Genomic DNA, 140,641 nt, shown 5'->3' with positions numbered 1-140,641 from the left:
AAGTACTTGTTGGACAAAGAAAATATTGAGCATTCTTCCACCTACTCAGACAAAAAGACGTGCTAGTGGAAACATTTAATTCAGTGGTTCCCAATTTTTTTTGGTGTGATTACTGGGGGTGGGGCGCTAATGCTGAATAATGCTTTTTACGGGGTAAGATTGGGGTCGCTGAGGATAACCAAGGGGGCGGTGGCCCGACATTTTTTGGAAACCAGTGATTGAATAGAACTCTAAAGACTAGATTTCGGAAGTATTTTACTGAAAACAAAACTGGAAATGTAGATCTAATACAGAAACTAACACATGGATAAAATAAATCGTGTTATCGATCTATAGACATGTCTCCAGTCGCATCAAGTAAGGAGGAACATAAATCTAAAGTATGGAATAACTTATTTCGTTATCTTACAATAGAATCCTAAGGAAGGCCCACACATAAAATAGGTATGAAAGTCTGGATAACAAATGTGTCTATTTTTTGGTAATTTAACGTAGATTTCCACAACCCGAGAAGTAATTTGTATGTTTTACTCTCTCATAAAACGTGTCCAACTGCAAATTGCATAGACCTAGATCTGCCGTCGCATAACGCGCCGGCGTATATGGGTCTCTGCAGTTTGTTAGGAGTGATCAGTAAAACAAACGACATAGATCCTTATCTGCAGGCGAGTTGTGCTACGGCAGATCGGAATCTTTGTTGTTTGCAGTTTGGTTCTACTTATAAGCAAGTATAGATGGTAATTGAGCAGATGGCGTTTGGTATACGATTAGAGGGCTTATAGGGTGAGAATATGCAGGGAATATTTTGCAAGGAGGAGTTATTATGCAAGATTTATTTTAAAAAGTAAATAAGAAAGAAGGGGGAAGAAAAAAAAACGACCATCAATAAATGGCCCAAAAATGTACTAATAAAATGGATATGAGATGACGAATACTTCTGAGCCGGAATAAAACGTTGTCTACGCGAATCAGTCCTGATATCCATCCAGTTGACCTAATTAATAGTTTTAAAAATCATCGTAGTATTCATACGTGAATAATTTATATAAGATAAATGGGGCTAATTGCATCTTATATGTGTTAACAAATAAAGATTTTTGATGAAATAGAACGTCCTAGTACATAGTACACACGCTATAGAGGTTGTGAAGATCAGAGAATACAACCAAAAGAAAGTCGTGAATGAGGAAAATGTGTTAGAAGAAGCTCCATCTTAAGTAGTAAAAGTTTATATTATTTTAGGACGAAAAAATAGACCTTACAAGAAAAATTTCCACTGAAATAAATGTAACAGAATGTGCTTGAAACAAAAATACCAAAATTTGATAAAAGAAATTTACAGCCATTTCTAACTTGTGTTTCAACTAAGAGATAAAAAATAAGAATTGTGAATGAAACCCTAAAATATTGCAAGAAAGGTACAATACTCGTTTGCAGAAGACATGAAATTATTATAGATTTGAAGCTGTAAAAGAAACTTACCAGATTTTTTTTTCTTCTCAAAGAAGTTGAACTATACTTAAAGTAAGTAATAGGGAAAATGAAAGATCTATGTTTTGTTACATTCCGGTTAAATGTATCGATTCAACTCGAAAAAAGTAAATAGTAAAAGAGATATTAAGTACAACGTCGTCGTTCTATTTATTGGTATCATAGAACACCACCTATAAACATAACGAACACGTGCAAATAGAAAGCAAAGTTGAATAACTGATTGATATTCTACATATTTTTAAAAAAAAAAATGCAACATTATTCAGGAAATAAGTATGGATACACATGGGATTTTAATAGGATACATTATTTACTTTTAGATGTTGATTTACCAGACTGGAGAAAGTTTTTAAAAATCTAGTCTTAATACATAAATGCCGTTTTGTTGCTGGATGCCATAAACTCCATTTGAAATCCATCTAAGGATAATATGCAGAGAATACAAACACACAAACTTGACAAATATGAAAATTGTTTTAATTTCTGTCCAATAAATATACAAAATATAAAGACTTTCGAAAATGAATTTCATGTATGTATCAATGTGCACGGAACATTAGAGAATAGTATAAGACCAGTTAGAATAACAGAAGTAGAAACAGATACACAATTTGTACAATATTGATAGTTTTCTCTGTCTTTATTAATAAACGATTATAAGAATTAGTATCATCTCAAGGAACAGAAAAAAGCACTCTTTAAGAAGTACTTTAATTTTGTAAATACTGAATTAAAATTAGACTGACGCAAAAGATAACTAAACCAGACATCTAATAGAAAGGACATAAAGCCAAAACATAAATTTCTCCTAAAATTTAAAAACTTCAAAACCCGGTGAAATGGACGCTTTGCTTTTTATTAGTATTTTGACAGTATCATTGAGCAAAGAAGGAATGGGGACATCAGGGATATAAACGATGCTCCAAAGAGTGATACAAGTATAACTCAGGATGATATATGCCACAGACATTTACAACACATTTCGACAAGATTTTATTTTTCTGTATATTAAATCAATCACAAGGGGTAGGAACTAATAGTTTTCAGAAGAGAAAACTGCATCGTTACATGTTACGAGTTTGTCACACTATCAAGAACTATGAATGAATAACGTTGCTGAAAAGATATTCAGTAATAAAGACACACGGCATTACCACTCCATCCATATATGCCTACAGGACCAGACCTTTACAGCAACAAAGTCGGAGATAATGATCACTTAGCTGGAAAATGTACCGGTCCAGCACATTGACATTGTAAAATAATAAAAAAAATATGCTTCCCAATTTATCCTTAATTTATCTGCATATGATTATCGTATCATTATCGAACATTTGGTATACAACTATCCGATAAAGAAGAACCAATAATGTAGCCGTTAGATTCAAGAGAGAAGAGTAAAGCTCCCAAGAAGTTCTTTAAAAAAGGAGTAAGGGTTCTAGATGATACATATTGGTTTATGAATCAATCACAAGATCAACCAACTATGTATCTAAACGATGATAAATCCACAGAAACAATGAAACTTTTCGGAGAAATTAAAGCTAGATTTGTTAAACAACTTTCAAATCTCTACCTACACGACTTACAAGCTAAAATCTTTAGACTTTTCGTTAAAAAAAATACCTATTACGTTCAAATTAGTCCCGTCCCAAGAGTCATAAGTAAAATTCTCCTTCTTTTATATATAGTTATGTTCGCTTGAATAGGCCTGCTAAACAGTGGTTTTCAATGTCTTTTTATTGTGATTTGATGCATGAAAACAAATGAAAAAGGATAAACAAAAACAAATTCATATAGTGTGATGTACCGCTCAATGCATTTGCAGTGCATGGAATGCAAAACGAAGAACTGTTGAGTAGAGCAATTAAACTGGATATATATATAATCTTTCACTCTCCACGTCAATTTCTTGAACCATATTTGTATCCATTATAATTTATATCGAATGCATATCCATTACTCCATGAATAATTTACGCAAAACGACCACTGAAATTTTAAATTTTGCTGTAAGCATCGATCGATTCTATATGCTATAAACTAGGTCGTTAATAATTTAGCGTTTGTAATTATCTGTGATGAGAAACGTTCTTGTTTTTCGTATCACCTTAGTTCAAGTCATTTTCCATTGGATGGAAACGTCGAGCTCCCTTGTGCCTGTTGGACTTGATGCTATTTCTTCTTTCTCCGTCTCCTTGACGAAACTAATACCATATATACAGAGAGTTTTTCAACAAAGCAAACATCTTCTGTAATGTGGGTATTCGCACTCTAATGTTTATATGGAATCATCAGTGTCTGCGGTAAAAGCCGCAGTTGTGTGTGTGTGTGTGTGTGTGTGTGTGTGTGTGTGTATATATATAACTTTTTTACATACCTTTTTATTAACATCATCAGTTACATTAGTCATTAGTTTTTATTCCCTTAGCTCACATTTTAACCTTGTTATCAGCCAACTTCAAGCAATACATTTTGCTATCCAATAAATTCCGTTATAATTTTCATAGAAACTTCATCTTTAAACTTTCCTATTACTTTTTATTGTCATCGCAGTGATATCCGCTATTTGTTGGATAATCAGAAAGGTCAAACAGATATCGGTGTTTGTAAAAAAATCTTTGTAAATATCATCAGATTATATATTGTACATCAACGAGTCAGTATCTGTAAATAGCAACTCTGCATCAGGCCACTCAACCTTAACTAAACTGTAATGAAACTGGTACATCTACCAGTTCGATATCTCAAGTACTGCCATACCAACATAAACTGGTTTATTCAACTTTAAGTTTGTCTTTCTCTTGTGTATAGCGACAAGATTTTTATTAAAATTTTCATACTAACAAAATTATCAGATGCTACAAGTTCGTTACGACGTTCAGCGTCATTAACAATTTCTATATTGACTCTTTCTAATGTTTTCCATGGTCTTTCCAAAGACACTGTTGTTCATGACCTTTAAGAAGTTTTTCCCAAACTCTGTTGCTGCAGCTGCTCTTCGTCTATTATTAGAGTCGATATAATCTTTCATCCAACACAACTGATTAAACTTGAACACACGATGAATTTTTCTTAGTACCAGACCATAATCAAGTGCCTGTTTAAGATTTTTATAGTGCAAAATATATCTCCGTTTGTCAAGAAAATTTGGAATTAGTTTTTTGAACAACTGATTCACCACTAGTGCTAGAACAAGATGATTAACTGCATTATTGATCTGATAACATAACTGTAATCGATCAGCAGTGATTCGGGACAAAATGGATAATCGTTACGTGCGTCATGTAGTTTCAAAGGATAGTCGAGATCAACTTCAACTAAGTAACCAATATTATCAGGTACAATTTTATCCGTTTCTTTGAAAAACTGCTCTGGACTTATCCAATGAATTAACGCAAAGTAAATTTGCTTTGTCACCGAAATGATCAATCAAATTATCAGACTTTACACATCCTTTCAGGAGTTCATCTAACGATGCCGTCATTTACTGGAGACTATCTCTAAATCTCAACTTGCCCAGTGTCACATATACTTTTCCGTAGTGTTTCGAATGCATTTTATTTCATCGTTGTTACTGATTTTTAGGCGGTTAATTATATCTTTGTTGCCGAATGTTTCTACGATAATAAAAGAGTAATAACCATGGAAATTATGTGCGACAACAGGAACGAAATCTGGTGTGGTATATTTAAGACTGCATTTATCATGAGCTGGACCGCGATGCTTATGGCAGTGATCTTTTACTCAATCTTGAGTTGTAAACGCCTTCTCGCAAATGACATATTTTTGCTGAAGCAAATTCTGTTTCTTGTTTTATTGTAAAAGGTTTAATTTTCGTTATCCTGTCGAGTAACACAACGATGGCATCAACATCGATAATGAGATTTTTCAACAATCAGTGGCGTCACTCGGGTTGGTGTCACCCAGTGCGGTAGCTCATGGTGTCACCCCCATGGTCCTCCTTCCGTAACAGACCATACAGAATCCTTAGTAATGTCATTTTGGTGTCACCCCCTCTGATGGTGTCACCCAGTGCAGTCCGCACCCCCCGCATCCCCCTAGCGACGCCACTGCTGTGCCTGCTAGTCATGTATTTAACTATGATCGGTTATCCGCTTATGAAATCCGACTAGACCCAGCAGTGTGTGCTCTGTAAAATCTGCAATTTTTCATTTTGGTGTCACCCCTCTAAGATGGTGTCACCCTATGCGGTCCGCACCCCCCGCAGCCCCCTAGCGACACCACTGTCAACAATCACAGAGCAGGATTTTCTCCATGATAAAGTTCAACATGTTTTGATAAACGTTTATCAACAGCACATACAATTTTGCATGCGATCCAACAAGGAACATGTTCTTGTACTTTTCTTGTAGAAGATTTATCAGGATTATTTCTACTCCTTGCACAGGAAGTAGAATCAACTCGAAATCGTACTTTCATCTTATGGCTGTAATTCGTGAACTGTAATATATTTTCATCTTTACCTGGCATAGATATTTTGTTGTACGTTGGAACAATATTCTGTGTGATGATCTAATACCAGCTGGGACTTAAATCTGTGAAGACACTTGAAACAAAAATGTTTCTTTTCGTTGTGCTTGTTATACTGCCCACCGACTGACCCGTTCAAGTTTTTGATCCACATGGAGTGGTTTTTATAGAAAAGCAAGTTTATTGTTGTTTGTTTGGATCCTTCAGTATCTGATGTGGATCTATCGCTGATATATCTTGGATAGATCTTTTGTGTATCATCATCGACTCCTAATATTTTAATACCACCTGACAAAAGAAAAATGTTTTGTTACTCAAAATTTTGAATTTTATACTCAGAAATGGGAAATACAATTCCAGAAAAGTTTAGATTGTTAGAATGATAAATTTAATTTGATACTCTGTCAGCGTGCTTATCTACCGAGAAAAAAGCTAATAATGCCTATTGAAAACATTTGTTATCATTGTTTTTGGCATTGATACAACATTTTGATTTTTTTTTAATTTTAGTTGGCAGATCGACATATGAGCTATCTTGCAATGGATTATATTTCATAGTATGAAACAAAATTTCTGTTATTTTAGCGAAATTTTCAACCCGATCCGGATGTTGTGTATTCATACATTTTTTCTGTATCTCCTGAAAAATATCATCTGACAATGACATCAAACTTTGTTCCAATCAAAATTCAGCGGGATAGCGAAGTAATGTAAGGATGAGAAAGTTCTTCAAATTGCTGTTGAGATGAATGCATCTGATGAGAATGCCAGTCCGATGATATACCCATCTTTGAAAAACGAACATGAAATTGTACAATGATTTTTAGACCATAATGCCTTGCAAGCTCAGATTTTAGTTTTTTGAAGTAGATGAAACAGATCTGTAGATGAGAAACTGTAAATCTGTAGATGAGAAACTTGTTAGTAAAAGTTGATTATAAAATCTTCATCTATTGTCAAATCCAGCAAATGCTGTTGCAATTTTTTGGGGCAGGTATTTCGTCACGAATAAACTTCGTTTTGAGACATCTGTAAGTTTCAACATCATATAATATTGTGTTTATATTTCTCTAATAGTATGATACGAAATTGGCAATAGAGACTTGAAAAACACAACAGTATATGATGGCAAATTTATACCAACAACCCCTTATTGTTAATGGTCTTGCAAGGTGCCAGGAAATAGTCTGGTGTCATCCAGAATATAACCTGTTTGCTGGCAATGCACTTGGTGTCGTTATAAATCTCAAGATGAAAAATGCTGTCGGAGTATTATCAGAAGGTTATAAGATAACAATAAAACCAGAAGATGATGCAAAGTACACTGACATGCTTTTACATGATTTTATCTGGACACTTTCAGTGACAATATTCCGGCTGGAATTAGTGTGTGTGATTTGGATTTTTAACGTAGATTTAACAATTTTTCAGTCATATCACTACGATGTCTACAGTGTGTCGGTTTATAGTGATGTCTAGCACTGGGGCATCATGCCACAGACATGTAGCATGATGTCCCACCCAGTCACATTATCCTGAAACCAGGCTGACTAGTCCTAACACTAACCTCTTAATGCTGAGTGCCAAGCGAGGCAACTGTTAGTACCATTTTTGTAAGTCTTTGGTACGAGTCAGCTGGGGATTGAACCCACGACCTCCTACATCCAAGGCGGACGCTCTAACCATTAGGCCACCAGAGTGGTGTGCAAACTGATGTTGTAACCATCTAATAAAGAGCACAATCTAAGTTTCTTGTGATTTAGTTCCCCATACAAGTGTCATTTTCTCTTTTTCCCGTTTTGTGCACATTTTTCATCATAAGTAAAACATCATCATCATATTATTATATGCTACATGAAAGTTGAATTTGTACTTAGCATTAATTAGTCAACTTTCTTGCTTGTGGAATTGATGATAAATCATTTTACTTACCTCACACAATTATGGTCCTGCCAAACCACAATGCAAGTATGGTCCAGCCAAAGCAAAGTGCTATTATGGTCCTGTTCAATCACAATGCTATTATAGTTCTGCCAAACCACAATACTGTTAAGGTCCAGCCGAAGCACACTGCTATTATGGTCCTGTTAAATCACAATGCTATTACAGTTCTGCCAAACCACAATACTATTATGGTCCAGCCAATGCACACTGCTATTATGGTCCAGCTAAATTACAATGCTATTAAGATTCTGAAAAAACCACAAGACTGTTTTGGTACTGGAAACCACAATGCTATTAGGATCCTTGCAAACCACAATGCTATTAGGATCCTGGCAAACACAATGATATTAGGATCCTGGCAAACAGCAATGCTATTAGGATCCTGTCAAACCACTATGCTATTAAAATCCTGTCAATGCTATTAGGATCCTGGCAAACCACAATGCTATTAGGATCCTGGCAAACAGCAATGCTATTAGGATCCTGGCAAACAGCAATGCTATTAGGATCCTGGCAAACCACAATGCTATTAGGATCCTGGTAAACAACAATGCTATTAGGTTCCTGGCAAACCACAATGCTATTAGGATCCTGGCAAACACAATGATATTAGGATCCTGGCAAACCACAATGCTATTAGGATCCTGGAAAACAACAATGCTATTAGAATCCTAAAAAAACATAATACTGTTATGGTCCTGACAAAAGTGTAGTTGACGACAAAACTGGTATAAAGCATATATAGGATTACGTGAAAATGTTAACACCAAACTGCATCAGAATATGTTGAATGGTTCTTGAGCTATGCTGGTTACAAGAAACATCCCATGTGAAGATAAAAAATCAACTGTCAAGGGTTATAACTCAAACAATGAAGTCACAAAATCCATTAAAAAAACATTTGTATATGAGAAAATGCTCACAACAAATTGCATCAGTCATATGTTGAATGTTTCTTGAATTATGCTGGTTATATATCAGCTGTAGTGGAGATTGAAAATTGATAGAAAAGAGGTAAAATAACTCTATCCATATTGCACCTGAAACCTTTAAACATGCATTTATGTACAATAAACAATTTACCAACCAAATGACATCCAATTATATGGAAGGGTCGAAGAGCTTTGATAGTTACAATAATTGTGAACAGCTTGACAGATGGATTCATGTACAAGGGGACTACTACAGTGAACTTGCATCTTGATGTAAGTGTGGACTTTTACTACTAAACAAAATCAGGAAAACGTTTGCCACATACATAGTTTTATACTTCAAGGAATACAAAACTGATATGAATTAAATAAATTATTGTAAAAAAAATGTAAATTAAAAAGAGACTAACAGCACAATTTTTTCTTCATTATTGCGTAATAATTTTTAAATAAAAAATTGTCATAATTATTTTGATATGAACTCAACTAAGAAACTTTATGATGATATGCCTCCTGAGAAATCTTGTTTTCTTTGGAGGGAATTTGGTTTAATTAACACATTTTGACTGTATATTTCAAGGACTTTTTATCTTTTTACCTTTTATTTCATATACCTTTTACAGAATTTAACATCTTTAAATTATATCTGTTTATTTTGAAGGATTAATCTTCCTGAAGCTCTTTTCCAATTCTGTATATCTACATTTATACTTCTGCAGCACATGTAACCAGCATTGTTTGTGTTGATGTGCCTTTAAACCATATATATGTATGTTGCCATATACAGTGATAGTGTAAGAAATGGACATAGAGTCAGAAAAAAATTTCTACGCTGAATATGACACAGCAGAGTATAGGAAAAAGTCATCTGTCATTAATTCCCCATAAAATAATAGTTGAGCAAGCATTTAAATATTCATCATAGTCACCCATGTTGGACATCATAACCTCCTTGTATTAAATTCATTAAGTAAAGACTATGTTAGAGTGAATTTTACTGAGCATTACTGAAATCACGCAACCCAATGCTCATTTATAGTAGGCCGTAAACTGCTAAAGATTCCAAAAGTCTGTTATACTTTTAAATACTTTCAATCCAATCTATCCCAGAGTTCATATCACTACAATACAATTATTTAAAAAATGATTATAACAATGACATCATAAATGCATGATCATATCATTTTATATCTAATCTATCACAGAGTTCAAAGCACTAAAATGCTATCGCATCAATGACATCATAAAGGCATGATGACATCATTTAAAATCCAATCTAACCTTGAGTTCATAGTGCCATATTACAATTAGGTAAAAAGTGTATGTGTGTTGTGTTTTCAGATTTTTAATAAAGCTTTAACAATCTTAGTCATATAACTATGATGTCTGCAGTGGCAGTTTATAGTGATGTCTATAACATGGGGGTGTCATGCTGCAGACAAGTAGCATTATGTTCCACCAAATGACATTATCCTAACACCAAGCCAACCAGTCTTAACAGGGGCCCCGAGTGGCCGAGTGGTCTAAAGCGCCCTCTGTTATGGATCACTGCCATCTCACCTCTGTCTGCGCCGGTTCAAGTCTCGGATTCAGCCAATGTGGGTATGTGAGAAAGTTTGCCAGTAGCTTCTCGTGGGTCGGTGGTTCTTTCTGGGGTTTTCCTGGGTTCTTCCTCCACCATTAATACTGGCTGCCATGTATAGCCTATCATGTGCTGAAAAATGGCGTTAAACCCCACAACAACAACAACAACCAGTTCTAACACAAATCTCCTAATGCTGAGCACCAAGTGAGGTAGCTGCTAGTACCATTTTTATAAAACTTTGGTGTAACTCAGATGGGGTTAAGTAAAAAGTGATCATATCAATGACATAAAGACATGAACTCATCATTTTAATCCCAGAGTTCACTGTGCTACAATACAGCAGGTCATAAAGCCATGATCAGAAAGTATTCAACTTTGCAGCAAAGCACAGATTTTACAATAACTGACCACCTTATAGATTTAAGTTGTATTAGAACATTATATTCTACTTCAAAAAGTACTTTCTTGGAAATCAATGTATACATTTAATTTAAAACTACAGTGATTTGCTTCTTTAAAATGTACCTACACTTGGGACACAGTGAAAATATGGGCTTTACTGAATGAATCCACATGGCACCAATGACAAAGCAATTTCATGGAAAAAGCTGAAAAAATGTTTCTTGTTTGTTCTGACTGAGGATCAGCTGAGAAAAACGAAAACATCAAGGTTTGAATTTCACTCCTTTGGTGCCCAACCAAAAAGCAACTTCACTCACCCACTGCTGTGAGAATAGCAATGCAAAATACATAAGTTTGTGATATTTAAGCACAATTATTATATTACTTACAACAACAACAACAATAATAATAATAATAATAATAATAATAATAATAAAAACAATAAGAACAATAATAATAAAAACATGACCATATTTCTCAAACATGAATCTCCTCACTAACTGTAGTTTTCTTTGTAAATTCAAACCAGGCTACCATACGTATCAGTAGGAGGAATAATTGTGGGTCATGTGATGCGACTGGTCACTGGGTAATGACAAGTCTTAGTCATAAACAGTGATCTAAGCTTTGATTCATAATGTGGTTTTGCAGATGTACCCAGATGGCCTAGTGGTTAGAGCATCCGCCACGGATGTGGGAGGTTGTGGGTTCGATCCCTGGCTGAATAATACCAAAGACTTACAAAAATGGTACTAACAGCTGCCTCACTTGGCGCTCAGCATTAAGAGGTTAGTGTTAGGACTTGTTGGCCTGGTGTCAGGATAATGTGACTGGGTGAGACATCATGCTACATGTCTGCGGCATGATGCCCCAGTGCTAGACATCAATATCAACTGCCATACTGTAGACATCGTAGCGATATGACTGAAAAATTGTTAAAGCTATGTTAAAAATCCAAATCACACACACCCAGGTATGAAAGTTTGACGTTTACCTGGAGACACTAGGTTAAATATTTTGCTTCAAAAATCATCTTTGGAGACAAAATCAGGAAAGCTATAAAAGAAGGTCACAGTGACCGACCCTCTGCACCAGTGTCTAGTGCCCATAAAGACAAGTCATGGTATACAGTTTGATACATGTAGGACCCTTTGGTATAGCCAATTTACTCATAATTAGATGCCAATTAACTCTTAATTAGAGGCCTCAAAACATCAATCTTGATGACTGTAGGTGAAACAGAGATTGTGATTTTGGATAGTGTTTTAAACAAACTTCTGAAAATACAAAAATCATTCATGTATGAAAAATAGATTAAAGTGACCCAATTAGGCTAGGGTCGAGTTATATGGAATGAGTAACAAAATAAGATCTAAATATACCAAAGTCACTCAAGCATGAGGAATACATCACAAAGTAACCCAATTTATACACTATATACAAATCTGTATGAGTACAGGTGAAATATTATCAAGATATTAAAGGTGCAATGAACAAATCTATAAGAACAAAAGTCATCAAAGAGTAAAAATAGGTCACAGTTATCTTTTATATTGTATGGTTATTATACCAAAAAGCCATCAACATACCAACTGACTTATCAACAACTCAGTCAACAAGCTGCAAACCAACCAATGACACTAATTCCTTTACATACATTTTCCCTTTCTCTGGCTAGGTAATGTTGTTAGAATAAGGAATATTAGTTTCATCTTGTCAGAAATAAACTAACAGCTAAATTTTGATTCAATTAGAGCAAAACAATAAAATCATTGTCAAAACCATGTATTGTTCAATTTCCTCTAAACATTGGTATTCATGCTGAAAGATTGTCTGCAATGTTTATGTAACACATACAGTCCGCAGAACAAGTGCAAAATCAAGTTTTCTACACTACTTTTTAAAAAAGAATGATTATAAAAAATGTATCAAGTTGATCATATTTTGTGGTTATTTCCAACAATATATAAATTATGGTAAATACAACACAATATTATTAAAACTAAAGTAAATCAACATTTCTTCAAAAGCAAGCCAAGGCATAATTATCATTCCTATTCTTTCTTTAAACAATAATAACTGAAACTGACAAAGGCACAATAAGGAATGTAAATGTTTTTATTTTTTTATCTATGAATATAAAATTATGATATAGCAGTGCACCCATAAAGTTTTAGAAAAGGAAAACAATTTCCTTTTTATAATGCATAAAGTTTTATTTTCCAGTTGTTCAACTGTGTAATCAATGGCATCTACTTGCTTAGCATGTAATACTTGTTTCTTTTCCTCCGGTACAGTATATGGACTTAAATACAATCAGATTTTTAAAAAATCAGTGCTTGATTTGATGACTAGTTTTCATGAATGCTTGAAAAATATTGTGAAGTACAGAAATATGACATAATATAATGGCTATTTTGTTAACTTATATTTGTCCAAGGATGAATACAAACACATTGTCAAGAGATAATAATGGTAACATTTCAAATCAATAAAATAAGCTCATGACTTGCCATTATCACAAAGACATAGGGCTCAAAATGAAATGAAGAACACATAATTTATGCTAGGGTTGGTAACAAAACAAAGAAATAACATTCAAGCAGTATGAACAGAAAACAAACTAACAAGGAGCTTCCTTGTCTTGGTGCCAACCACTTACTTTATTTTTCACAGCCATTTGTTCCAAAATGAGAAAAGAAAAAAAAATATTTGATCATTAATCTGTTACATCAATCTTGTGCAGGTAACATTAAAGTCAATTTAAACATTATAATGTCACGAAAGTGCATCCTACCATAGTTCATACAACGATATGACAACCAATATATAACAACCAATACAACATATCAAGCTCAAGAGATAATAGCAATCTGAAAATGGAAAACACCGATGGCTTGGAGGATTGAAGTGACTGAGATGGAAGAACATGGTTCCATTGATATGGTCCTCATTACCATAATAAATAGACTACCCTAACAAGAATTTATAATATTATTCCAATTATTATTTCCTTAACATGTTACTGGAGAATTTTTATTTATTAACATTTAACACAGTTTTGAGTAATTACTGTATTGGTTTCCATTTAAAAGCATTTTCTACTTTTGTTTCATTATTACCATCAGAGCAACAATATAAATGGGAGATAACTACTATAAATAAATGGGAGATAACTACTATAAATAAATGGGAGATAACTACTATAAAGTTATATCATTTACCTCAATTTGAGCTATCACCATTGACAAATAAAACTGAGCCTGGAAGACCAGTGGATTTATTAACTTTGTTACTAAGTTTAGAAAGACTAATTTTTTTGCTGTTATTAGTAGTACATATATTTTTGTCCAGGAGAATGGACACTGTTGTAGATATGGAGAGACACCTCCAAGCCAAACAATCATGAGATTTATGTGTCATAGATGATAAATAAAGATTTCTACACTGTGAATGTCAGTATCAAATTCCAGAAATAAAATAATCACAGAATGTAAAGACCATCTTTCACTTGTGCTGGTGTAGTTGTTCGGCAATTACATCCCACTTTTGAGTATAACATCCAGATTTTACAGGTAAAGACAGGCCTGCTCTTCACTATGGTGTGGGTATTAACCAGTGATAGATTGACAGCTATCACCTGCTGTGAATCCTTTGGAGTCAAATATACAATATAATCTACTAACAAACGAGGTAGACCCTAATTTGGGACTGTAAAGTTGACTGGAAATAGCATCATATGAGTTAAGTGCTACCAGAATTAACAGTATTCATCAGACTACACTCAAAATCACTCTTCACTAGGACAAGTTTACAATGGTCAATCCACTATGTGTGTACTGTATGTCATTGAAAAACAATAAAATTGATAAAAAAAATTAACACAACCTATTTATAGGAATAAATCTTACATTAAAATATTTAGTTAAATGTCCATTATCAGAATCCCATAAAATAAATTATAAATAAATGAACTGGAGAGTTGGAGAGGAATAGTCAGTTATATTATCAATTTTGAGCAAAACCAACCAAACTCTGATCAACCTGGCTCAAACAAATGAATAACAGTGATCAATTTTTTAACCAAAATGACTTTTAAAAATAATGAAATCAGTTCACATGCACTGGATCCCATTCTTATTACATATGATGACTCAGAAAGATGGGACTTATTAAAATATATAAACTTCTGTACGTCAGATTCATATGCAGATGTGATGCAAGCATTATCATTGGTAAAAATACTCAAAATGTAGTGAAAAAGTCACTTGAATGGACAATGTTATTTAATTTTTTTTTCTTTACACACAAGGATCTGCAGTATATACAAAGCCAGAAAAATAAATTCACAGATCAAAAGCACTTACCAAGGTTTACTGTTATTTTACTGTTAAGGAAAATATATTGCTTCTCATGAAATAGAAAAAACTTTTAATAATACCCTAAAATTTTACACTGAACAATTTTTCTTTCTTCTTCATTCCACTTCTCTACAACAAAATAAATAAAAATAATAAATAAAAATCACATCCTGATAACAGCTAAAACTTCTGGTTTGTTTGGTTCTGGTTTTGCAGAGTTGAATGCTATTTTCTAGCATATGATAGGCAATACATGATGGCCAGTATATTTAGTGGAGGAATTACTAAATTACTAAAGAAAGAGCCATTTCAAGCAAATGGAAAAATGACAATATAATTAGCAAAAAAATTAAAACAAAGAACATTCAAAAGGACTGATTCATGTGAAACAAAGCATGCCTAAATACTATCATGCAAGAATATCCATTACAAACTAGCAGAGTTCATTGCACAGCTTGAACACAATTTATAATAGCAAGAGCTTTGATACTTCAGATGTAATACTTTAGACAACAAATTCACTTTTTAAATATTTAAGATTAAATAATGACAAAGACATACTTGAATGCCTAGCCCACAAATAAGTATCCTCATTTGTAGGGTGTTCAATTATTCAGGAAATGCTGTGCACAAATATTCAGAGTATTCCTGTCCTAACTATTCAAATATAAGTTCTCAGTATTTATAAGCATTTCTATTCATAAAATTTCTGAGATTCTCTTTGTTGAAGGTCTTGCCTTCATTGAAGTCATGAGATTCAAATCCCCCCCCAAAAAATATGGAGTCCACTATATGATTGAGCATTTGGAATGTCCAAAATACAGTTTCAACATAGGTATTTCCAATATAATGTCTGATCAGTCCATCCATCAGACCAACGTAACAAACCTACACTTGTTACATACAGAAATTCCAACATGGAAATCAATGTCAAAACATAATATAACACTAGAGTTAAAAATATAACTGTACAAGTAAAAATCGTTTTAAACTAACTGTAAAACCCAATAAAAGAATGCACCTACTGCTAAATATTAATGTCAAATAACTGTAACACCCAGTACAAGAATGCACCTACTGCTAAATATTAATGTCAAATAACTGTAACACCCAGTACAAGAATGAACCTACTGCTAAATATTAATGTCAAATAACTGTAACACCCAGTCAAGAATGCACCTACTGCTAAATATTAATGTCAAATAACTGTAACACCCGGTACAAGAATGCACCTACTGCTAAATATTAATGTCAGATAACTGTAACACCCAGTACAAGAATGCACCTACTGCTAAATATTAATGTCAGATAAATTTAACACCCGGTACAAGAATGCACCTACTGCTAAATATTAATGTCAAATAACTGTAACACCCAGTACAAGAATGCACCTACTGCTAAATATTAATGTCAAATAGCTGTAACACCCAGTACAAGAATGCACCTACTGCTAAATATTAATTTCAAATAACCGTAACACCCAGTCAAGAATGCACCTACTGCTAAATATTAATGTCAAATAGCTCTAACACCAGGTACAAGAATGCACCTACTGCTAAATATTAATGTCAAATAACTAATACCCAGTACAAAAATGTACCTACTGCTAAATATTGATGTCAAATAGCTGTAATACCCAGTACAAAAATGCACCTACTGCTAAATATGAATGTCAAATAACTGTAACACCCAGTACAAGAATGCACCTACTGCTAAATATTAATGTCAAATAAATGTAATACCCAGTACAAAAATGCACCTACTGCTAAATATTAATGTCAAATAACTGTAACACCCAGTACAAGAATGCACCTACTGCTAAATATTAATGTCAAATAACTGTAACACCCAGTACAAGAATGCACCTACTGCTAAATATTAATGTCAAATAACTGTAACACCCAGTACAAGAATGCACCTACTGCTAAATATTAATGTCAAATAAATGTAATACCCAGTACAAAAATGCACCTACTGCTAAATATTAATGTCAAATAACTGTAACACCCAGTCAAGAATGCACCTACTGCTAAATATTAATGTCAAATAACTGTAACACCCAGTCAAGAATGCACCTACTGCTAAATATTAATGTCAAATAACTGTAACACCCAGTACAAGAATGCACCTACTGCTAAATATTAATGTCAAATAACTGTAACACCCAGTACAAGAATGCACCTACTGCTAAATATTAATGTCAAATAACTGTAACACCCAGTCAAGAATGCACCTACTGCTAAATATTAATGTCAAATAACTGTAACACCCAGTCAAGAATGCACCTACTGCTAAATATTAATGTCAAATAACTGTAACACCCAGTACAAGAATGCACCTACTGCTAAATATTAATGTCAAATAACTGTAACACCCAGTACAAGAATGCACCTACTGCTAAATATTAATGTCAAATAACTGTAACACCCAGTACAAGAATGCACCTACTGCTAAATATTAATGTCAAATAGCTGTAACACCCAGTACAATAATGTACCTACTGCTAAATATTAATGTCAAATAACTGTAACACCCAGGACAATTATGCATCTACTATTCAATCTCAGTATAACAAGTTACTTGATTCAAAATGGATATAATGATGGATCTCATTGTCCTGGGTAAGGTATACTTCCTTTTATCAGTATAAACTGATGTCAGCTCTAATCAAAGTACATAGTCATGGCTCCTCTGAACAGCATTACAGTGAGGGACAACTGTATAGACTCAGATCTGCCACTACATTATGACATTGTGGTTATACTGAGGATCAACCATATAGACTCAGACCTGCCACTACATTATGACATTGTGGTTATATTGAGGATCAACCATATAGACTCAGATCTGCCACTACATTATGACATTGTGGTTACAGTGAGGGACAACTGTATAGACTCAGATCTGCCACTACATTATGACATTGTGGTTATATTGAGGATCAACCATATAGACTCAGACCTGCCACTACATTATGACATTGTGGTTATATTGAGGATCAACCATATAGACTCAGATCTGCCACTACATTATGACATTGTGGTTACAGTGAGGGACAACTGTATAGACTCAGATCTGCCACTACATTATGACATTGTGGTTATATTGAGGATCAACCATATAGACTCAGATCTGCCACTACATTATGACATTGTGGTTACATTGAGGATCAACCATACAGACTCAGACCTGCCACTACATTATGACATTGTGGTTATATTGAGGATCAACCATACAGACTCAGACCTGCCACTACATTATGACATTGTGGTTACATTGAGGATCAACCATATAGACTCAGACCTGCCACTACATTATGACATTGTGGTTACACTGAGGATCAACCATATAGACTCAGACCTGCCACTATATTATGACATTGTGGTTACATTGAGGATCAACCATATATTCTCAGACCTGCCACTACATTATGACATTGTGGTTACATTGAGGATCAACCATATATTCTCAGAACTGCCACTACATTATGACATTGTGGTTACAATGAGGGTCAACCATATAGACTCAGACCTGCCACTACATTATGACATTGTGGTTACAATGAGGGTCAACCATATAGACTCAGACCTGCCACTACATTACGACATTGTGGTTACAATAAGGGTCAACCATATAGACTCAGACCTGCCACTACATTATGACACTGTGGTTACAATGAGGGTCAACCATATAGACTCAGACCTGCCACTACATTATGACATTGTGGTTACAATGAGGGTCAACCATATAGACTCAGACCTGCCACTACATTATGACACTGTGGTTACACTGAGGGTCAACCGTGTAGACTTAGATCTGAGTGTGTTCTTAAATGTTTTTGAGTAGGGTCCATATTCTCAAAAATGTACAAGCCTGAAAGTCGTATTAAAGCTAAACAAGAACAAATTAAGAAATATTACTTGGTATGAACCAGGCATTCATAAAGTTTAGCATGCAAGTGAAGGAAAAGAAGGTAAGACAACATTAAAAATTCTATGGTCTAATGTTTATGGCAGCAAAAGCTAAAGAAAAGCAAAATTTTAAGATTTTTTTTATCTCTGCTTGAAAATTTATGAGAATTAAGTGCCAGGAAGCTCAAGCTCAGTGTCTAAAATTTGTAATATTTTGTCGCTTCAATTACAATAAAGCTCTAATCTTAGAAGCTTAACAACTATCTTACTTAGCTCTAGTACTTGTGTCAGGTGTTAAACTGCAACAACATACGTATTAGTTTTTAAAAATTTTAATAGCACTGATTTACTACAAGTATCATGCCTAATTTGTTGTTTTTTTAATAAAAATTTTAATAACATCAATGTACTGCAAGTTATCATACCTGATTTTTTTGTTAAACTTAAATAGCATCAATGTACAAGTATCATGCCTAATTTAAAAAAAAATTCCATAACATCAATGTACATGTACTATTTTTTAAATTTCAGTATCACTGATGTACCACTCGCCAAATTTGTTTTTTTAAAAAAGATTTTAACAACACAGATATACTACAAGAATCATACCTTATTTGGAGCTTTTTTGCTTGAGCTAGAGTTTTTGCAAAATTGCAAAAGTTACGAAATTAAAATACTCTGGTTTTACTATTTTCATGGGTACCAACTTTCATGGTGTACCAATTTTCGAGGGTACCAATGTTCACAAGTGTACAAATTATAATGGTGTACTGATTTTCCAGGGTACCAATTGTCATGGATTTCATGGTTGCTCCACAAACATAAAGATTCAATGAACAATGAACCATATGTGATGCTGAAAGCCCACTCCCCCATCCCCATCTTCTTGCTGAAACATAACTAGTGATCAACAGTACTCAGTTCATTTAATAATTCAAACTTCATTTACTATAATAATTCAAACTTCATTAATGTAATAATTCAAACTTCATTACTGTAATAAAATATTATCTTTTACAAGTATCTGTTCTCCTTTAATCCATTTTGTAAAAGCTAAAACTTATAAAGAAATCGATATTGTTTCAATCAATAATAAAAATAATATTAATAAAATAATAATAATAATAATGCTTTATTTATAACAATGCACGTTATATGAAAATAGCAATAATTACTGTTTAACATGCTTAGTATTTATTTATTAGAAACACGCACATGCTCATGATATCTCTTCTTGAATTCTCTAATATTTTCAGTAGATTTTATATGTAGTGGAAGCTTGTTCCACAGAACTGTACCAGAGTATTGGAAGCTCTTTTTAAATTGCTCTGTTCTTGGTTCTGGTACTAGAAGGTTTCCATGTGATACTGATCTCAACTGGTATTGTGCTGAAAAATGGCTGAGTATGTCCTGGAGATACTCTGGTGCAGTTCCATGAAGACATTTATATAAAAAAACTGCCTTGTGAAAATCTATCCTGTCGTATATTGTGAACTGTTTGAGTTCTGTAAATAATGCTTTTGAGGAATGATCAATAGATGCATAAAAAATTACGTGTGCTGCTTGTTTCTAAAGTTTATAGATCCTGTCAAGCTCAGATTTAGCACAGTTTCCCCATACATTTGAACAATAATCCATTGTTGGAAGAATATATGATTTGTAGTATAGATTTCGAGTTTCCATAGGTAAATATTTCTTGACTCTGCTAAGTAAGGCAACTTTGGATGACAGTGTTTTACTAAGCTTATCAATATGGTCATTCCATAATAAATTATTATCTACGGACACACCTACAAGCTTTTAATGTTTGACATTTTCTAACTGATTATTATTTATTGCAAGAGATAGTTCTGGGTTCCCTGATTTGTGTAGCTTTTGTGATGTCTCCAAAAGCATACATTTTGTTTTACCTTCAATAATTACCATCCTATTTTGTTCTGCCCAGATTTGGACTCTAATAAGGTCTGCGTTTAATCTCATTTGGATAACTTCAGTATCAGAACTAGATGTATACAAGGTTGCATTGTCTGGAAACAAATCTGTATTTATGGATTCATTATTTAATGGTAGACCATTGATATAGCTAAGAAAGAGGACAGGGCCTAAAACTGAGCCTTGTGGGACTCCTAAATGAATAGTGCGAGTTTGAGAGCTAATATTGTCAATGCTTACTTGTTGAGACCTTTGGTTTAGGTATGATCTAAACCAGTTTAAAGATGGATTGTCGAACCTATAACAGCTCAACGTTTGCAGCAGAATTTCATGATCAACAAGATCAAATGCTTTCTTGAAGTCAAGGAAAACAATCCCAGTCATATGTCCATTATCCATTTCCTTCAGCCAAAGATCACTTAATTTGGTAAGTTCTGTTTGGCACGAATGGTACTTTCTAAATCCCGATTGCAATTTATGAAATAGAGAGTATGTTTCAAAAAATTTATAGACCTGAATGGCTACATGCTTTTCAAATAATGTTGACAATACAGGTAGAAATGATATTGGTTCTGTAATTCCCTGGATCCACCTTTTCTCCTTTCTGAAAGATAGTGTGTAACATTTGCACATTTCAGTGTTTCTCGAAAATGAAACTCATTATACACCTGTACTTAAGTTTATAATATATGTTAATGACTTTATTATTACTGGTGCAGCAATTTTAAGAATTCGTGGACCAATACCATCCAACCCAGAGTATTTATTAATATTCACCATAATTAGCTTATCAAAAACTTCAGCTTCACTAACATTAGCTATTGAAAAATAATTATCATCAGGAATTTTAGCTCTTATAAATGATAGAACAGCATCAAGTACAATTAGGTTGTTTGTCTGGTTCTGAATACTGTTACTGGAGATACAAGAAATTGTTGAACATTTCCAGTGTCTTGTACAGACATTGTATATCCTCGTTTTGCTTAAGTCTAGAGGGAAAATAACTATTCTTGGGTGGGTTCAGCTCTTTTAGATGCTTTCACAACGTCTCAGTACTCTTACTTTCATCAATAGCCCGTTTATAGTAGTTCTTTTTTTACTTATTTATCAGGTGCTTAGTTTTATTCCTCCACTTTCTATAGCTTTTCATGTCTTTTTTCTCATGGAAATTATCTCTTAGGTGCCTAGCCTCTTTGATCTCAAGGGTAATCCACTTGGGTGTAATTTGGTGTTTAACCCTTTTTGTTTTAATTGGGGCATGCTTGTCTAAGGCTGTATGGAACATCTGATACCATTTGTCTAAGGCAGTGTTGACATCAGCTATATTGCAGACTGATTAGAAGGGTTTGCAAACTAAAACAGTCAAGAACATTTCCTCATCAAACTGTTTAAAGCCCTGTATTGTATTTGTGTTGACCATTTTTAGATGATTTCGGAACATGTCTAGTTATACAGACTGGGTAGTGGTCACTCAATGCATACAATGGCACATTAAATTCACTTATGTTTTCAAGTTTATTAGTATAGACATGATCAATGATAGTAGCACTTTTATCTGTTACTCTAGTTGAGGTGTTAATTAATTGAGTAAAGATGTAAGTTTCATAGTTACTTATCCATGTTAATGGTGGAGTTTTCATGTAGTCAATGTTAAAATCACCTAATATGATAGTTTCTAAAACTTCCTTTAGTAATGCTTTTTGAATTTGCACCTCAAATTTATCAATCCAGTCAGCTGTGGAACTAGGTGGCCTGTAAACTGAACATAAGAGTATTGGCTTTGATCGGGCAAGGGTATACGTATGTATACAGTATTGGCTTTGATTGGGCAAGGGTATACATATGAATACAGTATTGGGTTGTTGTATTTTTGCTGCCTTCAAATGATATGTATTTTGAGTTCAGTAAAAACAGATGTACTACCATATATACTCGCTTATAAGACAAGTCCAACTGCAAACTGCACAGACCCTGATATGCCATCACATAATGCACCAGCAGATCTGGGTCTGTGCAGTTAGAACTGATCAGTAAAACAAACAAAATGGACCATGATCTGTGTGTGCATTATGCTATGGCAGACATGGAACTTTGCTGATGCAGTTTGACTCATTTTATAAGAGAGTGCATACGGGAAAATTACCAAAACTAAATGAAAGAATGATCAAATGATTGCATGAAAATTAGATTTAATACTTATTACAGCACTCTTTTACTAAAGTGACACTGCCATTGAAATTAACTGTCTTACAAAAATGCACTTGATTGACTGTCCGCAATTTCTGATTTAACATTTAACCATATTTGTGATACATCTGAATGAATAATCTGCATAAAATATAGACAAATACTGACAGGTATATTTTTCTAATTATAGGGAGCAAACTTGGCTGTTTAAATTTAAGTCCTCCTGAAATACATCTCATTTTATCCATGCATTTTTGTATATACACTAATTACAGCACAGTACTAAAGCTAACACTTCACCTACAAAACCACTGAATAACAGCTTGTCAATCAGGCTTCCTGATACACACTAACTGCTTGTCAATCAGGCCTCCTGATACACACTAACAGCTTGTCAATCAGGCCTCCTGATACACACTAACAGCTTGTCAATCAGGCCTCCTGATACAAACTAACACTTTTCATGTCAATAATTCTGAAAATGCAAAATTTACAGCTTTCTCAAAGTAAACAATAATCAAGACTGATCTCTCCAACATTTTATCATTAACTGCTTTACTCCACTAACATGTCAAAAATTCCCCCAGACTGCTTACTGTACTCAGCAAGGAGCACTTGGTCATGTGTTTGGTTTACATATGGAATGATAACATTATGCACAAAACATGATTATCAGAACATAGTGATGGTGCAAATTTATGGTCAGTGGATGAAGTAAAAGATCACATGGATATATTTTTATTATTGCTTGGCTTGGTGGTCTTGGCAGGCACCACATCTACTTGATGTTGAGAACCTGGATGAGAACACTGTGAAAAAAAATGATCTTGATAGGTATTTGGTTTGTGCTCACCCTGACATTAGTACTGTTTTAACCATTCAAACAGCCACCATTTACTGTCGGCATATTTTTGTTCTTTTGTATTCTTTATTTTGGGTATCTGTACAGGATAATCCATAAAATAAAATAAAATAAAATACCTATATATATATATATATATATATATATATATATATATATATATATATATATATATATATATATAAATATATGCAAATTCTATCCCACCAATTTAAGTGCCCATGCAAATGTCTTTTATTCTTAACAAAAAATTTATATCCACAAAAATAAATGAAACCATGGTAGATTATTTCCACTTGTGACATGAGCCACAAGCGTGACGTGAGCCACAAGCATTTGGAATTCTACTCAACAACACTACTATCAAAACCATGCCAATATGAATAGATCAATAAGTGACCAAACTTGCATACAATGTTTGTCTTGTCTATATTCTAAACAAGGATTCAATAGGATACCTTGTTTTTTACCTGTTAACTATGTCATGAATAATCATTTCTATATTAAACTTAAAACAAGTATAAACAAAAATTAACAACACAGAATTTTAACACTGACCCTGGTGCTGCTGTTTTTGTGGGCAGTAAGGTGACCCCATTGTCTTACAATATCCAAAATATAAATGAGACCAATTGAAAACATACAATATAACATAATACAATTCTCCTAATTGGAGGCATATAAAAATGTTATAAAACGCTAAAGATATTGCATAAAAGGTATAGGCTAGTGTAAAGTTGATTGTTCTAACTCTAAACTGAAAGATAATTAAAATACAAACCAAACTAGTCCCATGTTTATATTTATCCACTGGTCAATTTTCAATGTTTATAATAACAAAACCCATGATTGCATAAATAAAACACTTCAAAATAAGGAAATAAGGTGCATTCTTGTAAATTGAGGAAGTTCTTGATGGGGAAAAAATGCGGAAAGATTGTTTGGGTGATTGAATGGTTTTGTTCCTTATTTTGTTCTTTCTGCATGGAGAGAATATGACGTGTCAATACATAAGTTGGAGAAACCGCCATATTTCTATTATCAGTATCTACTTTTTATACATTTTTAACATTTTTGGAAAATAAAAAAAGGACTTAAGGTTTTGTGGTATATTGACCAACATGTATTTAAGAAGCCTCCTTTATTAACTGTCACATTACAGCCAAATTAAATTACGAAAAGAATAATAATGAAAGACAACAGTCACATTAAATACAAAGCAAACAAATGAAAGAATAATAATGGAAGGACAGTTTGTACTGGCAGCATAGGACGCAAATCTGTAAGTTTAACAGTGCAATTTATGTTTCATAAAAGTAGGTAATTCAGTCTAGCCTTGCTAATGCAACCCTGTTTAACCAACTCAAGTTAATACAATGACCTGATATGAAGCAATTAAAAATGAAGGTCTTTCAAAATAAACTCCTTTTATCTATCAATGAGGTTGTCTGGGCTTTTTAGATACGCGAATACTAGATTGAAATTCACAAGGAATGTAAAACCAAAATGATATGATTTAGTCACTGCATAGTAGCATTCTGTGCTTGGTTAATTAAAACTTTTGCAGCTCTGGTATGTTACGGTAGAGATCTAGTGACTCGGGATTTTTCAGTGCCCCCTTCTGGACAACATCCAAACCCATTATGGCTTGCCTCACAGCAACTTCCACCTTCTTACCGCTGATTGTATACTGCAATGTAGAAAATATTACATCATGTTGAAAATTTTATATTAAGTAGAAAATATTATACTATGTAGAAAAATATTACATTCTGTATAAATATTACACTATATAGAAAATATTACATTTATATATTTGGGAATATACTGGACTACATGTGCTTAAAATTTATATTTAAAGAATTCCAAATGGACAATGGTGGTGAATTATATAAGTCTTTGGGGTAAAGGAAATTGTACGACCTGCAGAAAATTGATACCAACTGATGGGACATATTTACTATGGCATGTGATAATGCAAGATACTTAACTGATGTTTGCACAGAGGAATCATGGGTAGTTTCTCAGAACCACTCCACTAAGATCAATGTCTTCAAATTTCAAAGGCTCTTCATAGCTAATTCCAGTAGTTAATTTAAATGTAAATGCACGTGTAAATTATTTCTTGAATTCTTCTCCAAAACTTTTAAGGGCTGTTCCAGTGAAGCAAACATGGGTACCCAAGGACGGGACTTTTAATATGGAATAGCCTCATGTATATACAATTAAAATTTTATATCATTTTCATTTTGAACTATTTGAGTAACCAGAGTACCCTGACATACATTTTTAATACACTGCCTTGTATGTTTAAATAGAACAGCTCTTATGCAATCTATCTGCATTCAAACAAACACTAAATAACTGATCCTCAAGCATTCAATTGGTCAAAATTCTAGTCACAATTGGGGCCTGGAAACAAACACTATACCACTAATTCTCAAGCAGCAAATCAGTCTGAAACCTAGCCACATGTGGGGCCTGGAAACAAGCACTAAATAACTGATCCTCAAGCTGTAAATCAGTCTGAAACCTAGCCACATTTGAGGCCTGGAAACAAACACTAGATAACTGATCCTCAAGCTGTAAATCAGTCTGAAACCTAGCCACACTCGAGGCCTGGAAACAAACACTAGATAACTGATCCTCGAGCTGTAAATCAGTCTGAAACCTAGCCACATTTGGGGCCTGGAGACAAACACTAAATAACTGATCCTCAAGCTGTAAATCAGTCTGAAACTTTGCCACATTCGAGGCCTGGAAACAAACACTAGATAATTGATCCTCAAGCTGCAAATCAGTCTGAAACCTAGCCACATTCGAGGCCTGTGAAAAAAACACCAAATGAATGATTCTAAAGCAGTAAATCAGTCTGAAATCTAGCCATATTCAAGGCCTGGAAACAAACACTAAATCATTGAGCTCACGCAGCAAATCAGTCTTAAACCTAGCCATATTCAAGGTCTGGAAAGAAACACTAAATCACTACTTCTGAAGCACTAAATCATGCTGAAATCTAGCCAGATTCAAGGCCTGGAAACAAACACCAAATGACTAATTCTCAAGCAGTAAATCAGTCTAAAATCTAGCCATATTCAAGGCCTTGAAACAAACACCAAATGACTAATTCTCAAGCAGTAAATCAGTCTAAAATCTAGCCATATTCAAGGCCTTGAAACAAACACTAAAATCACTGATTCTCAAGCAGCAAATCAGTCTCAAACCTAGCCACATTCAGGGCCTGGAAACAAACACTAAATGAATGATTCTCAAACAGTAAACTGGTCTGAAAGGATCAGTAAATTCTGCCAGGTCATGATCAGTACAATTTACCCATTGTGTCATCATATAAACCTAACTATCAATTATGGATAAATTGAAAGTCATCCTTCATAGATAGATTCCAATTAAGGTAACAGTCCCACCAATGGGTAGAATATTCATGTTTTTCAGTTGTCTCTGTTTTCACAACATGAATTATAAAGATTAGTTCATATGTGTATCCAGTCAAAACCATTTAATTCATGTATTTGCTAAAAGGTATTAATGATAATAGTTTACTGATTCCTATGTTGTGATACTAATCTGTATATGCAAGAAAGCAACTGAAAAAGATCAGCTGATGTTTGAAGAATGATCAATCAGTAAAACCTTACAAAAACCAGTAAGGATGATAATGGGAGGTTATACCATCTAGATCAGGGGTCTGAGACACATGGCCCGTGGGCTGCAGCCCACCAAGCCGTATCCTTTTGCCCACAAAATGATTGGCATCACAAGGTATCATGAGAGATGTAGGTGTGGTGCGGCCCTTGAGCCATCAGAAATGCCCTCGTGCAGCCCTCAGGGCGGTTTGAGTTTGAGACCCCTGATCTAGATAAACCAGCCATAGTGTCAAAAGTAAACTATGGTAAGAATCAAGGTATGCCAAAAAAAATTATAATTTCAACTCCTGCCATTCAGTCCTCATCCAAAGAATAACTTACAGATCAAGTATGTAAATAATCCCCCTCAATACTTTATTTTGAACTGCTATCACAAGATTTAAAAACAGCTATCTGCAAAGACAGCCTAATAACTTCAGTGTTCGATTTCGAAACTTGCTACAACACTAACAGTGTTATGAATTCATGATAAAGAATTCATGTCACATGCAAAATGAAAACGTGCAGAAGGCTCATGTATGTTCAAATACATAAGTGAACTGAGAGTATGGTGTAAGGCAGGTTAATCTTGTGACAAAAGTCATTAATAAAGAAAGAAAATAGCATTTCTTTATGTCTTACTACAGTTCATTCCGCACAGCATTATGAATGACATCTGCATCTGTAGCTCAGTGAATTTTTAGCATTGTTAAATGTAGCTAAAACTACTGTGTTTCACACATGAAGTATTACAACACCATTCAGATCTACATAAAGCATAACACATTTCATATAAATGCTGAAACAGTGTAGTCATTTTACATAAAATAATTTGTACATGCCATGACCTGTGGAAGATTTGTATTGTTTATTAAGGAGTGATCAACCTTTTCATTTGGCTATATTCAACCAAAATGAAGTTGCCTCCCTTTCTTCGAAGTATCAAATATGGACTCTTCCTGAACTCAGGATGAACATGGCAGATTACATGTACACAGACCAGTCTTTTTCAGTTTCGAATGAATGGTTTTGCTCTGTACATCAATATTAATTATCTTTAAATCATTTTGTGCAAGAAACAAATTTAATAATTTTGAGATAATGATGTGAAAATTCTATCAGAAACAGATACTGATATCATTTGGGACAAATTATAATTCTGGAAAAGTAAAATATGGCATTATACAATATAAAGATGGCAAAGGCAAGAATACAAAATATATCAAGTAAACACTGATAAACTGGAAAAAAAACTTGACAAAGGCCACATCTCAAATAACAATACCAACTAGTTAGCATAGTTGTGGTTTTTTAAATTACTAAATTAAAGTTTTTCTTCTGAAGATATTAAAGCATCATTACACGGAGATTATATTCAAAGTTCAATGAGAACTGAATGAAATTACGAATTTGTAAATTATTTACAGTGAAAACTAAATATCTTACCCTGGCATCATAGGGCTGCCTAAAAGTTAGGCAAACCTAACAATCAAGGTATAATTACATTACTACTGAGGGGCCCCGAGTGGCCGAGTGGTTTAAAGTGCTCACCATTATGGATCACTGCTGTCTCACCTCTGTCTGTGTGGGTTCATGTCTTGGGCTCGGCAAATGTGGATACGTGAGAAAGCTTGCCAGTAGCTTCTCATGGGTCAGTGGTTCTTTCTGGGTTTTCCTGGCTTCTTCCTCCACCATTTATACTGGCTACCATGTATAACCTATCTTGTACTGAAAAATGGTATTAAACCTTACAATAACAACAACATTACTACCGACATATATACCATGATAATACTGCTAAGATGTGTACTGGAATTTCTGAAATTTTGAGAACTGATTCATTTCAGTGGTTTCGTGAAGAATGCCATTTTTCTTGATATCTAAATTAGTCAATTAGGGAAGGAGCCCTATTACTTCCACAAACAAATCACTGTTCATTCTGTATTCAAATTCACGGTGTACAGTAACTATGAAATCAACAAAATCTGATACCCTAGGAAAAAAACAGTGAATTCCATGTTCAGAATGTTTGCTGAGGACTAATAAAAGAGACTTTTTACTTTTTGTGTCAAGAAGCCATTACAGACAAGGTAAAGGTGCTAAATGGTGTATCTGTGATAGGTAGGATTTTACTGGGGACAGGTCTGATTGAGACAAAAATTACTCAGAGGTATGTCTGCAATGGGCAGGATTTTACTGGGGACATGTGCGACTGAGACAAAAATTACTCACAGGTATATCAGCAATGGGCAGGATTTTACTGTGGACAGGTCTGACTGAGACTAAAATTACTCAGAGGTATGTCTGCAATGGGCAGGATTTTACTGTGGACAGGTCTGACTGAGACTAAAATTACTCACAGGTATATCAGCAATGGGCAAGATTTTACTGGGGACAGGTCTGACTGAGACAAAAATTACTTACAGGTATATCAGCAATGGACAGGATTTTACTGTGGACAGGTCTGACTGAGACTAAAATTACTCACAGGTATATCAGCAATGGACAGGATTTTACTGTGGACATGTGTGACACTAAAATTACTCACAGGTATATCAGCAATGGACAGGATTTTACTGGGGACATGTGCAACTGAGACTAAAATTACTCACAGGTATATCAGCAATGGACAGGATTTTACTGTGGACATGTGTGACAGACTAAAATTAATCACAGGTATATCAGCAATGGGCAGGATTTTACTGGGGACATGTGCAATGGAGACTAAAATTACTCACAGGTATATCAGCAATGGGCAGGATTTTACTGGGGACATGTGTGACAGACTAAAATTACTCACAGGTATATCAGCAATGGGCAGGATTTTACTGGGGACATGTGCAACTGAGACTAAAATTACTCACAGGTATATCAGCAATGGGCAGGATTTTACTGGGGACATGTCTGGCTGACAGTGAATTCCTTATGGCAGCCTGGACCATCTTTACAAGGTCGTGTGTAAATTCAATGTCATCTGCCAACTTCAGAAACAACACAACTCTCTCCTCCTCTCCATATGTACTTCGCTGTGCAACACAGATACTGTCCTGGATCTCTTTGAAGGCTTCCACTAGGATTTGAAAAACAAAAAAGAACATCAACAAATTCAAAAACCAGCTACAACAACAGTAAATATAGAAAGAACCATAAGAAAAAAGAAACCATTTGTTTCTTTTATACCTCAAAGTCCTTTGTAAGCTGGAGGTTACCTGACACAAAATCCTGGACTTCCTTTACTATGCATCTAAGGATACCCTATGGTTCAGAACACACACTTAATATTTTCTCTGATTATTTTTTAAATGTATCTGAAGTTTATGTAACTTCAAGGCCAGTAATTTCATTCTTAACTGTAATTTTCAGACACACTAAATCCAATCAACTGCAGTTTGCATTAAGAAAGGAAACTGGAGAGTTAATTGTGTTTCTAAGAGAAAACTTATAAACTCACATATGTTAGGAAATAAACTCCTCTATAATCAAATCCAGACATCCCAGAAAGATATACATCATATATACAAAAAGAGATATCATATATACAATGCAAATGTGGCCACAGATATTATGAACTTTTGAGCGAGTTGCAGATGAAAGGTGAAGTTGCTAACATCTGCAACATTCACAATGGAGAGAATGTTGGTATACCTCTATATTTCTTTCATGTAACTGCGTAGTTGAAATTTCTTTGGAAATTATACGTGTGGAAAATGTACATGATCTAAGCACACAGTTAAAATGACTGCTACCTTGTGCTAAAAAAATCAGCCTGTATTAGATTGAAGTAAACTTTAGCTGTTACTAAAACAGTGAAAACAATTTTCCAGACCAGACAATATCAGATTCTGAAAGTGCAATGAATGAATGACCAAATATATAAAATGTGAAATAAGAAATAAGTTATCAGCTCTTCTTTTTTTTACAATTTACCTCTAAAGTCCTGGAAGTAAAACTGACCAAGCAGAGCTAGCAGTTTTTTGAAGGTGCAGTCTTAAGTAGTTGTTGTTGCTGTGGGGTTTAATGCCATTTTTCAGCACACAATAGGCTATGCATGGTGGCCAGTATTAATGGTGGAGGAAGAACCCGTGAAAACCCCGGGAAGAACCATCGACCCACGAGAAGCTACTGGCAAGCTTTCTCACATACCCACATTAGCCAAATCCTAGACTCGTACCCACGCAGATAGAGGTGAGATGGCAGTGATCTGTAACGGAGAACACTTTAGACCACTCGAGGCCCCTGCAGTCTGAAGTAAGGACAAGCTGTATACTCAATAACCCAAATTATACCCATCAATCATACACCAAAATAAGGGAATTAAACTTTTTTTGCAAAATACCTAAGATATACAAGGCCTTTTTTGAACAGCCATTATAACCAGTAAGAAAACCTGGACAAATTCTTCTTCTTTAATATTCTAATCCTATGCAAAATGTGAAACTGTAGAAAGCCATCGATAGCATCTATGAGAAAAAAACTCATCCTGATACCATTAAAATTACCTCCCCTTATCATTGCTAGGTGTCCAACCATATACTGTATATTATTAGTTTAAGCTACAGCAAAACATGAGGATGCACACATCTGTAGGTAAGTCTTGTAAGGTTTCACACTGACTGGATAAATATTCTAGAAGAAACATAACTGACTATAAAATTTCCTTTCTCCATCAAATATATTACCGGATCACTCTAATGTTAGGAAAGTAGGTAAAAGGAAAAGAGAATACATGAGTAAACCAAACAGTTGTTGTTGTTGTTGTTGTAGGGTTTAACGCCATTTTTCAGCACACAATAGGCTATACATGGCGGCCAGTAATAATGGTGGAGGAAGAACCTGGGAAAACCCCAGAAAGAACAACCAACCCACGAGAAGCTACTGGCAAGCTTTCTCACATACCCACATTGGCCGAATCCGAGACTCGAACCCACGCTGACAGAGGTAAGATGGCAGTGATCCATAACAGAGCATGCTTTAGACCACTCGGCCACTCGGGGCCCCATAAACCAAACAGTGAAAAGGATACGCTTCAAGTGAACTAATGATGTGAATGATAAAACTGCTCCCCTACCTTAAAGGCAGCACAAGTAAAGGTCATGTGACAAAGGACATCACCACAAAGTAATAAGCAGCAGAGGAACTTTTCTTACCAAGAAAACTTGCTGGAAAATCTAGTGAAAGTTATAACTCCACACCCATGTGGAAAATGTGGTGTGATTAATGGATCTGCCTATTGACTAGGTATCCAATGGACCCACTAAATTCATTTCTCTTCTCCACGATGCTAAAGCTTGAAGATAGATGCTTGTGAAGGTTGACTATATATGCTAGCTGACCAGCTCATGAAAATGCTCCACTTCCTCGTGTATGCCTTCAAATTGGTGGGTCTTCAAGTTTGTGTGATACTTTTTATTGAAAAGCTTATATCCTATGATAGACTCTCCTGATAACAGCCTTGCATGTACAAATGGCCGGTATGGGCAGGGAGGGCAAAAATGCCACAAGGGCCACTTAAACTGGTTAAGCGTTGTAAGGACTATGATGTGAATGTCTGCTGCTGTCAGTATCAGAGAAGTTGGAGGGAAGGTGTAGAAGTGAAATGCATCTCAACTAACAGAACATACACATCCAAGGCCTTTTGATCAGGCAACTTGAGATAAAGGTGGGCAATCTGTGATTCCATTTCAGCACAAAGATATCTATCTTAAGACACCCTCAAAATGTGCAAATCTGATGAATAACAGATGGGTGAAGGGACCACTTGCTAGGAAGAGTCGGATCTCTTCACAGCAATGGGCCAGCCATGAAACTGAGAATCCAGTTAATGTGTTTGATTTGGACCTTAATTTTATGCTAGAAGAACCATCACAGAAAGTCCCACATCCGAGTGCAGAGTACTGGAATTGATATATCCCCAAATCTCATTTGAGGTGACTGGACACTGAATTGTTGGACATTATAAAGGTTACTCTCCCTCAAAGCAGGTCCTTCCAGGCATGAATGGCATTGATTATGGCCTTCATTTCTAAAGGCTGATGCGAAGGACCTCCTAACTGTTGCTCACCATGGTGAAGCAAGACAAAAGATGGGATATGAACTGACATCCATGATAACAGTAGTCTCTGATCAAAAGCATCAACAGCCAAATAGCTGTCCAGCAGGATGGACTTGTCAGGAGCAAGAACAGCTGTAGTCAACATATGATGGACTTGTCAGGAGCCAGAACAGCTGTAGACAACATATGAAGGACTTGTCAGGAGCCAGAACAGCTGTAGTCAACATAGACTGGTAGAAGTCTAAAAAAAAAAACCTATGAAATGAGATTTACAGGTACTCTGGCTCCTTGTAGTATGTTGGGAAACTTGTGCATACTGAGCTCAAAATGGAGGGAATAAACACAAAATATAGGTTGGGTGACAACCACTTGCTCCACTGTCTAATTATTCCTAATAACAGTGGACCTTTCTAACCAACTTGAGTGAGTGTCCTTTGAAACCTTAAACATTTTGTTTTCACTGGTTGCATCGAAGTCCCCACTGTGTACCTCTAATGAGAACAAAAACTAAGTCATGTAATGAACCATAAAATGGTGCAAACTGAATTCCAATTAATACACTGAAAGTATGGAAGTAGTTGCATAACCCCTGGGGGTATTGCAGTATCTAACCACATGATATGCTGACTGAACTGGAAAACAGGTAATCAACATACATGGTCTGTGCCAGCTGGACAGACAATCAATATGGTCTGTGCCGGCTGGATAGGAAATCAACATGGTTAATGCCACCTGGACAGGAAATCAACATGGTCCATGCCACCTGGACAGGCAATCAACATGGGCCATACCACCTGGACAAGCAATCAACATGGGCCATGCCACCTGGATAGGAAATCATCATGGGTCATGACACCTGGACAGTCAATCAACATAGGCCATACCACCTGTACAGCCACATGAAATGGTCAGCAAGCTCGTGGTACAGCTGATATGACTGATATCTGGCAACCAGGACAACAGTATGCAGCCAAGATGGCTGGTAATACAAGCTTCTGAGGTCAGAATAAGACTCCATAAACCCTGATTTCTGGCCATGCCTGGACATGTTGTTGGATTTATCAGTGGGCTACAAAAATGTGGAAGGACAATCTCATGTCACCTCCAAGTCAAAATTTGACTGATGCAGTGAAAAGTGGGATTATCTCTTGGACAAGTCTCGTTAATTCTTTTGCAATAAGTTCAAAAGATTCTTGCTGTAGAAACCGTTTTAGGGTGAAGGCTAAAAACATTACAGCTTGCAGGTTTGCACTTAATCCATCTCTCCCTGCCTAAATCAATGTATCCATAAGATTAACATGACACAGACAGTACAAGCTCATAGACAAAATCTGCAAATTTAACAACTTATGTACAATTATCAATGAAAAATAACAAATAAACTTACTGATGTCTTGAAGAAACCTAAGTTACCAATACTATACTGACCATACAGGCAGATTGGTAGAAATAATTATAAACTCCAACAGTATCATATATAAAACTTAAAGTAAAGAACACTGTCTTTATTCACTTACAAGTCAAGTCAAACTGCAAACAAGATCCTGATCTACTATAGCATAATGCATCTGCAGATCAGGGTATATCTTGTTTGTTTTTCTGATTACTCCTAACAAACTGCACAGATCCAGATCTTCTGGTGCATAATATGACAACAGATCTGCATCTGTGCAGTTTGTGGTTGAACTTGTCTTATAAGTGATTAAATATGGTACTAAATTACTAATCGGACAATGCTTTCTTTCCTACGCAGAAATCATCACATTTTTAGGACTGAAGCCTATTAGTGTTGTTGATGTTGCCACTGTTTTCATTCAACAAGCTTATGTGCAAAAAAGAGATGTCATTCTTACTGAAGAAGGTAACACGGATGGAAATGTGGTAACACTGACGGAAATGTGGTAACACAGATGGAAATGTGGTAACACTGATGGAAATGTGGTAACACTGATGGAAATGTGTGTGGCAAACATAACTAGATATATGCTGACTCATATCTCAAAAAGAAAAAATGCAACCAGTATCGTTCCGGCAAAAACTCCATGTCAATATGACTTTCCATTTAAGAAGAGTTAGTGATACCAAAATTTTTAAGACTGGCCATATTGGATGTCCGATCAGCACCATTTTAATTCAGAACTTCATTATAAGAAGATTCCTGGTGAAAACCTCAAGCTGGTAGAAGGAGTAGTGATAAGATGGTTTCATGGCTGCCAAAACTGATCTCAGATCAGCACCAATCTAATTTAGAACTAACTAATATCATAAGAAGTCTTATGAGACATTAGAACTAACCAACATTAGTTAACATTTTCAGATTATCAACCAGAGTTCTTACATAAATATCTTGTGGAATAATTATCTTGTGGAAAAATTATCTTGTGGAAATATTATCTTGTGGAACAATTATCTTGTGGAATAATTATCTTGTGGAAAAATGAGAATAATTATGTCTTCAGTTTAACATTTTACATGCAGTTATTATCTGATAGTGAACATTAATTAATGAGTAGTGAAAAAAGAGAAATTTGTATGGTTTGTGCAGAGAAGTTCCAGTGTTTGCTTCCATGAAGAAAAGGCACAACATCTAATTAAAATGACAGAATAAATTGAAAAAACAAAACAAAATCAAGTACAGTAAAATGTTGATTATACTGATTCATTGGGGACATGAATTCATCTAGATAATCAGTCATCCACATGACTGAAAGCTAGTCAAAAAGTAGACTGGTTTTGGGTATAATGGCATTTTTCAACACACGATTAGATATGCATGAAAATCAATACATTTGGCAGAGTAAGACTCCAGGAAGAACCAACAACCCATGGGAAGCTACTGTCAATGATCTATAAAGGCAACTGCCTTAGTCAACTCAGCCACCCAGGGCCACTCAAAAGGTAGAACTGTGAACAAGCGTCAAAGGTCACTGATCAAGGTCAGGGCATCTGACATGAATTATTGACAGTTTTCAATCCTGTTTTATTATCTTGGGATTTCTGCATGGCAAATTGCATACTGTCATAGTGACACCAGCTTGAAGGTAATAGGACACAAGAATAAACTTTCTTTCCATCTCCCTCCCTCCCGTTAAGTTACATTTATTTTTACTTCAACTAGATAGTTCTGATGTCATCCATAACACTGCTGCAATTGTAGTTATACAAGATACAAGATTATATTTGATTGTACTTGTTCTTGATATTTGTTAGTCTGTTCTATGTTGGCATTGTGATTGGTAATTTATTTTTATTGATAGATACATGTAATAAATAAAACAAATGGGGTGGGGTGGGTGGGGCACATTAGTAGTCTATAAGAATGAATAAACCAGATCATCAGCATCCAGATAATCAATGTTTTACTGTATTCACAAACATTATATCCTCAAACCATTTAATTAAATGTTGAAATCAGTTCTTGTTTCTGCTTTACATCAGGACCAGCTGCCATCAGTCAAATTGCTATTGATTCTCTATCTATATCATAAAATATCATATATACCGAATGAATGAATTCGCCACTTTATATCATAGATCATATTAATCAATTGAGAAACAAATCTGCTTAGCAGATAACTAAATTTACCAAACAATTACCTGAAGTTTACATACACCTGACATTTAGAAAGTTTTAAAAGTCCCATTCTAATTGGTCTGTTAAAATGCAAATGTTGATTGGCTAATTGTTCTGTCAGTAGGAAAAACAGTAATGCACAACAAAGCATGTTATGCTTGAAAGTATTAGAGAGTAAGTTTTAACAATATTTCTTAAATTTTGGCATGAAAGCTTCAACAATCCTTGAAAGTGTCCACTCAATCTATTAAGTTGTAACAGTTTGATCTCATAAGATGATCAGGCATGGCAATTCATGAACTACACTGACACTTACCAACTCCTGTTACAATGTTGGTAATTTATTGTTTGAACACAACAGCATCAACACCAAAGATGTCACAAGCCACTGATGCAAAAACATTTGAATTTTTTTGGTATTTATAAATACAATCCTTAACCGGCTGACTACAGAACCAAAACTAGCAGTTGATCTTGCCCCATCCCCACCCCAACGCTAAGTTTTCAGACAGTTTTGCTGGGAACTGATTTCTTCATCCCAAATTTATATATGTTGCAGGAGACCAATATGTACTTTTTTCACTTCAATAGTTGCAGCTTGTACTTGTAGTGGTATTTCCCAGAGTTGTGACAATTCTGTTAATGACACTCTTACTGAAAATTTTCTTTAAGTCAATTAAGCTTTCATCAAACAGGGGTGACATGAATTAATTTGTTATTAAGTAGAATTGGAAAGCTCTGACAATCCGTGGTTACACTTTGTTTTATGATCAAGGCTACATGAAAACATCTCCTGCCTTAGCATTTGAATGAAATAATGGAATCAGTTATGTATGTTCTTTGAGGATTTGTCTTTAACTATCACAAAACGTCCTTTGATTAATACCCAATTAAAAAATTGTCATTCTTCTGCCTGAGAAACATGTTGCTCTTCGGATAATCCTTCAAAGTAACAAGTTCATCAAGCACACTGTCATGAATTGTCTTCCTTCATTAAATTTAATTGGTTATCAGTTTGCACAAATTACAAATGGATGCAACCTGTTGTATTATTGACTCGAGATTAGCTCTCCACCCCCAATAAACCCCTCTACACAAACAACAAAACAATTGATGCACATTTCCATTTAATAAAACTTTTATTATGATCTGAACTTTAACAACTACACCTCCAAAATGTTCTTAATTAGATACAATTCTTATAAATACTGCACCAAGTACAAATTGATTTTTATAACGTTATCTATCACCAAGTACAAACTGATTTGTATAAAGTGTACCTATCACAGAAGTGGCATTAAGTTTTAGGCTTAAATGAAAGGTTGTCCCAAAAATATACAGTACTACCACTACTTAAAACATTATCAAAATTGGTTTATTTGACTAGTACAGTGTGACCCCGCTATAACATGGTAGGAGGGAGCCATAAAACCTGACCGTGGTATATACCAAACCGTGTTATATGCAACCAAGTCAGTTAGCTGAAGAAAATGTACTCCCCAAAAAATTGTGGGGGGTGGGTAATAAATGCGGGCGGTAAAATACGTGCTTCATCAGCACAGTTACCATCTTAAATTGATGCATATTAAATGAGAAATACGCCTGTAGTGAAAACAGAGAAGACATAATATAATAGTTTACTTTATTTAGAGAACCATGAATTGTTACATATACGTGAATCCTGTTTATATATAAATGTCTAATGTATAGCATGAATAGAGTATCAACACCGTGTACTCACCTGTGAACCTCATCATATACATTGAATCCACAATACAAGTGATTCCATAGAAAATATGCATACACAGAGCTTTAAAATATTCAATAATTTTGTAACAGGTCATATTGGTCTGAATTCAGTGGAAAAACATAGCACAACCATGTAACGAATAACGAAACACATTTACTTTAAAGTACATTCCAAGTCAGTAAAAGTTAGCTTGCATTTTAAGCTGCCGTTGGTAGCGTTCGTAAGCATAAACTTTTTCCCTACAAAAAGGAAACTTTCACAGCACAGATAACGTGTTCCAGTCACGTTGGAAAATGAAAAAATCCATCAGATTCCATCACTTTTATTTAAGTTTGGTACTGACTTCCTTTGAAGAGAACTTCTTTGCTGTTATTGAAAAATTGTAGTCTGCTTTCTTTGATGAAGGATGCATGCGCTATTAAAGACACCGCTAAAGGACAGCTTTGGAGAACCAAATGAATGCCCATTTCTTATTGTGGCGGCAACATCAAATAATTGTATTGCATGATTGAGACTGGTATTTTTTCCATTTACTGAGTACGTTTTCATAACAGTCGGTGCTTCAAAGGTAATCTGTTTCCTTTGAAATTTCAGCAAACTATTTTATCTGGGTACATTTTTAAAAAGGAATTTCTAGTTACTGTCCCTCCATGCCTGCTGAATAAACCAATAAGTAAGATGTATTTTTTTTTTTAATTTGTGGTAGCAGCGTGATGCTGCCTTCCACACATGCGTCTGAAAATTAACAAAGGGTCAATGGACGATAGAGACGCAGGTGTTCTGATGACAGGGATTATAAAAGAAAACTTGAGTGTTCTGAAGGATTTAATTCTGAATGAAAAGAAGAGGAATTTTACTTACCATCCACATACAAATGTCAGTCTTTGTAAATATATCAATTACAAGAGAGCGGCCAAAAATCCAATGAAAGATAGATTACGAGACAATGCCTTGTCTCGTTGATCTCTTTTACCAGAAAGGTCAACAACAAAAAAGCGGATATTTCACAACATACTTAACTCATGCTAGATGTCATGATAAGCAGATTATGATATAACAATGCACTGTTTAGATGGTTTGTCAGTATGGACAAAGAATTTGTTTATGTAACAATAGATAAATTTCAGTGCATTTGATATCCAGTTTGCGGCTTCCTTTCATGGGGCCTCTGAATTTCTGCACTCTAAACCAATGGTCGTAAATAAAAGTTTAAACAGCCAACAATGTCACCAATAAATAAAAAGCCACATGGTATGTTTTGCAGCCAATAAGGAAAAACAATCCAAATTTGTGACATTGGTGAAGACCTATGCGATCCCAGAATAAACTTTTTATCCTTTTTTTTTCTTCTTACTTTTAAGAAGAAAATACTTTTTCGTGTACGAGAAAAATGCATATAAAATTTCAGGAGGCAAGCCACGATTGTTTTGTATTATTCATAAGCGATCTCTTCCCCAAAATGATAAGGAACTTTTTACATTTTCTTCAAACTTTTTAAGAATTTTTTTTTTGTGCACAAGAAAATTACATGTATATGAAATTTTGGGAGCCATGCCACGACCGCATTACATCCAAATTCGCATTATAATGGAGCACGCTATAACGGGGTCACACTGTACCTGGCACATTGTTATCTCCAAAAAATGAGGCTATTTTGGAGAAATCCAAAGACAGAGGGGAAAGGTGATAATCCTTTGAAAATATAAGCCAATATACTTATGTCACTATTTCTAAAAGGAAAAAATAATGAAACAAATCCAATTCACACAAATGAAGTTGGTAGACACCTCTGAAATCAACTGTTTTGTGGCAGAAAAGAATGTTGTGAAATACTAAAGAAAAAAATGGCATCCACATACCAGTTCAAAGATCAACATGCTTCCATAAGGATAAATCATGCAAACTGAAAGTAAATACATAGGCATGTTCACTGGAACTATATAAATCTTGAAATCTATCAATAAAAAACTCTTTGTGGATATAAAGAAAAATGAAACTAATATTGAAAAGTCATCCTCACCAACATTGTAAATTTCTGCACTTCCAAATCTCACACCATTAGGATTCAATGTTCCATCACTGCCAAAGAGATTTATAAAGAAACTATAAGTAGGATGTCTTAAAATAACTGAAATTCATTTTAAACAATTCAATGAAATTTTACAATGATCACTATTAACTCATAAAGCACCAGTTAAGTTAAGTTACTAGCAATTGTGGTCCAAGATACCGATCAGTTCACAGATCATTTCTTTTCATTGACACTGGTCTTTGTCAGTTGCTGACAGAAATAAAAGTCTTTCAATTTGTACATGTGGAAGTTTCTAAGTAATGACTTCTAACTTCAAATGGGGCAATTATATATAATTTTATCAGAGGTTTGCTTTAAATACAAAAAATATTCCTTAAATCTGAGGTCACTTCTCTAGTGGTGTTAAACTAATAGTTTACTATAGAGAAATGATTGTTTTGGGGAAACCTGTATGGATGAAGTATTGGATATTGAGGTCTTATTTGTCAAGCAAATATTTTAAAAAATTCTCATTTCAAAATTAATTAAATGTTCAGAAAATTACATTTTTCTAGTAAAATGATATTTGGAGTAAGAAAATAATACAGATGCCTACTTTATAATGTATGGAAATCCCGAAGCTATTACTTTCTACCTTAGTATGCATGCAAATCTCAGTGTTGTTACCTTCTACCTTAGTATGCATGCAAATCCCAGTGTTATTACCTTCTACATTAGTATGCATGAAAATTCAGTATTACCTTCTACCTTAGTATGCATGTAAATCCCAGTGTTATTACCTTCTACATTAGTATGCATGGAAATTCAGTATTACCTTCTACCTTAGTATGCATGCAAATCTCAGTGTTATTACCTTCTACATTAGTATGCATGGAAATTCAGTATTACCTTCTACCTTAGTATGCATGTAAATCCCAGTGTTATTACCTTCTACATTAGTATGCATGGAAATTCAGTATTACCTTCTACCTTAGTATGCATGGAAATCCCAGTGTAGTTACCTTCTACCTTAGTATGCATGTAAATTCCAGTATTACCTTCTACCTTAGTATGCATGTAAATTCCAGTATTACCTTCTACCTTAGTATGCATGCAAATCCTAATGTTATTACCTTCTACATTAGTATGCATGTAAATTCCAGTCTTACCTTCTACCTTAGTGTGCATGTAAATCCCAGTGTTATTACCGTCTAATTAGTATGCATGCAAATCCCAATGTTATTACCTTCTACCCTAGTAGTCATGCAAATCCTAGTGGTAGTACCTTCTATCCTAGTATACATGCAAATTCCATTGTTATTACCTTCTACATTAGTATCCTTGTAAATCCCAGTGTTATTACCGTCTACATTAGTATGCATGCAAATCCCAATGTTATTACCTTCTACACTAGTAGGCATGCAAATCCCAGTTTTATTACCTTCTACATTAGTATGCTTGTAAATCCCAATTTTATTACCTTCTACCCTAGAATGCATGCAAATTCCAGTTTCATTACCTTCTACATTACTATAAAGATAAATCTTTGTAATAGTACCTTCTACCTTAGTATGCAAGCAAATCCCAGTGTTATTACCTTCTACTCTAGAATGCATGTAAATCCCAGATATTTCCTTCTACCCTAGTATGCATGTAAATCCCAGTGTTATTACCTTCTACCCCAGTATACATGTAAATCCCAGTTATTACCTTCTACTCTAGAATGCATATAAATCCCAGTTATTACCTTCTACCCTAGTATGCAAGTAAATCCCAGTGTTATTGTCTTCTACCCAAGAATGCATGTAAATCCCAGCATTATTACCTTCTACCCTAGTATGCATGTAAATCCAGTGTTATTTCCTTCTACCTTAGAATGCATGTAAATCCCAGTGTTATTTCCTTCTACCTTAGAATGCATGCAAATCCCAGTGTTATTACCTTCTACCCAACATCACTATTCCTCCGGTATCTTGTTTAAATATGCAAAAATCTGCATGTGCCCATACTCCTAAAATTATACAAAAAGAAAATCTCAGTTTTGTAGATGTATCAATTCTAGGCATTTATCCATCACAAAATGCTATCTTATACAATCAAATATAGTCAAATACAGTCATCCCATAGTGATCTCTGTTGCATATATTCTGGTTGTCAGTATCACCCTCCATGTAAAACACACATCTAGTCATATTCCACAGTAACTACTGTAATGAATGTTCTGGTGTTCAGTAGAACTCTCCATTTACAAGATATCTCTCATAAGATATTTTGTCAGTTAACTACGTGCCTCTTGGTTTTCAAACAACCATCTCAAATTATTTAAACACTATCTCTCTTACTTGATCATCAACTAGTAACACACCAAGCAATATATAATTAGTCACAAGCTGGATTGTTGTTTTTATTTACTTGGCTAAACAGTTTCCAATGCAATCACAGAAACTTTAAGGATACATGCCACATACAGCTGATCATATCTTCTTAGTCCAGCTTTGTGATACAGAAATTCTGTTATTGGACATAAACCTTCTGTCTTACTTCAGTCACAGTGACCTTGATCTTTGACCTTTTGACCCCAAAATGATGATCTTCCTTATCCCAAATTCAATCTATATACAAAGATGACAAATGTTAATCAATAAGACTGCTGCATTTATCAAACTTTTGTCAATGAAAACATTTTCAATAACCAAAACAATGCTGTTTAATCAAAATGATTAGAAAATCAACCTACCTCCCTATCTACCGATTATTTTCTTGAACATACCTTTTACTGAGTTCAGGGATCAAGCTAGACTTGAAATTTCAGTAAGAAGTTTGAAGTTTCCTTTGGACAGAGTTGGAAGAAGTGAGAGCTGAATCATGAGAAGTGGGTGCAAAGCAAGAAATGCAATATATATATATATATAGTTATGTATATTTAATTCAATTGTTTGCTTGTTAGTTTAATTTTTTTTCTTCATTACATGCTTTTGTAATGTAACATTGTTTGCAGGACTTGACCTTGTCCAAAACTGAGTTAATTTCTGCTTGACCTGATTGTCTTTTTTATTTCTTTTTATTTATTTCATTTATGTAAACACAATTAATAATAGCTTCATTATTCTCTATGTGTATAAGCTTATTATCAGGATTATTATTCAGGTAAACAAGAAGGAGAAAATATGTTGACCAGGGTCAGGATTTTGGAGATTCCTAAGTGAATTTTGAAGGTTATTGTGTTGTAAATAAACAAGGCTCATTAGATCATTCTAGAAGGTTATTTTCCATTAGGTAATGGTCATTTTCAGAAAATGCTAATTGTGACCTGAGGTCAACCAGAGAACTATATTATCTTGTGACTGTGAGGATTTTAACAGTCATGCTTTAATATATAGCACTCTAAGTTGCATTGTGTTGTGACCAGTTTGGGCTGAATTTTGTTTCTTCAAATTCTTGAATTCAGGTGATTATTTTCTCTGGAAACACAAAAGTGCTCTGACAAAATTCTTGGATAAAGACATTCATTGGAATTTATACTGAATTCAAACCTAGAGTAATATTTTTTTTAATAATACAAGAGACTGTTGACACATCAGCACTCTGCAGGGTATAATAGACACATCATCGTCTTCAATTTTGGATCTCTTTGGGACTTGAACTGGGAGTTTTATTCAGCACTTTTTATTACAAGGACTTGTGGCTTTAATTCTTGGATTATTTTTGGATTTAGTTCGCAATTCAGTAAGTTCTTTTTTCTCATTTTTTTAGTATGTATTATAGGAAATAATTTTTTAAAAATTTGACAAAGCTTGTTGTCTTAACTCTTCTGTTACTGATTTTAAGAGCATAGACTTGTAACAATACAAACATACATACATACATATATATATATATATATATATATATATATATATATATATATATATATATATATATATATATATATATATATATATATATATATATATATCTATCTATCTATGCTATGAGCTGACAATGAACAATGCAGAACTAGTTTTTAAAACCAGTCTCAGCATTTTCAATTCTCAAGTCTTTGTCAAAAGCCAATAAAAATGACACACAATCTCAGGGTCAAACTTACTCGTAGTAACTTTATCATTTTCAGTCCTGGGCAGACCATCTCTTCAGATGGGTTAGCAATATTAATAAGAAAAACATTACTTAAGGAAACTTACCTGGGTACATTGAGAAATAAGCTTTCTTATACTTTTCATTATCTGGATCATTCCAGAAGTAGACTGGCATGGAGGGGAATGGCTTGAGACATACTAACTCACCACTTTTATCATACACTGGATTACCTGCCACGAAAAAAATATTTTTAAGACAATCCTTCTCACCTCTATTTAGGGTTAATGGTAACATTCATGACAGCAAGGCCTCTCATGTTAATGTGACATTTGCATAGGTCTTTGACTGTGACAGTAAGGCCTCCCATGTTAATGTGACATTTGTATTGGTCAGTGATTCATCACAGCAAAGCCTCAAAATCTTAATGTGATTTTTATATTGGTCAGTGATTTGTGACAGTAATGTCTCCCATGTAAATGTGATATCTGTATTGGTCTGTGATTCATGACCACAAAGCATTCCATGTTAATGTGACATTTCTATTGGTCAGTGATTCATGACAGCAAGACATCCATATTAATGTGACATTTGTATTGGTCAGTGATTCATGACAGCAAATGACATTTGTATTGGTCAGTGATTCTCTGAGATTCTTATATATTATACATTTACCTTGAATCCAACACAAGTTAATAACTGTTTTAAAATTCCAACAAATTCAAATGGCATAAAAAATGCACAGTAAACATTCAGGACACTGTTGTCTTTTTGAATTATCAAAATATTTATCTGAATTTAAAGATTTAAAAAAATAAAATCATAAAAATAAAAATAAAAATATCAAACAGCATAAAATCAAAAATAATGTTTTCTTTACCTGAAAATTCAGTACCAAAACTCTCTTTTAAAAGTTTAAAATACTGATAAAGGGAGGGATAGATGAACAGACAAATGGATGAATAGATGGAAAAGACATTCCATCATTGATATGTAATACAAGAACTCCATCTTTTAAATACAGAACACTGGCAAGAAGACACCAGAAGTGTTTGCTGTGTCTTAACAAAACCTTGTATGTGTGCACATTTGAGGGTGGTATATTGCTTTAGCAAAGACAGCTTCTGGCCTTTTAACAAATTATAAGACAGTAAATTGAGAAGTAATATATATAATGAACATTCTCAAGCATGTACAATTTTATTCATTACTCAAATACATTATTTTACAGAATATCAAATTGCACATATTTATTTAACCACTGCATGGACACAGCATAATAAGTGCAACTCTTGAAAATTATAACATAATAAACATGTTAAAGCAATTTTAACCCAAACACCAATATAATTTGCAACTAATTTTGCCATCTATATCAACCAGTTTTATCGAATAATTCATACCTGAAGGTCAAATATAGATTGAACAATCAATCCTTAAGTGCATATTTTTTTAACGAATTTAAAAACAAAAATGTGTCAGTTAAAACTTTGCTTTTCAAGTACAATTGCTTCCCACCCAATTGCTGAAATTTAGCATTAAAAATAATGTACAGTGACAAATTACAGATGGCCATACCCCCCTTGACTAAGCCTATCTTTTTACAGCTATGTGTAACATCAAAGCAGAATAAACTTACTATATATTACTATACAAGTTCACTGATGCAATGGGTATTTCAATGATAATGCTACATAGTCATCAAGTGGGAAGGAAGAACAGGAAAAAAAATCATATTTTTCTTCTGAAGAAATGAAGATGCATAAAGTATGGATTAATCAATTAAACTGGGTCCAATAGAAAGCATCATCAAGAGGTTTGCTGGCACTGCAAACTGTCAATTTCATTTCAAGCTTACTATAGGCAAGCAAATTGTCAAACTTCATTTTAAACACAGAGTAGGGCTTCAAACAACCACTGAAACCAGATGTACTTTCAGGAAAGAAAGAAAAGGAACAAAGAAAAAAAGTCATGCCCATCATAACGACAAATAATTTAAAATTGAAAGCACATTTCTTCTTTAGCCTACCTACAAAAAAGAAATATACATACAAAAAAGAAATAAACAATCATAAAATATAATGTACAATATAATTAAAGATTATTTAAATTAATTTATTATGTATGAGTGATATTTAGAAGTTTGTCCAGATTTACCATTTCAGTTCACAACATTTCATTCTGAATGATTTATTTTTGAAAAATGGACAAAACAGGCTTTACAAAAATGTATTTAAATTGTCTTTGTGACTTACAAAAAAAAAGTTTAGAAAATATACTGTATATACTTGCGTAAAAGCCAAATAATTTAGGAAAAAATAAAGCCCTGGAAGAAGAGGGGTCAGCTTATCCGCAGGCCAATGTCTAAACTTGACAGGTTTTAAGTCTTTTTGTTGACTACTGTATAATGGCTGTAAATCGTGGGACACGAAAAAATATTTTTTTTCCGTGTCCAAGACATATACACGTAAAAAAAATAATTTTCCATGTCCTGACACTTCTTTAACTGTTATAAAGTACTATTTTGTTATTATTTTGCATGTGCATATTTTCTGATTTCTCCAACATGAAATTAAATAAAGGTAAATGCAGACTTCATAATTTCGGGCTGGTTGAGTTTACCCAGGAGACCAGGCTGAACTATAATGTACAGCACTTACACGGTGCAAAGTGTGCTAAGCATCACTTAAATCCTAATTTATTCCCAAAGATATTAGTTGCAGATTTTGCTTTATTCATTTTTTTTACCAAATTGCATTCTTCCAGATAACATTTCAGCTAGTCTTTAACAGCTGTTTCATTTACGTTGAATCATGTTCTCACAAGTTAATAATTTTCAATGATACAAGCAATCCTACAAACTGAGGTAACATTTATGAAAAGGTACACATGTTCAATTGTACAAGGCACATAACCAGCATAACTTATATGTTCATGAAGAACTGTAATAATAAAGGCTAAAATTCTCATTATGTTTAACTAATATCAATCTACTTTACTTTTGTGTTTTGGCTGAACAACATCATAACTTTCCTCACAATGGAAAGCTTGATATTTTGGCGTCTCCTTTGTTGATAGTTGGCCTAATTTGCCTTTCGTTTTCCGACAGCAATAAAGGCCAGTTAATCATAAAACCCTGAAAATGGCTTGTGTTAAGAGGGAATTTTGACCGGTAACTATACCAGTACATTGATGTGCAATAGCCTTTCATTCCACAATATTAGCACGACTACCGTAGTTTCGTAAAACGGGATGTAAGGCATACCTGTAAACTTTTCAAAATCCAAGTAGGGAGAATGAATAAAAAAATTGGGAGATTGGAACCTAAAATCAGGAGGTTTTTCCTGGCATTTTTAAAGCCTTGGTTTCACTAAATATTGACCAATCTTCTGGGTCCAATATGTGTGAAATTCGCAAAGGATGAACTGTTTTCCCTGAGACACCCCCTATTTCCCCCCAGGACATGCCCAATTTTCATACTGTGGTCAGCTGTGACTAAACTGCACAATAGCTAAAGGTTACTTTTAAATAAACAAGCAAGAAAGCCAGCATGACAAATCAGAAGTTAATCCTGCTTATTGATGCAACTATTTTGTGAAAATGACTGGCCCTCTGTCATAATTCAAAGAAACCATGTTCTACACTACTGTGTGTTATGCAAGCACCAGCAATTGATTGGCAAATAAAAGATTCCCAATTTTATTGAACTAAAAGTACCTAAATAGGCAGCCTCACAGTACCGTACATATGGCAACTATTTTCCCCTCATATATCTGACTTTATTTCCTTATTGTCAACTTGTATGGCATTTAGTATTGTTTACTAAAAAACATATGTATTCTGAATTAGTTTTTTGAGGACACATTTGCCACATGTTATGTATTTTGATTCATTCCTTCTAATTTAACGATGGTAATTAACGTTCATATATATGGTATAGAAATGCCAGGTGTTCACTTGTGTTAAGTTTCTTTGGTGGGAATGGTGCTATAGCATATGGAGTTACATCAATCAAGGTGATCATTTTTGGGATTGAAAGTAATTGTCAACAATTTTATTGTTGTGGTTTATTTTTTGTTCTGGTTTATTTTCTGATTTTTGTATTCTTGTAGAGGTAAAAAAAAAATCATAAATTTAAGTGAATAATGTTTAAACTTAACATTCCATTTATTGAAGAAGCGAATTCTTTCTAGTAAAGTAACTATTTCGTCACCACAATATTCACAGGTGATACAAAAGAAAATGGCTTCCATGGATTGCATATGATATCTCTATTTATGTAGGAGTTTTCCTTTTAAGGATAAATGAAAATCGATGACATAATGTAATAATCGAGAGTTCTCTGCAAAACTCAGGAGATATAATGAAATCGGGAGGTTGGCGTGGAACGACCCTAAGAATTGGGATTTTTTTCCTCCCAGCATGAGAGTTGACAGGTATGGTATAAGGTTGCTTACATCAAAGCAAAATACAGCTCAGCTTAGCATAATATTTGAAGCATCATTTCTAAAACTTCATTACTGTATTTTGGAGATAACATTCAAGTTTAGTGCAGTGGTGCCCATGATTTGACTCCAAGGGATGTACTTCATTCATTGGAATGTACTTCATTCAGCACCTGTTTAAACCTACAATGTACATGTGGTGGCGCCATTATATAAATATGTTCAGTAGCCAAACATTTTAATGAGTTAGGTATGTACAATTTCAAGGCAAAATAAAAACGTAACTACTGGTGCACTGATATAAAATGTCAAATGCAATAATGCATAAACAAACAATAACTGAGTCAAAAGGGAGAGGTAGTGTTACAGCAACTTGTGAATGCTTAATTCTTGTCATTGTTCGATCAAGTTATACACAAAACTAAATTAGACAGAAACAATAAGAAAAGAGAAAATTAAATAAATTACTTTTCAAACAAGTTATACCAGTTTTTAAAATAATCATAGATGCCAACCTGAGAGGAGTATATGTGTAATTTATGTTAATATAAGTTTGCCTAAATAAGTGCATTTAGAACTTACCACATGCATCTTATGATGTCATGAAGTTGTGGGTCTGCTTAGATACGGGTCATGCACTTTTAAGTGTTTAAACCTATTCAGTTTGTGGGGTCGGTTTATACGTGAACGGGCTTATATGCAAGTATATATGGTACTCAAAAACACCAACATTTCACTGATGCACTTTATATCATTGTAATTCTTCCTAACAATGTATATTGTTCCATTTGTTCCTTTTTCTATTTAATTTTTCTTCTTTAGCCATCAGTGGCTAAAACAGTGTATGTTGGCTATCTGCAGTAGTATTGATCATTTGAATTTTTGCGATACCCCCCAAATCACTCTTTATGTTTTGATCTTTGATGAATCTCTAACACTAACAACAGTTTAGCAAGTTTATCGTTGCCAGGCTTCTGCACCCTCATAACAGAAGTTGATAAAGTTTACTCTATTAAAAATTCATTAACACTTTTATACTGAATACTTTGTGAATCAAAAGTACTGTAGGTATAAAGGATATGGAGTTTACTAGTCTTTACAATGCAAAAACATGTATGGTATAACTGGATGAATGGTGGGCAATAAGCATATGTAAATTTACCCTCTCCCCATTATGGATACAAATCTATAATCAACTCAAATTATTGGAAACACTGATGTCTTAAAGACTGAATTGATACTAATATACATAATATCAAATGAAGCACATAACTCTGAAGATACGATTATTCATGGTCACTTTTAACGTCGTAAACAGACTGCTAAATTCTCTTTGCATTTTGAGACGATAGCCATAATATGTACCAAGTTTCATAACAATCCATTAAAAACTGTATAGCATTCACAAAATTTAGTGACATTGATCATCGAGCTGTGAGTCAGAAATGGGAATACGCTGGAATAATAATTACAGGGACACAAACAATTTGTCGATATATTGAGATTAGAATGATGATATGTTTCACAGCAATCTGTACAAACTTCAGGGCAAGTTGTGTTCATGAGATTTTGTTTAACACTGCATCAAGCTGCAGGAACACATGGATAACAGCTAGCAAGAATTATGACAGCCAAATAATATGCTGCATATTCAGATAAAGGCCATTGAATATACAAAAGTTTCATGGCAATCCATTAAAAACTCTGAGACACGTTGCATTCACAATACTGTCATCTAGCAACAAGTCAAAAATAGCAATAACTTCTGATAAAAATCACAGCAGCACAGTGATTGTTATATATGTACCTTGAAGTTTCTTAAAAGTTCTTTACTAAATGCTTGGTTTATGACCAACATTTGCATCAGATGGGTAGCACACTGATTTGTCAATATGCACATCTAAGTTCCTAAAAAGGTATTTACTAACTGGTTGGTTGATGATCAACATTTGCATCTATGCATGAGAAGCTCTTAACAAAACAAAATAAATATTATAATCTAGCAAGCTGTGAGTCCTTGGAATGTAACAGTGCCAATGTGCACTTTATTCTTTGATGTTTTATAGTTAGCAAAGTATATGATCAGTGTATACAGACATAATGACAATAAAAAACAAGAGTTACATTTAAATATTAAATCCCTCTAAATCATGCTGTCATGTATGGTGGTACATGATTTTACACAAAATATACATGCAGACAATGATGATGATGATGATGATAATGATGCCATCACTATTGAAGGTTGAAATCATTTTATGATGGCAAGGCAATAACTTCCTTAGTGACTAATTTCTTACCATCCTCGCCAAAAGCCCGCATGTCACAGCCCAGAAGACAGCCCTGGATCTCCCCACAGTACACAGGCAACTTCCAGGTTTGACCCATGAAACATGCAATGATATCCGTTCCTCCTAGAAGACAGGAACAACAAAGCCATGAAGAACAATAAATTACATTGTGAGTTTTCACCTGACGTATTTTCTACATAAACAAGAGTACCAAGAACAGTACATTAATACCCACCCTGTTTTTGATGATACTCTGGGTAGGCATATAATATTTATATGCATTACTGGCTGTCTGATCCTCATGAACATATGTGATTAATATTTAGTAGGACATGGTTGACTCTCAGTAATATGCAGTCTTTTAGTCAACTTCTTGCAGACAAACCATTATTTTCTTATTAGAATCACCATGACCCTTTTGGCCCAATATATAATAAACTAAAAGCAAGACATCCACAAAATTTGGTTAAGAAACATACCCTTGAATAAACGTTATTATACAAAAACCAATTCTTCATATAGGTCAAAATGATACTGACTTTTTCCATTTACCCCCCCCCTCCAAAATTAAGAGGCCTTTACCAGAAGCACAACCATTTTTCTACTTTCAGTCAGTGTACTTGACTTCTGACCCTCCCCCCCCAAAAAAAACAGGTTACATTCTTATCCAAAATGTAAGTTATCCCCAAACTTTGATAAAATTTACATGGTCCAGAAGTCAAGCTTTTGTGTGCATATACTGTTTTTCTTGTTACAACCACTTTTACATTTTGACTGAAACTGCCATTTCTTCCTCCCTACCCTAAGTACAAACCCTCCACAAAGTTTGGTCCAGGTCTGTAATACAGAACTGTTACTGTGTGAAAACCAGTCTGTAGAGATGGCAAATCTGATCCTGTGAAATCTCATAAAAACATTAAGCAAATCCCAAAACATGAACTAAGATGCCAAATCTTCAGGAGTGATGTCATGCTTTTCCTCTATAATAGGGAGGAAAAGTTTTCTTCCAGGCTCCATGAATGTTCTCAGTTCATTCCAGGTTGCATTTGAAAACAAGAACTTTGTCATGGAATCTGACCTCTCTCTGAGGGTCAAATGATGAGAGAGAGCAAATGATAACATTCTAATTAACCATGGATGGCAACTGGTTCTTGGCCACAATTCCTGATTGTATCTTTAGAACCAAAAAACTATCTCAGCAGAACTGAAATCAGTTTTGGTCAGTTCACTGACCCTGCAAGATGAAACCAAAGTTATCAGGAACCACATTTTGTATGACAGCAGCTTCAACAATATTCTGGTCAAAAGCTGAAATACAGAAATGATGCCTGCAAGGCAAGTATGTCACTACCATAGTACCAGCGTGCAAGACATGCAACTTTTCCAAATCCTTTTCAATGTGTGAACTGGACAGGTCAGGAGCTAAGATGGAATAAATGGATGGAGCAGTAGGCAGAAATCCCAGTGAGGTCAGAAAAAAATCCCAAACAATGAAACTTAAAGGCACTCTCCTCTGGAATGCAGGGAATGTATGCCCAATGGGCTGCCTGTTACAACTCCATGGTCTTAAAGTAAGTAATATCAAGGAACAAAAACCAACAAGTTTTGTAAAATTCAATAAATAATTATTACCCTAGAAATACAAAAGTGAAAATTTAAAAAGAACATATATTATTATATGCTCAATTTTTCCCCATTATCTTCAGGATCGTGCAGTATTTGTTTATACTAACACCTTTATATTGCAAGACACATTTGTCTAAAGATAGTATTGAGTATTAGGAACTACTTTATAAACAAACCATGTACACTCATGTCATAGAAGCTTTCAGTTGATTAGATTTGTTTGTGAGTGAACTGAACAAGCATGTTTATCCATCTGAAAAGCAGAGATGATAATGTTAATGATGTGGATGAGATCACTGAGTCACAGACGAAACTTTGAACAACCAAATGAATGATATCTGCAATATCAAGAACAAACGTGAGAGATGAAGTAACTGAAAATACAATTCTGATAACTTAAATTGAAAAATTTTCCACAAATAGAATGGTTCACACTATGACCAGTGCTCTCTAGGGTCTATAAGAAAGCACACTGAGGCCAAATGCTATCACATATCTATCAGAGATGTACCCTTTTACAAGTCAGTCAAAACACTAAATACAAGAAGAAAAAATGCAACTGAAGGTTTGGTAGGAAATTAAGCGAATCAGAGCCAATAAGCCAAGATGATGAGAAATTATTATTTCTGCTGGCATAACAGACTGACACACAACCGCTGCCTTGCAATTTCCTCCTGTTTGACTATTCCAATACAAAGTTGGGCTAGCAATAGATGACACACAATGACATAGCTGGGGTCCCTCCAACAGTGAGATGCAAGTGACAGGGCATAGATATGTCTTCTTTTGCTAGTAATAAGAATGGTAATAAATATACTTACATTTATGCATCCTGAGTTTCCAAAAAATGTACATTCTAAGTTCTTCAAATCTCAATGACATAACCTATGTCATTAAAAAGCTTAATACACACTGATATCACTGGCAGGAACTCTCCACAACATTTAGCAATAACAACACAACCTACACAGGAGTATATTCATGGTTATGATTATTATAACCTGCAGTATACTTTTAGCTGATCATCTTTTCTCAACAATTTTTTTTAAAAGGAGCATTTACTGAATTTTCAAACTTTACGATGCTAAAACATTATAATTTACAGTCACAATGCACCTGAGATAGAACCCAGCAAAATGTCGCTTTTGATTTCCCTGTACACATAATCATAGCTTCGTGGCATCAGTGGAGACCCTGTCGACAATATCATCTTCAGTCTCTGCAGCTTATGTGTTGATCCTGCGAGAAAAACATTCTGTTTTGTATTATACATGGTGATGATATAACAGAGTGCATGAAAATGATAAATGTGAGATGTTACCAACTCAATAAGGAGACACATTTCTCCTTGTTAGTGAAAATTTAATCTTTTTTTTTCACAACTGAATCCATTATATATAACACCTTTAGTATCTTTAATATCTTGGGCTAATTACTTATTATTAACTGTTAACTAATCTTTCTGGATTCAAACTGCCCTCTAATTAATTGGATTTTTAAAAGTACCAAAGTGATCTCCTTGTTGAAAGTAAATTTATTCAAAAAAAGTTATATCCCTTTAAATAAATATGAAAATAACCTACCTGGCTTTAAGTTGCGTTCCTCCATCACAGCCAGCCACTTGGCACTTGTTCCCAGTATTGTTATCCTACATGGAATATATTAAAAACTTTTTTCTACTTGTTCCCAGTATCTTTGTCCTGCATGGGATATATTAAAAACTTTCTTTTCCTTTCTACACGAAGAAGAACGATAACTTTTAATCAAATGCAAGGCATCACAATGCAAAGGAGAGTTCTGGTAAAATCTACACTTAATATAAAATTTAAAGTCTCATCTTAGTACTGGACATCTTCTCAATACTGCCTCATACTTTGCTTACCGAAAAATCTTCAAGCATTCTATATCTATTATAAAAAGATAGGCATTCTCTCCAGATTCATTTTTCAGATTAAGCTATTAAAAAATAGCAAAACTAACAGTAAGATACAGAGGGATCATGTGAAATATGCATCATCTATTTTTAAAAATCACTAAAACTTTATTTAAAGCAAACAGGTCATTAGAATCACTAAAAAAACTCATACAGTGGAAAGTATTCACTTTTCATTCTATTGATGCAAACAAATTCCTCAAATACCATGATTGTTTTCTTACTAGGAGCATCAGAATACACGTGATTCGTTCATTAGTATGAAGCTGCCGAATAAATCTTTTAAAAATTCATTCATGTGCAGAAATGAAAGTGTGTAGGTATGATAATCATGGTTGGAAATACAGTAGTCCCCCTCTTGAATGGCCCCCCTGACCAGCGGCCACCTGCTCCTTACGGCCAGAATCCGTTGGCACCGACGAGTTTGTGTTCAAAAGTACCCCTCGCGAAAGGCCACCCACCTAACGCGACCAGCATATTAGTGCAAAATCATAAAATTTACCCCTCACAAGCGGCCGCATTTTATTTGAATATGTATCCAGAACCAGTATTGTATTCATAACGTGTGTTAAGTAATCCGATTTCTGTTTCCCGATGTCATACTGAAAGAAGTGTTGAGTAAAGTACATTTACCACTAAGGTTAATATTATATCATTTACGCCTCACGAGAAGCCAAATTTATTCCATAAAAACCGAGAAAGACTCAAATTTTAATCCATACAAAAGGGTACGTACATGTAATCCAATTAGCCTTATTGCTGTGTTATCATAAGATGTCCGGTTTAGTCACTCTGATAATTGTTAAGAATACAGTAGTAACAGCTGAGAAGTGGCAGTATCGATGTACAATACCAAAGTCAGCAGGAAAATGGTTTAATAGCCTTTATGGCTTCCCTTAGTAAGATGTTGAGCTTGTTCACTTTGGTAATCAGTGGCTATTACTACTGACAATAATTGTCAAAATTACGAATCCTAGCGGCCGCGAGGTCAGATCTGCGTGATGTTAATGGTACATATCGAAGCCGTTTTGGCTTTTCACCTAGTTTCAAGAATGTATAAAAACAACAGGGTACCAGACTGCGACTAACGAATCACGTGACAAGATCACTTCCTTTAAAAACACACGGCAATTTGTTTAGATGCATACAAAATTGTTTTATCAGTATTGTAGTTGGCAACATGAATAACCTACTGCAAAAAGATCAACATGTCATGGAGGAAAATACAAATTCTCAGTTTAGAGGAGAACGTGAAAGTAATTCAACTGACCGGGGGGGGGGAGTGTCGTCAAGGATCCTTGCAGAAAACTAACGTCGGGAAGACTCAGATAAACAATATCGTGAAAGATAATGAAACAATTCTGCAGAAGTGGAAAGGTGAAATGGATGGAGAAAGGAAGATTGTTTGAGCCAGGAGACGTTTGTATCCTGATTTGAAAGACAAGAAAAAGCAAATATATTTCAAGTGAGACACAATATCAAGTGTTCTGTCATTAGCGGCGAATCAGCTGATGTTAATAATGAAGTTGTCGAAGATTGGAACAAAAGACTAAATGATATATGCAGGGGATATGACAGCAAGGATATTTTTAATGTGATGAGACTGGTTTGTTTTTTTAGACTATTACCAACAAAGTGACGTGATGTGAACTGTAACATAATTATAAAGCCAGTTTTAAAACTGTATCATTGGTTATTCATGCATTCTTTTCCAAATGATGACAAAGTTTGTTTTACATTTATTTCACATCATGCATGTGATTTTTTAATTAAAATATTAAATATTTAAAATTAAATGTACTTGTGACTTTTTTCATGTGTTTACTATTCGCATTTGTCATCCCCCTCTAGAAAGGCCACCCGCATTATAAGGCCACTTCCCTGCTGCATTAGGGGTGGCCTTATAAGAGGGGGACTACTGTACTGCTAAATGATGTAGAATGCTGACAAATGAACACAGCCTAGGCCTCCTCAAAATCAAGCTGAGAACCAACTTTGATTGAAATCCAACTAAAATCAAGGCAGTTATAATGCTGAAATGAAAGTGAATTTGTTTGATGTCTACTAAATAATAACAGAATTCTGCCACAGTCAAGGGCCTAACAATATCAAATTTTCTATCAAACTGGGTTGAAAACCAGTTATAAATAAAGGAATTTTTTTGTGGAAATTAAAGTGAGTGGGTCTATGAAAGAGGATCTATAACTCACTTAAAGATGATGTAATATACTGACATCTGAATTCAGCCAAAGTCTCGTCAATATCAACTTGTCTATAACATTGACTGAACGATACAATATGCTGGCATCTGTACTCACCCAATGATACAATATGCTGGCATCTGTACTTACCCAATGATACAATATGCTGGCATCTGTACTCACCCAATGATACAATATGCTGGCATCTGTACTCACCCAATGATACAATATGCTGGAATCTGTACTCACCCAAGGTTTCATGAAAATCCAGCTGCATACTGAATTTGGTTGAAATCCAATCATAATTAAAAGTTAATGTGTGGAACCTTGGGTGGGTCTGAGAAGCAGAGCCTAGAACTATGCTAAATAATGATGCAGAATGATGATAATTGAACCTGACCCAAATCTCATCATGATAAACAAGCATGCCAAATTCAGCTAACATCCAATAACAAACAAGGTATTTAATGTGTGGAAAAGAAAGTGGATGGATCTGATAATTGGGCTATGACTGCTAAATGTTGGTACAGAATGTTAACAATCAAACTCATAATGGGGGTAGGGAGCCTCATCAGCATACCAAATTTTGGTTGAAATCCAATAATTTAGGGAGTTATTGGGTAGAAATAGAAGGGGAGCAGGGCAACAACTCTGCTAAACAAAGATGCAGGATGCTGGCAACTTTAGAAGACTGAGGTCTCATAAATATCAAGCTGTATATCCAATTTTAGGTTTAAATCTAAACAATAGTTGAGGGAGTTATTGTGTGGTAACAAAAGTGGGTGTGTCTGACATTCAGGGGATATAATCGTGCTAAATAATGGAATGCCAGCAATCAAACTCCACCAAGGTCTCATCATTATCAATATTGCACACTAAATACGGTTGAAATCCAAAATCAATTGTTTTTGGGGGGATATGAAAGTATCACTGACAGACAGGTGGATGGGCAGACAGCTCCAATTTAATACTTCCTGTTCTCTATGACAAGCAGTGTGTGATTAGGATTTTTAACATAGCTTTAACAATTTTTCAGTCATATCGCTACAATGTCTGCAGTGTGGCAGTTTACAGTGATGTCCAGCACTGGGGCATCATGCCATAGACACATTATCCTGACACCAGGCCGACCAGTACTAACACTAACCTCTTAATGCTGAGCACCTAGCAATGCAGCTGTTATGTCATTTTTGTAAGTCTTTGGTATGACTCGGCTGGGGTTCAAACCCACGACCTCCCACTTCTGAGGAGGACGCTCTAACCATTACACCACCAGAGTGGTTGATGAGCAGTGAACAAAAGTACAAAAATTTAATGTTATTTTGTGTAGAAACTTTCTTGCAACCACTCTGTCTCATCTTTATGATGCTTCTCACAAACTGAACATATGTAGTTGTTCTTATAGTTTGTCAACATTGTTACAAAGATATGAGAATGGCTGAAGATAAAATATTATTACTGAAATAGGTAAACACACTGTTCATGCATGCATTATCTATACAACAGTATATCAGATGCAAGATCCATCAAAATTTTATTTCTTCATTTGCATCATTTCGTACAATGCCTTCCTTGTTGTCAAACTGATGATCCCATTTTCATTCAGATATCTTCAAAGTCACTGATGTACTTATAAAGTCCTATCTTAATTTAATTTTTCACATTTTTATCTCTCTTACCATGCTCTCATTCTTGTGGGTTACAATGTGGCTGCTCACACCTAAATAAACATTTGTAATCCACAAGTACGTGGAAAATTCTCATGCATGGTTATATGACTTCTTGGACATAAATTGTAAAATACAGAAAACAATGGGTAACAACAGAATTCCTGATAGTACCTACCCAAGCTCATCCACCAGGTCCCAAACGATGTTGGCATGGGGTACAAGAGGAGAGCCATCATAAAGGACAATGGTTGCTCCAACAGCCAATGCTGACACCTGCCAATTCCACATCATCCAACCAACCTATGGTAAGAATGTATATTCAACTTCCAGAATTAAGATAACAAAGTTTCTTGCTCAATGCACCAGTATTTCCATACATGCAAAAGGTCTCATCAAGTTTAATACAACTTGCATCTTCAAAGTTAACAATATCTGTATTGTTTCTAAATCATAATTTTAGCTTTCTTAAGCAAAAAAAAAAACCAAACTGAATTTAGTACTGGAATATAATTTATGTACTTTAACTTAAAACAAAAGTCTAGATTTTAAATCTACAACATTGTAAGAAACAACTGTTGCAACATATTTTAAATAAAGGATGCTTTCACTTGAAATTGGATCATGGTTTCTTTCAATCCATAGGAAGCTAACCATAACAGATAAAACTTTAATATGGTAGTCTGTATTACTTGAAGATGATGATGATGATAATAATGATGATGTTATGACTCTATGGTCTTATACTAAGTAATAGAAAAGAGCGAAAACCAATCAAGTATTGTAAATCTAAAAAAATAATTAAATTCACTAAAATACAAAATGAAAATGTAAAAAGACCTTAAAGTATTATGAATTAAATCCCAAATAATTCTAAACATTCTGTCACAAGTCCAAAAGTATAGAGTACTCGTAATCAATTCCAGTATGTTCCAAACAAATTCCAATCTTGACAGCGCTGATGTACTAACAGCCTGGAATAGTGTTGATGGCATAACAGTCTTGATGTATCACAATGATATAATCCAAAATGTCTTCAAATGAATTCACAATAATCCAAATATAGTGATTTTGTCCTAAAGTCAAAAAGCACTTTGTAATTCCAATGAATAAGTTAAATAAATAAATCCTCTCAATTAGTAACTGAACACAACCAAACTTGATCCACTAGAAGTGATGTTCAGATATGTTATGAAGAATTTGTTTATTTGTCCCTTATATAAAAACTAAGACACAATAGCAGAACCAGAATGAGGTTCATTTTCCCATCAAATTAATAAACAAGATCCCTTCTAGAAACTTCCAAGGTTAAAAGGACAAATAAACATGCTTACCTCAAGTGATACTGATCTTAATACATAATCCAAAATCATAGACAAGAATTAGCAATGTAATGTTATTTATAAAAAAGGACATTACCCTCAATTATGGACAAGGGTAAATCACAATACAAATTAAATATGCATGCAATATGATTTTGATTTTTAACGTAGCTTTAACAATTTTTCAGTCATATCGCTACAATGTCTGCAATGTGGCAGTTTATAGTGATGTCTAGCACTGAAGCATCATGCCACAGACATGTAGCATGATGTCCCACCCAGTCACATTATCCTGACACCAGGCCAACCAGTCCTAACACTAACCTCTTAATGCTGTACGCCAAGCGAGGCAGCTGTTAGTACCATTTTTGTAAGTCTTTGGTATGACTAGGCCGTGGATCGAACCCACGACCTCCCGCATCTGAGGCGGACGCTCTAACCACTAGGTCACCGGAGCGATTTAAATATGTATAACAATGATAATGATAATTAATGTAGAGAACAATCATCTTGAAATGACATATCCCCCCAATCCATCTTTTATAGAGACTCCAAAGTAACCTATGGTCCAGTACTCTCAATTTATATACTATTTATGCTAGTACCCCATGCACTCAGAAGGTTTGTAGTGGTTATGCAAGTACCCTATGGTCCTGTATGATCCAGTTTATGCTGCTTATATTTGTACTCTCAATTTATACTTATGCTACTACCCTATGGTCCAGTACTCTCCAGTTTTATACTACTTATGCTAGTAAATTATAATTCAGTATTCTCCAGTTTTAAATTGCTTATGCTATCAATTTATGTCCTGTTTATGTTAGTACCCTATGGTCCAATGCTCTCCATTTATATACTGCTTATGTTAGTACCCTATGCTCCACTACTCTCCAGTTTTATACTGCTTGTGGTCCAGTACTCTCAAATTATATGATGCTCATGTTAGGACCCTATGGTCCAGTACTTAAAATTTATATATTGCTTATGTTAGTATTCTATGGTCCAGCAATTTCAACTTATATACTGCTAATGCTAGTAACCTATCATCTAGTACTCTCCAGTTTTATACTGCTTACATTAATACCCTATGGTCCCCAACTCTCAGTTTATATACTGCTTATGTTAGTAAACTATGGTCAAGTACTCTCCAGTTTTAGACTGCCTATATGTTAGTATGCTATGGTCCAGCAATCTCAATTTATATACTACTTATGTTAATATCTTATGGTCCTGTACTCTCCATTTATATATTGCTAATGTTAGTACCCTATGGTCCGCTACTCAAAATGTATATACTGCTAATGTTAGTACCCTATGGTCCACTACTCAAAATTTATATACTGCTTATGTGAATACCCTATGGTTGAGTACTCTTTATCTATATATTGCTTATATATACTTATGTTAGTACTCTGTAGTCTATTAGTCTCAATTTATATACTGCTTATGTTAGTACCCTACAGTCCAGTACTCTCCAGTTTTATACTGCTTACGTTAGTATGTTATGGTCAAGCACTCCAAATGTATATACTGCTTACATTAATATCCCCTAGTCCAGTATTCTCAATTTATATATTTTATGTTAGTGCCCTATGACTGAGTACTCTCCAATTTTATACTGCTTTTGTTAGTATGCTATGGTCCAGTACTCTCAGTTTATATGAGGCTTATGTTAGTAACCTATGGTTTATATCCTGATTTAGGTGCATGGCATTATTGTTATACTGGTTTACTGCAATATTTATTTTTAATGGTATGTACCATGCTACTTTTTCACTGTACCCAATACTTTGGTAGTTTCCATCAGTAAGGAATGTATGGAAATTCTGGAGTAATCTTGTTATGAATTTAATGACATTAACAGCATGGTTTCAATTTTCATATCAAAGTGATTCCCAGAATTATCAACAAAACAATTCTTCTTCAAAATAGCTCTATTTGTCACAAGTTAATTTTAAATATTACAATTATATTTATGAACCATTAAACACATGTTTGACGATGTCAGATATGCCAACATGCTGGCCAAATGTGATTTTGTGAGATATTCAGGCCAAATCAAACGTTTCAAAACATTTAAGATAGAAATGAATTCCTTTGCAAGATCAAGAACTATCCTAAGGAGAGAGCAGTTGTTTTCTGTTTAAATTTTATGTAACTTATCAAGTCCACTAAATATTTTCTTGTTTGCTGAAAAAATATACCATGGATATATGCAGTGCAGTAACTTAAAAAAATAATTACATTCTGTTAACGGAAGTATCTTTGCAAACAAAGCAATGCAATCAGTTGTTGTTGTTGTTGTAGGGTTTAACACCATTTTTCATCACAAGATAGGCTATACATGGCGGCCAGTATAAATGGTGGAGGAAGAACCCAGGAAAACCCGGAGAAGAACCACCTACCCAGGAGAAGCTATTGGCAAGCCTTCTCACATACCCACATTGGCCAAATCTGAGACTTGATCCCATGCAGACAGAGGTGAGATGGCAGTGATCCATAATGGTTAGCGCTTTAGACCACTTGCCCACTTGTGGGCCCCCAACTGCAATTAGACCACCTCAGTTAAATCTATAGTCAGATTGACTGACCTCAAAGCTGTGAATGAAAAAATAGTTTGCTGCAGTCATAACTTCTCATTCAATCATTGTTTTGTAAATAGATGATATGGTCCAAATGACAGCTACTTTTTAGTTATGATCCAATGGATTGACTTTGAAGTTGTGAATGCAAGTTGTGCTGTGTTTTTAGCAGAGCATTATTGAGTCACATGCTTTTTTGAAGTCTATGTGTCTCTCATAGCCTTCAAAGTGTGAAACTGCTCAGCCTGGTCCTGTTGCAAGGAATGCTTTATCTGATTTGCTCAGTGGTTATAGGCAGGTCTTTATACCACACTGCAGTTTACACTTATTGCTTAAAAAGAAAAAATGTATGTGTCCAGTAGTCTGGAAGGCTTAGAGTTAAGTAGTCCAAAAACAAAATCTGGTAGTTATGGGGTTGTCCACCCCTGCTGCCATTTATATAGATTATGAGGCTTACAGTTAAGTAGTCCAAAACCAAAATCTGGTAGTTCTGGGTTTGTTCATCCCTGCTGCTGTTTATAAAGGTATGGGGACATATCATAGTGCCAAAAATGGTCTCTATGATTTACTGAAAAAAACAAATTTTTAAGTAAATAATGTTTCTCCAAGAATACTTAACCAAACACATCAGGAATATTTGCCTGCTGTCTCGTGATTCCAGCCCTAGTAAAAGATGAAAATAATCTCCTTTCCATCTAATATAGGCAAAGGGCAATAACTCTTCCTCATTATCTCCCCTTGCCACCACCACTGCTGCTAGATTTTTGGCTGACCGATATACTAACGAGTATACTCACATAGTGGGATGCTTTAGACGATTTTTAAGTTATGTGATTGGGTAAGTATTCTCGGAGAAACATAATTTACTTAAAAATTTGCTTGTGGGTGATTAGGAGTAAAAGGCATTATTTTTACATAACATATCCTGGCAGGTATGTGACATGCAAGTACAGAAAAATTTCTTCTTTTGTTTTTCTTCAAATGAAAATAAAATCGAATGAATCAAACTGCAAATATACTTTTGCTGGTCACTGTCTACAAAAATGTCAAAGCTAAGGGCTAAATCGCCGTTTCAACTTTAAAATCATGCTGACTGAGAATTATCTTGGTGCATAGTATGCGTATAGTAAGTTGACTGGCAAGTAAGAATTATATCCTTTTGCATTTTCACAACCAAACTACAAACAATTAACCTTTAAAGTAGACACTTTAGTCAGGCGTAAAGACTAATGATGTAAACTGGTCATAATCTTTGTCAGTGCAAGTGCTGAGCTTAGTTTTACACAGAACTAGGATATCTCTGGACCATTGGCTCATCTTATAACTGGGATATGGGAGTTACCTCCTTGTATCTGGTCAAGTTTTGGTTTTATAAGTTTAATTTCAGTGTAAAAATGAAATTAAGGACTGAAAATTTGTTTGGGTTTTCAGAGTGGTGGGGTTTTGGTTTGCTGAATATTTTTATTGAAATAAAAGAACTGCAAATTTGGAAACGGAACATTTTTTTTTGTCTTTAAAAGGATTTCTGTTGAATTAGGTTTCAATGTACTCTTATACTTGTTGGCATGTTACACTATGCATCATTACAATTTTATGAATTTAACAGATGGGTTCATTTTTTTGCTTGTAAGTAAAAATATGCACAGTAGGAATTCTAAATGATAAACAACTCTGAGAGAGAAAATAAGCACATGGCAAAAACTGTGTACTTACAGTCGTATAGTATAACATAACATCCTCCCTCTCCATGTCACTCTGTATCAGGTGTTCCTCTAAGTGTTTCAATAGTGTCCCCTGCAAAACAAAGGGACAAGATTCTACAGACATGGCATTATGCGAGTCTCACCTGCAATTTGTCAGATGTTTGGAATTCTCTTCTATATTTCCACAGAATAACCTTGTCAAACAGTGACTGTAAATTGTACCAGACAGACACTTTGCCATTTGTTCACTTGCTTGTGATAGTTAGTGCTTCCTCAAAAAAGGACTTAACTTGTCTTTCATAAAACTTACTCAACTTGAGTACATACTCAAATAAAAATTTTGCTCCTCTGTAATTTCTGTAAACTCAAATCAAAGGTCAGTATCTCAGTATTAAGCAAATACTTGTTTCATACCTCAGGTTTAATGCAATCATTCTATTATACTTTACCATATGAGTCACTCCAAAGGACTGATGCTGTACTGTTTGAAAAGAATAACCAGGAATTCAATATAATATGATTTCTACTATTTACTTGCTGGATGCTGAAACCATCTCTGATATTTTGAACTATAAGATTTTCAAATATACCACTGTTGCAGCCACACTGGATTAAGTTCAGCACCATTTTCATTTAGGAGAAAACAAGACACCATTAGAAGTCTTATGTTACTTGTTTTGGCTCTAATAAACAGTAACAAAAGAAAGAGTGAAAACAACAAGCTTTGAAAAATTTAACAAATGATTTATTTCCCTGGAAAAACAATGTAAAAATAAAAAATAAGAACTTGCAATATCTAATTGGTCCTGAATGAAAATGATGCAGATCTGATCTCAAATATGGTTGCAACAGTATTTAAAATATGATTACCAATTCTCCTGAATGTATAGTCATATTAACATCAGGCTTCACCAGAAGCCTTCTGTTATGCATATTTGATTTAATTTATATTTGATTTAATTGAATTGTTTGTAAGTTTAAAAATCTTTTCTTTTTTTTTTAAATTTCATTACATGTCAAAGTAATGTAATTTTGTTTACTAGGAATTTGATATTTTATAGAAATTAGTTTGGCCTGACTGTTAGTCATAAACACAACTTTGTATCATTTGCTGACCTAGTTCATGGCCTTGATTGAGAATTAAGTAAACAACTTCTTTTTTTAAATTCATTTTTAATGTTTGAATGATAATAGTGAAAAATTGAGGCTGTAATGAAATACGTGACCTTATTTGTGTAGATATCTTCTAAACCATTCTGGAATGTGAACACATGACACTCATATGGGTATCTGCTTTGCGCATTATTTGCCTGTATAATCTTTGTCTATAGAGAAATAATATCAGTTGGGCTTTTATTTTGGACACTGGAAAAGTGTTTGTTTATGACCACTTTGGAGTTACATTTTAATTTTTATTCAAATTATTTGGATTCTAAAAGATTAATTCTTTTTCCTGGAAATATCTGAGTGCTCATACAGAATTCTTGGACAAAGATATTTCTTTAAATCTTATTTGGAAATTCAAAACCAGAATATTATTGTCTGGAATAACAAAGAACTGTAGACACTACAGCACCATACTGACTACAGTATTTGCCATCGCCTTCCATTTTGTTTTTTTCGTCTGGACTCAAACTTGAATTCATTAGAACAGTTAGTTACTAGGACTTCTAAAATTTCATTTGTGGATTATTCTTGGATTATTTTTGGATTCAAATCCAGTGTCCAAGATAAAAGCCTTGATTTTTCACTATTATCATTCAAACAATAAAAATGAATTTAAAAAAAAGTTTGTTTACTTGATTCTCAATCAAGGCCAGGAACTGCCGATGCTGATATGACCATACATTCAATAGAAATATCAATAACCAAGGTTTTCAAGCAAAATCATTTTCATTTAGGACCAACAATATCATAAGAAGTCTTCTGGTAAAAACCCAATGTTGATATGGCTTTCTGTTTATGAGAAGTAGCAGTCACATGATTTTCAAGATGGCTGCCATGGTGGCCATCAGATTGGCACCATTTTCATTAAGGACCAACAAGACATTGTAAGAAGTCTTTTAGTGTTGATATGACCATTCATTCAAGAAGGCTGCTACAGCTGTGTGTTGGAGCAGCACCATTTTATGAAAGCAGGATCTGGCAAGTGGGTAGTGAAATTTCTGAGTGAGAACTAACCAAAGTTTTTGTTCCAAGGAAATCATATATCATACTATAAAATATTTAATTTTATGATCTTAAAGGAAATCTATCATTCTCTTTTATCATTTTTCCAGCATTAGGCCTACCTGTTTTTTCACTGTTTAAGACACTTAATAGTGTACTCCATAAAGAACAGCCATCCACTGTACCTCAGCTTGCAGAGCATCTCACTCATAAGCTAAGGACTGTAGATTCTCTACCCGCCAAGGCCAGCCTTGGTTGGCTGCCTCTGTGTCAAAAAAAACAACCAACCAACCACAGATCATAAACAAAAAACTTCAGGAGAAATGCTGATTCCCTGACTGAACACAATCATTGAAAATGTAAAATTAACATCATATTACCTCAAGAAACTGACCTTTATAATCTGACCCTATATTAGAATTAAAAATCTGAACTCCAGTCACACTGAGGTTTGAAAATGACCCTCTATGAAATGAAAAGCTTTCCATGCTATTCATTGTTGTATGTCTAACTGCACAAGCATGTGTGTGTGTGTGTGTGTGTGTGTGTATGTATGTATGTATGTGTGTCAAATATTGCAAATTTAATGTCAGAAGTCTCGATATTTTACAACATATTGTCCCCCAGAACTGATTAGGAGCTGCTACTGTGCAAGTGTAGTATATCTATGAAGTTTGATAAACACTGGGTCAGTTTGAATTCAGTTATCATGCAGAAATCCAGAATGCAGTTTCAAGTCCAGTGACCTTGACCTATCATCAAGCAGACTCACAGAGACTGGCCTTTCCTCAAGAGTAATGCAGCTATGAAGTTCCTTACAATGGGTGCTGGAAACTTGATTTACCATGTGAAACCCAAAAATCTTAAGTAATACTGATCTTTTATGTTTGATGAAAATTTAATCATTTAAACCATGAAACTTGATGTATAACCCCAAAAATTACAATATTGGCTACAGCAACCCTGATCATTCACCTCTTGGCCTCTGAATCCAAAAGTGTAGTTTACCTATGAAGCTGATGAAAAATAGGCCAAGGAAACTTGACTTGTTATGCAGAAAGAAAAATCACATTCAGCTCCTGTGATATTGAGAGCTGTTCCATTTAAACAAACATGGTATCTGGGGAATGTACTTTTTTAAGTTATATGCCAGAGCACTCTGATTAATCCAGGAGTTCATATGAAAATTATAAGTGCCTTTGCTCAGTCCCATGTATGATTTACTGGATGAACCCAACCCTTGGACCTAGCAGCCCACAAATCAATGGGCTTTTGTTTCTACCCATGGGTGTGGGATATATTTAGTTTGAGAAAGAAATAAAGACTATTATGTTGTGGAAACCACCTTGTCTAGAGACACATGGATAGATGGATGCATAGAAAAAAATGGCAATAAAATGTTTTTCTTATGCTGTCAATGCCGAGTACTGTGTATCCACATAAAATATTGCTTAGCATTACACATAAAATATATATGCAAAATGATCTTACCCCAACAGAGTGGACAATACATTTTGGTGCCCCTGTAGTACCTGATGAGTACATGATGAAGAGAGGGTGGTTAAAGGGCACCTGCTCAAACTTTAACTCAGGCATTTTTTCCTCCTCTATCCCTGTGGCAAGAAAATTGTCCAAGAGACAGCTGCAAAACAAGTTGTGTATTTTCTGTAAACAAACAAGGTCAGTCCTTACAAAACAATTTGTAAATTACATTAGGATATGACTGATATCCTGAGCAAGGAGGGGTTACATTTTTACTAGTGTATCTCTTTTAGGAATAAGAAAAGAATGCATAAATCGTAATAAAAAAAATGTGTCTTATGAGCCAAAGTTTCAATGTGAGTGACAAGTCAAAGAATCAAAACTCAATCCAGAACCAAAAGACATATATCCATTAAAATCCTCAAATTTAAATGGGCAATTTAAGAGAAGGGCATCGGTTGCTTAAGTAACTGCTCAAGCCATCTATATTCATTTAGAACATGACAGTTGTGAACTTTGGCATGTCGGATACAGACACAAAGCATACAAAAGGTCTGAAAACTCATCTGGATTTATTGAAAGACTATAAATAAATAATTGCCCCAGGTTTTATACTAATAACTAGTCCCTCACACCATGTAATTTGTATCTACACTGTATATTGTGTGACAGTGTGTCAACACATATCAGACATTTAAAACAAAATATATGTATCATAGGCCAAAATTAAAATGAAAAAGATACAAGCAAGAATAACACACACACCTTTTTATCATCTTCCAATACTTGTTCAATAACCTAATCAAAAAACACTCTACCAGATGTGTCTGTTAATACGTAGTTTTTGAGGTTAAGGGTCTGTTTGTTGACAATAAAGATGGTTTCTATTAACATACTTCCCAGCTTTTGATAATTCTGACTTTTTTTTCTCTAAGACATCCAGAATTCATTCAAATGATAACCTGGGGACTTCCTTTGTTCCTATATGTCTAAATAATAAATCCCTTTAAACCCAACTGTTCTGAAATGGTACCTATCTCTGCTACCAGTTAATTCATACCTGTCAACTTTTCGTAAACCAAGTACGGAGACTGAATAAAAAAACGGGGAGATTGGGACCTAAATATGGGAGGTTTCTCCTGGCATTTTTTAAACATCATTTTCACTTAACATTGCCAGACCTTCTGGGTCCAATACATGTAAAATTCTCAAAGGAATTGTCATTTCTCCCTGTGATGCACCTTTTTCCCCCCAGGATGTGCCCAATTTTCTTATTTGGGTCAGTTGTGGACAAACTGCACAATAGCTAAATGTTAGACTTAATTAAACAAGCAAGAAAGATAGTGTGATTAACAGTATTTGGACTCTGTTGTCTTAAAAGAAGACATAGAAAAGGGGGAGAAGCAACAAGCTTTGTAAAATTCTACACTTAAATTATTTCCCTAAAATGCAACGAGAAAATATAAAAAAAGGAACTTATGGTATTGCGAGTTAAATTCCAAATAATCCTAGAATTACACATACAAGTCCTAATTATTAAACTTTGAAATATACTTTATTGAAAATCCAAAATAAATCAACAATGAAGGTGTTGATGTGCCTGTGGTGGCCCACATAATGCTGATGTACCAACAGTCATTTGTTGGATCACAATAGTACAATCCAAGAATTAAATTCTTATTTGAAATTTCAGTATGAATTCAAGTCTCTAGTTCCGTGAATGGAATTTTTGAAGAGCCCTTTGTATTTCCAGAGATTGTGTGTGTGTGATTTGGATTTTTAATGTAGCTTTAACAATTTTTCAGTCATATCACTATGATGTCTGCAGTTTATAGTGATGTCTAGCAATGGGGCATCATGCCGCAGACATGTAGCATGATGTGTCCCACCCAGTCACATCATCCTGACACCAGGCCAACCAGTCCTAACACTAACCTCTTAATGCTGAGCATCAGGCGAGGCAGCTGTTAATACCATTTTTTGTAAGTCTTTGGTGTGACTCGGCCGGGGTTCAAACCCACGACCTCCTGCTTCCAAGGCAGATGCTCTAATCACTAGGCCACCGGAGCAGTCATGAAAACCTGGTATGGACAATAAGAGTGTCACTGACCCTAAGGTTTTAGCCACTGTTTTAGGCACACTTTAACAAATAATCCTTAAAACATACTTTAATTCCAGTCAGCCTGGTTAATAAGGAACTTTTGTTTTGTTATTTTGTTTATCATCTTGAATTATTAGATGAATCAAATGAACAATTCTTTAAAAATAAAAAAGTACATTCTTGTATATTCAATAAATGTACATCAGTGAAAATCCATTCTAAATAGACATTAAATACTGAAAAAGTGCATATGTAAATGCTGCACAAATGAATTTTGACTTTGGTTTTCCATTTAGGATAAAAATAAACTTTCAAGAAGACACAGACATACTAAGGATAACTAAACTTTTAACATAATTATATTACTTTTCTGGTAGTTGTTGTTGTTGTGGGGTTTAACGCCATTTTTTGGCACACAATAAGCTATACATGGCAGCCAGTATTAATGGTGGAGGAAGAACCCGGGAAAGCCCCGGAAAGAACCACCGACCCATGAGAAGCTACTGGCAAGCTTTCTCACATACCAACATTGGCTGAATCCAAGACTCGAACCCATACAAACAGAGGTGAGACAGCAGTGATCCATTACAGACAGCACTTTAGACAACTCGGCCACTCGGGACCCCCTACTTTTCTGGTAAGAGCAATGATGGGACACCTAGTATTAAATAATGGGGTTTCTAAATTTTGATCCATGAATGTCCTGTACAACCAAAATATCAACTGGCTCAAAAGAATTTCTTCATACTTGCTGAATGTCAAACCATCTGGTGGTCATTTTGGATGTAAGATAAGCAAACATTTTACTTACGATCAACGAGATATCACTAGATGAAAACACCATGTAAATATGACCATCAATGATCACCTTGGTGGCCATACTGGATGCATGATCAGCACCATTTCCATTTTGAACCAATTAGATATAATAAGAAGTATTTTGTGAAAACCCAATATCACTATGACCATCCAAGATTTTAAGATAGTCCCTATGGTATCCATATTGGAGTTTAGATTGGCATTAGTTTCATTTAGTAAACTAGACACTATAACAAGTCTTCTGGTGAAAACCAATATAATTGTTCATTCAGGGGATGTAATGATAATAGGATTTTCAAAATGGATGCCATGGTCAGCCATGATTGAATATCAGATCAGCAACATTTAGGACCAACTAGACACAATAATTAGTCATTTGGGTGAAATGACAATCCATCAAGAAGTAGCAATAACAATATTTTCAAGGTGGCAGCCATAACCTATCGAAGATTTCAGATCAGCAGCAGTTTCATTCAGGACCAACTAGACATCATAAGAAGTCTTTGAGTTAAAACCCCATGTCATATCACCATCAGTTCTGGAAGAGTAGCAATGATCAAATTTTCAAAATGACCACCAGGTCCACTATAATGTATGTCAGAGCAGTGCCAATTTTCATTTAGGACTAACTCAATATAAGATGTATCTGGTGAAAACCCCACACTGATATGACCATCCATTCATCAAGATTTTTAATAAAGCCACAATGGCAGGCATACTGGATGCTTGACTGGCCCCATTTTCATTTAGGACAAACTAGACATCATCATATGTCTTTAAGGCCTTATTGGACGTTAGATTGGCAGCAGTTTCATTAAGGACCAACTAGATATCATAAGATGTATTCTGGTGAAAACCCATATTATCGTCCATTTTCATTTACGACCAACTAGACCTTGGCATGAATTTGTCTATAGTTTGGTGGTATTTCTTCCAGTCATTTAGGAGAAGTAATGATAAAAATTGTTGCCAATGGACACTGGATGACAGGCTTTCACATAAGCTCTTCTTGTCAATGACCAGATAAAAATTAACAGAACCTCTGAATAAATAATTACATTTTGTTAAAAATTATAGATTGATGTAAATTAGAGTTGTTGGGTGAAATTCTAAAGCATATTTTTTTTATAAAGAAAGTATAAAATAAATGAATTAAGCTGACACAGATGAAGGATAACACTAACACTGAAGAAGACAAAAAATATGGAATAGAAAATTAATTTTCTGGTACATTTCAAAATGGAGTGTATTATTGTTTGGCGGCAACATTACTTTTCAGGAAAATATCTTACAAGTGCAATTAGAATTTTGACACTTGATTCAGAATGGGATTATAGACACAATCACACACATAATGAAATTTCTGGGTTATCTATTAAAACTGTGAAAATAATACAATAACAAGTGCAACAAATCAGTATAAGTTGCAATCTAAGAAATCTTCAACAAGTACCATACACACTCACTTTGAAGTCGAGTCCAAATGCAAACCGCATAGACGAAGATCTGCTTTTACATAATACACTGGTAGATCTGACTCTATGCAATTTGCTAGGAGTAATCAGCAGAAATGATCTGCTGTTGCATTTTGGGACAGCAGATCAGGGTCTGCTTTTGGACATACAGTACTTCTCCTAGAAATAGTCACCTATTCTTTATATGAGAAATATCACAGGATGCTTCAGGGACAAACGGAATTACAACCACTTTCTCCAGATCTGGCAGACCTGTAAAACAAAAAGGTTACAAAAATGTACAATATTGTCTTGGTAACAGATGTGGGGACTATGATGAAGGTATTGTTTTCTCACTTGCCTTACAAACATAAACAGCTTTTATCCTTACCCCAAGTACAAGCCAACCAGAAAAACTGGTAAACTAATAAAATGTGCCCAAGAAAAACTGGTTTCCATAAGAAGTATATACAGAATGCTAACAATTAAACACTACTACTAAAACATGCCCAAGAAAAACTGCTTTCCATTTTCTTGCTGCTAAAATAAATTAAGGCGTTCAAAGATAATCAGTGTTCCCATTTGCAGCGAGCAGCAACTTATATACCAGTTACTTTTACTTACTGTTAACATTTAGCCATCTACTTTTACAACATTGTAACATTTTATGTGACACTGTTGCATGGATGAAGACATTAACTTTCAAATTCTCTAGATGACTAAAGAAAGCTGATTGATATATTATTCTCAATCATGATCCACAAGAACAGGGGTCTCAAACTCAAACCACCCTGAGGGCTGCATGAAGGCATTTTTGATGGCCCAAGGGCCGCACCACCTTTGTTATCAATCATGACACCTTGTAACACCAATCATTTTGCTGGCCACAGGATACAGCTTGGCAGCCGCATGTGGCTTGTGGGCCACATGTTTGAGACCCTTGCACTAGAAATTACTGTAATTAGTATGCACTTACCTTGTACCACCTGTACCAGCTTTTCCAGGTGGTTATGAATTTTGCCATTGTAGTGAACAGCATTGACGCTGAAGATTAACTTTGGCTGGATCTGAGTGAATCGGTCTAATACACCCTGAAAGGTGACCAAATGTATTATATTGGTATTTTGAATTACAGCATTCTGACTGGATATGAGCAAGTTACTATATATTACCCAATGTTTGACAAAAAGGTTATTCTATAATTATTATGACAATGTCAGCAGAAATGTGTCACATAAAACTCTATAAACTCATCTGATTTGGATTAGAAAATTAGTTATGCACATAAAGCAAAGCGATTGAATCATTAAACAGTGGTTATGTAAACTGGGCTTTTAAATCTTGGATTTGCAATTTTTTTTTTAAGGATAATTTGTGATTTTGTCTGTTTAAAGCCATTTTTCAGCACATGATTGGCTATACATGGTGGCCAGTATATCTGGTGGTGGAAGAAACCTGAAAACCCGAGAAAACCCCAGGAAGAACCTATGAACCACAGAAAGCTGCTGGCAAGTTTTTTCACATACCCACATTGGCCGAACCTGAGACTTGAACCCACACAGTGTGACATGTCAGTGATCTTTAAGGATGAGTGCCTTTGACCACTTGGCCACATGAGCCCCTTTTGAAAATAATATACTTGTATATGAGTTACAGTTAATGGTATTATGCAGTAGATAAATCAGCACAATATACTTAAAAGAAAATTACATAAGATACTCTATTTCCTTTTTTTGACAGCTATCAATTATTGTTGACAAGATAACAGATGGATCATTATCAAAGGTTATCAATTCAGCCATTTTCTAGCTTTGGTTATCCGTTTATTTATCTGATTAATATGTTGACCATCCATTTAAGATTCAGTCGTAGTCTTGCTGATGTCTTACTTATGACACACAGCTACCTTACCATGCCATCAACAAAATGCAAGAATGTAAAATGCATAATGATGAAAGATAAGCAAAAACTGAATAGAATTGTATTTCATGAATTAATATGTTGAAAATTGATTATTTGTAAACTGTAGCTGAATTTTCATGGTCAAAAGCCATTTTAGAAGCATCATCTTTACGCTGTAATTTGTTATCACATCTTAAATCATGTGCCATTCTTCTTGTCCAGGCAGACATAAACAGTCTCATTTAACCAGAACTCTCATGTGGCTCTTTGCACTCTCAGAAACATTAGGGTCCAGAAAAGAAAACGTGTGTTCCTTGTTAAAAAGTGATCTGGAAGGCTGATGATAAGAGGTGATGCGACATGTCTTTGTGATGAGGAAGTGATGTCATGTTTTGCATGAAGATGGACAGTTTCAATGGATGGCTGAGACATGCCTCCTGCACTGGTGTCTGTTTATAAAGTGATAATGAAAGATATCTGTTGAAGCTGACAACAGAATTCTGACTTGAATGATTGTAGAAAGTATTTATAGGTTACAACATTTATATGGGAAGATAGGAACAAGTGGGTTTTTTTAAATGGATACTGCAAGACTTCTGGGAGTGAAGTATCCTTCCGAGAAAACGAGTCCATATTTTCCCATACAAGTTCAGTAACCTTTTTATTAAATACTCATTTTCTTATTCTACCTCAGGCTTAATTATAAAAAAAATGTACTACAAGAAACAAAGTACAGTGTGAACCTGCTATAACACAGTAGTTGGGAGCCATAGAACCCAACCGTGTTATACGCAACCAGGTTAGTTAGCTGAAGAAAATGATGCATGTACCCAAAAACATTTGCGGTGGGTAGGTAATAAATGTGGGCACAAAAATACGTGCTTCATTGGCACATTTACCATCTTAAATCGATGTATATTAAATGAGAATACACCTGCACTGAAAACAGTGAAGGCATACATAATATTTTATTTTATCCAGAGAACCAAGCATTGGTACACATATGTGTATACTGTTTATATATACATGTCTAATGTATAGCATGAATAGAGTATCAACACCATGTACTCACCCGTGAATCTAATCACATACACTGACTGACAATACAAGTAATTCCATCAAAAATATGCAAACACACAGATTTAAAATATTCAATAATTTTGTCACAGGTCATATAGGTCTTAATTCAGTGGAAAAAAATAGCAAAATCACGTAACAAATGATGAAGCACATTAACTTTTCAGTATGTCCCAAGTTGGTAAAAGTTAGTTTGTGTTTAAATCCACCGTTGGTAGCCTTCGTAAGCATAAACTTTTTTCCTGTGAAAAGGAAACTTTCATGGCACATTAAATGTGTTCCAGTCACGTTGGAAAATGAAACAATCCCTCAGATTCCATTGCTTTTAATTAAGTTTGGTACTGACTTCCTTTGAAGAAAGGTTCTTTGTTTTTATTGAAGATTTTAGTAGGCTTTCTTTGATGAAGGGTGCACAAGTTATTGAAATCACCACTAAAGGCCAGCTTTGGAGAACCAAACAAATGCCCATTTCTTATTGTTGTGGCAACATCAAATAACTGTATCACATGATTGAGACTTTTTTTTTATTTGCTTATTACATTTTCATAACAATCAGTGCTTCAAAGGTAATCTGTTTTCTTCGAAATTTCAGCAAACTATTTTATCTGGGTACATTTTAAAAAAAGGAATTGGTAGTCATTCTGTCAATTTTAGACATTGTTCCTCCCTGCCTTACTGCATAGACAAAGAAGTAAGATTCTTTTTTTTTTCTTTCTTTTTTTTACATTTGTGGTAGTAGAGTGATGCTGTTCTGGTGTGATTACAGGGATTACTACAGGAAATGTAAGTGTTCTGAAGGATTTAATTCTGAGTGAAAAGAAGAGGAATTTTACTTATCATCCACATACAAATGTCAGTCTATTGTAAATATATAAATTAATTTTGAGCGGCCAAAAATCTGATAAAACATAGATTACGAGATAATGACTTGTCCAGTTGATCTCCACTACCAGAAATGTCAACAACAACGAAAAAGCGAACATCTCACAGCATACAATACTCATGCTAGATGTCAACATAAGTGGATTATGATATAACAATGCACTGTTAAGATGGTTCGTCAATATGGACAAAGAATTTGTTATGTAACAATAGATAATTTTGAGTGCATTTTGTGTCAAGTTTGCAGCTTCCTTTCACGGGGCCTCTGAATTTCTCCACTCCAAACCAATGGTTGCATATACAAGTTTTAACATCCAACAATGTTGCCAATAATAAATAAAAAAAATTGCCAAATGGTATATTTTGTTGCCATTAAAGAAAAAAATTGCAATTTGAGACATTGACGAAGTTTTGTGCGATCCCTGAATAAACATTTTAGACCTCAGATCTACACAAGATTTATTTGAATGAATCTAAACAAATAAAGTTTGATAACAACTGCTCTAAAACCCAATGAACTAGTTGACTCTTAGCTCTCACGGTTGACTCTCTAGAGTATCATCCAATGGATCTCAATGATCTCAACCTTTGACTTTTGGTCACAATATGCAGTCTTGATCATACATTACTTTTCAGAAACCATTATTTTCTTATTAGACTTAGCATCACTGTGATCTCTGACCTCTTGATCCCACAATCTATTGGCTGCTTTATTATCCTAACTACAAACCATCTACACAGTTTGGTCAAAGAATTTAAAATAGAATAAAAGTTACTACACAAAACTCACTTTCACTTTTTTCAGCACAATGGCCTTGGCTTTTGATCTTTTGGGTCTAAAATCTTCTACACCTTAAGTTTAAGCCCTCCAGAAACCTTTGTCAAGGTATGTGGTGTAAAAAAAACATGTTCCTAATTCTGTCAAAGTGAATTAGTCTTTGACTTTTTGACCCCAAAATTAATAGGCTTTTTCCTTACCACAGGTACAAGTCATCCACAAAGGTAAGTACATGTCTGTGATGTAAAACTTTAGTTACTTTACGGAAACCATTTTTTTGTTGTCTTTCAGTCAGAGTGACCCCAAAATTGACAGACTTCTTCCTTACTGCAAGTACAAGCTATCCACAATGTCTGGTCCTGGTCTGTTATGTAGAACTGATGTTATTGTTAAGAACCATTTTCTTTTACACCTACAGTGACCTTGCCCTTTGACCTTTTGACCTTGAAATCAGTAAGAAGATTACCACAAGTACAAACTATCAACTTATTTTTAGTGTAAGTCTGAGATGTAGAAATGATGGTGAGAATGCTAAGATTCTTTTTTACCCAACAGCAAGGTATCCACAAGGTTTGATCCAAATTTGTGATTGTTTTATTGAACCAAACATTAGTCCAAATATTCTGGATGGCAAGTTATGGTGGAAAGGTCCATTGTAAAAATAATGATACCATCAATTCATTATTTTTCAAAGGGTACGAAATATTGTGAATCTCAATGCTGCTACCAACTGTGAAAATTTTTTAAAGACCCAACACAGAGTGATTTTTCCATGGAAAGTATTGAAGCCCTTTTCCAATCCATAAATAAAGTACCAACAAAAATAATTTTCCATAAAACCCCAAAACTGATTCCCACCAAAACTTAATTCACAGTATCTAAAATGGGAACTAATAATGCATGTGGGTAATCATGTTTAATAAAAATCTGAAATGCAGGTAAAGTCAATAATGGCTGACAAAAATCTGAAGTTTATAAATTGCTCACAGATGCAGAAAATAGCAACAAAAAGAGATGAAATTCGTCCTACGTGCAACAGAGTTATCTTAGGTGGTAGTGCCAGCATATGTGGTAGTGCCAGCACAATCACCCAAACCACATACATAAATCCATTCATTGAAGCTGATTCCAGTAAACTATTCTAACTCAAGAATGATTTAAGGCTTAAGGCTCACATACTTTCTTTCATGTTCACCTGAAAATGATAAAATTACACTAAAATAGAAAATGGCCATAATATGTTACCTGAGACCACTCAACATGTTGCACAGTAGAACTTTGATTATCCATCAGTGTGGGATGGCGGATATGAGATTAGCAGGACAAAAGATAATGTACATTCAAAATATTATACAATAGACTGGGTCATCAAAAAATCATAATATTTACATATGTACATTTACCTGTTTTTAATATTTTGACGTACAATGCCCTGACAGTTAACAGAGACTGATGGTTAAGAGGGTGACATAAAACGTTCTACCGTATGTGCAAGGTTTTAAAAGTACTGCAGAGTTAAATGCCCTTACCACTTTTAATTTTTATCTTGAATGACTGGTAAATTTTGATATGCTTTATACATGTATAGCCCATGTATCTTTATCAGTTTTATCTATGGGCAATGATACATTATTTCATCTCTGTGTGCCAATTTTTACTATCGTGTTTTGAGATGAGATCTGTACATATATTTCAACAAGTCATTTTATTTGGAAATTATCAATGAAATTATTAATTACGTCTAAAAATATAAATTCATCCTCCTACAGAAAAAACTTAGCTGACAGATTCCAAGCTATCAAGTCAAAACTTGACTAATGCAGTAATGTACATTCAACTGAAGTCACTGGGATGGATATGTATCCTGCTGGAGTCATTCAGAGCTTGAGATTAAAAATGTAACAAATTTATCAACTTTATTTTAGTATAAATTCACAACAATTTTTCATGAACAAATATGATGTAATAAAGGGTAATTATTACATAACTTTATTCTTCGATAAAGCCACCCCCATTATGGTCTAATACAAAAATTTAAGATCTCATATAAATAGATTGGTTTTATTTCTTAAAGGAAATATAACATTTATAAATGTGATAGCCATAGTTCCAACACAGCATACCTACAGAAGGAGACATGCCAGTGAGACACAACTGCTACATTGGGACTATCCTGTAAACAACATTCATTAAGGTGTGATGAGAAAAGTAGTTTAGCATGAATTACGTTCCCAAGTGGATGTTCCAAATAATGTAACAAAACACACCTGGACTGAGTTCTATAAGCAGACCAGCAAGACATCTGCTTGGTTGACAAGTGGCTGTTCCAAATAATGTAACAAAAAACACACCTGGACTGAGTTCTATAAGCAGACCAGCAAGACATCTGCTTGGTTGACAAGTGGTTGTTCCAAATAATGTAACAAAAAACACACCTGGACTGAGTTCTATAAGCAGACCAGCAAGACATCTGCTTGGTTGACAAGTGGTTGTTCCAAATAATGTAACAAAAAACACACCTGGACTGAGTTCTATAAGCAGACCAGCAAGACATCTGCTTGGTTGACAAGTGGTTGTTCCAAATAATGTAACAAAAAACACACCTGGACTGAGTTCTATAAGCAGACCAGCAAGACATCTGCTTGGTTGACAAGTGGTTGTTCCAAATAATGTAACAAAAAACACACCTGGACTGAGTTCTATAAGCAGACCAGCAAGACATCTGCTTGGTTGACAAGTGGTTGTTCCAAATAATGTAACAAAAAACACACCTGGACTGAGTTCTATAAGCAGACCAGCAAGACATCTGCTTGGTTGACAAGTGGTTGTTCCAAATAATGTAACAAAAAACACACCTGGACTGAGTTCTATAAGCAGACCAGCAAGACATCTGCTTGGTTGACAAGTGGTTGTTCCAAATAATGTAACAAAAAACACACCTGGACTGAGTTCTATAAGCAGACCAGCAAGACATCTGCTTGGTTGACAAGTGGCTGTTCCAAATAATGTAACAAAAAACACACCTGGACTGAGTTCTATAAGCAGACCAGCAAGACATCTGCTTGGTTGACAAGTGGTTGTTCCAAATAATGTAACAAAAAACACACCTGGACTGAGTTCTATAAGCAGACCAGCAAGACATCTGCTTGGTTGACAAGTGGTTGTTCCAAATAATGTAACAAAAAACACACCTGGACTGAGTTCTATAAGCAGACCAGCAAGACATCTGCTTGGTTGACAAAATGTTGGACTAATTCTGATTAACAAAGTCATATGTGTAAAAAAAAAATATGCTGGTGACTCTGACCAACCTTCCCTTGTGAAGGTTTAGAGTGATTCAAGGAACGCTCTAACTTTGTTGAAGATCTAATGGATAAAACTGGCAGCAGTGGCAATAAAATAAAACTTGAGCATTAATAACCTGATTGCAGACGACATCAAAGACACCAGGGGTATGGCATAAGCTACCCTGTACTTCATACAGGCAAGTGACACTCCCTATGCCATGCTTGCTTACATGGATGAGAGATAATTTAAAAAAATAGCCTTCTCTTGATCTACTGGCAGCTGGTTCAAAAAACCTTCCATTTTTAAAATTTTAACTTTGTAGCCATCTACTTTCAGAACAGTAACATTTCTGTAATAATGCTGCACTGACTTCACTTTGTATTTTCAATTTTGATCTTGCTAATAAAAGATAATGATAAGGTTGAATACCCTGACTCCAAAGTCTGGTGAGGTAGAACTCCACACTGCCCCGATACTTGCTGCTGCCAGCATTGCCTCAACTGCTTCACAACAGTTTGCAATGTAACCTATATTAAAAGAGTGACAACAGTTGGCAATGTAACCTGTATTAAAAGAGTGACAACAGTTTGCAATGTAACCTGTATTAAAAGAGTGACAACAGTTGGCAATGTAACCTGTATTAAAAGAGTGACAACAGTTGGCAATGTAACTTGTATTAAAAGAGTGACACCAGTTGGCAATGTAACATCAATTCAAAGAGTGACAACAGTTTTTTTAAAAATGACAAATAAAATTGATAGTTTTTTCCAGGGGGACTAGAAATGGGAACTGGTATCATCATTCTGGGAATAAATGAGAAATGTAAGGAAGCAAAAATTTGATTAAATTGGCCAGATGGAGAATTCTTGATTTTTAAATATCCATGATGGAAAAGTGGCCACATATCAACCTGTAAAGATGCATTAGAGATTCCTAATGACAATAAAATCACATTTTCTTACCAATTTATGAAAATAAATACCTTGAAAGTAAATGAATTTATAATATTCTAAATAACAGAGTGCCTTCTGAAAATGTAAGGTAAGATTGCCTCAAAAATGGATATACAGTTCACCTTACCCCTATTCATAGTCACAGTGTCTTACCCACAACACGGTCTCCTTTCTTGACACCCATTTTTTTCATGGCTGCAGCATACAGTGCAACGGACTGATATAGCTCTCTGTAAGTCTTCTTAGTAATTTTCTTACCACTCTCACCTGTAATAATCATGTCAATATTCAGGCAATGCTGATTCTGCAAACTTATAAATATTTCATTTAGTGTGGAATTATGCATTTCTTGAGAAATGGAGTGCCTTAAATCACTGAAACCACATTAAAAGTACATTAACTGTCTGCAGTGACTTTCCATAGTGAATATCAGCAAATGTTAAGTCAAAGGCTTGAAATTTTAAATTAGCAAACTGAAAATTTTGATTGCTTCTCACAAGTATGTATGTATGTATGTATGTATGTATGTATGTATGTATGTATGTATGTATGTATGTAGTTTTGCTTTACATCACTTCAGCACAATGGTAAATATGGAGTGCCAACAAAAGGTTAAGTATGAAAAAATGAAAAATGAATTGTGCAGGAAATTACAATAATTTAAGTCACTATATGGGACCTTCCATTTGGGAATTATGGTAGAGTGCAGGGTAGCTCTGGCTGCTTTATCTGCCCTTTCATTATCATTAATGCCAAGGTGACTAAGTATCCAAAAGTACTTAATACCTTTCCCAGATTGTATGATAACATCATGCTTCTCTATTATCTAAGACCCTGACAGTGTATCAGATTTAAGATTCTGCAAAGCTTTCAAAGTGGAAAGGGAATCCAAAACGGTGGATGTAATTTGTTTTTTGAGAGGTTTCAATATATCCTAAACTCTGAGAATGGCTGTAATTTCAGCAGTAAAAACTAGTAACTGGCTCAAGACAGTGTCATAGAGTGTTGTAATAGCAGTTCCAATTTTGTCTCAATCTTTCAAACCATCTATATACAGGGACATATGGCTACAATAGGGGACTCCGATTTCATTGGATTTACTTTGAAAAAAGCGGGGATTTCTTGAAGACTTTAGAATTATGCAAAGATCAAATATTATTCTGGAAGATTTTTTAAAACCACATTGTCAATTTGGTAGAAGAATTTTGAAATGTTTCCAACTTCAATTTTTGCCATTTCTAAGTGAGGACAAATTTGTATGTCAAAAGGTGGAGTAAAGTTTGGTTCTGCAGCGTATAAGATTTGATATTTGTGCCTACACAGGATTAGATGGGCTAGAAGATACTTTGTTAGCATAGTGAAGAGCCAATTTTGATCATGTATGATAGAATGATGGTTAATTTGTCTTGAACACTGATGTTTTCTGAAGAGGAAGTTTTAAATGCACTCTGAAAGAGCTTAAGTCCCTGACTGTGTATCAGATGAAGCATCTGGAGGTTAGGTTTATGAGCCCATACACATTTTAGCCATCATCAAGTTTAGCTTTTACTAAAGTCCTGTATAATCAAGCATCTGGAGGTATGGTTTATGAGCACATACACACTGTAGCCATCAAGTATAGATCTTGGTAGAGTCCTGTATAATCAAGCATTTGGAGGTATGGTTTATGAGCCCATACATATTGTAGCCATCATCAAGTTTAGATTTTACTAAAGTCCTGCATAATCAAGCATCTGGAGGTACGGTTTATGAGCACATACACATTGTAGCCATCATCAAGTTTAGATCTTGGTAGAGTCCTGTATAATCAAGCATCTGGAGGTACGGTTTATGAGCCCATACACACTGTAGCCATCATCAAATGTAGATCTTACTAGTCCTGTATAATCAAGCATCTAGAGGTATGGTTTATAAGCCCATACACACTGTAGCCATCATCAAGTGTAGATCTTGGTAGAGTCCTGTATAATCAAGCATCTGGAGGTATGGTTTATGAGCCCATACACACTGTAGCCATCCAGTGTAGATCTTGGTAGAGTCCTGTATAATCAATCATCTGGAGGTATGGTTTATGAGCCCATACACACTGTAGCCATCATAAAGTGTAGATCTTGGTAGAGTCCTGTATAATCAATCATCTGGGGGTATGGTTTATGAGCCCATACACACTGTAGCCATCATAAAGTGTAGATCTTGGTAGAGTCCTGTATAATCAATCATCTGGAGGTATGGTTTATGAGCACATACACACTGTAGCCATCATAAAGTGTAGATCTTGGTAGAGTCCTGTATATTCAAGCATCTGGAGGTAAGGTTTATGAGCCCATATACATTGTAGCTATCAAGTGTAGATCTTGGTAGAGTCATGTATATTCAAGCATCTGGAGGTATGGTTTATGAGCCCATACACACTGTAGCCATCAAGTGTTGATCTTGGTAGAGTCCTGTATAATCAATCATCTGGAGGTATGGTTTATGAGCCAATACACATTGTAGCCATCATCAAATGTAGATCTAGGCAGAGTCCTGTATAACCAAGCATCTGTAGGTATGGTTTATGAGTCCATACACATTGTAGCCATCATCAAGTGTAGATCTTACTAGTCCTGTATAATTAAGCATCTAGAGTTATGGTTTATGAGCCCATACACATTGTAGCCATCATAAAGTGTAGATCTTGGTAGAGTCCTGTATAATCAAGCATCTGGAGGTAAGGTTTATGAGCCCATACACATTGTAGCCATCAAGTGTAGATCTTGGCAGAGTCCTGTATAATCAAGCATCTGGAGGTATGGTTTATGAGCCCATACACACTGTAGCCATCATCAAGTGTAGATCTTGGTAGAGTCCTGTATAATCAATCATCTGGAGGTATGGTTTATGAGCCCATACACACTGTAGCCATCATCAAGTGTAGATCTTGGTAGAGTCCTGTATAATCAAGCATCTGGAGGTATGGTTTATGAGCCCCTACACACTGTAGCCATCAAGTGTAGATCTTGGTAGAGTCCTGTATAATCAATCATCTGGAGGTATGGTTTATGAGCCCATACACACTGTAGCCATCATAAAGTGTAGATCTTGGCAGAGTCCTGTATAATCAAGCATCTGGAGGTATGGTTTATGAGCACATACACACTGTAGCCATCATCAAGTGTAGATCTTGGTAGAGTCCTGTATAATCAAGCATCTGGAGGTATGGTTTATGAGCCCATACACACTGTAGCCATCAAGTGTTGATCTTGGTAGAGTCCTGTATAATCAATCATCTGGAGGTATGGTTTATGAGCCCATACACACTGTAGCCATCAAGTGTAGATCTTGGTAGAGTCCTGTATAATCAATCATCTGTAGGTATGGTTTATGAGCCCATACACACTGTAGCCATCAAGTGTAGATCTTGGTAGAGTCCTGTATAATCAATCATCTGGAGGTATGGTTTATGAGCCCATACACACTGTAGCCATCAAGTGTAGATCTTGGTAGAGTCCTGTATAATCAATCATCTGGAGGTATGGTTTATGAGCCCATACACACTGTAGCCATCATAAAGTGTAGATCTTGGTAGAGTCCTGTATAGTCAAGCATCTGGAAGTAAGGTTTATCAGCCCATACACACTGTAGCCATCATCAAGTGTAGATCTTACTAGTCCTGTATAATCAAGCATCTAAAGGTATGGTTTATGAGCCCATACACATTGTACCCATCATCAAGTTTAGATCTTGGTAGATTCCTGTATAATCAGTCATCTGGAGGTATGGTTTATGAGCCAATACACATTGTAGCCATCAAGTGTAGATCTTGGTAGAGTCCTGTATAATCAAGCATCTGGAGGTATGGTTTATGAGCCCATATACACTGTAGCCATCATCAAGTGTAGATCTTATTAGTCCTGTATAATCAAGCATCTGAAGGTATGGTTTATGAGCCCATACACATTGTACCCATCATCAAGTTTAGATCTTACTAGTCCTGTATAATTAAGCATCTGGAGGTATGGTTTATGAGCACATACACACTGTAGTCATCATCAAGTGTAGATCTTACTAGTCCTGTATAATTAAGCATCCAGAGGTATGGTTTATGAGCACATACACACTGTAGTCATCATCAAGTGTAGATCTTGGTAGAGTCTTGTATAATCAAGCATCTGGAGGTATGGTTTATGAGCCCATACACATTGTAGCCATCAAGTGTTGATCTTGGTAGAGTCCTGTATAATCAATCATCTGGAGGTATGGTTTATGAGCACATACACATTGTAGCCATCATAAAGTATAGATCTTGGTAGAGTCTTGTATAATCAAGCATCTGGAGGTAAGGTTTATGAGCCCATACACATTGTAGCCATCAAGTGTAGATCTTGGTAGAGTCATGTATATTCAAGCATCTGGAGGTATGGTTTATGAGCCCATACACACTGTAGCCATCAAGTGTTGATCTTGGTAGAGTCCTGTATAATCAATCATCTGGAGGTATGGTTTATGAGCCAATACACATTGTAGCCATCATCAAATGTAGATCTAGGCAGAGTCCTGTATAACCAAGCATCTGTAGGTATGGTTTATGAGTCCATACACATTGTAGCCATCATCAAGTGTAGATCTTACTAGTCCTGTATAATTAAGCATCTAGAGTTATGGTTTATGAGCCCATACACATTGTAGCCATCATAAAGTGTAGATCTTGGTAGAGTCCTGTATAATCAAGCATCTGGAGGTAAGGTTTATGAGCCCATACACATTGTAGCCATCAAGTGTAGATCTTGGCAGAGTCCTGTATAATCAAGCATCTGGAGGTATGGTTTATGAGCCCATACACACTGTAGCCATCATCAAGTGTAGATCTTGGTAGAGTCCTGTATAATCAATCATCTGGAGGTATGGTTTATGAGCCCATACACACTGTAGCCATCATCAAGTGTAGATCTTGGTAGAGTCCTGTATAATCAAGCATCTGGAGGTATGGTTTATGAGCCCCTACACACTGTAGCCATCAAGTGTAGATCTTGGTAGAGTCCTGTATAATCAATCATCTGGAGGTATGGTTTATGAGCCCATACACACTGTAGCCATCATAAAGTGTAGATCTTGGCAGAGTCCTGTATAATCAAGCATCTGGAGGTATGGTTTATGAGCACATACACACTGTAGCCATCATCAAGTGTAGATCTTGGTAGAGTCCTGTATAATCAAGCATCTGGAGGTATGGTTTATGAGCCCATACACACTGTAGCCATCAAGTGTTGATCTTGGTAGAGTCCTGTATAATCAATCATCTGGAGGTATGGTTTATGAGCCCATACACACTGTAGCCATCAAGTGTAGATCTTGGTAGAGTCCTGTATAATCAATCATCTGTAGGTATGGTTTATGAGCCCATACACACTGTAGCCATCAAGTGTAGATCTTGGTAGAGTCCTGTATAATCAATCATCTGGAGGTATGGTTTATGAGCCCATACACACTGTAGCCATCAAGTGTAGATCTTGGTAGAGTCCTGTATAATCAATCATCTGGAGGTATGGTTTATGAGCCCATACACACTGTAGCCATCATAAAGTGTAGATCTTGGTAGAGTCCTGTATAGTCAAGCATCTGGAAGTAAGGTTTATCAGCCCATACACACTGTAGCCATCATCAAGTGTAGATCTTACTAGTCCTGTATAATCAAGCATCTAAAGGTATGGTTTATGAGCCCATACACATTGTACCCATCATCAAGTTTAGATCTTGGTAGATTCCTGTATAATCAGTCATCTGGAGGTATGGTTTATGAGCCAATACACATTGTAGCCATCAAGTGTAGATCTTGGTAGAGTCCTGTATAATCAAGCATCTGGAGGTATGGTTTATGAGCCCATATACACTGTAGCCATCATCAAGTGTAGATCTTATTAGTCCTGTATAATCAAGCATCTGAAGGTATGGTTTATGAGCCCATACACATTGTACCCATCATCAAGTTTAGATCTTACTAGTCCTGTATAATTAAGCATCTGGAGGTATGGTTTATGAGCACATACACACTGTAGTCATCATCAAGTGTAGATCTTACTAGTCCTGTATAATTAAGCATCCAGAGGTATGGTTTATGAGCACATACACACTGTAGTCATCATCAAGTGTAGATCTTGGTAGAGTCTTGTATAATCAAGCATCTGGAGGTATGGTTTATGAGCCCATACACATTGTAGCCATCAAGTGTTGATCTTGGTAGAGTCCTGTATAATCAATCATCTGGAGGTATGGTTTATGAGCACATACACATTGTAGCCATCATAAAGTATAGATCTTGGTAGAGTCTTGTATAATCAAGCATCTGGAGGTAAGGTTTATGAGCCCATACACATTGTAGCCATCAAGTGTAGATCTTGGCAGAGTCCTGTATAATCAAGCATCTGGAGGTATGGTTTATGAGCCCATACACACTGTAGCCATCAAGTGTAGATCTTGGTAGAGTCCTGTATAGTCAAGCATCTGGAAGTAAGGTTTATCAGCCCATACACACTGTAGCCATCATCAAGTGTAGATCTTATTAGTCCTGTATAATCAAGCATCTAAAGGTATGGTTTATGAGCCCATACACATTGTACCCATCATCAAGTTTAGATCTTGGTAGAGTCCTGTATAATCAGTCATCTGGAGGTATGGTTTATGAGCCAATACACATTGTAGCCATCAAGTGTAGATCTTGGTAGAGTCCTGTATAATCAAGCATCTGGAGGTATGGTTTATGAGCCCATATACACTGTAACCATCAAGTGTTGATCTTGGTAGAGTCCTTTATAATCAAATATCTGGAGGTATGGTTTATGAGCACATACACACTGTAGCCATCATAAAGTGTAGATCTTGGCAGAGTCCTGTATAATCAAGCATCTGGAGGTATGGTTTATGAGCCCATATACACTGTAGCCATCATCAAGTGTAGATCTTATTAGTCCTGTATAATCAAGCATCTGAAGGTATGGTTTATGAGCCCATACACACTGTAGCCATCATCAAGTGTAGATCTTATTAGTCCTGTATAATCAAGCATCTGGAGGTATGGTTTATGAGCACATACACACTGTAGTCATCATCAAGTGTAGATCTTGGCAGAGTCCTGTATAATCAAGCATCTGGAGGTATGGTTTATGAGCCCATATACACTGTAGCCATCATCAAGTGTAGATCTTATTAGTCCTGTATAATCAAGCATCTGGAGGTATGGTTTATGAGCCCATATACACTGTAGCCATCAAGTGTTGATCTTGGTAGAGTCCTTTATAATCAAATATCTGGAGGTATGGTTTATGAGCACATACACACTGTAGCCATCATAAAGTGTAGATCTTGGCAGAGTCCTGTATAATCAAGCATCTGGAGGTATGGTTTATGAGCCCATATACACTGTAGCCATCATCAAGTGTAGATCTTATTAGTCCTGTATAATCAAGCATCTGGAGGTATGGTTTATGAGCCCATACACACTGTAGCCATCATCAAGTGTAGATCTTATTAGTCCTGTATAATCAAGCATCTGAAGGTATGGTTTATGAGCCCATACACACTGTAGCCATCATCAAGTGTAGATCTTATTAGTCCTGTATAATCAAGCATCTGGAGGTATGGTTTATGAGCACATACACACTGTAGCCATCATCAAGTGTAGATCTTATTAGTCCTGTATAATCAAGCATCTGGAGGTATGGTTTATGAGCCCATATACACTGTAGCCATCATCAAGTGTAGATCTTATTAGTCCTGTATAATCAAGCATCTGGAGGTATGGTTTATGAGCCCATATACACTGTAGCCATCATCAAGTGTAGATCTTATTAGTCCTGTATAATCAAGCATCTGGAGGTATGGTTTATGAGCACATACACACTGTAGCCATCATAAAGTGTAGATCTTGGCAGAGTCCTGTATAATCAAGCATCTGGAGGTATGGTTTATGAGCCCATATACACTGTAGCCATCATCAAGTGTAGATCTTATTAGTCCTGTATAATCAAGCATCTGGAGGTATGGTTTATGAGCCCATATACACTGTAGCCATCATCAAGTGTAGATCTTATTAGTCCTGTATAATCAAGCATCTGGAGGTATGGTTTATGAGCCCATATACACTGTAGCCATCATCAAGTGTAGATCTTATTAGTCCTGTATAATCAAGCATCTGGAGGTATGGTTTATGAGCCCATATACACTGTAGCCATCATCAAGTGTAGATCTTATTAGTCCTGTATAATCAAGCATCTGGAGGTATGGTTTATGAGCCCATATACACTGTAGCCATCATCAAGTGTAGATCTTATTAGTCCTGTATAATCAAGCATCTGGAGGTATGGTTTATGAGCCCATACACACTGTAGCCATCATCAAGTGTAGATCTTATTAGTCCTGTATAATCAAGCATCTGGAGGTATGGTTTATGAGCCCATACACACTGTAGCCATCATCAAGTGTAGATCTTATTAGTCCTGTATAATCAAGCATCTGAAGGTATGGTTTATGAGCCCATACACACTGTAGCCATCATCAAGTGTAGATCTTATTAGTCCTGTATAATCAAGCATCTGGAGGTATGGTTTATGAGCACATACACACTGTAGCCATCATCAAGTGTAGATCTTATTAGTCCTGTATAATCAAGCATCTGGAGGTATGGTTTATGAGCCCATATACACTGTAGCCATCATCAAGTGTAGATCTTATTAGTCCTGTATAATCAAGCATCTGGAGGTATGGTTTATGAGCCCATATACACTGTAGCCATCATCAAGTGTAGATCTTATTAGTCCTGTATAATCAAGCATCTGGAGGTATGGTTTATGAGCACATACACACTGTAGCCATCATAAAGTGTAGATCTTGGCAGAGTCCTGTATAATCAAGCATCTGGAGGTATGGTTTATGAGCCCATATACACTGTAGCCATCATCAAGTGTAGATCTTATTAGTCCTGTATAATCAAGCATCTGGAGGTATGGTTTATGAGCCCATATACACTGTAGCCATCATCAAGTGTAGATCTTATTAGTCCTGTATAATCAAGCATCTGGAGGTATGGTTTATGAGCCCATATACACTGTAGCCATCATCAAGTGTAGATCTTATTAGTCCTGTATAATCAAGCATCTGGAGGTATGGTTTATGAGCCCATACACACTGTAGCCATCATCAAGTGTAGATCTTATTAGTCCTGTATAATCAAGCATCTGGAGGTATGGTTTATGAGCCCATATACACTGTAGCCATCATCAAGTGTAGATCTTATTAGTCCTGTATAATCAAGCATCTGAAGGTATGGTTTATGAGCCCATACACACTGTAGCCATCATCAAGTGTAGATCTTATTAGTCCTGTATAATCAAGCATCTGGAGGTATGGTTTATGAGCACATACACACTGTAGTCATCATCAAGTGTAGATCTTGGTAGAGTCCCGTATAATCAAGCATCTGGAGGTATGGTTTATGAGCCCATACACATTGTACCCATCATCAAGTTTAGATCTTGGTAGAGTCCTGTATAATCAGTCATCTGGAGGTATGGTTTATGAGCCAATACACATTGTAGCCATCAAGTGTAGATCTTGGTAGAGTCCTGTATAATCAAGCATCTGGAGGTATGGTTTATGAGCCCATATACACTGTAACCATCAAGTGTTGATCTTGGTAGAGTCCTTTATAATCAAATATCTGGAGGTATGGTTTATGAGCACATACACACTGTAGCCATCATCAAGTGTAGATCTTATTAGTCCTGTATAATCAAGCATCTGGAGGTATGGTTTATGAGCACATACACACTGTAGCCATCATCAAGTGTAGATCTTATTAGTCCTGTATAATCAAGCATCTAGAGGTATGGTTTATGAGCACATACACACTGTAGCCATCATCAAGTGTAGATCTTGGTAGAGTCCTTTATAATCAAATATCTGGAGGTATGGTTTATGAGCCCATACACACTGTAGCCATCATCAAGTGTAGATCTTATTAGTCCTGTATATGTAGCATGAATTTGAATATGAGAGATTTCTCAAGAACACAATATATGCATAAATTGGGGGTTTACTCTGTGTATGTTTATATATAAATACACACACACACACATGTATTATGGGGGCTTTATGACGTCAAGCTGTTTTTTCAATCTTGAATAGACAACAGTTGAATATAGACAACAGTTCCATAAAGTTAGTATTTTGCAATGGCGTGCCATCAACTTCACTCTAGTTGAATTGTTTGGGATCTTTTTACTCGTGAAGACTTTAACCTATACAAAATTTCTGATCGAATCAAGCAACTCTTGTTATAACAACTAAGTTGGTTTCTGATCAAATCATATACAAGTAACTCTTGTTATAACAACTAAGTTGGTTTCTGACAATCATATACAAGCAACTCTTGTTATAACAACTAAGTTGGTTTCTGATAAAATCATATACAAGCAACTCTTGTTATAACAACTAAGCTGGTTTCTGATCAAATCATATACAAGCAACTCTTGTTATAACAACTAAGTTGGTTTCTGATCAAATCATATACAAGCAACTCTTGTTATAACAACTAAGTTGGTTTCTGACAATCATATACAAGCAACTCTTGTTATAGCAACTAAGCTGGTTTCTGACCATATGTTGTTGAAACAAATCACTGTAAAGATAACTGCTTTAATGTAGAAGTTACATCCCTTGTTTTATCAATGCAAAATAAACATGTAAAAAAGATGAAGTATGTGTCAAAAATACAAATCTATTTGTCATATTTAATGTTCTCTTGTGTCTTTATGCAAATTAAGATGAATGTGTGCAATAATTATGTCACTGTCATGAGTGATCATTTACACCTCCATTCAATACTGTTATAAAGCGCAACAACTATAGAACACACACATTTGGTATCAGGAAATTCCTGTAAGAGTTCCAAACTAAATGTGAAAATTCCATTCTAAGATTAAAATTGTCATTGAACTTATTTTCTTGCAGAAAATTTTTCTCACACATGCCATGGCCAAGCGGGTTTTGAAGGAAGAATCAGTATGTAAAAATCTATTTGTCCTTAGTAGTAGATTATCAAAATATCAACATGCCCCTTAGTTACTTAGCTGCAGGAGGAACAGGGACCCATGTAATGTTTATACAGGCTCCAGGCAAAGGGCTATCCTAATTTTTAGCTCTGGTTTTTTCTCATCATTTTTCAGCCAGAACCTGAATATTCCATTGTAGTTAATGTTTCATATGATGCTCGATTTACACCAATTTAAGTGCTTCCTTTTAGGGCCATTTATAATGAGGAAAAAACATTTAATTTGTACCACTGTGCTTGTTTTAAGACCATTGCAAACACCATGAGCGGTGATTTCTGCGAAGCTGACGAGTATGCATTTTGATTACTTTTGAATTATGCTAAATTATATTTATGCCATAACCTCAAGAACACATCTACAGCATAAATCAAACAATACCTGTATACCCATCTTCGCTAGCCAAGGTTCTAACATACTAACCCTATCTACACCTTTGCAGATCAGGCAGCTATTTCTGTGCTTTGGGTCTGTGAATTTCATTGGATGTGGTGCCACATCCAATCAAAATTAAGTTGCTCAAATATGAACACTGTTCCTTGATGATAGAGACAAAGGGAGCACACAACTTGAATGGACTCATAAATAAGCAAATTTCTGCTTTTCGATGTTAAACTTACAAAGTATCCTTTTGAAGTCAATTGCCTTCACTGTTTTTGACCGATGTACAACGCACCACTGTTACACACTATTGGTTAGTTGGCATTACATACTAAGGCAGGCAACTATGAAATCCAATAGATGTCGCTAGGACAAAGTGCTAAAATATCTGCTTGATCAGCCCAAGGTGTAGATAGGGTTAACATATCCAAACCTTGACTAGCAAAGATGCTGTATACCTAAAATCTTTCTAGCATTTCATGACTATCCATTACAATACAGATGTAATTCTTTTAATTCAAAAGAAGACGTGAAAGTGAATCAAACCTGTAGCACAGATTGCAATTCTGTCATCCCTGTACCGAAGTAAATTTTCTGCAAAGTTGAGTCGACTCCCATGAAACCATTCAGGTATGTCAGCAATCCCTTTTGACTTGTCTACGACCTGGTTTGGAAGAAATGAGAATAACAGACCAACATGCACTACAGCAATGACAAGCTAACACTGAATCCTGATGACAATGATGATGATGATGATAATGACATTTGAAGTAGTTGTGTTGATCGTATTAGTAGCAGTTAACAAATGTTACAAATTATACTGATTTATATAATGAGGATGAGCCAACTTGTAATTTTTTTCTAATTAATTTCTTTCATTGGCTGTCAAAGCAAAGGTTAAAAAAAACATATACAGATAAAACAAAGTTTAATATAATCTGCACAACAGGATTAAAATTCATATCATGGATTTTGTTTATAGCAATATGGTACATTTCAGTGTGAGAATATCAACCTCCTTGAAATTACTGTGATGAATGTATCAGTGTCTTGCTTGTGGATACATTATTATACATTGTTTCAAATGTTCAAATGGTCCACAGGCACAATAAGGCCTCCCATCAACCAACAGTCCCTGTTTTCATTGCTGACCCTAGCACTTTTTCCTCCATGGTTAAAAAAATGATTTTTTAAAACAAATCCCAAAACTGATTTGTGCACCTGACTGAGTTGGTTTATCCCAGTAACTGAAGTGCTAAGTACATCATATATACTAATCAGTATAATGTATACAACATTTAAAGAAAAAGTTCCCAAAATTGATTTATGCATCTAACTGAGCTGGTTCAACCGAGTCCATGAGATGTTTAATACACGATATATACTAATCTTTATCATATTTATAATGTTTAAAAAAAAAACCTACCTACCCTAATTTTAAAACCACTGCAATAGGAAACACACATTTTTTTTGTTGGCCTAAAATAGATTCATTATGATTTTTTGACTCAGTGCTTGGCATGCTGGACTCACAACCAAAAGGGTGTGGATATATTACTAAAACTGAATCAGCCCAGGCTGACAATCATGGTGTGTTGTTGGGCACAGCACTTTACTCACATTGCCTCGGCACTAAATAACCTATTTGTGGTTCAATGCCATAAAGCGCGAAACCAAACCAAACCATTAATTGTATGGGTATCAAAGTTCATGGTTGTTAAAATAAGTTATCAGACAGTTCCTATCTGAAGGGAGTCAAGCTTTCATCATTAAAGGATACATTTCTGATTGGCAAAAATGAAATCATTAACAATTTGATGCTAGTACATGCGTATAATAGTGAATCCATGTAAAGAGATCATTTTGTAGTAGGAGGGAATTTTTATCAAACATAGAATAGCTCTCTGCAGGATTTTAAAATATAAGACCAATACCATCGCTTTCCCAACACATAGTAAACTGTATGACAACTGACTAGTTGAAAATAGTGAGTCAAGGAGCAGAAACTGAAGGTCCTGGAAGAAGGACACTCACTACAGAGAGCTCTTGCAGAGCTGGGATTTGAGGATCAGAGCACCCTTAAGATCAAAGTTCTGAACAATCAGAATCAATGTAACACTGGACAACAAATTTTTACAAAAGTCATGTTACTGAAATAAAATTAGTCAATTCTTATCAATTTTTATGTGCTGAACACGAATATGACAGTCAAATTGCAAAATTGGCTCTAGTTTTTTTGTAATCTGCAAGAAATTAATGTTTACATAACGAAATGCATTCCAATAGTAAAAGGTCAACTGTAATAGCCTACCTATAAAAAATCAAGTCATTGACTACATCTTAGATTCTTCGCCTGTCTCTTGTACAGCTGTTCGGGAGCATCTCTGAGGAGTGTCCAGCAGTAGTCAGCCAGCATTGTAGTGGACCATTTTCCCTGGTATCTTTGTTCCATTGTTGCGATATCTTGATGAAAACGTTCGCCGTGTTCATCACTAACAATACCACAGTTGCTAGGAAAGAAATCCAAATGGGAATGAAGGAAGTGAATCTTTAGAGACATATTGCAGCCAAGTTTCTTATACTTTATCAACATGTCTTCTACTAGTTCCTTATAGTTTTCTGCCCTAACATTTCCGAGGAAGTTTATAGAAACTAGGCGAAAAGCATTCCATGCTTGTTTCGCGTCACCTTCCAGCAAGTTGTTGAACCGGTCATCTTTGAAAAGCTCTCGAATCTGAGGACCCACAAAAACTCCCTCTTTAATCTTTGCTTCGCTGAGTCGAGGGAATTTTTCATGCAGGTATCGGAATGCTGGCAAAGTCCGGTCAATGGCTTTCACGAAGTTCTTCATCAAACCTAGTTTGATGTGAAGGGGTGGTAGCAAGATTTTCTGAGCCTCAACCAGAGCTGGGTGTTGGATATTCTTCTCTCCAATGGCTACATTCTGCCTGTGAGTCCATTCCTTCCTCATGTAGTGCATTTCCCTTGCTCGGCTATCCCACTCGCATAAGAAACACATGTATTTTGTATATCCTTGCTGCAGTCCCATTAAAAGGGCAACTACCTTCAAATCACCACAGAGGTGCCAGCTGTACTTGTTATACTCAATGGAATTCAGTAGCTGCCTTAAGTTATCGTATGTCTCTTTCATGTGGACAGCATACGCTACTGGAATAGATGGAAGAATGTTTCCATTGTGCAAAAGCACAGCCCTGAGACTCAGTTTCGAAGAGTCCACAAATAGTCTCCATTCTTGTGGGTCATGAGTGATTTTTAAAGCATTCATGAGGCCCTCAATATCGGAACAGAATATCAGATTACTTTCCTTTCTGAAGAAAGGCTCCAATTGCTGGTGGCGCTTTCGATATGCAGTAATTGTGACATCTTCTTCTAGAAGATTCCATTGTTGGAGTCTTGATCCTAGCAATTCTGCCTTGTTCTTTGATAAGTCCAAATCACGAATCAGGTCATTTAGTTCTTCCTGTGTTATTCTGTGTGGGGTTGATGATGCACCACAGTGAAAATCTGGATCACTGCATGCTGATGGACCAGGAGAAGAACAGGTCGACTAACCTTTGTCTTCGTCAGATGAATCAAGAGAATATTCTGCTGGAGGTTCTGGAATAGGAAGTCCCTCACCATGTGGAACTGGTCTCAATGCAGACGGAATGTTTGGGTAAACTATTCTCGACTTCTTTCGCTTCGTTATTCCGCCGGAAAGAGGAGGAACCAAGCAGAAGTAACAGTCATTTAGGTGGTTGCTTGGCTCTCTCCACACCATTGGGACTGCAAACGGCATTGATGACCTTTTGCAATTCAACCACTGTGAAAGCTGTGTTGTACATGTAGCACAGCATATATGCGGAGCCCAAGGCTTGTCTTGGTCACCAACCTTGCATCCGAAGTAAAGATGATATGCCTTCTTCACTTGAGAATTGATACTTTTCTTCTGGTTGGCAAATGTCACTTCCCCACAAATATAGCAAAAATTGTCCGCGGTATTAACACACTTTCCAGGCATTACTGTTCTTTATTGTACGTAAATGGATAAAATAATAAGTTTTATGTAACAGTAGCTTGAACTGTCTCGCACAACGTCTAAAATATTTTAAATGCTGAACCTATCTGATTGGGCTTTATATAGTACACTGCTTACATCAGCTTCAGCAGCCGCCTGGCATTAGTATAATAGGCCTACACATGTATAGTACACTGCTGACGTCAACTTACTTCAGCAGCCGCATGGCATTAGTATTGCATTGCATCTGAAAATGATGCAATCAACTGTGGATGATGTGAGCATGATGGTATTATGCAATGTTACATCATTATTCCGGATGTTGCTGCAGTCCTACTGGAGAAATTTACACAGTGAAACATAGAAAATGAGGTATATGAATATCTTCAAAACGAGAGCCAATACAAATTTTTCACGGTTATATTCGTGTTCGGCACACCAAAATACTACAGATTAGGGTCTTTTCAAGTCAGTAATGATTTCACTGTTGACCAGTGTAATCAATCAGCTCCCATGAAAACATCAGGGTTAGAAGTCAAAATAGCAGGGAAAAATCCGTGGCCCTGGCTTCCAATGACACTCATTACATAGTTCTTTGAAGAAATAAAAATGAAAGAAGGGTTAAAGTGGTATTTTCCAGATACGTTTTTGAAGGTGTAGTGGCAAGTGTACCAGATTTCAGACTTTTAATTGTTCACTTTACTAAAACATTCAGAAACACAGTAAGTTTTCAAAAATGGGGAAAAAACATTTACAATTGTAATTCTTGTGGGTTGAAGAACCTTTGAAAGGTCTGAAAGAGCACTCAAGCATGAATTAGAGTGTATATCTGGTGAAGACAGTATTGGCAAAACATGGAGCAAACAGGAAGTTGGAGGGATCCCTTTTCAATTTATAGACTTAAGAAGACTACTACTACTAAAGTGTAGGTTAATGGTTCCTTTTGGGCTTAAATATATTGGTTTATTAAATGTTCTCACTATATTACAGAATCATCATAGAAGACTACAGAGCACAGTACATGTACAAGTTTAATAGGATGGTGTCATTTTTAATACATATTGTGCAAATCAGGCCATAAAACATTCTGTAAATATCAATGCTTAGAACATGCAAAACAAAGTCACATGTCATTTACCATCCAAAAGTACAGTCTGATCCGAGGTACAAGGAATATTGTTGAATGAATTAACATAAAGTGCTTTAAAAATTGTTCACCTATCTTTTACTTTCTATACTCATGTATAAGTCAGATGTAACTGCACAGACCCAGAGAAAATGCATTACTTTTAATCCATGGTTGGCAAAGTTTCATCTGATGCAATGGCATATAGAAAGGAGTGTGGTTCAGGGATGTGAACTGGGACTCCAGTTAGAAACCAGCCTTGATTTAGCCACCAATGCTGGCGGTGGTGAAAGTCAGATGGCAGCAATTTAAGCAGGTGCAAGAAAAGTCTTTCTTGGAAAACAAAGTCTGTAGCAACAGTGCTCAAAGACAATTCTTTTAAGACACAGGCCCAGGGCTGGGGACATAAATAAACTCACAAGCACTGACTGAATATTCACAAGCCTGGACTTCAATTTCCACATGCCCAAATTTTCCCCTTTTTTAATACTGTTGCACAATGTTGCACTAATTACCATTCAAATATAAATTCAAGAGAGTTCAATAGGGGGTTTGAAGGTAATGCAAGTGTCATTATGTAGTTGTTGTTGTTCTAGGGTTTAATGCCATTTTTCAGCACATGATAGGCTATACATGGTGGCCAGTATTAATGGTGGAGGAAGAACCCAGGAAATCCCCGGAAAGAACCACCTACCCTCGAGAAGCTACTGGCAAGCTTTTTCACATACCCACATTGGCCAAATTTGAGACTCGAACCCAAGTGTCATTAGTTTTCAACACTACACACACTAGGGACTGGATGGCCCTGTTGTTCAAACTTCTCTGCTGGATTCTCTGAGTGAATCCTGGTCAGAACTGAGCTGACATATGTCAAGATTCTCTGAGTGAATCCTGGTCAGAACAAAGTTGATATATGTGGATGTGTTGTTTTGAAGTATGTGCAAAGAATTAATAGCCCCCCCATCACAAAGTAGAACTTCGTCAACCATGAGTTCTGAAAATTATTTTTGGCTTTTCTAATACTTAATTGCTTCCTAAATCAATGTCGAAAATGAATTACACCTGAACACTATTCCAACAACTGAAATGATCTTGCTTTGCATTCTATATGTGCAGTAAAATATGACTTCAAAGAAATGATGCTGCTGTTCACAAATTTGTCAAAAATATAATACATATGGCAAAAAACATTCTCATTAAAGCAATGATATGTAATAACTTTTGTTCCTATACACGCATCCAGCATCTCTTTGATTTACCTATAATGGGTTGTTCTGATTCCTGATCCTACCTATGTAAACTGCACAATGGGCTCACCCACTTCAGCCTTCCAACACACCTCACTTGCTATTGTCAGCCAACTGAGTAAACTATGTGAAATGGTGGTTTAAACCTGACCTCTTTGCCTTTAATTACAGCTATTTAAACTGCCCAATGGATAGTTTTACCTCAGCTCCAATCATGACTGTTTACCATTTATACATACTACATGTAATGGGCATACATACTACATGTAATGGGCATAAAAAGTGGTGGGTTTTTTTTATTTGTATTTGAGAAAAATACTAAACATTGTGTTTTCTTAATACACAACCATGTCAGAAAGTTTGCAAGTACAAATTCGTATTTTTTGCATGACACACCATGCTTCAATTTGATTAAAATCAGATCTCAATCTCACGCAGGACAGTGGTGACCTGAATTTAGATTGCGCCGATTTTGTGGTAGGAATGTCAACATCTTGAAAATACATTTACACATTTCATCAGTGCAATCAAAGTCTCCTCAAGCAAATTACAATTTTTTTTCTACAAGCCCTATGGGTATCTCACTAAGAATACAGGACAGGCCCGATCTAAAATTAGAGGGTCCTGGGCGTTGGGCTATCAGATTTTTTGAGTACTGAGTTACACATTTCCCATAAAGGTCAGCCAGAGGACCCTTTATGAGGGACAGGATTTGTCTGATCATGTCCAGAAGAATATGAACCCCTCCTTAAGCTAATGAGGAAATTCATCCACATATATAATAAGTTCATAGAAGAGATTAGATTAATTTTTCTAGGTTGGGAATCAGACCAACACAAGTCAATGAATGACTAACATGAGATATAGGTAACTTAGAAGAGAATCTCTAAGGATACTGGGCAGCAACCAGTCATCAAAATAAGGGAGGATGGGGATCCCTAAAGACCTCGAGTGGGCTGCTACTACCTTAACCACCCTGGTAAAGACTGGGGGTGGAAGCTAGGCTGATCACAAAAGCTTAAAATTGAAATATTCCCTGGTCAAGACAAAACTGAAGGTATTTTCTGTGTAGCAGGATGATGGGGATGTGAATAAATGTTTAATGAAGATTGATGAAGACCGCTCAACCACTTGGCCTCATGGCATTCCTGACCAATTTAGTAGTCTGCATCTTATGATGTCCAATCAAACTCCTGAAAAAAAGCACCTACTGTGACACTGGGAAGAAGAAGACAATGATGGAGAGAGTGCAAACCTTTCCTTAGGGAAGGGGACAAGTCCAAAGATTTACTCCTTTGGCCTCTCCATCCACTCTGCCTAGTCTATTAAATAATGGGCTGGAGGAAGCTTTGAAATAAAGCTGTTTGTGAGACTGTTAAGCCAACACCTGAACAATTTAGGAGAAGGTACAAAAGGCAGTCAAAGCAGTATGTGCTTCTTGGCCAGTCTGGACAGGCGTAGAGTTGCTGCCAATAGCGCTGGGTATCACACAAAAAATTCCTGTTGTATACTGTGGCATTTCCAAACAAAATCATATGTACCACGGTGTATAGCAATTATACTAAGGACCAGCAATTTCATGTTTTGGAAAAGGGGCCTGACACATTTTTGAAAACTTCCATGCCAGTAGTTGGAAAAATATTTTGCTCTGATTTATAGCAAAGTAATACCATTTTATATCTATTATATTATTTTTTTTAAAATATGAATTATCTTGAGATTTTAAAAAATCTCAGCTGAAAAGAAAATCACTGCCAGCCCCTACAACCACAAAATCAAATGGTTAGTGTCTTATAGTAGATGAATTGCTACAGGTATGTTGCAAATGTAACTAAAGTGGGATGATTAAGTTTACAATATAGCTGACACCCTGTAAAAGACATTGCGTTGACATTAGAAACTTTGTTTAGAAAACAGGAAACATTGATTGACATGGAAGCCTACAGTTTCCAAGCCACACTAGTAACATGATAGGCAAGGAAACTCTGAATAAGATGCTAACACCCAGGCAAGATGGTAACACCCAGGCAAGATGCTAACACCCAGACAAGATGCTAACACCCAGGCAAGATATTTATTACTGAGTAAAACAGACTTAGTCAACAAAAAAGAAAATATTTGGTGTATATGAGAAATTATGTAAAATTCAAACAGAAAACAAATGCTTTCCTGAAAATCTTAGGTTGTCTTGCAAAGGAATCCACATACATAATATATTAACAAACACTAGAAAATAACTAAGAAATTATATATTTTTGTTTTGTCCGTCTTAATTTAAAAAAAATTCCAAATACTGAATCTGGCCTGAATATCTTTTGTAACATTATATTTAGCCATGATGCTGTCATGTGACATATTTAGTCATGATGCTGTCATGTGACATATTTAGTCATCATGTTGTCATGTGACATGAGTGAAATACATGATTAAAGGATCATAAACATAACTATATTTATCATATTCAAGCTTAATTTGTGACAAATACAACTGTTTCATAACAAAATAATTATTTATACTTATTTTGTCATGAAAAATGAAAACAACCTGTTAATGTCATTAAATTCGTAAAAAGATAACTCTGGATTTTCCATACAGTTCTTACCGATCAAAACAACCGAAGTACCAGTACAGTGAAAAGGTACCATGGTACGTAACAACAACAAAAAAATACCACATTAAACCAGTATACCAGTAATAATGCACACCTCTAGCTGCTAAAGACCTGCGTTGCTGGTCCTTCAAATCCTGTGACACTACAGAGTGGAGGGGACCTCCAGTAAGTGTACCTGCCTCAAGTGGCATTGCTCTTAAATAGTTCTTGCTGATAATTGTTTTCCTCTGCCATGAGCACCGTTGATATAGACAGTGCATATTCACTATCTTCACTATGGCCTGCAGGGCCTGAAAAGTCTAGAGGTCCTTGGTCCAGGGCTTATTCTTTTTAGCCATATGTAAGCATCAGTGGCCTGTTCGACCCTGAATGTTTATTTGATCTTATAAACTGAAGAAAATGTGTTTTTTAATTCTTAAACATCTAAAAAGAGCCACAAAGTGCACTGATGCAAGTGGAAGCCACTCGATAGTGGAAGACTAACCGTGTAAAATACTACTAAAATTCTACAAATTTAGCCCACCATACACTGATCACCGGTCTAAGCTTGATCTTCATCAATCAAATGTTTGTTGTTGTTGTTGTTGTGGGCTTTAACGCCATTTTTCAGCACAATAGGCTATACATGGTGGCCAGTATTAATGGTGGAGGAAGAACCCAGAAAACCCCGGAAAGAACCACTGACCCGCGAGAAGATCAAATGTTTGTATGTTCTCAACTAAAACTAAGCATCAAAAGTATGAGCTAACTGTATGTTCTAGATGTCATGAGTTCATTTAAGTATGGATTTACTGGGGCTTAAACTTCTGATCCAAATCCTCAACACACAACATATTGTGTCCCATCAAACTTACACAGCAACCATTTTGATTTTTGTATGCACACACACATAAGCTTACCTTATCATAGGTCTGTGAGTGAACAACATTGGTAAAACTCCAGAGTTCCTCCCAGAATTCTGCATAGTTGTCACATGACCAGCGATGGAAATCTTTGTAAGTCTCTGGAAGAAACAAAAGCATTTCAAGCATTATATGAATTACGTGCTGAGAAAAGGAACAAAACAATGTTATAGTTTTCCTTTGTTAAGATAATTAAAGGTGCATCTGAAACATGAGGCTCAAGTGGTACCAAGACTGGTTGATATCTGCCTATGCTTCCTGTAGAAATTCCTTCAAATTCAATGACTGCATTTGTTGTGAAAACATTTGTTTCAAGGCTTAGAATCTTCATTCATATTTGATTCACAGCTGCGTCATTTGTCCATCAAAGAAAGGCCTCTATGCAAGAACGGTTTCTGTCATGGTTGCTTAATTCTATGAAGTATTTGGGGGGGGGGCATAAAACTGCTCAAATGTTGCTCTATTTTTGGTCATAGTGGACCAGCATAATTTGACTAAACTGAAAGCCCTTCATGACAATGCTTTCAGTCAAATCCTATCAGGTGCTTTGAAAAATAATTTAAAAACTTTTTAATTTTTAATAATGATAGCCACATTTGATGATGAATCAGCATTATTTTTATCAATCTTAAATCCCTTCATGCCAGAATCTGTTCTGTCAAATCTGGTCATATTCTTAGTGGTTTCTGAACACAAGCCATCTAAATGGTTTTTTTTCTTCTATTTTTAGAAATGGCTGCCACATCTACATCATTTATATAAGCTTTAAATCCCATCATGCCAGGATACTTTCAGTCAAATCTGGCACAATGCCGTTCAGCATGTTTTAAAATAAACTGTTTATACGGTTTTCTAATTTTAAGTTATAGCCAATTCTTGATAAGCGCTATTTGTACAAATCTGAAAGCCCCTTATGCTTGTACGCTCTATGTCAAATTTCTTTTGAACAGTTTTAGCGAAGGAAAAAAGGCAGATCAGTATAGTTTGCTGGTAGAGATTGATGGTGGGAGGGGGGAGCTAGACTGGCAACACAGTGACATGTTACCAACTTCATAGTGAACACATCCATAAATGACAACCAGTCTCAATATATGTGAAGATAAATCTTCATAAGAGACATTTTGCAAAACAGGCTTGTGACTTCGTTTTTGCGTGCAGAAATTCACACAATTAGTGTACATTGTGTTAAGATGCTTCCCTTCTTCATGCAATTCACTATCTAACTAAAGAAAACAAGATTGTCCAAGTCATGCTTTATTACAACCATTTTATTAAAATTATTAAAACTGCAACATATAGTGAATTTTAATTTTTTAAAGGCTACTTCATAAAGAAAAATTTCTTCCTTATTAAAAAATACTCAGATGAAGAATTCCATACTTTAGTTGTCTGCTGGATTTATCTTTTCTAACATTATACAAGAACTACATGTTATAGTATAAATTCTTTTACAATGTCTCTGCCATCTCAGAAATCTCTGTCATGGCATTCCTATTAATAAAAATGTATAGAAAGCCAATAAGCGAACTGCGGCACTGAACTGAACAGCAAACAAGTAATTTATTTCCAAAGAATATATAGTGAATATTCTAAAAAGAACTTACAGTATCCTATTGTGAATTAAATCCCAAATAGTCCTAAAAGTTTTATCAAGTCAAAATGTATAAAGTGTTCTAAATGTGTTGATATGCTAACAATCTTGCTGTATCACTGTGATATAATCCAGAATGTCCTTGAATGAATTCACAATGATTCCAAAATAGTGATTTAGTCATAGTGAATAAGCACTTTGCAATTCCAATGAATAATTTAAATAAAAGATTCCTCTTAAATATGAACAGAGCTTTAGTTAAGATTGGAAAAAATAATTCTGATGCAAAAAAAGAAAAATTAATATAAAAAAATTAGACACAATAAGAAGATGTGGATAAGGGTCAAACATTCTTTTCCAGAACATTCTAACTTGTAGACAAGGTCAGGTCTTTTACTTAATTTTCATAAAGAACAAGAAAATATCAGGTAGATCAGACAATGGGAAAACCAATGTTGTGAACTCAGATCCAAGTAAAACAGGATTACCTACAAGTGATAATTATCTTAAAATATAATCTACAATCATAGACAAAAATTACCTATGTAATATATTGTTTACAAAATGACCCTTACAATCTATAATCATGGACAAAAGTTAAACACACAATATAGATATACATAACATTAGATATGTACATGAAATGCTTCTGTAGGATCTACAATGCTCAAGAAATTATGCGTTAGCTTACAAAACTGAAATGGTGTTTCTTTAAAATAAAACGTAACTAATCAAAAAATCTGTTTACAAACATGTTGTTTAAAAGTCAACATTATAATTTAAACAAGTTTTTATCAGCTTTATCAGCAAATCAACTCGATGTGTAACATTGCATAAAGTGTAACCCAATTCTCTTAAACTTCTGCTTATTCCCAGTCATGGCACATTCAATGTGAAAACCATAGATACATATTATTCTTTCTAAAAGAATAGCAAACAACTGCTAATCAGTCATCATAAGCAGAGATGTGGAAATATATAGTTTACTAATTAGAATGGGTAGTTTATGCATCAATTACAGCCACATGTATGTTTGTTTCCAAATTTTATAAATATTTACAGACAGTATGCTAAACTAAGCTGTTTACACATACAAAAGTTGCAGCCCTCGTACCATCCAAAAAAATGGCAGCTGTTGTCTAAATCTAAATCGCCTTTTTTAGGTTAATTAGATTGGTCATGGCTTTTAAATCTGGAGGAAAGTTTGGAATGAGTCATACTCTCAAGATATTCGAACTAAATACCGCAAAAACAGGTAAAGACATGCAAGATGGGCAAAGACATGCAAAGATGGGCAAAGACATGTAAAGATGGGCAAAGACATACAATGGCAGAGCAAAGATGGTACAGATGTTTTAAACTAACAATACTGGAAAATACTGACTTTTAATACATAAAGTTTATTAAAAAATAAATATATAAGATTATATGTTGTTGTTGTTGTAGGGTTTAACGCCACTTTTCAGCACAAGATAGGCCATACATGACAGCCAGTATTAATGGTGGAGGAAGAACCCGGAAAAACCCCGGAAAGAACCACCGACACACGAGAAGCTACTGGCAAGCTTTCTCACATAACCACATTAGCCGAATCCGAGACTCGAACCGACGCGGACAGAGGTGAGATGGCAGTGATCCATAACGGTGAGCGCTTTAGACCACTTGGCCACTCGGGGCCCCTATAAGATTATAAATATATCATCTAATTCTTTCATTCTATTTTTTTTTAAATGTCTATTTGTATTCAACACTGTAATTAATAATGGTAAAATATTCAAAAATGTCTTTTGTCTCTCAAAATAGAAATTAAAACAACATACAGTAACTCAAAATACAGAATTAAGACAACACAAAATCACTCAAAGACAGAATTAAGACAGCAAAAAGACACACAAAGACAGAATTAAGACAGCACAGACATGCAAAATACAGTATTAATACAGCAGTCACACAAAACAAGACAGCACTCAAAGACAGAAATAAGACAGCACAGTCATTCAAAATACAGAATTAAAACAGCACGAAGTCATGCAAAGACAGAATTAAGACAGCATAAAGTCATGCAAAGACAGAATTTAGACAGCAGTCACTCAAAATACAGAATTAAGACAGCATAAAGTCATGCAAAGACAGAATTTAGACAGCACAAAGTCATGCAAAGACAGAATTAAGACAGCACAAAGACAGAATACAGAATTTAAACTGCACAACATCATGCAAAGACAGAATTAAGACAGCACAAAGACATAATTAAGACAGCACAAAGACACTCAAAATACAGTATTAATACAGCAAAAGTCACACAAAAACAATTAAGACAGTACAATGTCACTCAAAGACAGAAATAAGACAGCACAAAGTCATTCAAAATACAGAATTAAGACAGCACAAAGCCACTCAAAATACAGAATTAAAACAGCATAAAGTCATGCAAAGACAGACTTTAGACAGCACAAAGTCATGCAAGAACAGAATGAAGAAAGTACAAAATCATGCAAAGACAGAATTTAAAACAGCACAAAGTCTGGCAAAGACAGAATTAAGACAGCATGTATGAAGAATATATTGTTATACAAAATATCTGTTCATGTCAAGACCTGCATTAAAAATATGTATTGCTACATTTGCTATTATCTTTGTTTTAGTGTACACATTGTAATATGGTATGGAAGTGCTACTGTAATCAGATTAACATGTTTCTAATGCCAAGTTGTAGACACTTACTATATTTTACTCAATTAACAAAGTGGTAGCACAAATGCATTTACCAAATGTTGGTCCTAAAATATAAATGTTATTCTTGTGATTTAAAAAACAAACATTCCTCCATTTCTACTTTATTCCCAATGATATTTTTATATAACATTTAAATACTGAGTGAAACACTTTCTAAAGTTTCATATTTCTTGGTAATGAACATTACATGAAAGAAATAATTAATCCACTTAACTGCATTCAAGCAATGACACCAAAGTCACAATTTGATAAAAAAGTAGAGAAAGGGTGGAGACAGTAAATTAAGACAACTAAACAACTGATCAAAGACTAATAACGTAAAAACATCGACAATCCTTTGCTAATACATCAGTGATGATGATGATCAAATACTAATCACCTAAAAACATCAAAAGTCTGTGATGAGACTGAACAGACATTAATTAATTTGAGCTGTACATAAAGTGACTCTTCACATGCACAACATTTATCCTCTTACAGTAGCATGTGTCAGTCATTACATACTCACATTCTTTACCATTGTCTTGCATTATTATAACATTCATAAATCATGCCTGGCTAAATATATAAAAAGGCCAGGACTGAATTATGACCAAGTACATAAAAAGGTCAGCAATGAATCATGACCAAGTACATAAAAAGGTCAGGACTGAATTATGACCAAGTACATAAAAAGGTCAGGACTGAATCATGACCAAGTACATAAAAAGGCCAGGACTGAATTATGACCAAGTACATAAAAAGGTCAGCATCGAATCATGACCAAGTACATATAAAGGTCAGGACTGAATTATGACCAAGTACATAAAAAGGTCAGCAATGAATCATGACCAAGTACATAAAAAGGTCAGCAATGAATCATGACCAAGTACATAAAAAGGTCAGGACTGAATTATGACCAAGTACATAAAAAGGTCAGTACTGAATCATGACCAAGTACATAAAAAGGTCAGCAATGAATCATGACCAAGTACATAAAAAGGCCAGGACTGAATTATGACCAAGTACATAAAAAGGCCAGGACTGAATCATGACCAAGTACATAAAAAGGTCAGCAATGAATCATGACCAAGTACATAAAAAGGTCAGGACTGAATCATGACCAAGTACATAAAAAGGCCAGGACTGAATTATGACCAAGTACATAAAAAGGTCAGGACTGAATTATGACCAAGTACATAAAAAGGCCAGCAATGAATCATGACCAAGTACATAAAAAGGCCAGGACTGAATTATGACCAAGTACATAAAAAGGTCAGGACTGAATCATGACCAAGTACATAAAAAGGTCAGCAATGAATCATGACCAAGTACATAAAAAGGCCAGGACTGAATTATGACCAAGTAAATAAAAAGGTCAGCAATGAATCATAACCAAGTAAATAAAAAGGCCAGGACTGAATCATGACCAAGTACATAAAAAGGTCAGCAATGAATCATGACCAAGTACATAAAAAGGCCAGGACTGAATTATGACCAAGTACATAAAAAGGTCAGGACTGAATCATGACCAAGTACATAAAAAGGTCGGCAATGAATCATGACCAAGTACATAAAAAGGCCAGGACTGAATTATGACCAAGTAAATAAAAAGGTCAGCAATGAATCATAACCAAGTAAATAAAAAGGCCAGGACTGAATCATGACCAAGTACATAAAAAGGTCAGCAATGAATCATGACCAAATACATAAAAAGGCCAGGACTGAATTATGACCAAGTACATAAAAAGGTCAGGACTGAATCATGACCAAGTACATAAAAAGGTCAGCAATGAATCATGACCAAGTACATAAAAAGGCCAGGACTGAATTATGACCAAGTACATAAAAAGGTCAGGACTGAATCATGACCAAGTACATAAAAAGGTCAGCAATGAATCATGACCAAGTACATAAAAAGGCCAGGACTGAATTATGACCAAGTACATAAAAAGGCCAGGACTGAATCATGACCAAGTACATAAAAAGGTCAGCAATGAATCATGACCAAGTACATAAAAAGGTCAGGACTGAATCATGACCAAGTACATAAAAAGGCCAGGACTGAATTATGACCAAGTACATAAAAAGGTCAGGACTGAATCATGACCAAGTACATAAAAAGGTCAGCAATGAATCATGACCAAGTACATAAAAAGGCCAGGACTGAATTATGACCAAGTAAATAAAAAGGTCAGCAATGAATCATAACCAAGTAAATAAAAAGGCCAGGACTGAATCATGACCAAGTACATAAAAAGGTCAGCAATGAATCATGACCAAGTACATAAAAAGGCCAGGACTGAATTATGACCAAGTACATAAAAAGGTCAGGACTGAATCATGACCAAGTACATAAAAAGGTCAGCAATGAATCATGACCAAGTACATAAAAAGGCCAGGACTGAATTATGACCAAGTACATAAAAAGGTCAGGACTGAATCATGACCAAGTACATAAAAAGGTCAGCAATGAATCATGACCAAGTACATAAAAAGGCCAGGACTGAATTATGACCAAGTACATAAAAAGGTCAGGACTGAATCATGACCAAGTACATAAAAAGGTCGGCAATGAATCATGACCAAGTACATAAAAAGGCCAGGACTGAATTATGACCAAGTAAATAAAAAGGTCAGCAATGAATCATAACCAAGTAAATAAAAAGGCCAGGACTGAATCATGACCAAGTACATAAAAAGGTCAGCAATGAATCATGACCAAGTACATAAAAAGGCCAGGACTGAATTATGACCAAGTACATAAAAAGGTCAGGACTGAATCATGACCAAGTACATAAAAAGGTCAGCAATGAATCATGACCAAGTACATAAAAAGGCCAGGACTGAATTATGACCAAGTACATAAAAAGGTCGGCAATGAATCATGACCAAGTACATAAAAAGGTCAGGACTGAATTATGACCAAGTACATAAAAAGGTCAGCAATGAATCATAACCAAGTAAATAAAAAGGCCAGGACTGAATCATGACCAAGTACATAAAAAGGTCAGCAATGAATCATGACCAAGTACATAAAAAGGCCAGGACTGAATTATGACCAAGTACATAAAAAGGTCAGGACTGAATCATGACCAAGTACATAAAAAGGTCAGCAATGAATCATGACCAAGTACATAAAAGGCCAGGACTGAATTATGACCAAGTACATAAAAAGGTCAGGACTGAATCATAACCAAGTAAATAAAAAGGCCAGGACTGAATTATGACCAAGTACATAAAAAGGTCAGTACTGAATTATGACCAAGTACATTAAAAAGGTCAGGACTGAATTATGACCAAGTACATAAAAAGGTCAGGACTGAATTATGACCAAGTACATAAAAAGGCCAGAACTGAATTATGACCAAGTACATAAAAAGGTCAGGACTGAATCATGACCAAGTACATACAAAGACCAGGGCAGAATCATGGTCAAGTAAATAAAAAGGCCAGAACTAAATCATGATCAAGTACATAAAAAGCCAGGACTGAATCATGACCAAGTACATAAAAAGATCAGGGCTGAATTATGACCAAGTACATAAAAAGGCCAGGACTGAATTATAACCAAATACTTAAAAAGGTCAAGGCTGAATAATGACCAAGTACATAAAAGGCCAGGGCTGAATCATGGTCAAGTACATAAAAAGGCCAGAACTAAATCATGATCAAGTACATAAAAAGCCAGGACTGAATCATGACCAAGTACATAAAAAGATCAGGGCTGAATTATCACCAAGTACATAAAAAGGCCAGGACTGAATTATAACCAAATACTTAAAAAGGTCAAGGCTGAATAATGACCAAGTACATAAAAGGCCAGGGCTGAATCATGGTCAAGTACATATAAATGACCAGACTGAATATTGACCAAATGCATAAAAAGGCCAGGGCTGAATCATGACCAAGTACATAAAAAAGCCAGGACTGAATCATGACCAAGTACATAAAAAAGCCAGGACTGAATCATGGCATATACATAAAAAGGCCAGGATTGCATCATGGTCAATTACACAAAAAGGCCAGTGAAATATTTTGAAAATGATAAAATTAGCTATATACAGGATTATTTGATAAGTCATTTATTATTTTAATGAGTGAAGATTAGTAATTAAGATCATCTGATGACATTTAATCAACTTTGGAGGAAAAGCAATTATCAGTAGAATCTTACATAACAGTAACAAAACCTGAAATGTACATTTCAAAATCACTGCAACCTTATAAACCTTGTGTTGTGTTTCTCTCCTTTCACTTCTATCAGGATTTAGTTGCCTCATTTTTTTATACTTTAATTTAGATATTATTTGATCTGGCTGATTGATATCAGGCCGACTTATACAAAAGTGGAAAAGATATTCATGAAGGGTATACCGATTCTAGAAGAAGACCTGTTCCATCAAAGGTGAAACCACAAGAAGGAATGGTAACAATGATAATAATAATAATAATAACAATAATTTATTTATTTAAAGATGGTAGCATAACTAGAGAAAAAGCACTAAGCTCCATTACATCCTTCCAAAAAGAAAAAAGAAAAATGGGGATTTAAAAAAAAATGTGCGTACTTCACAAAATCACCACTTGACATTTCTCTCTCCCTCTTTCTCACACTTACCCTTTTTCTGTCTCTACTTCATGTGCATGCATGCACACATACAAACACACAAAGAGGTGACATATTTAAATATCAGTACTTCAAACATGTTCCTGCTCAAGCAGTCACTTTTTGCAACCGTATTTATATTTGCAAGAAAAATAATCCCTTTCTGTATCATCAGAACACAAATGTCACATCATGTAATACAGTGTAAAGTCTACATCATCAAAACACAAATGTCACATCATGTAATACAGTTTAATGTCTACGTCATCAAAACACAAATGTCACATCATGTAATACAGTGTAAAGTCTACGTCATCAAAACACAAATGTCACATCATGTAATAGTGTAAAGTCTACATCATCAAAACACAAATGTCACATAATGTAATACAGTCTAAAGTCTACATCATCAAAACACAAATGTCACATAATGTGATAGTCTAAAATCTATGGCATCAAGACACAAAGGTCACATCATGTAATAGTCTAAAATCTACATCATTAAAACACAAATGTCGCATCATGTAATAGTGTAAAGTCTATGTAATCAAGACACAAATGTTACATCATGTAATACAGTCTAACAACTACATCATCACAACACAAATATATCATGCAATAAAGTCTAACGTTTATGTCATAGGAACACAAATGTCATTTCATGTAATACAATCTGAAGACTGTCATCAGAACACAATTGTCATATCATGTAATAGTCTAACATCTACATCATCACAACACAAATATCACATCATGTAATACAGTCTAAAGTCTATGTCATCACAACACAAATGTCACATTATGTAATACAGTCTAAAGTCTATGTCATCACAACACAAATGTCACATTATGTAATAGTCTAACATCTACATAATCACAACACAATTGTCATATCATGTAATAGTCTAACATCTACATCATCACAACACAAATATCACATCATGTAATACAGTCTAAAGTCTATGTCATCACAACACAAATGTCACATTATGTAATACTGTCTAAACCCTACAGCATGTAACTGTCATCATTAAATAAAATTAGGAAATATTAGTATTAAGTATAAACTAGTTTTATTCCAAATATAGAAGAATATTTGAAAAATTACTTGAATAATGTAGTAATCATGACCGGTGATGTTATGTATATGTAATTTATTTATTTGTTTCTTAGTGTTATATTTTTTTTATTCCATTACATGCTATTATAAGGTAACTTTGTCTACTGGATTTGATGTTTTTTCTTCAGAAATTCAGTTCAGTTCTGTTTGACCTGTTATAATACAGAAACACTGTATCAAGTTGCTGACCTAGATTCAGAACCAGTAAGGGTTCTGGTAAACAACTTTTTAAATTATTTTTTATTATTCTTTCCCATAATAAGAACCATTGATTTCGGTTAAGGCTATACCAGGAATACATGATGTTAGGCATGTAAAAAGCCTCTAGTTTGTTCTGGAAGGGTGACCATGTGACCCTCATATGGGAATCTGCTTTGTGTCTTAAATTATTGTATAACTGTTTTCTGGCTAGAATTGGGCATTCAGGCTCTATAGGGGGTTTCACGGTTAGTATCTCCCCTTGAAAACACCAGAAGGCATCTCTGTGCAACTCACTTCCAGATAGTTCAATCAATTAAGATGGCAGATGTAGATCAAGAAAATGTGACAGACCGCTCACGTTATGCAAGCAGGATTGATATCTCACTATCTTAACTAGAAATACATTTTCAATATTTGATCAATTGTTTTTACATCTTTGTTTTAACTAACTTGCACTGCTCCCAGCTTTCAAATAAATATTCTCTGCCCACTTCAGAACTTCATTATCTTTCCATTACTACCTTATGCTCTAATTTGTATTATTTGACTGTGCAGAAGTGTATTGCTGCGTAAAAAGTTCTTGCAATTTATCTTGCTTGAAGAATAATGAAAATATGTTTATTTTTTACAGCTTCAATCATAGCAGTTAATGGAGGTTGAACGAGAATGAGAAAAAAATTCTAACTTCTTAAGGTTCTTTTATTATTGATTTAGTCTGTTGCTTTTCTATTAATGTTCATTATATTTTTCATGATATAACTTGAGTTTTTTTCAAAAATGCACAAATGTCAACCACGCTTGAACAGACAGGTACACGTACGAGTCTCCTTGACGATTATTTTAATTTTATTTCCTTGAATGGTTGGAAATTTTAGAGTATACAGTTTGGAGAAATATCGATGTTAGACACACTATGCATGTATAGGACATTTGTGGCTCTCACCTGTCTGCCTGTCTGTATGTCTGTCTCATTTCATCTGGTGCATGGGTATGTATATCCTAGAATGAATGTGTGTTCACATACGTATATTACATAAACATATTTCTGGTTAAAAATGAGTATAAAATGATGCTAAGATAGAAAGAGTGACTGACAGATAAAGACAACAAATATGAATATTTGTGAGTATCCATTTATTATTGACTTGAAGAGCATGTTCTTACAAGCAGTCTCTTTTTTAAATCATACTGTTTGCAATTTAACATCTGGTCACGTGGATCAATATCGATTTAAAAGGCGAACCAAAGTAATAGGACGGAATCTGTGAAATAATTGGATCTTTTAAACTTACATATTTGATGCAAGGAAAGTTAAACAGAATTAAACTAATTTTAAGAAGGCTGTTCTAGATGAATTTGCTGGTGGCAATCAGGCATGTTGTCTAAAGTCCCCAGCAAATTTGAGAGTTATTACATGTCAGCATAAGCAAAGAAAAATCATGCTAAAAGTTATTGCATACACTGTCCGAAACTTGATGTTTCAAAAGCCAAAAATAAAATGAAACAAAACAAAACGTCATTGGACATGTTATTTAATCAGAATATTGTATGATATTTACACCCAAATATGAATAAATATTCCGGCTGCATTAATTACACTCCTTTATTGTTATGATAGCTAATGTAATTATTGCTTTGTTAAGTTCCTCTGAATACATTAAAATACTGTTTTCCATTTAAAGAAACAAAAAACTTTTCTGGTTTAAAATATTCTGCATTACAAATCAGCTGACGTATCGAATTCGCGTTATAATATTTTTATCGAAACTTTCTTAAATCATGCTATAAACGAGCTATTAGCCTTGCAATAGTAACTGAGAAAGAAGGATATATCAACATATGAAGAATGACAATTGTTGAGATTGTTTTCATTAAAGTTATATAACCAAAGATGTGCAATAAATGTTTAAAATCGAAGAGCAAAGTGAAATGTTCTTACAAATGTATTTGAAATTATGGATAATGAATCTATATTATCAGGTATGGACAGTGTATTTAATTTAATTATTTGATATCATTTAAGTATGGAAAGTAAATATTATTTAATTATTTGATATGATGTAAGTATGGTCAGAGAATCTAATTATCTGATGTAATGTCTATAATTATTCTCCTAGCATGAACAAAAGATGTTTGACACATATAATTTATTCATTGGTTTCACCATAATGATCTGTAGTACAGCTAAGATTCCTTCCTTTATTGACTTCGCTAACCTACTGTAGAACAGTGAACTATCCGGAACTGGAAATTTTCTGTGGGCATGCGCATTGGAGCTAAGGGAGGTAATTTTAGGCGCTACAATCAGTAACTCCGTTGCAACCATGAAACCCCCTATACCACTGACACTTAAAGGTGTTCTGTTGAGACCAGTTTGAGCTAACATTTTATTTTATGGAATATAAGTGATTCTTTTCCCTGGAAATATACAAGTGCTCATACAGAATGTTTCGACAAAGACATTCTTTGAAATTTATTTGGAATTCAAAACTGGATTATGTTTTTTTTGTGATTCAACAAGGAACTGTTGACACAACAGCACTTTGAAGGTTGCAAAAGGCAATCATCGCCTTCTATTTTGAATTTCATCAGGACTCAAAATCAGATTCATTTATGACTTTTTAATAATAGGACTTCTATTTTTTAAATCTTCGATTATTTTTGGATTTGATTCATAAAATCGTAAGTTCTTTTTTCTAAATTTTTTTCACTTTTATTCTAGCGAAATAAATTATTTGTTAAATTTTACAAAACTGGTTGTCTTCACTCTTTTCTGTTACATTTTGTAAGAGCATATACTCGTAACAGTGATATGTTCTATTTTATGAATGTTTTTTAGTTTCAACATGATAAATTAAAATTTGTAAAACATATCTGATCTGTTCTGTGTACATAATGGGCATAATTTTTTCCAGCATTTATATAAGCACATTAAACAAATTCAATATAAGGAATTTACAAAGAAATTAATAAATGTACTTTTCATTCTTAGGATGTCAGGTTAATGCTGAAATTAATTACTGAAACTAAATCATTTTTTGATGGAAAATACTGAAATTAAACTCCCTTCTCAAAGATAATACTGAAATCAAAATCTCTTTGAGAGAAAAGACTCAGTAATTCATCTTTGCTGTAAGTAATAAAGCCAGATAGGATACAATAAATTATTTAATTTTTATGTGTCTATGTACCATGGATGTATAGCTAGACTTACAAAATTCAACGTAACAATGCCACTAAATGGTAAGAGACATTAAGCAAACTAAACTGATCTGGTAAATTTGTTTGCAAAAGTTCAATATTTTATAAAAATAAGATATTATGGTAAAGAGAAACAAGAATGAATAGGATGTAATGTGTTTACAATGTCTCATTTATGGGAAAAAATTACTAAAGAATTTAAAGACAGACTAAAAACGTGGGAATTTCTTTGATATTCTATTTGATAGGCAAGTTGACAAGTTGGATAGCTGGCAATAATGTAGGTGTAGGACAACTTCTTGCAAATTAGAAACCTGGATTAAGATACATTATTGTTCTAAGGTAAACATTTCTATCTTTTAAATAATCTATTTATCTGCATGATTCTAAAAGATAAATATTAAATAGATTTTTTGGGGTTACAAGTTCAGTAAAGTCCTAGAGTGGGTCCTCATGTTGACAGTTAGAAATAACATTCTTATGTGCATTTAGAATAGAAATGTGGGATATTTTTGTACACTTTATGAATATTAATTCCTTAATGAAAGGATAATCAATCTTTCTTGATACAAATTGGATTTTTGACAAAAAAATAACACATGATCCGATGTTTAATAGTCTAATATTTTTAGTTTTATATATATATATATATATATATATATATATATATATATATATATATATATATATATATATATATACACACACACACACACATTGCATCAGCATTTTATATTTTCAAATGTCAGTTTGAAAGTCTCTGTATCGTCTTTGAGTGGCCTTGACAAACTGCGACGTCTTTGCCAATTTTTGCGGAATTTAGTTAGCTACGATGTCGTAGCCTCAACTTGATTTGTTGTGTCCACGAGGTACGAGTAAGGGTACTAATATTAGTACTAGAATTTAGTATGACCCCTTTCTGGACACACAATATTTAAATAAATAAATAACGTGCGGGGAAGAAGAGCCTTCTGTGGCGCATTTCTTGCAGTTCTGTTAGAAGTGTCAAAGTGAATAAGTTATTTAAATAGTGAAAGAAATGAATTCAAGTAGGACACGTTTTTAAAGGCGGAGAGTATACTTGAACACCGATATTTCGTGTGATCTTTCCTATACAAATGCAATAGAATTACCTAGATTAACTCCATATTTATCATTTATAAAGTCTCGCAGTTTGTCCATCTTTGTTTGTTTAGTGGGTGAAGGTTCCCACAAGACAACAGATGAGTTGTTACAACTGTAATCCATATCGATGCAACTATAATCAAAATAATAATTTCTGCGTGTACCCACTACGTCATTCAAAATTGCACAGGTTTTCCAGCAAAGCGTAGTAACAGAAAACCTTTGAGATGTTCCGAATGCCACGCTAGAATGTGTACTTCAAACTGTTTCCCAGGTGACGCTACTACTTTCCATGAAACACTGGCACCCGTTCAGTGGATTGTTCTTGCGGTGTTTTGTTTTTTTGCAGGGGATGTTGATTTCTTTGTTTAGGCTTTAAATGTAAATATCATTATACTTTGATTCTACATATGTTCATTGTATACAGAATAAAAGAAAAGAGAGACTTACCAAATTGCTATACAGTTTGCATAAATGTTAGAAAATAAACAAGGGAGAGAAAAAAAAAATCTCTAAGGACAAAGAGTAGCTTAGAGAGACTTTCATTTCTTTTCTGAATTACTCGAGCGAAAAACGGCAATGGAAGGATTTTTGTTATATGTAATTGCATGCATAAATAAACTCATCTGCTAATATAAAAATGAAATTATCCAGTTCCTTCTCATTTATTTGCAACCCCAAACTTCACCTCCTCCCCCTCTTCAAGTAAGTTGACAATTAAATTTCTATTATTTTCTTTGAAAGAGTTTTCCCAAGAAATCTTGTACATGCATTCATTCCACACAAAAAATCGTACATGAAAATTAATGAATAATGCTTTGGCATCACATTATGCAAGCAGAATTGAAACATAATTAGAGTGATAATAAACTAAAAATTTCCAACCTAAGTATGAAAAAAAGAATGGATTGGCGCGAATGGGATGGTAGGTTTGTTTAAAGTAGGATAGTAGGGTCGGCAGGGAATATTGTAAAGGGAGATAATTGAGAGTCGTTATAGAAGAGGTTTGATTTTTGTTGCAGGGGAAGGGAAGGGTGGGGTGACTTATTTTGTGTTTATACCCCATCATTTTAATTATACCTTGTGTGTATGGGATAGTAGTTTGCTTTAAAATAGGAGAGTATGTGAGGGTTGGTGTTACAACTCTAGGTCTTAAACTATGTAACAGAAAGAAAGCGAAACCATCAATTTAAATAACATCAACATTTATTTCTCTACAACACAAAGTGAAAATTCAAAAGACACGTACAGTATTGTGAATTTAATCTCAGCTAATCCTAAATGTCCCATCACAGTCCAAAATGTATTGAATGTTCCGTCTGAATTCCAAAAGTATAGAATGTCCTCATATAACACAATGATACACCTGTCTTTGAATGAGTTCACAATAATCCAAAGTACTGTGTATTAAATCCACACATCAATAATCACCTTAGTAATTCAAGTTGTTGTTTTTTTTTTTTAATTAATAATTCATCTCGAATTATATCAGACTGGTCTAAAACAGGATTGAAATTATCTGTTTATCAAATCCCTATTTGCACACTTTTCACTTGACCTATATGTGAATTGTAAACATGACTTGGGCTAGACCGTCGCCTCATGCTACAATGTTATGAAACATACATTTCAAGATAGCGTCCTCGTGTTAATTTCCCGTTTGTCCCTATAAACTTACAATCATGGATTTTCTCGTGTTAATGTCCTGTTTGTCCTCATGAACTTCTACCCTACTTAACACAGGACTTCTCATTAGCATAAAACTCATATTTTCCTCCAAATACGTTACACTTTTTAAAAAAAGGAAAGACTCACCTGACGTCATATGGTATCTCCTATCGAGTACAGACGTAACCTCATGTTCCACTGTCAAAAACGTACATTTAACTAATCTGGAATCTTTGTTAAAGTCCCAGTTGGATCTATAATTTTTTTTATTCCTGATAAACATAACCCCAATCCCCCATCAATCATGACAGCAAGACGAGTACAATATGAGGATATAATAAATCACATGATTGCTATTAGCAAATAAAAGTACTAGTTTAAGATCTCATACATTTTACAATATCAGACTAAACGGATTTGACAAATACAAATGTGGAATTTACGAGGAAACGACTTCGATTTAATAGAGAACTTGTTGACGCAGTAATTGAGGTGATTGTTTATCAAATTAGTCATAGAATCGCATAATTTGTACAATTTTATGTTTATAAGTATTGAAAAAGTAACAAGCTGCTGAGAAGTGAAGATCCTGTTCAAAATGGATATCCTATTGGTTTGTTGATAGCAAATAAAAACATTTTATAAAGCATATAATATTCTCTTGCTGTTTTTATTTCGTTTTAAATGACAGACATAGAACAATATTTAAAACATCGTTAATATCCTTCTGAACGCTCAGCTCCTAACACGGTATTAATCAACTGCGGAAACCAATTCAACAAATTAGAAATGAAAATAACATACTTGAAGTATAAGGCTGACCTATCTCCCTAAATATTGCATTGATGTGTAAAATGGTCCCTGTTAGTCACTTTTCTGTTCATTATCAAGCCGACAATGTTGATATGCACCCATATGAAAAAGACAACAATGGATATACATACAATAAATCAGTGATATTGTTTATTTGATGAAAAAAGACAACAATGGAAACAAATGCAACATAGATATATATTTTTTCACAAAATATATTTTAGCTGAGAAGCTAAATACAAAAATGAGCTAACATATGCGACGCTAATTGAGAAATCTTCAAAGGGTGAGAGCCTGAAAGTACACAGTTTAACGAGGGAAAAGTATGTTACAACAAGACGTGAGGATTTACTGTAAAAAGAAAACACTACTTTTCAATATAATCCTGCCAAATTAGCACCGGTAGTGGAAAGATTAATTGAACGTTAGAGACTTGAATATATAAATATTTCGATCAAATGTTTTCTTAACACAGCATTATTCGTCAATATGAAAAAATAAGTCTTCCACAGAATCGCTGCTAGCTTTGTGTCAGGTCCCAAGTGGCCGAATGGCCTAAAGGCTAGCTTTTACCGATCACTGCAATCCCATCTCTGGGTTCAAGTTTCAGGCTCGGCCCGTGTGGTTATGTGAGAAAGCTGCGAGGAGCTTCCCGTGGGTAGGTGTTTCTTTCCAGGGCTTTCCGCGGGTTCATTCTGTACCAGTTATACTAGCTATCAGGAATAGCCTATATTGCGCCGAGAATGGCAATAAACCTAAAGGCAAACGAGAAGAAAAAAAGCTTTTTATATCAAATTTGGCCACAGTTCTTTATGGGATTTTAACCATGGTTTTTGCTCAAACAAAACAAATCTTTGTATCTTTTCAGTTTTAAACCTGACTGTAAAGCTTATGATTTTTACAGCGAGTGGCATATTTGTCTTTTGTTTCAACGTACATAAATATATTTGGACCGTTGGTTTCGTACCTTTGTAATCATTTATTTACTTCCTTTCCAAGGTAAATAAATCACTTTGGTCTGGAATTATATTCTACGGAGTTACTTGATAGTCCTAGAAATTGTAATAAAAATTGTAAAGAAATCTCTTCTAACTTCTAACATGCAACCTGCATCACAATCCTCGGGGCAAGTGAATAAACGTTTATCTGTCACTTTAATTTCTTCACTCGTTGCTCATTGGACATTCCTTCAATCGGCATGTATTGGCTCATGACCCAATCGTAAAGACTGTGTCATATGGGACATTTTAGTGAACTTGGACGTGACCTTGTTATGCTCATTCAGCAGCAGAGGAGATGAACATCCCTTTTGCTGAAACGTCATTTTTGAAAAATAAAACCTCTTCTGAAAAAAATATTTAAAAAAATCAGGTCAATAACGCCAAACCGAAGATTCTAACTTACCGAGAGTTTCTCTAATTGGGTTGGTTTATTTTGTTACTTTATCTTTGTCGTTCGTGTTTTTCTAAATCAGTATGTGTGTTCTGTTTACCAGCCGCACGTTTTATTGAGGTCGCACCACCTCTGTTTCTATAAATGTATGAGTAATTAAATAATTATTATATCAATAATGGAATATTATACTAATAGACTAGCTCGAGAAAGATTAGAGGCAAACAGAAGATATCTTCTTGTTCACGATGCTCTCAAACAAAAGCTGCAGGAACGACAAGAAGCACAAGTTGAATATGCAGAAGGTACAAAAAATGATTTAAACAAGTTGTCGAACCAACCAAGAAAATTGTTACAGCAACTGAGGCAACACAAAAAGCTCTTGAAAGATACCTGTTGCTATTGCTGGCCGTCTTCAAGCAGCTCAATCACCACCCAGCAATTTCCTTAACCACAACCTGAAGTTCAACCACAACCTCTGCGAAGATTCAGAACTAACATCATGGATAAATTCATGCCTGAATGTATTGCTGTTATCAAAGACTCAAACAAAATACTTGATATTGCTGTGTTTGGATATCATGATAGAGATAATTATGTAAAACCCGAATATATTAAAACTTTAAAAGCTGCCACTTGGATTAGGGATGTATATCGCGTCGCTACTAATACTCAGCAAATCAGATCTGAGGAAGATCTTATTAATTTTCCTATTTTAACCAGACAGCAGATGAGTATGTTAAACAAACAAAACAGGAAAGGAAACAAAGATCAGAAGAAATGAATCAGCAACTTGAAAAACTAAAAACAGAAAGGAAATCAGCCGCAAGAACATGGAAGAAAAAACAGATAAAACAACAAGTGAGGAAGAACGAGAACCTACAGCAGAAGAAATAATTGAAGCTTATGTTAAATATTTTGGTTCAAAAACAGGAAGTGGCCTTATTACTTGTCCTGACAGTGTTCTTACCGATGTTGACCGACTAGAAATTCTAATCGGAGGAAAACGCGCTGGAAATAATTCTCCAGAAATTATTAATGAACTATCTGATATTTGTCGAAGATTATTTACAGGCGGTGTTATGAATAGTAACATTTATCATTCTCTCATTAATGAAATTGTTGATGATTATCACAGCGGCTGAAAACAATTAATTAATCAGCATGTAATTTAAAAATGATTACACAATTCTCAACGTGGGGAATAATAATTAAGGGAGTAAACTCACGATTGCCAACGTCCAAAGCGATTTACGCAGCTGGACTTGATGTTGTTCAAGGTTTATTTAAGAGAATAGCTCCAAAAGCATTGCTGATTGCAAAACAATTTGAAATGAAAGCAACTGACGCTATTCGCGATAAAGGTATTAGTGCTGTTGGTGATATTGCCGGTAAAGCATTTTCACAGATCAAAGAAAGAATAGCTCGTTGAGGACGAAGAAAACCACAACCAGGAAAAATTACCCAGCATTGAAGTTATGCCTGCATTTATCAGTAAAATAATAATTCAAGCTGCAACTCAAAAACTAGACGAAGATAGTTATAATAAGATGTTCAAGCGTATATCCGATCCAGCGTTTGATATAGACGCACCAGTTCTTAGTTTGGATTTTGTAGAAATGTCAGAAAAGTTATCTTTGGAGCCAAACATACGGTTGTATTTTTTATAATAGGTAATGATGATGCAATCTGGCGATCTGGTGTTGTTGTTGCTAATGATATTAAAGTAATATTAACAAAACTTTCACTGTGGATTCCAGTAATGACTCCAACAACTACTGAATAAGAAAAGTTAATTAGTTTTATGAATTCAGGTGGAAAATCGTTGTTATCATGGTTGACAGAAACTACAGATAGCATTCAGGGTATGTTGTTGGATTATTTACATGGCATATTGCATCACAACAAGGAGTTTCTGTGCCAAGACATATATGTATTACTTTACAAAATACAGTTCGATTAAATTCACAAACACATAGTCATATGATATTTGACGACCTTGAAGTTAGCGAAGTTTCCTTACGGATAAATCGACATTAAGAACCATCTGAAGATATATTGTTAACTTTTGACAATAATCATGTAGCACGTGCATATAATCGACTAATTACATTTATGGGACTTGATTAAAATATAGATACCGGTTCACAAATACCAAATTTAGATTTTATTAATCTGCATCCGATCCATTACTTATCATTGGAGCATATATACTTTTTTAAACAATCTGTTGTTAATATTCACTTTCTAGCTCGTCTAAACCAAGCTGGTGTTAATTATAGAGCAATTGCAGTTATACTCAGCGATAAAGCAATGTTACTTTAAGGTACTGGTGGACGAATGAGAGTTATCGATGCTTCAGTAGAAAACATGTAATTAAATCACTCACGATATTAATAATGTCATATCATCATGTTAGTGTCAGTCTGACTCCTGCTCAGATTAAAAAGATTCAATCAAGTTCAGCGAAAACAGCGGAATAAAAATATCAGTAAAAAAAAAAGATGAGATCACAGGTGGTCAAAATAAACTATCATTGTCAGAACGTCAACTCAGACATTTCAATAGCACCAAACAATCAAAAACAGGCGTTACACTCAATCTTTCTGCAGGTGCGGTTAAAGACGCAATTAAAACAGGTGGTATATTTCCACTTCTTTCAGCAGCTATGCCATCTTTATTTGCTGCTGCTCCAGCTATTGCAAAAACAGCTGCACTTTGTGCTGTTGGAGCTGCTGGTAAAATGGCTTTCGATAAAATAGTAGGAAGAGGATTTTGAAAATGGGGAAGGTGTCTAATATTACCAGGTACCCCTTATGGATACGGAAAAGGCCTGAGACTTCCAGGAACAGTTCGTTAATCTTTCCAATGTCAAATTTTGATTTACCTGATGCTGCTAAAATATTAAATATCAAAAACTGTAGAGGTGTTTTATGCGTGATCAATTACCAGAACGAAGAAACAATACTGACACCGGTATAATCAATCTTGATAATAGTTCTGGTCCAGATACTCATCGGGGTGCATACGCGATTGATCCACGTGGAATTGTTTATTTTGATTAGCATAAGTTGGCTCCACCGAAAGATTTTTTAAATTACGTAAACACAATAAAAACTCTAGTCTGATATTCAACATTACCAACACCAACAATAACCGATCCGCCAAAATGCGGCCGTGAAGAAATTACTGTACTCAACGCTATATCTTCATCAACATTACCGCCTCATAAAGTCGTGAACAAGTATACAAGTAGCCGTTAATCGTTTTAAACAGATCTCAAAGTATAATGGTAGATATTTACGAACGATCTTCTTCTATCAAAAACAAGAAAAGATAAAAGATGATTGATTTGTCAAATTACGCGACTAAAGATGATCTTGTCGATATTATGAACCTCTCTGGAGCTGACCGAGATGAAGCTGTAATTGGAATGACATAGTTGGTAGAGTTTTCGGTGCTACTTCGGATACCATTCCAGTATTTACTGACGGCGGTAGAATCAGGGACTCAAATATATCGATCTCAACTATTAGAAATGAAATTGCAAAAAGTGTTGCTCATCGTTTACGATCTATCGGCAATATAATAACACGTGAACTCAGCATGAATGGAAATAAAATAGTTGTTTTAAGAGATCCAACATCTGATGAAGATGCCGCAACAAAAAATATATATACAATAACTATAATACGGTAGATACTCAGTTAACCACGCTGCGAGCTGAATATGACGTTCACGTAAGTATGTTTCCAAATAATCGGAGAAATTTTCAAAAACAGTGAAATCGCAGATAATTTCTTTGGAAGTCCGTTATTTGTTGACGAGAAACTATCTGAAATTAACACAAAAAGATTAATAAATCATTTTCATAGCTAACCACGATAGTTCAGAGTAATATCGATCACATTAGGAAAAAAAACTAGAACATATTACAAGTGAAATTCATCAACGTGTCATCATGATTCTCAACATGTCCACAGAAAAATAACACTATCAAGCATATTGCAGAAGTCAATGGTGTATATAGGCTGTCTGTGATCAGCGGCGTAAAATTTAGTACATTTACCACGTATCCTTTGCATCATTCAACCGATATTTTTTTTTCTTCTGGAACCGTGTCAATTGTGTTAAATAAAGGAGACGAAGACACGTTTATGCTTGAATCATTTGATAAAAAATTAACCGCAGCGTCTTATTGGTGGTGTCTGGAATTTGTCGCTGAAACACCACAATTGATTACTAAATAACTAAAATAAAATGAGCATTCCAATCAACGTTCAACGTTTTAGATATAATCAAGCACGTGAATGGCAAATAAAACTAAAAAATATCGTTGACGAGTATACAGTAAAAGTTAAAAAATATCGCAGACGCGAAGTTCTCGCTGTCATAATTGTTTATTCAGCGTCTGTTATTTTTGCTGGAACCAGTGTATTATTATCAACAATAACACCATCGTTAGTGATGGCACAAGCAGCTGCAACGATTTTTGTTTCAGCTGGAACAACAATTACTGGCCTTCTTAATATCATCGCAAAAAATATGCACTTGTACAATCACAAAATTGCATGATTATATAATAAAATTACATACAGCGACGTTAGCATACTCCGATTTATCCTCGTTATTATCAATATGTTTTACTGGTGGAAAAATATCAGATTCTGAGTTCACCTAGACAATTAAAATCTACAAAGAGGTAATGACTGTGATAGAATCCACGCCTGATTTAAATAATAATACTAATAATAATGTCAACTCCGAAAGAATTACTACAACAGATTGTCGTTAATACAACTCCATCCAAAAACAACGATGATATCGGTAAGCTCAACTAATCATGAATTTAATGTTAATTTTCAAACTGCAATTTCAGCGAAAGAAATAGAGCTAGCACAATTAAGAGTATATCATAGTTGGCCAAATATCAGATCAAAGTCATTTGGTGGATTACCAGCAAATAATTCGCTTGTATTTGCAAATAAAAATAAAGATGATGGAACTCCCGATAGGTAGATATCAAATCGAACAAATCAATGATGAATTTCAGCGCAAAATCAAAATATCTATAACAGTTAATGAATCAACTTTATCAGCTGCGATGGAATCCAATTCACAAGATTATGTTGTAGATATTTATCAATCATCAATCCTATCTGTTTTAGGTTAGCCTGAAATTCCGCCAGAATATAAAGAAATACCAGAACCAAACTTAAATGAATTTCTTACCAAAGATGAATAATGAGATAGAGTATTATACTTCTCCTGATAATACTAATTTAGTTGTTGACAAAAAATTTATAAAATTATTTTCCGACAATATAAAACATAAGCACGCAGGTGTACTCGGTGATCTAGGAAATATATTTTCCAGTATTATACAATATTATAATATTGATGTAAAACAACATATAAATGAAACAATACAACATTTAAACCAGGTTATATCTGATCCTGAGTTTATTAATCAGCAAATCATAAAAATTTTAAATAAGCCGAAAATATTTCCCAATCAGTATAAAATAACTAAAGAACGATTACCAACATTTGTAATACCAGAATTTAAAACCGACGGACAAAACAATCAGTTAGCGATCTTATTAATGAAAACTTTCCAAACGTTGTAGAATAATATTAAAGAATAACCCGCCAGCATGTCTTCTCAGATATAACAATGATCCGTACGGTGGCGACAGACATATTTCACTAGGAATTGTAAATATAACGTCAACAATCGCAGTCAATCTTGTATGTGATGCAATTAATGGTAACTATCAAACAGAGTTTGAAAAATCTAGTCAGACTCAACAAGGATATATTTTATATACATTTACAACGCAAGTACCTCCTGTATATTTTGATTGTACAAGAGCCTATTAATCATATTTACCAGCGTAGCCATAATCCGTTATTATCAAGGATACATTTCAAACTTACCGACCAAATCGGACACTTAACTGATTGAAGAAATAAAAATTTGAATATAAATCTCTACGTATAATCTTAACATTTTCATGGGTATATTTAAATAATCGAGAAATAAATTGTATAATAATAATTTCATAAACAAATATACATTTGTTACAGATTTTTTTTTATTTCTCATGTAAAATATAAGTCAGAGGATAACTGACTACGACATTGCCGTAATTTTCATTTTCATCAGTAAAGTTGTCAATAATTTCAATTTCAAAATACCCTTTACTATTTTCACTTTCGTCACTACTGTCACTTTCAAAATCCCCTTTACTATTTTCACTTTCACTTTCACTAATAATTCAATTGTTGTTTTCATTTTCACAATCTGACACAAACATTTTCAACTGCCTCACGCGTGTTAATAATATTTTTGCGTTTCGTAATTGTGAGCTTATTCTGATTTAATTTTTTCAGAGATACGAATATTTTAAAATCTGTATCTTTCACAGTAGCCAAAGATTGGACCATAGCCTGTTGGATGTACTTTATAAATCTGTACTCCGCTGGTAGTATCTATCTATCTTCAAATTTACGTGTTTGCAATGATTCAAAATCACAAATAAATTTTTTCTGGATCAAATTGAATTTTTATGCCGTCTTTTTTATTTTTTAATGCAGAAATAATATCATTATCATACATACATACATACATTAAAATTTTTTAAAAATATTCACATATTATTATATATTATTATTTTATATATAACTCTAATTCTAAGAATGGAACAATACATATAATCTTAATTCTAAGGACGGCACAACACATATACAATCTTAATTCTAAGGTTCAGTCAGGAATACCACATAGTACCATGATAATGGTTCAGTCAGGAATACCACATAGTACCATGATAATGGTTCAGTCAGGAATACCACGTAGTGCCATACCGCATAGTGCCATGACAATAGTTCAGTCAGGAATACCACATAGTGTCATGATAATGGTTCAATCAGGAATACCACATAGAGTCAATGTATATAATCTTAATTCTAATGACGGCACAATACATATAATCTTAACTCTAATGACGGCACAATATATATATATATATATATATATATATATATATATATATATATATATATATATATATATATATATATATATATATATATATATATATATATATATATATATATATATATATCGGAGACTTCTCTACGTTCAATAAATTTTTGCACACACCCAATAATCAAACCCGGGAGGGTGCAAAAGCGCACCCACCATGCGGTGACACCAATGAATAGAAAAAGGGTGGATTTTTCTGTTGAAGTTCCAGCTTTGGGGTGCGACCCCCACTATTTTAAATGAAAAATTGCGAAATATCGCTACCGTCGACAGTATGTCCAATCATTGGTTTCAAACGCCAAACCTTGAGCATGTGAATCTGCCACGCTAGCATTGTGCTACGTTCCAATATCTTGTTGATACGTTTCAGAAATTATTATAAAATTATACATGATGGATTCCTTCATATATATCTCTGCCTTGAGAAAGTCACGGTTAAAATACAGCCATTTACATGGAGATATAAAAATAGCTTAGTTGTATTGTACAATTAACGGCGTGTGTAACATATTTTCTGCCTTGATTTTGTCGATAAGCTAGAAAGTACAAATATCCTTCCACTAATTTGAACTATTATAAAATTATATTACTCCACTGATATTAATTATCACACGGATGGTTGATAATTAATTAAGACGATACAAAAGTAAGGTCTACCGGAGAAAGATATGCTACAGAGTTATCTCCCTCCTTGAGGTTAATACGTAGCAACAAGCTTTAGCTTGACAGACTATCTCCCTTCTACAATAAAAGTCTCAAAATGATAAAATAACTGTTGTATCTTGATATTTTATTTCACATAAAAAATACCACCTTACATGTTTCATGACTGGCAAGGTGCACTAACATATATGTAATTCCGGTACTTTCACCACCAATGAATAGAAAAAGTCTCAGAATTGATAAATAATTATTCTAACAATGAGTAAAATGCCACGAAAAATTTAAATAAATAAATAGTAATATAATATTTGTAGGAAAAACAAGATAACTACTTAATTACCCTACCGGAGATATCATAGCATGACAGAGTTATCTCCCTTCAAAAATAATGAAAAGTTATCTTTTGTTTATATTTCTTAGAGAAAGGAGATCTGGTAATATTATTTGCGACAAAATGTATTGAAGAGCTGCAAATATCGAAATATTTTCCAGCTGCGTTTGTTGATTCAAATCTCATTTCTTCACCAGTTTCTGTATTTACAGACTTAACAAGTTTAGCAATTTTTAAATATTTGCCAGTACCACTAAATCTGTTGGTCTCACTTTGTGTAATGGCTCGCAAACTATCTAAAGAGTTGTTGAGTTTTTCTCCATCAATATGATCGATCACAAGACCACTTTCGAGTACCCCCACCCGAAAACACTCGTAGACAAACCTGTGACTGAAATAATGTTTATTCCCATTAGTACTGATTATGAGATAACCAGTATTAGTGACATTACCAGCTGTTTCTTTAGTCGACAGTTCCTGTATGTATGTATGTATGTATGTATGTATGTATGTATGTATGTATGTATGTATGTACTTTGATTATCAGTGATAAACGTGACCCTGTCCTTCATACTGAAAAAATTGCCGTATTAAGTAAAAATTCCAAACCAGGAAATTTTTGACAGGAAATAGCTATTTTGATTATTTTCCCGTGACAAGGCAGCTAAAGGAATCAGTATGTGCCTTATGCATGAATAAAGTTCATTAGTACTATATATATATATATATATATATATATATATATATATATATATATATATATATATATATATATATATATATATATATATATATATATATATATATATTCAATCATTCTCCGGCTCTTTTCATTATGATTCTGTTTTAATTCTCCATTTTCGTCCATATAATTTTTTTTTCTAGATGAACACATATCAAAGGAGGTTATAATTTATTTCTCACCTGTTTGTTAATGGAGTCTTCATTTTGCATTTTTCAGTCAGAAGTAAATAAATACATAATATGATATTCTTACAAAATAAATGGTAAATATTTCATATTTGTTAACAGCCTTTTTACATCTTAATTTATGTCGCTATTTTATCGGAAACTACGTCACTAGTTTTGCTTATTTCATCTTGTGGAAATCATCATGTTTTAATTGTTATTAGTGTATTACCTGTCTGGTCGACACTGTAGCAAATTTTCAATCTAGCCTCTTCTTCTATGTAGTATCCTCGGTATCTAATTGTAGCTTACGTATATTCTGAGTTTAGATATCAAGCATTTCCTGTTTTCATGATGTAGGTAAATTAGGTCTCACTGGACAGTTTATCTGGTGAATTTTCTTCCAACAAAGACCTATTGCAGAAAAATGAGAATAATTTTTCACTGAAGATACAAATAAAAACAAACTATTGATTTTTGTAGAAAGCATACATGTGAGATTTTGACTGCAGCGATCAGGTTAATTCCTGATGCAAATGGTGGTTTTTTTTTATCCTGAACCAACACTGCCACCAACCCCTAAATTTTACATTCATTTCTGACAGGAAAATAGCTATTTTGAATATTTTCCTGTGACAAGGCAGCTAAAAGAAGCAGTATGTGCCTTATGCGTGAATAAAGTTCACTAGTGCTATAACAAATTAGCATACTTTTCATCACCCCTCAACCATCTAGATTTTTAGATATTTACCTCTGTAGCAGACACACGTAAATTAAGCCAAGTCGCTGCTCATTTGCATTTGATCTCCAATGCTCATCTAACTGTGACAGCCAGTCACCAACAAGCCAACCCATTTCCAAGCCTAACTCAAAGTAAATCTAAACCACATTACAGATTTAGCTTATGTGTGAATTTATAAATGCTAGGCTTATAATAATTAGGTTCATGCCTTCTACCTTAAATATTAGGGGGTGTCAAAATACGAAACTATCCAGTTAGACCATGGTGTATGTGGTTAGCTGATAACCTCCAAGAGGAGCAACTCGTAAAAGCTTAACTGTCCTCCAAAAAGCTAAGAGATTTGTCTCCCTTTATCATTGGTATTGTTCGCTGTATTGTCCATTATGTATCATATGTTATACGTGTTAAAATCACATGTTTTATTTCGCTAATAGAAATAAACATTAATTGTGAAACAATAAGCTTTCGTGCTACTGATCCAGTGATTTCAAGTAGTGTATATAATGAAAGGACTGGAATTTGAATTTCTTTACATTTTTGGATGTACTTCGCCGACACAAAATAAAAGAGTGTACTATTTAAATGTAACCGTTGCCCAGTTTAGTCATAATGTCCATAAGTTTCTTTAATAACTTACCGGTATGCAATGAGTGAGGTATGGAAATAACACAAAGTTTAAAATATAAGGTTCGTGTTTATGCTGTTCCGTGATTTAGCTGATTTTCCAAGAGAAACAAGTTTCGTTATTCATTAAGTGAAATTATACGTTGTTGACGGTTGAAGGTCTTAACAGGTAAAACAATTCGAGGTTTGTATGCTGAAACAAGAAGCGGCTCGGGTGAAAAGACAGCCTAACATTAACGGCAGAGAAGCTGAAATTTACATAAGGAATCTGCTACTTCAAAATGGTATACATTTTAACCAAAAAAAAATTTTAAAAAAATGAGCATAGAATAAAAGAAAATTCTCCTGTTCAGAGTAAATAACGAAATAATTCATTTCGTGGACGAAAACACAAATTGTTTTACCAACTCGATGAAGTATATCCGTTATTAACATGAAACAATAAAATATCATCTACAGGTCTAAACAAAATGGACACGTCATGAGCTTTGGGGGAGAAATCTGGAGAAAGAACAACCGGAACAAATATTCTTAAATCACTTGTATTCATACTAAGGGTGGTTCTTAAAACGTTCACATGACTTTTTCATTTTACACAGAAACACAATCGGATAGATAGATAGATAGATAGATAGATAGACAGATAGATAGATTTGTTGTTGTTGTCGGGTTTAACGCCATTTTTGAGCATACGATAGGCTATGCATGGCGGACAGTATTAATGGTGGAGGAAAAACTCGGGAAAACCCCGGGAAGAACCACCGATAGATAGATAGATAGAAGGACAGACTCATATGCGTATGCAGATGTATATATTTATGGACAGACAATGAGATAAGATTAATGGATGGATAAATCTATGGAGAAACAAAGAAAAGAGAACCGAGAATGACAGCAAAGAATGTTTGGCTTAGAGAAATACCGGTAATATATTTCTGAATGCCGAAGTCATCCACTTTTTCAAGAAAGTCAAAAAGAGAACCGGGAATAACAGCAAAGAATGTTTGGCTTAGATAAATAATATATTTCTGAATGTCGAAGTCATTCACTTTTTCAAGAAGGTCACCCTTTACAGAGCAACGTCTGAACGCACTGCGCGTGATAATACGTAATGCTGGATTTTAGATTTTAACCCGATGCCCACCTTAAGCCAATTAAACCCAATAACGAAAATAGTAGACAACACGGTGATTGTATCTGGATATTTCGGAAAAAATGCCCCCCACCCCACCCCAACAAAAGCAACAAAATGTAGATCTATTATTGAACAATAACATGACCGTGATGAATTTGTCCTCAATAATTAATAGTCATTAATAAAATGATTTATTATTCCAACTCATCCTCCTAACGCCAGCACGACTGCCCCATCCAATACCAAATGATGTAAATAAATTCACTTTTCTCTCATTGCACCTGTGATTGCTTTCTTCACTGCATCCGTTCACCGTTTTGTGCTGTGGCTTTTGTTTTAATATTCCATATAGATAAAACATTGTGGATAAAGGACTCACGGTATTAAATCAGTTCCCATAGTAACCCTATGCAAACATCATGATATTAAAAATTCAATTACTTTACATTTTTTAGTGCTCATGATCGAAACTGTATTAATCTGTATAGGTGAAACCTGGATGTCAGCTTCTGTGTAGAGGAAAAGATATGAGCCGCGGCAATTTTTGGACCTGCAAGTGTTTGAAACATGTGCTTTCAATTCCGCACCAAAGAGTCAAATGCTAATTTTAGTAATGAGTGTTCCAAACTCAAGACTGTTAAAGGACTGAAATTCCATCAATTAAACAATATCTCTATTTTTTCCCCACTTACAACTAAGGTAACCTCTCAAAAGATTCTTTTTTCCTAAAACATAACTTACATTATTAACCAATCCTGGTCAGCCAACCTATATATACTCTATTTAATGTTCACCCATTTCCAGGCTGCTTCCCATTTTTCTATATCATTAGTACCGTGTGTCCTATAGGTGTGTCCCACATTCCAAGGGGTCACCGTAACCTGCTTTCCATCTTTGTTTGTTTGTTGGGGTGGTGGTGGTGGGGATATTTTCAGTGTACTTAGAAACGGGTCCGATAGATGACTGACTTTGCCGCTGAGGCTGTACAATATGTCGTTGCGTTTTAGAATGAATATGTTCTACACAATAAAATGGGTATTCTTACTATATTTTTTTTAATCTGCGTAAAAATAACAAATTACTCCACGAAAGCGGGACTAATTTATAAACTCGTTTTAATTTTATTTTATATGTGGATATAAAATTTAAGGAGAAAGAAAATTAATGGAAAACTGACAATTTACTAATGGATGAGGAATGTTAATTTACAATTATTTTTGCTTTCCTTTATTTCGATGAAAGACAAATTAAATTCATCTTCACATAAATACATTTGTAATGAACACAGCCATCTCACATATGTCCGCGTGGGTTCGAGTCTCGGGCTGAGCCAATGTGCGTATGTAGAAAGCTACTAGTATCATCTCGTAGGTCTGTGGTTCTTGCCGGGACTTTCCCGGTCCTTCCTCCACCAATTATATTGGCCGCCATTATAGAATATCTACCGCAACGAAATGGCGTTAACCCCCCCCCCCCCCAAAAAAAAACAACAGTTTGTAATGAGAAGTAATGAATATTATTTAAAATTATGACAAAAATAAAAGTTTAAACTTAGGGTTCTTTTAACTTCAAATTTGAGGTTCCGTAACAATATACGTTAAATATCTCTAATTTCAGTATATTCCTGGAACAACATTTCAAACGCATATAGTGACATAAGAGTATGGATAGTCACGTATAATGTTGAGATTTCAAGAAAATTCAAGTTGATTTAAATCATTTACATTTCAATCTTCAATGCTGCTAGACTTACTCAAGCATTACTCAGTTATGGGATGAAAGCGGAATTATACTGTGAGCTCAAAGTTCGTGTTTATCTATGGAGATAGAAATGGAATGGAAAGATTGAAAGAAAAAAGAAATTTAACAATTTGTTCTAAATGAATTTCGAACTTTAATTTTTGTAGGATTAGTGAAGTTATTTTAGTCTGGTTGCATACCGAAGTTATCGCAATAGTTTTTATAGCCTTTTTGAGATAGGCGACAGTGATCAGTATAGGAAAATACTAGAGAAATATTTTTTTTTTTTAAATAAAAAGACAAAACATTTTTACAAACCTTGTATGTTGTTATTTTCGAAACAAGAATGATTTTATTCATCTCTCACATGATCAGATTGGTGTGTCCATTCATGCACTTGTGAAATTATTTTTTAAAAAATGTTTCTCTTCATATACTATGCTGCATGTGTGTATATTTTTAATAAAACGAAACAAATAAACAACCCAAAGTGATGTCTGTTCGAAATGAAATCATACAACAAATGTTTCGCTTGACCCAATATTATGGTTTGACCGCGGATGAGAATTTGTCCATATGGTATGAAATTTTCGTCATTCTAACAGATCTGAGGACGGATTATGCACAAGTACGGATTTTTCACAAATTCAAAACATGCCATTTATTTCGTTTTTTTTCACCTACTGCTTAGCATCTTGCAAAATTGTTATTTTAAAATATTTCAAACTGGAGGACTGTTTTACAGCAAAGGACAGTGACAAATCTATCAGTTTCTGTGCTATTTGTACCGATGTTGTGATAAAAAGCTAAAACAGTGCAAAGTACTTGTGAAAAACAGAAAAGCATGCATGGCCACCCACTAGGTGTTCCATCCCACACATGCAGTCCATAGTCTACATGTTTATAACCCCGCTGCCTAAAGTATACCTCCTGATCTGTCCCTGATTTATCAGGTATAATGGTACAAATTGTACAACCCCAACTGGACGGAGCTTAAGGTGTAGGAACATTGTATTCAGAATTAAACAACACTAGCTGTGATTGGTGCATTATGTAAGAATTGTACTATCTGTTAGGCTTTAAAAAAAAAGTTAAGCCTCTTGGCAATATGTGAGATTATGTTAATTCATATCTTGGTTATATTTTGTATTTTTTATGATTTTTTTTTTTAATGTGGTACACATGACTGAAAATGTGTTTGGTGTGACTAGATAACTCTTACTCCCGTCCAGTTCCTGCAGAATTATCTCTCTTAAATGCAGTGGAGTACCTGGTTCTGTCCTTGTCAAATTGACAATCTAACATTGTTCTCTATGACAGCGTGACATGCATGCTGAGGTAGGATAAAAAGTATATTTATTTCACAACACATTACCACTGAGGTCTATGGAAAAACAATTGGTACCGTGATACAATCAGCTCCGCATCTACTCAACTCCGTCATGTAAGGTATGTCCAACAGTATCAGTTAAGAAAATTGTGAAGAACGTTAAAGAGAACTTATTATTGATAAAATTGGAAAGTTACGTTTGCCATGTGAAATCAAACTTATAAAAGAAATACAAAATATACGAAAATTTTACTTAGTACCATGGCTATCACAAGATCCAAATAAATTTGAGTAACAGAAATTACAAACACAATCGAATATAATCCAATACAATTATAATTTTATAATTATAATGGTATAATTAATAAATAAATTATCTTTTTAAAAGAAAGCATGCTTTTAAACGAGAGAGAGAGAGAGAGAGAGAGAGAGAGAGAAGATGGAGATGCGAAAGTTTAATCTTAAATAACGGTCGTTTGAAAGCATTCTGTCGTATCAATCAATCCTCCCTGCGCCGTCTGGTGCTTGAGGCGACAGCAAGGGAGCACCATTTTGGTCTGTCGGCTGCTGTTATGGGGGCGGTCTGCAGGGTGAGGTCTCTGGTCTTGAGTTCTCGCTCCACGGTTCGGCGCCAGGTCTCTTTGGGTCTGCCACGGTTCCTTTTCCGCTGTGGAGTCCATCTCAGTGCCACCCTTGGTAGTGAGTCGGGGGCATTCTGCAGACGTGGCCGAGCCATCTCGATCGACGAGTTGCAATGGTCTCAGCGATGGTGCTTGCGCCCGCTCTGTGCCGAAGTTCCTCGTTCGAGATCATGTGTGGCCAGAAGATCCTCATGATCCGTCGCAGGCACTTCGTCTGGAAGACTTAGAGCTTGCGTTCTATGTTAGCAATTCTGTAGTATAAGCCTTCGTAATTAACTGTCGATCAATAATCAGTAGTGACTTAATAAATAACAGAATTTAATCACCCATCAGCAAAGGTCTGAATGGAATCCATGTCAGCTGGGTTTTACCTTGATGAAATCCCGTGGACAAGTGTTCACACGATCACATGTATAATAACTGTCCATCACACGAATGTCATCATTCCATTATGGATAGTCTATATTTGTATCGTTGTAATTTTCTGCTCTTCGACATGTAAAATATCAACAATGCACGACTATTTACCTAATTGTTAATAAACGTACGAATATCGGGACCGTTTAATCCAAATGCTTCAGTTCACCTTTTTACTTTTGGAACAAAATTCGATCATCCAAGACAATTGATTATCGAGATGAAAATGCCCGGATAAATAACGTTCTACTGTATATAATGGGTACCCCCAAACAGAGATTGCATTAATCTTCAGCATAATGCGCCGTCAGATCTTGCTCTGTGCAGTTTGATATCAGTAATCAGAAGAACAAGCAATATAGACCCTGATCGGCAGACACATTATGCGACGGCAGATCAGGATATTTATTGTTTGCAGTTTGAGTCGACTTATAAGCGAGTACAGACGTTAAGTACAATGTATGTAATAACACTCCTACCTTTTCGATAGCAGAGTGCGTATTGGATTTTAATGAAACAAATATTCCCATTCCCATTCTCGTTTGTCCCTTTACACTTTTGCCGCTAGAAATGATTTGCCCCTATAAATATTGACGCCATAATACTATTTCAATGTTCAATATGGGTACGTGAGAAAGCTTGCCGAGTAACTTCCAGTGGGTCGGTGGTTCTTACTTGGATTTTCACGAGTTCTTCCTCCGCCAGTTAAACTGGTCGCTCTGTAAAGCCGAAAATGGCGTCAAACCCTAAACGACATCAACAACCCCAACGTTTAACGCTATAGTTATTAGCGTAAGATTTGCTATATTGCTCCATATCGGTTGCCCCATGTTAACATACACTGTAATGTTAATTCCTGCATGAACCCCGATAGCCACTATTTGTGAACTCATGAACTGTAGCTTACTTTCCTGCATGAACCCCAGTATCCACTACTTGTGAACTTATGAACTGTAGCTTACTTTCGTGCATGAACCACAATAGCCACTATTTGTTTACTCATAAACTGAAGCTTTCTTACGAAAATAACATGAAAAATCTGATCAAAGGGTTTCTTAAAACCGAGAAATATCATGTCATTCGGGTTGACATTATAGTAAAACGTTCATTGTTTGGACCCATCGGAGTTCATAGATTTCGTCTGAATAATCGGTCGTTCAGATGTGTGAATGGACATGTCATGATCAAATGGGTAAAATAAACATACATTGAAATGGACATGTCATGATCAAATGGGTAAAAAAAAGCATACACTGAAATGGACATGTCATGATCAAATGGGTAAAATAAGCATACACTGAAATGGACAAAGCATACTGTTGAGATACTTTAATTAGATACTAAAATTCATTATAAGATTTGACCTTTGCGCTTTTCATCCATGTTCGAATGATAGCACAGGTGTGATGAACGATTATTGTATGTGTCGTTTTGTGAACACAGACATAGATGTCAGAGAGCTTTGACAAGGTAAACTCGGAGATACTGATTATATTCACGCGCGTGCCTTTTGGTGACTAACTTTTTTCACCCCTTAAATCAATACTGATGGTTGATTGACAACTAGCTGTTGAGGTTTTGACTACAGAATACCTTTTATCAGATCGTTACGATCCTTTAACCATGCCAGATAATGTTGTCTAACAAACAGCATACTTCTATAGTGGCACTCACTTAGCGATAATCACGTGCAAGAAAAAAAGATTTTATTTTATCTCCTCAACTTACATTTATTTATTTTTTTATCTTAGAAAGATAATTAAGTCATTAATTAACATTATTTTAAATATAATTGTATGAGATAAGAATTGATGTATTTGTTTTGAGTTCTGTTACTTTGTTGTGTGTTTTAATCGTGATCGAGAGATTAGTTTCATTTATAGATGCAAAGAAAATGAATAGGTCAAAATCACTTGGTACACGGTAGCAGTCTGTACGAGCCAATAATCCGAATAATTAGCATTCGCATAACCGACGTTTTAAGGTATTCGTTTTTCAAGCCACACATCAACAAACATTCCGAGAAAATACAATTTCGTATTTGTGAAATTCGTCTGCAGATGTAAAATTCTATCTACGTATATAAAATAACTGTTTTATTTAACATATGTAAACAAGTGTGTGATTTGGATTTTTAACGGAGCTTTGACAATTTTTCAGTCATATCGCTACGATTGTGTCAGTTTATAGTGATGTCTAGCACTGGAGCACCACGCTGCAGACATGTAGTATGATGTCCCACCCAGTCACAATATCCTGACACCAGGCCGACCAGTCCTAACACTAACCTCTTAATGCTGAGCGCCTAGCGAGGTAGCTGTAAGTACCCTTTATAAGTATTTGGAATGACTCGGCCGGGGTTCGAACCCGCGACCTCTCGCACCCGAGGCAGACACTCTAACCACTAGGCCACTGGAGCGGTCATTTATGTAAATAACAATTTCACATGCATAATGAAAAATTACAATTTATGTGAAAAAAGTTACGCACGCGTAGAATAAGTTATCTGTATAGAAACGGAAAATTCTTTTATACATGTAAAATTCTGAAAATTCTTTTATACATGTAAAATTCTGTGATATATATATATATATATATATATATATATATATATATATATATATATATATATATATATATATATATATATATATATATATATAATTCTTCTTTACCTATGCAAAAGCAATCGCTTATATCAAATACGCGAAAGAAATAACTGTTTTACATATGTACAATTAAATTTCACATACGTGACAAACGATGCTATATATGTAAAGTTTTATTTCGCGCTGTGAAAAATGGTTTTACAGACGTACAATTCTATTTTACATACGGGAAAAACGATTTTACATATGTACAATTCTTGTTTACATACGAAAAGTAAAGTCAAGCTTTTTCACATTATATAAAAGAAAAGAACTGCACACAGGAAAATATGAACGAATTCTAATATGGCTTGCCATCTGAAATATTTATAATTTTCATAAACTAGAGTATTTTGATAAATATTTATATTTTTCGTACACTAGAGTATTTGGATAAATATTCATAATTTTCATAAACAAGAATATTTTGATAAAAATTTATAATTTTCATACACTAAAGTATTTGGATAAATATATATAATTTTTATAAGCTAGAGCATTTGAATGAATATTTATACTTTTGATAGGGCCCGAGTATCCGTATTGTAAAAAGCGCTCAACGTTACAAAACACTACCATGTCACTTCTTTATGCGTGGGGTCGAGTCTCGGGCTCGCCCAATGTGGGTACGCGAGAAAGCTTGCCAGTAGCTTCCCGTGGTTCGGTGGTTCTTCCCGTTATTTTGGTTTGTTTTATGTGTTCATCCTCCACCAGTTATACCGGTCG

The 140,641-nt window shown here is 34.8% G+C and overlaps 1 protein-coding gene across 1 annotated transcript; it reads right to left on the bottom strand.

Annotated features, from left to right (window-relative positions):
* Window positions 1-23,226: 23,226 nt before the first annotated feature.
* On the bottom strand, window positions 23,227-117,998 carry LOC149775314 (acetoacetyl-CoA synthetase-like). The gene is made up of 18 exons (XM_089944162.1): window positions 117,820-117,998; window positions 103,247-103,350; window positions 93,892-94,009; window positions 82,037-82,150; window positions 81,360-81,457; window positions 73,980-74,094; window positions 73,198-73,276; window positions 68,639-68,789; window positions 64,989-65,069; window positions 59,550-59,674; window positions 55,154-55,218; window positions 54,687-54,809; window positions 51,954-52,067; window positions 45,316-45,441; window positions 43,076-43,145; window positions 41,144-41,202; window positions 30,612-30,817; window positions 23,227-25,793 (listed from the first exon to the last, which is right to left on the bottom strand). The coding sequence occupies exons 1-18, from the start codon at window positions 117,932-117,934 to the stop codon at window positions 25,656-25,658; spliced, it is 2,001 nt and encodes a 666-aa protein (XP_089800288.1). The 5' UTR covers window positions 117,935-117,998; the 3' UTR covers window positions 23,227-25,655.
* Between the last annotated feature and the right edge of the window lie 22,643 nt (window positions 117,999-140,641).

This window comes from Sinohyriopsis cumingii, chromosome 19 (genome assembly GCF_028554795.1).
Source record: "Sinohyriopsis cumingii isolate HCF-2022 chromosome 19, ASM2855479v2, whole genome shotgun sequence".
In the NCBI taxonomy this organism is placed as follows: Eukaryota; Metazoa; Mollusca; class Bivalvia; order Unionida; family Unionidae; genus Sinohyriopsis; species Sinohyriopsis cumingii.
Note: the sequence above shows the minus strand (reverse complement) of the source record. Positions and strands in the feature narration are given on the sequence as shown.

Bases quoted from the DNA above. Each gene is read 5' to 3' on its own strand.
- LOC149775314 (XM_089944162.1), bottom strand. From the start codon at position 117,934: ATGGATTACAGTTGTAACAACTCATCTGTTGTCTTGTGGGAACCTTCA. The intron at 73,277-73,979 runs GTAAGTGCATAC...TTTGTTTTACAG, and splicing joins GCTGGTACAGGTGGTACAAG to GTCTGCCAGATCTGGAGAAA. The intron at 55,219-59,549 runs GTAGGTACTATC...TATTCCATGTAG, and splicing joins GACCTGGTGGATGAGCTTGG to GATAACAATACTGGGAACAA.